Source organism: Rhyacophila brunnea, unplaced genomic scaffold (assembly GCF_057557595.1).
Source record: "Rhyacophila brunnea isolate RB1 unplaced genomic scaffold, BYU_Rbru_1.0 scaffold_23, whole genome shotgun sequence".
Classification (NCBI taxonomy): Eukaryota; Metazoa; Arthropoda; class Insecta; order Trichoptera; family Rhyacophilidae; genus Rhyacophila; species Rhyacophila brunnea.
In genome coordinates, this window is record NW_028232893.1 from 18,884,602 (window position 1) to 19,018,628 (window position 134,027).

The window sequence follows — 134,027 nt, forward strand, 5'->3', positions numbered from 1 at the left end:
ATGATCAAATCTATGCCATTCCGACATTTATACATACATATTGTATGACAGCTATGACATCGTATTTACACTCTGTGACACCCTGTGACACAGGACGCCAACATAAGAAACGGGTTTTTCGGCATTTATATGACCGATTGTCATAGAGTCTATTTGAGCCATTAGTCTAATTGAAGTTAAAAAATATTTCATTTCTCGAAGTGATAATGAAAAAAAATGTCTCTGAAATAAAGGTATTTTTTAATCAGATGAAATAAAATAGACCCACAATAAAATTTAGACGAATAGGATAAAATAGTACTAAAAAACTACTTTTTTTAGTATATTAGTCTATGGTCTTATTACTGGCAATAAATTTTTACGTGCACACGTTATTTTTTGTTTTTTTTTTACTATATAAACAGTAAACATGTGATATTGATATGTCAAGTCAAATCAAGTGTCACTTTTTAACCGGTGCTTAGTTGCGTTAACATCAATTAAAATGCTAAAATCAGGTCCCACTTTCGAAACCGATGGTCACAAATTGAAAGCATCTATTCAGTGTAATCCTAAAACAAAGCCGCAGCGATTTAGTCTTACGGTCGTAGAAAATCCGAAGATAGAAGTCTTGGAAAACCCTATACAGTCGGAGTCTGACAAAAAGAAGTACAAGTAAGTCAGCTCTCCATTTACAACCATGGAAACAACATTCACTTAATCATTTACCTATCTCCTCCCCCAAAAATCACGACTTTAGGATAATATTTTAAGAATTTTGTGGGGTCTTTTTACTGGTTCTCCGCCACCGCTCGCTGCCTTCTGTCAGTGAGCGCAGTGCTGCCAACCGAACTATAATTATAGTACATTTTCGTCTGCGTACTATTAAATAGTATAGTACGTCAAAAATAACACAATTTTGAAAAATGGAATTAATTGAATTCGCCGGTTGTGCGAATATTTCCCATTGCTTTTAAAAGTTGTCTATATTGTCGATGTTTAAAGTTCCGTTAAATATTCGTACTTCTATCACAGTAAATCGTAATAACGTGATGCGAGGGACGTAGTAAGTATAATCTGTATAATTAAGATCTCAGTGTGCGATATTAGTCTATGGACGTCAGTCATGCCAACCGTACTATAATTATAGAACAATACTATAATTTTAATTCTGCGAAAAATATAATATACTATAATTTTACGCCAAATATACCAAAATACTATAATTTTAAAGGATTCAAGACGAAAAATGTTCTATATATTTTTTAGAAATTCCTTTCTACTATAATCAGCATAGAAAAAGATGGCAACACTGATGGACGTAGTCTTGCGTTGTATACTCTAAAAAACTAACGTGATAGTTAATGACGGCGGCGGTGTTAGCATTTTTCGGTCGTAAGAGGTGTTTTAATAAAGCAGGGCATCGGAAATTTTCGAATTCTCTATTATGTTTATGTGACAAACAAAAAACTTACGTTTTCAACAAGTCCTATAATTTTTGCCGAAATACTATAATGTCTAGGACCGCATACTATAATTCGTTGACAAAAAGATAGCTGAATTACAAAATGGCGACTGACAGATAAAGACAACGGAGAACCAGTAAAAAGCAACATTTTGGGTACAATACCCAATCCCGTACAAGACCCTTTAAATCGATTTCTTTTTCTTTTCGTTATTTATTGATTACATATTATAGCATCTGTCGCTCAAATGAAATTTTGATGAGTGTATTATGTTTTGTACAAGTTAATGAGTACCGACCATTATTGAAAAACAAAAAATTAATTCCAAAACCCTGACCACCGCCATCTTTAGATTAATAAAGCCTGAGCATAACTTTTTGCACAAGCAACGAATGTCCACTTTTCAGCTGTCAAAATCAGATCCCAGATTGCTTGACATATTGATTCGCCCTTTCTCGTTTCAGATTGAATTATAAAAAATTCTCAAATCAAATATATTAATAAATTATAAATAATATACATTCATGTTATTCATCAGCTGTCAAAGTCAGACTAGTCCTTCACACAAAAACCGGTGGTAATATTGATTTTCAAAAAATATGTAACATTGATCTATGCATTACATTTGTAGAAGGTGTGTTAATGCTAGTGTATTATTTATCATGTAACTTATCTATTCAAATCATACTGTTCCCTGTGTGAACACGACAGACGCATCAGTATGAGCACTCTATAGAACAATGACATGCAATGACAGTTCATACATAGACAACAACGGCAGGGGCGGAAAAAGTTGGACCAGTCTTTGTGAATGTATCGGCTTTCTACTAGAGTCGGCAATGCCCTAACCCATCTTTATAGAGGATAATTTTTTCGTTATTTGTATTTAATTCTTTGTCCCATAATACCCTCGATGGATGTCACTTTGAACATATTGCAGTTGTCTTCAGACTAACAACACAAACAATAATATTAAATCATATTTGAATGTTGTGACGATTGAGACATTTGTCGCGTGACGTAGTCGACTTGTAACCTAAGGAGTGATTGGTTGATATTTTTAACTGGTCATATCCATTGTCGCATAATGCCAGTAGCGGGATAATCACGGTGGCAGTTATGTTTTGTTTAAATATATGACCACGCTCTATCTGTTTATTTGACTATATCTCTGACTGTAATGAAATAGTAACTTCAATTACTTCATTTTAGTAGCTCAAAACATTAAATTGCATTGCTGTGATTTGTATGATGCATTACAACATTATTCCTTAATTAGTATTGATGTTGAGATGACAATTATCCAGTTGTCATAGCGCTCAGATGGCATCGTCCAATCAGCAAAGTCCAGATGGTACGGCTAAATTGTTGTAGACTCAGTGCATTTAATTGAGATAATTTGGAATTGGTATCTGATTGCAGCATCCCAGAGCCGAAGTGCACTCTTCGAAAACTTCTGACCTATTGTATTCTTCCTTAAAGGGTAATCCAGCTGGAGAATGGACTGCGAGCATTGTTAATATCAGACGTGTCCTCGAAAAAACTGGCGAGTAGGGTAGAGGTGGCGACCACGTCTTCGGAGGATGATGATTCGCCGGAGTCGTGCACCAGAAACAACGGTGAGGACAACAGCAGCGAGAAGGTAGACACAAATGACGGAGACAACAGTGAAGAGATGGGTTTGCCGCGGACAGCTGTAGACACCAGTGAATCACAAAAGGTTAATTTGTATACGTTTATGAATACGGTAGAACACCAACTATAATGACAACTAGAGGTGATTCTATGCCAAAAGAGTTTGCCATAATATAGAGAAGGCATGTTCTGCAGCTTTTAGCCAAATCAATGATGCAATTCAAGGACTCAGACACCAATAGATCTTCAAAGGTACACCGCCTCATTCAGCAAGCACTTGCCTGTTATAAGGAAATTCGACTTACGACCTAGGTGGTGGAACGGAACTCCGTCATAAGCCGAGAACTCACTGTAATGTGAAGTTCTCTGCAAATGAATCTGCAATGCAAAGTCACTTGTAGCTAATTTAATCATTGAATCAGAGGTTCCTTTTTTTGTTTCAATTTTATACATTGAGGCTCCAGAAGCTTTCTATCAATATGTTTGGTTACCTCCATATTTGAAACCCATAGCATCATTTTATTTAGATTGTGAATGATTTCAGAGTTAAGGGTTACGTTGGAAGAGATTCGTCGGTATTTTTTTGATCTGTGTTAATTTATTAATGCTATGCATGGAACATTGTTGTGGTAAGCCATCGTGCAATTAATTGAAACGGTCCTCATTTCTAAATGAAATAGTCATGAAACACAAAAATTGCTAAGCACATACATTTCATCACGCCAACAATTGAAACAGCAAACCACATATTATTGATTGCGCAATTTTTTTCATTTGTTTTGGTTATTATCAGAAAAAACTTTTATCTACAGTGACATTATAATATTAAAATCATGATTATAAAAAATGTCAATCGAAACCACAGAGTCACGCAGGATATCAAAACAATGTTGTTTATTTGCGCTAACCTCACATTATCCAAAATAAGTGGTTGATTTTTTCAAATATGGCAATGTCAAATCGCAAATATTTACAAAATAACCTTATTTTTAATGCTATAGTAATTCAGGCGTCATCGATTTATCAATCTATGTATCAATGCGTGGTTTTTTTGTTGTCCCACTTTCTTCTTTGTGAATCTAACAGTCGCTATTCCTCATGACCTCATGAGTTGAAGTTGAATTTTGATTCATCGGTAGTTTACTTAGAATAATTTACTAATATTGTTGGTATTTCAGGCTGCCTGCGCTCTAAGTGTGAACGTTGGAAGCTCAAGTGACCCCCTGCACATCCAAGGGATGGCGCACTTTGTCGAACACATGCTCTTCATGGGAAGCAAGAAGTACCCCAAAGAAAATGACTTTGATTCCTTTATTCAGGTTTGTATATTGAATAAACATAATTCGGGACACTGCAGAAACATGGCTATTAGAAAAAATATTGGTGACAGGTGAGACTCGAACCCGCATCCATCAAATTTCACGAAATCTAATCATAATTATTGACCAATAACTCTTAAGCCATGATAATGTTTAAATTCACAGAATAAAGGTGGCCGTGACAATGCGTCAACCGCCTCTGAGGCGACCACATTCTACTTTGACATCGAGGAGACCGTCCTGGACGAGGCTATGGATAAGTTCGCCCAGTTCTTCGTGTCACCGTTGATGAAACAGGAAGCAATGCAGAGAGAAAGGGAATCTATTGAGTCAGGTAAATTATCTGCCTATTCATCTTATACTTTTCATTTTCTTCTATCAGATTAAGTATCACGTCTGGTTAAAAGGTCAAGAGATTTATTTTGCTTACACGTTTCAGAATTCAAGATGGCCCATGAGGTGGACATCAGCCGTAGAAACCAACTGCTACGCCAGTTGCTGCCTGAGAGTCACCCGGGCCGCTCCTTCATGTGGGGCGACTCCAGGAGTCTGTCCGCTCCCAAGGGACCCTCAGACCCTGATCTGTACCAGGCTGCTCATCAGTTCAAAGACAGGCATTACAGCGCTCACAGGATGACTGTTGCCGTCCAGGTATGCATCGTACATAAGGACTCATAGTATGCACCTAATAGGTTGAGCAAGTGGCTAACATCCATTTCTCGTAAAAACAAAAGTTTGTTAATATAACCTCCATTCTGTGGATGTCTATAATATGATCCTCTTAGGTTTGAACATGGTGATATATTAGAGACCTCAGACCCCGATCTGTACCAGGCCGCTCATGAGTTCAAAAACAGGCATTACAGTGCTCACAGGATGACTGTTGCTGTCCAGGTATACATTGTATATGATGTTATTATCATAGGGAAACATAAGGACTCATAGTATGCACCTAATAGGTTGAGCAAGTGGCTAACATCCATTTCTCGTAATAACAGAAGTCTGTTAATATAACCTCCATTCTGTGAAGTCCATATAATCTTTTTTCATCCAGCTGGGGTTCGATTCTTGATGACGTCACATTATATTTATGTGATTTTCTCAATGCCTGGATATTTGTTTCACTTCTATTACTACACTACTGTCATGGCCTGTGGTAGTGCTGAAAAGAATATATATATTTATATATATGACAGTAGCGAAGGGTGGAGGTACGCTGTTAAGATCCGACATAAATAGTGCACATTAAACTTTGACAGTCAAACGTAGTTGTTTTCATTGAGCTAAGACTGCAATGTGTACACAGTGTTTGTTAGTTTTTAAAATTCAATTAAACCCTACCGAATCCCAGCCATAGTAGATAATAGTCAAAATATATTCATTTATCTATAAAATATATAAAAGTATGCCTTTAAACTACATTGATTAATGAATTTAAAAAAACTAACCGACACCATTTATGTATCTAATGTAAATTCTATCTAACTATAATATAGAATACATTAGATACTATCTAATGTATTCTTAATTCAACAAAAACAAATAAATATGACTGAAAGTGTGTACACTATTTTTGTCGGATTGCTCATAGCGTCATTACGTTTGAGTTTCCACTAGAGGTGGGAAAACTGGTCGATTTTGAAGACTAAGTATACTTACTACCAGTATAAAAAAAATACTGGTACTGTTCGGTTATCAGGAATACAGCGGCAAACACATTTTCAAAATAGCCGATAAACTGGATTATTTGTTGGGTTAAACTAACCAAACCTAACCTAACCCAAACTAACAAATAATCCAGTATATCGGGTATTTTCAAAATGTGTTTTCTGCTGTATTCCTGATAACCGAACAGTACCAAAATACTTAGTATCAAAACTTGTTCCAAAATTCTTACTAGTATTTGGTATACTATATAGAGCGTTTGGCTTGCGTATGCAACATAAGTCTCATACTAAACTGGAACTAAAACTTAACTTCACATTAATAATTAGTATTTAAAATATCGGCTTCAATAGAATCGCTAAAAATACACTGAGCTGGGCTTTTCGAAATGTTCCATTTATTATAAAATTTTAAACACATTTTAAATTTATGAGTTATTTTTATGTTATGTTATAATATTCTTGTTAACATAAAATGGATAACAATGATTTTTTTTTATTGTAAACTGCGTCACCTCACCACATTTTGGAGGGAATAATATGCTGCTACAGAAAATTTATGACCTATTGTTGATACATAAGATGTCATTCGCATGCATAGACTAATAAATTAAAATATAATTGTATTCGAGTGCTATCTCGCTCGCGCGCATTTAATGTCATGTCAATAGTATTGAAAGTCTACCAACTAGCCAGCGAAACTCGCGATAATTATCACAAGTTTTTTAGAACAAGTTTATTGGGCCACGCGTACTGAGTATGGGTAGTTTCATCCGATACTTGAGTACGCAAATTGGTGACAGTATTTCCAACTCACCTCTAGTTTTCACACAAAAAGTGAAAAAAATTAAATAAATTTAATAACAATATTAACAACAACAGTATCGAAACTCTAACGATAAAAATTATGTTAATGATTATATTATTTTTGTTGCTGAGAAAAAAAATATTTATTTATATTTCGGTTTTTTATGAATTATTTTGATTTCTATTTATTAATAAAGCAATAATATTATCGACGCTATATATTCGAAAATTAATATAATAATATCGATTATTTAATTTGATATTTTTTGTATCATCCATTAAAGAAACATAAATAAAATTTATTATTTTACCGCGTTTTTATTAGCTCGTATTCTCGTTTGTCCGGTGCAGATTTTTTCTTGTTTGTCCAAGATTTGTATTAGACGATTGAATATTTTTAACTAACTTCCCGACTAGCTAGACATTTGAAACTTTTAGAATATATCAGAACATGACGACAATGCCTAATCTTTTAATACTTTTGGCCATCTTTAAGCAGAATTGAATTAATTTTCAGTTAATTCTGTTTTGTATGTTTTGGAAAAAATTCGTTAATAGTAATATTTACTACTCACTATTATTGGTTGCTAAGTGGGTCCTACCAACTAAATTATTATTATATACATGCGTTACTATGGAAATCAATATGAAATGTCAAAATGACATTTCATTATTCTATAATATTTATTCAGTAAAAGAAATTAAATACTCAGCAATGGGTGAATGGATAAAAGTATAATATCTAGATTATTCTTAACCGTAGGATGTGATCTGATCATGAAAAAATTTCATTGCTAAACAGATAAAATTGACATATCATTGTGAAAGTCAAGACTGTCACCCAGTGGCGAAGGGTGACTTTTTGAAAGAGGTAGGCTGTGGGAGGAACCATGCTTGTCAGATATATTTGCGGGAAATAAGAAGATGACCCAATATTACTACTGATGGATAGGTACGCTAAAACGAAGAAATTTCAAAAGCTTAATTAGTTTGTTATAATTAGTTCATAAAAATAAGCAATTAGTTTGAATTACTTATGTATTTTCCTAAACATTTATAAACGTAACATACGCTCAAAATATATTACCTATCATCTATGAAAATATCCGTTGTTGTATATGTATTATGTTCCATAACAATTTAAAATTTAACCCGTAAAACTAGACATTTTAAAATACATCTATATTTAAAACATAGACTTAGGTAGGTACAATATCAGATATCTTAATTGTCTAATGAGTGAACTAATAAATAAATAAAAATCACGAGATAAATTATTTTATATTTTTAACAACAATCAATACATATTTATGTGATTGAATCCCAAGAAATTATTTTTTAAATTATCTTCTTATTAATTATTTTGAATAAATGCGCTCTCGCGACGCAAGCGCTAACGAAACAGCTTGTACATTTGTATGCGGGACGCCAGACATTTTGAAATAATGAGAAAAAACTTCATATTGAAAAACCCGTCGATTCACGCGAAAATAATCCTATACAATATGTGAAGCGAAACGCGGTGTGTTTAAACTTTCGAGAGATGCTATAGATGGTCGTTATTGAAATATGGGAAAAGATCGTAAAATTATGACAATTATACGATGGATGTCTTTGGGCATATTGAATATATTATTATTTGTGATTATATAAAATACGTCAACATGAAAATAAAAATTATTTTTCTTACGAAGGTAGGCTTTAAATAATCGCCTAGTATGGAGTCTTCGCCACTGCTGTCACCGATAAAACGTACAAAGTGTAAACTATTTTTTTAAATTTAGGCGAGATTACCATTGGAAACTCTGGAAAAGTATGTAGTCAGCACGTTTGGTCTGATACCTTCCAACAATCTGGACGGCGACGATTTCTCACAGTATGCCTTCAAGCCGGAAACCATCACGCCAGATTTTCACTCTATCTATTACATCAAACCGGTTGAACAGGTTAATGAGGTGAGTCTTAAAATTTAATATTGATTTACCAGTCTTATGAATAATATCAATTTTATCTGGGAAATATTTACCCATACCCATGAAGGTAATCTGAAACTCGTACGGTTCATTTGTTTCCGCAGGAAAAAAACAAAGGGCAGAATACTTTTTGAACAGCTCTCCTACTTTGCTTTTATTCACAGGTGGTGTTAAACTGGGAAATGAAGTCACTCCAGAAGCATTACCAGGATGCTCCACAGAAGTATATCTCTTGGATTATAGGACATGATGGAACTGGAAGTCTTTCATCGTACCTGAGAAAAAAGTTTGTCAATTCATTTTGCTACTAATAGTGAAATTATTGCGAGTATAAGATTTTTCTGTTTCTAGACTTTGTAAATATTTAAAATTAACAATGTTCTTAATTCCCGCGATGAATGCTGAACGAACCCCAACCCACGGCTGTCACTATGATGGTAGTCCGCCGTGTTGTAATTCTATGCTTCGCTTTTAATATGTACGTGATATTAATGGTTTTGTTTACATGTTTCTCACCATTCCTTGTTGATAAATAGCTTATATGGATTTGTGACTCTCGGTTTAAGGTTACCACTGTTTTTTATCATTAGTTTCATGCTGGAAGATTTTATTCATTGGAATGTTTTCTTTTTCGAGTGCAAGCAAAATTAAAGTTTTTAAATCATATTCCTGAAATCACAATCAGACATGAAATAATTGACACCCAGCATCTTTACTTTGCGAAACCTCACTGATAAAAATTGGAGGAGACTTTCAAATAGGGATTTTTCACTCCGCAAGACTAAATAAAAAGCTCCAGAATATTTGTGTATTCTTTTGAATTATATAAATATTCTTATAATATAGGTATAAAATTATATGTGACAGTTCGCAGCGAATTAGATTGTCACATATTACAAAATAATCTCAATTCAATTGAAATTTGGTCCATAAAAAATAAACTCGAATTTAATACTGACAAGTGTCTTTATTAGCTTTTTGAAATGAAGATCTCCAATTATATTCAACTATAATATGTCAAATAGATTACTGAAGCGTCAATCAGAAATTGAAGATCTTGGCATATTGTTTGACCCATGTTTATCATTTCGCGCACAATCACTTCTACAGCATAGCGTGCGAGCAAGCTTCTGGGATTCTTCATAAGACAAGCCAAGCCATTCAAGAATCCAAATGGTACACTCTGTGTCATAGTACAGAGTATTCTTGAATATGGGTCCATTATCTGGAGTCATTATGAGGTTTCCTATAAGCTTGTTTTAGAGTGTGTCCAGAACAAATTTCTTCAACGTCTTTATTTTAATATATATATTATATATAAATATTTTCCTTTTGACAGTTTCTCATACGAGTATTTTCCGACTAATTTCTTCAAGGCATGCTCGCCTTTGATTCTCTTGAAGCTCATAGGTCACTCTTAAAGCATTTTTCCCTGTTCTCATGTGGTATAGTTTCCAATCCTGATATTCTGGAAATTTTGAATTTTCATGCACCGGTCAATTACATGCGTGGTCGCAGCCCATGACTTATTTTCGGTGAAAGGTGTTTCCTCGTGTCAGGCTTACCAGGCACCAATAGCGAGGGTTGTGCAGCTGGTTAATGCACTCTCTAGAGATGTAGACATTTTTAGCGATGCAATATGTATTTTGTTTTTAAAATTCTATTTTATTGTTTAATTTGTATATTTCTTGAATTATTATTGTTGTAAAAGATAGTAAAACCAACTCAATTAATACATTGTATATGTTTTTGCAGTGTATGGGCCCTGGAAGTCTCAGCTGGCAATTCTGAATCATATATTTACCCCACGTCGCTAATGCACTATTTCTCCATCAACATGCGACTCACACAGGGTGGCCTCGACAACATCGACAAGGTACGCGAGGCCAATATTATACTGACCTCACTTAAGTGGAATTAGGGATTACAATACCGAATGGAAATATCGATATGGGTATTTCAATATCTCTAATAGAATATAGGTACTTTACTGAAAGTGCCGGAAGCCATTACATTTACTAACAGTGTTTCTGTGAATTTTGATGGCCTCTTTTACTAACCGTGAAAAATATCCTTTACTCTGGACCAATATTTTGGCCTCAAAGTCAAATTTGTGGCCTGTGTACGAGTGACATTGAAGAAAAAAGGAAGAAGGAACTCAAAAATCTGTCACAATAACAAACAACCATGAAAGTCTCTAAACAGTATATTCCCAGAGGATGTAGTGTACAACCTGTGTTCTCCTGTCACATGGATACGTAAGCTGGGGAAATATTAAAGGACTTTTGCTCACGATTTATTAAGCTGAACATGAGTTTATGCCGTTTATGGCAACTATTTTTTAATACTAAAAATGTCGTAAAATCACCATCTCGTATTGTAATTAAAAAAATATTTTATGTTCTTTTGCAGGTGATCAATGCAGTTTTCGGATATATTAAAATGATAAAGGAAAAATTGCCCATCGACGGAGAAAGAATCTTTAAGGAAATTCAGGTATTCAATTCATAAACACTAAAAACAGTCAATGTCTGCTCCTTAGTTGAAGGATATGGAAACCACGTGGTGCTTCCGAGAATTTCTGTTTCTCGCCATTCCTTATGCATCTTCCCAGGTAATGCCAACGTCCAGTAGCGTCACAGTATACGCCCTGTGGATGATATTCAGATGATCAGAGGTCTCTGACAAAAATGTTTTATCAAATATTTTATCACGTTTCTTTTAAGAGGATTCTTTTATAAAACCTTAACACTGCGTAAAATGTTTTATAAAACATAAGTTTAAAAAATGGATATATAATATATGGAAAATATAATTATGTTGGCTTCTATGTTATGTTTTTGGTCTTTCATTTCTATTTTTGAAATCTGTATAACTATTATTATATTTTCATATTATTTTTTCGTCTTCTACAATTAACAACTTTAATGGTTAATTTGTTGCTATCTTCCATTTTGAAACAATCTGTCACGACAGTGGCACTCTTTGTCAAAGACTAATCTTTGATAAAAGGTATTGTCGGGCTAGTAGTACCTTTTGTAAAAGATTTTCAATAAAAATACTTATTTAAGATTTGTCAAAGATCTTTGATAGTCTAATACCGGCCTAACGACAGTGTGAAATCGCCATTACGTTTCGTTTATTTGATTGCTTCTAGCCACTGGCAGGTGAGTATACTCACCAGTGGTGGCCACTCATAGGTCGCAGCTGTTGCAGTATGTATGTATGCTTTAAAAGAATTCGCAGTCGATTTTTGCTAACTTGGTGATTTACGCGATCATTGTTAGAGTTGTTTTCATTAATTGTTTTCAGACCATAGAAGACATAAACTTCAAGTTCCAGGATGAGAGTGAACCCTTGGATAATGTGAGCTTGCTCTCGGATGTCATGCATTACTATCCCCCAAAGCACTACCTAACGGGAGGCTCACTCATCTACAATTACAACCCAGAGGTACCTACTCACTAATTAATTATTCGTATATCACTAAATATTATTACGTTAACGGCCTTTCATAGAAATAGGCCATTGAATGCCATTTATTACCGTGCTACCTTACGCCAGAACTGTTTATTAGCATATATAAACTATTCGAGTGTCCATGCAATTATGTGCGAGTCTGTATAGTCGGGTGCCGCCGTGTTCAATTATGCCCCATTCAATTCACAATGTTTGATTATGCTCGTATATTTCGATCAAGTATTCCTTATACAAAAATAGAATATTTTTCAGTCTATGGTCACTTTTTGACAAGTTTGGTGTCTATGAGACTGCAGATGTCAAATAAAAACGATACACGGCGTCAATTTCGCATTTTGTCGCTAGATACCCCCAGTAGTAATATAGTAAATGAAACATGATAAAATCGCTATTAGGTACATAGTTATTATTTCTTGCATTTATTGATTTATATGACATAGCCGAATAAATATTATAATCATTACAATATAGAGGAAATCTTTTCAGAAGTACATGTTTACAAATCACTTTGCATTGCACAATCATTTGAAGAGAACTTCACACTTGTCATCATTGCAGATAATACATTGGATACGGTATAAATAAATACGATTTCAATTTGACATTTCATGCATATTGACCTTCAGATATAATAATAAAATTATATAAACAATGCGACAGACTTCAAATCAGAACGCGAGCCGCCATTTTGTTTTCGGCGCTGCTAATAGAAGAAATAATGAAGTTGTTTCAAAATTCTTATTCCCGACGTATGACTCCTTCTATCCAGAGTCCAAATTCTTTGATTGGGATGCCATATCATGTTAATTAAAATTAAGCAGTGACATGTCCCAGAATCATGGAAACCTCACGATTCTTGCAGCCTATTCTATAGAAGAAAAAATAATAAACTTATAGTTTAATTTGAAAATTGAATCGCCTTTAAAATTCCTAACATGGAATGCGTATAAGAGTTCTTCCATCTAATTCATTAATTATAGCAATTTTGTTGCTTTTTCTCGATACTATGAAATTGTGAGCTAAGAGATCTTTTGAAACCATAATACGCTTTAATGTACCTCTTCAGTGAAGCTATTTCATGGCTCTGATATGAGTATATCAGAGTATATGAGACATCCAAGCATTTCTCCTAGTAATATTCAATACATGATCAGCCATCCGGATCAGTGGATATGTACTACATTAGTATGAGCCAGCTAATTACATTTTCACATAATTTAAACATTCCACATAATATTATGCATGATCAATGAAATACATTTTTTCATGTGCAGCTGATCAATTACGTGTTGGACGCGATGACTCCGGAGACGGTGAACATCATGATCACTTCGCAGAGCCACAAGGTACCCATCCAATATGATCAGACCGAAGAGTGGTTCGGCACTGAATACAAGAAGACAGGTACATATTAATGACGTGTCACTTATATTACATATTGGTAAAAACGCTGCCGAAAATCTATTTATATTATACTGGTTGATGCTCATTGACTGTGGGAAGAAATTTTGGGCACGGTTGCGATAAGCAAAATTTTACAGTCAATGGTCGATTTGAAAAACAAAATTAACATATGAAATCACTTTACATGCAGTCCTCGACTTTCGTACATAATTGGTTTAAATTGTTTGTTTAAATCCAAGTGTCACCGCTTGTAAACAATTTTCTGCGTATGATAATCACATCATATATCTCGCACTCGAATTCGAGTCATAATGCCGTCCCACTCGTAAATTGAACATAGCACTGACGTCTGCAACGTCTAATTCACACAGCAGTTTAATTTGTTTATTCGAAGTGAATGGATGCATTTATTATGCCATTCAAGAAGTTTATAATGATCAGAAGTAGATGAAGGTGACTCTGGTTATCATATCATGACTGAAAGTGAAATAGCAGATGAACACTTATTGCTAGAAATGCGAAAAGTACGGCATTTATCAATAAATTTCAGATATTTTATGCTATATAATAAATACAATTAAATAATTAAATAAATACAACTAAATACTATTAAATACAAACAGTTTTTTAAATCTTTAGGACGTAATTGGTTTTTTATTTAGCACTAAACTCAAAGAACTTGAAGAAAAATAAACGAAGAAGTTTTTATTTATTGAACTTTGAATCTCCCTATCTCGCTTTTAATAATATATTTTTTTCTTTTCTGTCTTAAATCATATTAGAGCATCCTTTTTTTATTTATGTTCAAAAAATCAAATGATTTAAACGTATACTTTTTGAGTTATCAATGTGTGATTGTTAGAAGTCAATTTTGTATTCTATGTATATACAAAAATAAAGTCGGTCACCAATGGGTAAACGGACACTCCCTCACCTACATTTTAGTCCGTTATATCGAGGTTCTACTGTATTATTTCGACAGCTGTCTTTAGTTTCATAATTCTACCATTAAGTATCATGGTGCTATCACTAAGTTATCGTTTTGCTGATACATAAAATGTCTAAAATATGTCTTTGAATTAATATCCATAGCAATACCTATGGAATCCATAACCAGATGGAAAGAAATACAACCATTGCCAGAATTCCATCTGCCGGAGCCCAACATCTACATCACGGACAACTTTGACCTGATCCCTATGCCTGAAAAATCGGAGATAACTGCCAAGCCCACTTCTGGTGCTTCTGCTGGAGAGCAAAACACTGGTGAGTTGCAGTCCCCTGAAGATGCCCCCACGCTGTTGAGAAACGATGAGTTGATGGAGCTTTGGTTCAAGCCAGACTACAAATTCAGACGCCAGACTACCATTATTCTCATTCTCCTCGAAACACCACTAGTGAAAGAGTCGGCCCAATGGTATGTTTTATATAGAAGTTTATAAAATTATCAAAATTTTTGCATTTAACACCCTATATATGGGTCTTCACCTTCTCTAGCGATTTGACCCACTTTGAGAATAGCGTTTCCACCTCCACACAAGGTTTAAGGGTGATCGTGATGGCTCTGCAAATGAATTTGAAAACTTCAATCTAACACGTGTGATTGATGTAAGTATCTATATTGTGTAATTAAATTCAACTTAAATTTGACCTTTCACACATCTCATGGCCCGGTCAAAGCAGACATTTGTGTATAAAATTTAGCTATAATTACCTGTGGAAAGATATTCCGTCGTCAATTATATATTGGTCATCCAAAACCAATACATTGACCATTATTTTTAAGATACCATTTTGTTTTCGGGGCTGCCAATAAAAGAAGAAAATAATAACAATACAATACTTAACAATACAATACTAAAAATCCTACCACATGTACCAATACAAAATCAAATTGCCTTCAAAATAATTATTAAATTAACCAGTGACCCGGAATCATAGTATTATCATAGTCTACTGCAGGGTTTTCCAAACTTTTTCTGCAATGGAACACTTCGCAAACCCGGAAATTTTAACGGAACACTCAGTTTATTTTGTAGGTTATTTATTAGCGCAGCTAACCGTTCTACCAATTTTGGCAACTGTCGTTAAACTGACAGGACTTGTCAGCCGGTCAGTTAAAAACAATATACCCCATCTTTTTTATGCACACGGTATGAGAAAAGATGGTCCTCAGTCTGTACCTAGATCATGGCCCCCACATCCCGAAGCGGGCCCCCAGGCTATTTCCCATCTATATCCCAGGTCCCTATATCCCAGCTATATCCCGGGCCAGGATCTTTGGCGGACCCCCTACTTATCGCTAAGGTTAAAGGCAATGTGACGATCACATTGCATATTCCAAATGGTGTTCGAGATAAAATTAAGGGTATTTTTAGCAATTTTTTGTATTTTTAATACACCCACTTTTATGTTGATATGCACATGTCAAATATCGACAATAATCAAAAATTGTAAGTGTGGCAAAACCACATATTATTAATTGTTAGTATGCTTGAAGTGAAACAGAGCGCCGCAGGTGACATTTTTTTACTATTAGTGCATGTTTGTGATGTCTGTTTATCTCACTTGGCTGGTCGATCTTTCATGCCGGGCCCCCCGTTAGCCCAGGCCCCCAGGCTAGAGGCCTGTCAGCCCCCGCCCTTGTGGGAGCCATGACCTATCTAGATACTTGACATCATAAACATCAGTGGAGATTGATCATCACTCGTCTTTGAATATGAAGTAGGTTCTTTAATTATTTTAGTTTTACTTTTTTTCAAAACCTTTCCAAATGGTCGCGGAACACTTATTCAGGTTCGGCGGAACACTGCTATTCCGCGGAACATACTTTGGGAATAATAGAAATGTATTATGTATAAGGAATGTTTTCTTGTTGCACTTGCAGGGTGTGTCTGCTAGACATGTGGATCGCTGTGCTTCAACTGGTTTTGAACGAAAAACTCTATGCTGCGAAGATGGCCGGACTTACGAATAGCATCAGCTTCGCGAATAAGGGGGTCGAACTGAAAATCACGGGTTACAATCAGAAACTGCCTGTAACTATAAAAATCAATATTATTGTTATTGCAAACTGGATTTGTTTGATTATTTACATTAACATTATCAATTAATCTGTTAATTAATCAATTAATGGTACGATTGACCAAAATCCGTCCCGACCCCTTGAACATGCTTAGTCTATACTCAGCGGTTCTCAAACTTTTTAAAATTTCCTGCGTGGCGGTCCCTTTAAAAAATGTTCGATGGCTCGCGGACCCCTTTAATAAAAAAAGAAAATCTATTATATTGCAAAGAAATTGGGGGCGCCAAATACTTTGCATAAGGGTACCACATACTACATAATATATAACACATACCACATACATACCTACGACGCGGCACTGCTTATAGGCTGTTTTGAATAAAACATTCCTTTACAAACAATTATGTATTCAGAAAATATTACATGTTATGTAGTCATTAAATTTAAAAAAACAATTATCAAGGGATGGATGCGTCTGCTTTGAATGAACCAGTTCTTCTATGTTTGGCTTTGTTTTGGCCAGTGCAACTCTCATGTCATTTGTTGCTTATAATCTATTTCGAGATTTTGTCTTGATAGTAAGTAATGTAGAAAAAGCCGTCTCACACTCATAGGTGGTTGCGAATGGAATCAGCACTCTTAGAGCCATCTTTGCAACATTAGGATAGGACTATGCCACTTCAATCCAAAAATAACTACAATACGTTTCACGGATAACATGTTCTGAACCCCCATCATTTATCAAATCAATAAACTGTTCCTGAATTAAATTGTCCTCCGAAGGCAGATTACTAATGGAGAGTACAAATGGGTTATTGATAAAACGATGGTATTTTTCAAATTCTCGTATGTCAGAAAAATAGTAAGAAATTTTGCTAAGAATGAATACATGCTTTTTCATCACCTCAAGGATATCGCCATCGACTTCAAGCTCATTTTCATCAATATATGTGTTCAGCTGTGGAAATGGGGCAAAATTCTTCCTCTGTAACTTTACAATCCATATTTCGAGCTTCATTTTGAAAGCTGTCAATTTTTCGTGACAATGGAGCACTGCGATATCTTTTCCTTGCAGCGCCAGGTTGATAGAATTCACAGATAAAAATGTAAATAGTATAAATATGCGTTCGTTTTTCGCAGTCCTACCGAAACCGCTTTGCGGTCCCCCAGGGGACCGCAGACCCTTGTCTGAGAACCGCTGGTCTATACGGTAGTATTATTTTAGATTTTTTCTCATAAATTGGTTGACCTACACAAACCAAATTTTACTTTATTTATTTAAAATTCTCACCCTTTTGGGACATAATGTCAAAATATACCTATAGAGGCATTAGCCGCCCGGTTACCAGATTGCTAGTATAAAGTGAGGACTTTGAAAAGAAAAGGTCAGCCGAGAAGAGACCGCGGGTTTGCCATTTTTATTATCAACCCATAACATAAATTTGTGTTTAAACAAAATGTAATCGAATAATCTTTGTAACCAGGCGGCAATGTCTTCGTCGCCCATTCAATTGCAATTTACCATATGTAATATTATACCTTAATGTAACTTACTTGTTTTAAAGAATAAAATTTTCTCCGCGTGCTGAATGCAGTTATTGAATACTTCGAACTCACCCTCTCTTAGAAATCTCACTCGATCGTCTGCTGTGTTTTAAGAAGTTAACCTAAGGTCATTTATAGTAGGTATATGAGTTGCCTACAGTCATAACTCACATATTCCAAAAATTGAGTTTTTGAGATAATCGCAAAAAACCACCAGAGCACTGTTTTTTGTTATTAGATGAAAAGTGTTCCCTCTCCCTTGAATATTAATGAGTGATCTGGCCTATAACGTCGTGGGTTCCAAGTTCGAATCCTGGATCTGGCAAGTACCTACACATATTGTTTTTCAATTTGTGTATGTCAGAGTATGGATCTATCAGGTTGAGCAAGTGGCTAACATCCATTTCTTGTAAAAAAAAAAACAAAACCTGTTAATGCAAACCTCCACTCTGTGGAGGCCCACGATCTTATTAGGATCAGTCATGGTCAAAAAAAGTCGATTTACATTATTTTTTTAAAATATATATATAATAACTGCTGACACACAGCACACTATGAGAAATAGAGCTCCCTGATTGGTTAGAAAGGCTTTGGTGACAAAGCTTACATTATTCATTGACAAATGTGAGGTACGACACCTTTAACCTTTAACCTAGTAACTTTAAAGTGACTTGTTACACAACTGTATTTCTTTATATAGATTAATTAATGCCTTTAGAATCACTTGGTATATTTAACTAAAAAATGACAAAATTGCAAATGTGAGTTATGACTCTAAGCCAGTGCTTCTTAAACTTTGGCCCCCGTAATCAGGAAAAAAATCCAAGGCTCCCAAAAATTTTAGTCTTTAGTGACCTACCGAGTACTTTCTTTACCATTCATTATTATTATAGGTACATCTTTATTAGAACATTTCATTTACTTGCTTGTAAAGCAAAATTTAACTTCAAATTTACCACAGCTATAGCCTATAAAAACAATTTAATGAGGAGTGCGATTGGATATTTTTCCATAAAAAATCAATATCCGTAATGATGAAAATGCTGTTTCGCATAGGTATGTTGTCGCAAAAGGAATTATGATTAACAATGCTGCTTTTGCGACTGCGATGAATATCTTTGCTGTCGCCTTATCTAAAATTCTGCAAGACTTCGTTCATTAAATTCGACTTCAAGGGAATTATCTGATCTAATATCGACCAATTCTTCTTGAGCTTTCCACGTAATAAGGATTTAGCAAATGGTATTCTTATTCAATTGTACCTTTAGTTTTCATTCAAGTTTGGGAAATATTTGTTGAAATACTGAAATATTTCGCGGCTCTCTAGCAGGAGCTCCAGAGCCCCCTAGGGGGCCGCGCACCCTAGTTTGAGAAGTACTGCTCTAGGTGACTCATACATATCTGGGATGTTTTCAAATTATATTATGTTCCATTCAATTTTCATCAAGTACCCTCAGCTGATACTATTAACATGTATATTTCTTATCTTACAGATTTTGGTTGATGTTATCATGAAGACAATGAAAGAATATAAAAACTTCATTTCGCCCGTCATGTTTTCAGCCATCAAAGATGTCGAAATGAAGAAATATCACAACAGTGTCATCGAAATTACATCTCTTGCCAGGTTGGTGACCTCGTCTCCTATTCCTTATTTGATCATATCCACTCCTCGGTTAGAGCATATCGATGGTTTAGTGCAGGGGTAGCCAAACCGTGGCGCATGCTCCAGCCAAACGTGGCGCCTTGGATGATTACAAAGTGGCGCATTGCATCTTTGCGCCCACTTATTCTTTTGAAGTTGGCGCCATAACTGAATCCATCTTCATATTTTCAACACCTGAGTGCTCTCAGTTCAAGTCATACAGCCTTCTTACTCATCAGTTCGTCCCATTTTTTGACAGTTTACAATTTTGTAGGAATAAAATGAAATTACAACTGTTCATCTCTCAGTTAAAAAATGAGGATTTGAGTCAATTTCCACACTTGAAAGACCAGAGTGAATGTGCTGCGGATAATAGCAATTTGATGAAATATATTGAAAAAATCAAGATATTGCAAGGGTCATTTGAAAGTCGTTTTCATGATTTTGCTAAAGAATAAAACTGCATGATCGCATTTATAAACCCATTTTCACTTAGTGAACAAAATGTAATGCAGATGCCTAGTAACATGCAAATGGAACTGATTGATTTTAAAACAAGTTCATTATTGAAAATGAAATTTTTCCATATCAAAATGCTGCTGACATAAATAATTTCTGGCATTCATTGCTCTGTGAACATTTCCCAGAGCTAAGAAAATTTGCAAAAAGTTATGTATCTCACTTTGGATCGGCATACAGATGTGAATAAGAATTTAAATCCATGAAATTGATTAAAAGCAAAACAAGGTCGCGAATAACTGATTCAACTTTGAAGATTGGTCGCATGGTATGCAACAGGTTGGCCACCCCTGGTTTAGTGCAAAGATACTGTATGTTCAGTGTAGTATGTTTTGAGATAATTGAAGTTTAAAATTTGAGATGTATGAGAAATGGACATATTACATTCAGTGTACATAATATAAATATTACATTGATTGCCATTTGCATTTTTCACGCGCATTTCTGCACACAGGCTGTGATGTATACATTTGTTATAGCTTTCTTATTTGGACGGTAATCCATCGAAAATCTTCAACGCGGTTTGAGATTGTATGCATACGGCTCTAATGCCGGTGCTCCATTGCCGAGCCAAAAGTCCGAGGACAATAAATCGTCCGATTTGTCTATGCTCTGCTACTGATCAACGAATGAATAAAAAAAGTCGAGCTGTCAAAAGTTGCGATTATCGTAATGTCTTCCAATAATCTTAAAATTTTGTGTTATTTATATGTAGACTTGCATAAAATAATATAACAGTGAAAACAACACAAATTTTACGTTTACTTTTATGGATTTCATGAATACAAATAAAAAAAATAATTGATAAATCTCTCATTTTCTAATGTTTAAATTAACAAATTAATCAATAAAAATGTTTAAAAGATTTTTTTTCGGTCCGAATGATTGCGTATTAATGTCAAATCGAATTTACGTTGTGATTGACGAACGAATACTGGCAACTCGGAGAGTAAAATATATCAAACATGTTTGATATTCAACGAGCCTGGTCTGCGGATTTAAAAGTCCGCAGATCTGGGGTGCTCCACGCGGAAAAAAGTCCGAAGACCGTAAATCGTCTGACTTGCGTGCCAATGGAGCACAGGCATTAGATGATAATTCTAATATGTAGTTAACAATCATCAAGGTCGGTATTGGTAAGTCAAGATCTGGTGTTTGATTTTATGTTTATGGTGGAAAATAAAGATTCGCACAAATATGTGGAACCAACACAGGATTTAATTGTGTAAGCTCCTTCTGGTCAGCTAGATTTCACAGGTTTCTTTATTAAATACTTTGTAGTGGGCACATAAAATAGCTCCACAAGCACAGGGTTTAGAACCCCTGGTGTAGAGAATTTAAAATACAGAAAGTGTTCTGAGGAGTAAGGCCTGTTTTTCCTTGCCCCAAACAGATTGACAGGATGAATTAACATACTCAATTATTTTCTAATACAAGTCACTCTCAGGGTCCAGTGTTATCTCTCTGAAATGTAACAAAGCATGGGGGTCATTTCCCATTTTCAAAAGTCTGAGAATTTTATGAAGCTTTTTTTAGTTACAAAATTGACCGATATATGAGTTTTTATATATTAAACGATTGTGTTTATCCTAGTTACAAAAATAAATTAATTCACTTCTTTTACTAATACATTATAATGTTGATTATTTTTATCAAATCAGAATCAGTGACATGCTCTTTCACTCAATATCTACACACGTGTTATTCCAGAGACGTGGGGTATGCTTTGACATTGGAAAACTATTACATGGCTCACCACAAATTGCACGCACTAAAAGACATCAAATACGAAGACCTGGAGGCGTTCGGAGACAACTTCTTGCAAAGACTGCGCGCTCAGATCCTCATCCAGGGAAATCTGCTCAAGGACGACGCTATCGCCATCTCTAGCACCGTGATAAACAACCTCAAATGGAAGCCTATAACTGAAGCGGAACGGCCAAAGGTTTCTATGTTACTATTTTTCCTTTTTTAATTGTCTGCGATCCAATAGTGGCTTTAAAAGGTTTTGAAATAGGGTACTTTATGACGGTCAGGTCATAAAACCTAAGTATAACAAAGCGCGTCGATTTCCCTCAAATATTGAATACGCATTATAGTTTATTTCATATTTTTCCACACTCAGGATCAGGAGTCTGTTATACCACACCCAGTAGGGCAGCGATTTCCAAACTGGGAGGCGCGAAAAGTTTAACACAATGTAGCCACAGGTTTGCAGTTTGCAAATGCATAGTTTATAAAACGGCCGCTAGTTATAAACTACATAAAAAAAACAGTCCTATAAAAGGTTGTTTGCAAACCTGTCTGAAAATATGGAGACTAATTTTATAATACCTCACATCTATACTATTGTGAAGCGCGCTGGCTATCTCAAAAAATGAAAAAATGAAATTAAAGGGTCAAATCACTCAAATCATAATGTTGAAATTTGAGGCAAATTTGTTTAGAAACGATAATTTTGTTGTTAAACTTATCCATTTGGTTGAAATAAATCAATGCAAGAACCACTAATGCATTCACTGATTATTTAAAAAGACAAAGTGAAGGCATTCATAAAAAATTGGAGCTTTGGAAATCAAAATTACAAAAAAATAAGTTCACAATATTTCCACTTTAAAATGATTTCTGCGCCAGATATATTGAAGCAAACAAAAATCTATTTACTGAGTTCTTGGTTAGATTGCTAATGCTTTTTTCTCATTATTTTATTAATAGTAAAAAAAAGTCGCTGCTTTGTGTCAGAGCTATTAAATATTTCAAATATGTGGTTGTACGTTGCAATTTGATGTGATAACTATATGATGATTGATATACTTAAATGATAACTCCCGTGTATAATTTAGGAAACACTACATTAGAGCACCACACTGCCCTTAACCTCAGCGATAGGTAGGTGGGCCCGCTAATCTACATACTATCTCGACACCCACGGTCGTCGCGCGGCTTAAGCGTTGGACTATCACGCCGTGGGTCCTAGGTTCGAATCCTGGGTCTGGCAAGTACACATATTGTTTTTCAATTTGTGTGAGTCAGAGTATGGACCTAATAGGTTGAGCAAGTGGCTGACATCCATTTCTCGTAAAAAAAAATAATCTGTTAATACATTGCCTCTACTCTGTGGAGGCCCATATGATCCTATTAGGATTGGACATGGTCGAAAAAAAAAAAAATACTATCTCTCCGAATTCCTTAAATGGTCAATTGTAAAGAAGTTGCAGCAATGGCGGTACACTTTTCTCGTATTTTTTGTTGAATTAAGTGCAAATCATTCAAAAGTCATGACAAGCTCCTTACAATTATTTTATGACTGCTTTCAGTTGAGAATATATCGGCTATCACCCGGAAAAAAATACTGCCGCGTGAACTCATTCAACACTCATGATTCCAATAGTATTGTTGCAAATTATTACCAGTCTGGCTTGCAAACAATTAAGGAGTCCAGCATACTTAGCATTGTCACGGTAAGTCTTGTACAATTGCATCTCATTATGCAATTATTGAGGTGTCTATTTTCATAAACCGTTAATTCATCAATCCGTTGGTCACGGATGCCATAAAATTAGTTGGCGAGCCTGCCGCAGAGCAGCCTGCGGCGTATTATCATACAACAATTAATAAACAATTTCAAAACTGGTCAAAAGCATATTATGAAAAAAATGTTTAATTAAAATAATTGTTCAAAAATGATAAACATAAATTGTTACATCTCAGTCTACCCCTCTTCCATTCGTTCATTACTGATTTCAGTAGTGTTCACAGTTTGAACGCCCTCCCCCCTTCCCTGTCCCAATCATCAAAAATTATCACATGTAACCCCATGTGATATAAACGGATAATCACATAATTAATGGTTAAATATACGGTACTGTTCGGTTATACCGGAGGCAGCGGAAAACGCATTTTGAAAATAGCCGATAAACTGGATTATTTGTTAGGTTAACCTAACCAAACCTAACCTAACCTAACCTAACCTAACCCAACCTAACCGAACCTAAACTAACCCAAACTAACAAATAATCCAGTTTATCGACTATTTTCAAAATGCGTTTTCCGCTGCCTCCGGTATAACCGAACAGTACCAAATATACTTAATATGTATTTTTTGTCTAGGCCAGCGGTTCCCAACCTATGGTACGTGTACCAACTATTATATAGTATATAACAACTATTGTATTTTTCCTATAATTCATAATTTTAATATTTAAAATTTGTTTAAAAATTAAACTTATAACTTGATAACAATGTATTATAATCTTAAGCAACACTTTCATAACTATTATTTTCAATAATAAATAGAAAGTTTCGGTAATAAAAATATTTTTAAATACAATTTCATTATTATTATTATATTTAAAACAAAAATTTCGCCTGCGACGTTGCTCTAAATTTGTAAAAATGAAAGTGTGAATTGTCTCGTTTTCATCAGAAGAATTTTTACATTTTCCGTGTTTAATTAATTTTATATACATATATTTTCTATTAATATCGGTAATTTTTGGAAAAAAATTGCCTGCGGCGGATTTCATTTTTTTTTATACAAATAAATAAATTTAATTGTATGTACTTTTTTTTTTTAATAAAAATTAGTTTTTAAATGTCCTGGTTTTGAATTTCTACGAGAAATGAGCTTCGGCACCTTTTATTAAAAAAAAAAAAACATTGTGATATGTTAAGTTCAAATGTCTCATTTTTATCAGAAAAAATAAAACCTTTGATATTTTTTTTAAGCTTAAATAAATTGAGTTCTGGGAAATATAGTCACCCTATAAAATTTATAATGCAAATAGAATAACAAATTTCTCGAAATACAATCATTTTTACGAAGTGGTACAATTAAGCGTGATGTACTACCAAGTGGTACGCAAGCCAAAAAAGGTTGGGAAACGCTGGTCTAGGCTATTTAATAGTGGAGTAATAAAGTATTATTGCAATATTTTTTACATATATATATATTTTTTATTTTTTTTATTTCGTCTTTGTTCTGGCAGAACACACTAACTGGAGAATACTAGTTTTGAGTAATTTGACTTTGAAGTTGTTAAAATGTTTGAAATGGTCTATCATGTGAGTTTATTAAGTAATCGTAAAAAGGATGACTTCAAAATTTCTTAAGAAGGTTTCCAGACGGTAAAGTTTGAAATAAGGAACATTTTGATAACTAACTCAATATGTAATTTTTCTGAATTAGTGTCTTCTGCCAGAACAGTAACGATTTGTTAAGGAAACAAACAGTTTCATATTGATTACAAAAATTTAAAATATAATAATGAAAAGTTATTGCAACCAGCAAAGTTTCCATAATATATTATACATTATATAACACCTACAATGGAATAGTGGCAGTGTTAACCTGTTGTTTTTGTGTGCTAATGTGTTTGTGCTTTCGTGGTGCAGTGCGTAAGGCGCTGACCTTTCATCCGAGAGTTCCAGGTTCAATCGCCAAATAGGTCACAATATATTTATGTGATTTTCTCAAAGCCTGGGTGTTTGTGATTGTTCCTCTTCTACTACTAACTACACTACTGTTTCACCAACTGTCATTGGGCCTCTTGGCCTATTGTAGTGTTAAAAAGAATAAATATATTTAATAAAATATAAATATATATTGATTCAGGGTTAATCTAGAGGGCCTACAAACTTTTCAGACGGGAGAGTCTTGAATATTTTATTGTTTCAGCTATGTATGGAGGAACCGCTGTTTAATCAACTCCGCACTAAAGAACAGCTGGGATATTCAGTTCACTGCAGTGCAATCTCCGCATTCGGCCTTTCTGGTTTCCTTATCACAGTCAACACACAAGCTGACAAATACAGGTTCGATCTTTCATTCAACGCCTTCTTTATCTTCTTCTTCTTACCCTATCCTAAAAAGATCATACGGGTCTCCGCAGGGTGGAGGTTGTATTAATAAATTTTTGTTTTTTTCGAGGAATGGATGTTAACCACTTGCTCAACCTATTAGGTCCATACTCTGAGTCCATTTTGCCAGACCCGGGATTCGAACCCGTGATCCACAACATAATCTTCTTCGTTCCAGTTATAAATTGTTCACTTCCCTCCAACAAGGGGGCTTTATCTTTACGTAACACTTAACCTACTGCTCCCGCCTTCCTGTTATGGTAGTCGAGTAAAGCAAACCACATGCACCTCACCGCATTGGCGTATTTCGACACATGTAACATTGCCATACAAAATAAATTTACAATATCGTCACTGTTCTGGCAGAAGACACTATTTCGAAAAAATGACATATTGAGTTAGTTATACCAAAATGTTCCTTATTTCTAACTTTACCGTCTGGAAACCTTCTTAATAAATAAACAGTCTTTATTTTAAAGTCATCCTTTTTACGATTACTTAATAAACTCACATGGTAGACCATTTCAAACATTTTAACAACTTCAAAGTCAAATTACTCAAAACTAGTATTCTCCAGTTAGTGTGTTCTGCTAGAACAGAGACGATATAAAATAAATAATATAATAAAATTATTTTTAATTAAAATTCCTGTCTTTTCAGTACTGATCACGTGGATAGCAGAATAGAGAACTTCTTGAATGGTTTCCGCAAAGAGATTCGTGAATTGACTCCAAAGGCTTTCGAGCAGGCCAAGAATGCAGTAATCAAGTCCAAGCGGAGGGTTGACAGTTACCTGCAAGACATGGTCGAAAGGAACTGGACTGAGATCTCAGAACACGAGTATACTTTTGACAGGATCGCACAAGAGGTGAACTTGAAGATAACTTTATCAAAAAGCTCTACTATAAAGCTACAAATGTTGGGCTATATCTTAGCGTAATTTCCAGGTCCTTTAGAAGTTACAGTATTAAAGTGCTACTGTATTCCAACTCATACGCAGAGCAGTGTAAATGAGAACCGCCATCCTTGCTAGTATTTATTTATTTAAGAGAACAAAACATTGTGGGCATAACAAATCTAAATTTAAGACATTCACAACATGAGATTTACAATATTATAACAAATCTTACCCTCACAAGAGAGAAGACAATATAAGTACATAAAAAACATAAGTACTATTTTATACAGAAAAATAAAATTTCGAAAACAAAATACATAGCATATTACTGAAAATGTCTATGTCTTTGGGGACGCATTGACTAGTCTTGCACCCCTCGTTGGTGGTGCTTGACAGGCTTGATACGTGGAAACGGTTCCGACGGAGAATAGATCATGGCTGCGACCGTGTAGGTAATTGACAGTCGCATGTAAATTCAAATTCTTTAGGACACCAGGATCCAACAACCCAAGCCTTGTCAGCATATAGGTCTGCGATAAGGGAGCCGACCTAAATTTATTGAATATCCATTTTAACCAACAATCAGCCAGCATCCAATTATTGCATACTCAATAAAGCTGATCCCCAATTTATTGAATATTCCATTGTGCATAGTTCAATAAATAGCGGATCGCAATTGATTGGATATTGAGTCACCCATCGCGCCTCGGACTGAGCGTTCTCTTGCTGCGTCTCACCCTTGCACTGTTTAATTGTCGCACATTTCCTTTATACAAACTGTACATTATTTATTCAGTAATAAAGTCGCAAAGTTCAATCCACTCAAACGACAACTGCCAGAGTTTCATCATCAACACCTGAATCCCAAAAATTTTAGGACATTTAATTCCAGGTTTTACAATTTTATTATATTCCCGTATTTTATAAGATCATTTATTTTTCAGATTAAAATGATCGAGGAATTGACCCTCGAAGATGTTAACACCTGGCTTGATGAGCACACGCAGGTTGTCGATAATAAGGCCAGAAAATTGTCAATCCAAGTAAGTCCATTCTTTATATTGTTCGAATGCACTATTTGTCAATCACATACACGGGACCGAGACATAAATCCTTTACTTACTGATTATAAAATAAATGGGTATTCAGAAAGGCACTTGGGTTGTGCCAATCTGTAATATGGAGAATGGCGGCACCGATGTAATCACAAAATATAGTGCTTGCGTGAGCAATGCTGATTTGGGCTGCATTGCACTCATGTGGGCTACATCAATTTTACAGATTGAAAATTAAGATGCACGTTAAATATCGAGTAACTAGTAGTAACATAACATTTCGTGGGTCGGGATGTGAAGTCAGATAAGTCACAAATTGTCATTTTGAGATATAGCAAAAACAAACTTCAAAAAATTCCCCACATTCCCCTAATTATAGTTATGTTTTTTTATGAGTAACAAATCAAAGTACATGTAATTGGCTTTCAATTATATGTCCTAGAAGTATTCTAACTATTTTTTTTCATTAAAATTTAATTGGTTTAAAAAAAAGGGAATTCACTTATCTGGATTTGCACAAAAAATGATTGACTTACCTTACTACGCACAAAGTAATATTATTATTTTTTCATGTAAATCCGACTAATATTAGCAATAAAACACACATTTTATACATAAATCTTATTGGTTTATTGAACAAAATATTATATAAATTTAAAATTAGAATTTTTATAACTTATTTTTACTTTAATGTTATTTAAGTAGTGAAAAGGCACACACACCTGAATATTATAAAGGTTCATCGTTATCATTAAACTTCAGTACGGATTTCTTCAATTGTATCAGGTTAAATATCCCTGACTGTCTCAGATGTCTCAAGTGACTCATAAAATTCTCTATAATAAGGTGAAATGTATGGAAGTAAGTCTATCAAATCTTTCGTCTTGTCTCGTCTTATATATGAAATTTGTTAAAATGCAGTCGTCTCGTCGAGAGTTCTTTTAAATTTCACTATTCCCGGTTCGTGTTTGTTGAATTAAAGCCACTTAACATCTCTCCAAACAAACTTATTCCCATATGTGTCTATACGATACGAGTAGTTAAAACAATCTGCACGAGTTATTTCAGTGACTTGAAAAGGATTTTTCTTTGCAGTCTCGCATATTGATTTGGCCCAATCATGAGGATGTTCGATCGTTCCACCAAATGTCTTTTTTTCTTCTCAATTATGCGATGGTCACTATCGCACTCCATATGTGTCTGGCCAGGGACTAAAATTTTTTAATCAATTTTGTTTCAAGTCTCAGAATCTTTCACTGCTATCATGCACATTACATCTATCGGAATACATGATCACATGCTTAATATTATCATGTATCCCCTTGGTTAAGTATTTGAACAGGCATGCAGCGATATCGTTAGCTTCTCTATTAGCAAGAGCTCATGGCATACAAAGCAATATCCCTGGTTATTATCACAATCATGCACTGTCAAAATGTCGTTTGTAAAAAGCCAGGGAACTTTCAACAACTGGTGTGGGCATACATTGCTGCATGTCAAATGTTACAATTTGGCAAGAGGAATCTTGCAAGTACTCTTTATCACAACTCTTAGCTGAATATGCAAAGTCAGCTTCGTCATGATATGATGCTCTTTCAATTCCTCACGATTTTTATTTCTTTCTTCATCATCGGTGGAATTCTTAATTTGTATATATGTACATAAGTTTATCGCATTTTTGGCAAGTATCCTTATTTAGCCGTTTGAATGTTAAGTTCATGCCATGGAATATTTCTGCGTATAAACGAATATTGATGGGATTACAGCTAATACTCTTCAAATATTGAGAATACATCACAGTTATTGTCAAATGTGGCGGTAAGTATTTTCTGACAGTCACATATGTGTCTTTGCTATTTGCCTATCTTGTTCGCTATCTTTGTTTTTAGGAATATTTTTCCTCTTGCATCTTCTTGAATGAGTATACCGGAAGCAGTCGCACGTTTTTTTTTCAAAACATGTTCAAAAAAATTGTGACTTTCACTTAATGTTTTTAATGTACAACCTTTACAAATTGGTTTCCGTAACAGTACAACAGTCAAGTAATATTGAACTGTTACTTGGCGAAAATTATGTTTTCCTGGTTCGCTTTGTCTGATACGACTTTTTTCCATATTCATAACTTTCATTATAGGTACCTACATTGTAACTTTTGCCAGTAATTCGTGCAACTTCTTTATCATTTCTGGAGGCTTTTGTATCATTCTTTAAGTTACGTTTTTGGTGATTATTTCTTCTGAATCGAGAACGAGGGTCATAACTTAAAACAACGTTGTGATGTGTAATCGTGGAAGCATTATTTAAGCATGAAGGGTGTGGTTCTTCAATGTTGGTAAATTAAACTAATAATTCTTGAATATTAAAATCAGGATGTTTTATGCTACCATATGAATCGTCAACATACAAGTTATTGGAGTATGGGGTTGAACCTAGAAGCAAGATTTTTTGTTTGGATATTGTTTACGTGTTTTTAGAGTTAAATAAATCAAATTCGATAAATTTGGTATATTTTTTATAATATACTAATAATACACATACTTATTTATATAAGTCATAATTTATTAAAATATGACTATTTTACTAACGTTCTGTTGTTATTTTTTTTTCAAAATTTCTCAAAATATCTTAAAAAATTCGTTAGATTCACCAAGATCAACATGGAGTAGGTATGACGTTTGAAGATAAGCCAACCATGAGTAGTAAGGTAAGTCACACAAAACGTTGACTTATCTGACTACTCATGTGACTTAACTGTGTACACACCCCGTAAAATAAAAATATGTTTTGATTGAAAATGCATCTCGCTAATGGTGAGACGTACGACTTATCTGACTACACAGAACGAAAGATTTTTTTTTTTTTAGTATAGTGGCATTCATATCTCATTTTTGCTGTTTTGTGACTTACCTGACTACACATCCCGACCCACGATTTGTTTTACTGCATGCTGCAATCCCAATGACATGACTAATATGTATATCTGGCGTATCCCAGCACGAACATACCCAAATTTGACCGACATGTCTACCAACCCCAAATTTTCACCATATTACGAATTTACCAATTATTGTAGATGACCGCCTTGTGTATGGAATGCCTATCGTGTTAATCTGGACCAATGGAAATAACGGAATAACTGTTAAGAATAGTTGCACAGGATATTGCCATTTTCGGAGCCATTTTGTCATCCTGGAAATAACATTTCAATATTATCATCATTCTAGTTTTTAAACATCATTAATCTGTATCTATTTTTTAGCAGACAATAAAAACCGTATAAATCGTTTTTATAATTATAAATATTTTTTTGGGTTCTGGTGCTCACATAGTCCAAATTCATAGTCACGCCAAAAATTCACCAATTATAGGGGGCATCCTCTTGTATGGAAGGTACAAATATATATATATACACTAACTGACCCGGCAAACGTTGTTCTGCCATATAAATTATTTCTAGTGAATATTTTGGTTGTTAAATAAAAAATAACGAATGTATCGTAAGTGTGTGGGGATGGAATCTATGACAGAAAGAGGAATAGAGCGCTGTAGACGATGAACAAAAAAACATCAACCATTCATTTTCTCAATTCAAAATGAGTAATGATGTTCATAATGAATGAATTACCTGTGACAGGATCTCGTTGTTTACTGTTTATGCAATATCCGTCTTGTCCCTTCCAGAAAATTAGCGGATATTGGAGAGCGTCGTATGAACGGTGTGTGTCAGCGATGAACTCCAGATTATTGTTTCTTCTTCGAATCACGATTTCTCGCGTCGATGTGCGGTTGCCAACCATGATTCCAGCAATGTCGTCAACAACAGTCGCATTGAATCAACGTACATGCTCTCCAGCTGGTGTTTTATCAGGATTGATGACAATAGCGTGATTGTCACTTTGCAATTCGTGCATGTGTGCTTTGAAGAATATCAATAATTCATTGTGCTCATTCAACAGGGTGTCTAGTTTGCCGACGATGCGCCTGGCATTAGGCGAATTGAGGCTATTGTAGCCGCAACGTGCATCCACATGATTGATGTCCTCACCGCCCATGAAGTAGATTTGTAAAAATGTATGTGGTTCGTTTGGCATTGGCAGCAATGAGCCTACTTTGTGGTATACTTGGCTTTTGATTTTGAACGTAGAATGGAATTTTTGACCATTTGCCGCAGTATTGTGAACTATTTCTGTTGCTCCGGACGAAGTCATTTGGAATCTGGAACCGTGCCGATGAGCAAGACATTCAATGGTTCTGGTGGTATCTCAATTTCTGGTAGTTGTACTTTTCCTGATGCGCTGTCCGGCTGATTCATATGCGCGAATTTGAGCGCATGACAATGGGGACATTCTTTGTCCATAGCACCAATCAGCACTTTCGGATGAGCGGAATATTCAATATCTGGTTCGTACTCGAATGCGAGACGAAGGAACGAAGCGGATGTAAATGTTCGATGTACTTGTTGGCGTTGTCGGTCATTTGCTCTGCGTGTGTTAACTACGAACCGGCGCGCTTGGCTCCGTTCCAATTGTCGTTGTTGATTTCGATCAGCTCGTGCCTCTTGTGATTGAGATGCACGCAATTGCGACATGCTTACACACACGCTTTTGTTATCTTGTTGGATTTGTTCGTCTGTTCTTTCTGCTCTACTATTTCGCATGTTTGTTGCTTTATTCGTTAGACGGCCCAAATGGCCCCCCTTGCGTCTTGCTGGCATTGTGCACTGTAATACACGCACATAAAATATATAAATTAAAATAAATCGTACAAAATTTTGCACGCACTGCGTTGTGATATGCCGAATGAAATGTCAAAATGACGCGACGCTTTTCTTGAATTCTTCTCGGACGTAGCGCCATCTGTCATTCAACAACATAAATAATTTCGTTCTGTTTGAAATACGAACGACGGTTAAATTTGTTCATACAAAAATAATAAAATCGCGATTAAAAAATGGGAGGGTGGGGGTAGGAGGGTGAAAATTTGGGGTTATACGTATTTTTTTATGCCAAATAATAAAAAAAATACAAAAAAATTAAAGAAAAAAAATAAAAGAAAATTTTTCTGGATAGAGATACCCTAATCAGCTAGCGGTATGAAATATACTTGTTGATCTGTTCTCATACCTAACAAATATACATAAAAAAATTCATAAAAATCGGTCGAGCCATTTCGGAGGAGTTCGACCACAAACATCGTGACACGAAATTTTTATATATATAGAGATATTGCTAAATTGTAATTAATTATAAATATTTTTTGTTCAGATCATGGGCCACAAGCAGTCCACCGCTAATTTAGACACCGATGAAATGATCAAAGCGGGCCAGACCACGGAAGTCCTACCCCCAGTCACCGACTACCCCCTGATATTTGTGCCAGGAGAGGGCGATGCGCCCGACGACGTGAACAAGTCAAAGGCGTTCTTTGAGAGCGTGGAAGTCTTCCAGGCGGACCTGCAGCTGATGCCGGAGAGGCGCAACGTCACACCGCAGATGACCGAATCCACGTGATTCAAGATCTTGCTCTATCTGGAAATGATGGCCTCCCTCAGAATGACCGCCTCCACTCTGCACTATTTGTCGGGCTATTGCCTCAAAAATCTCACCAAAAAATAATATGCATATTTTTTTATATTACAACACTAGTCGTCTATTTATATATATATTTTTTTACATGTACTATACAATAAATTATATATTTTTGTGTTAACCTTGAATTTGATGTTAATTGTACTCCTGCCCAGAGATGTCGAAGAAAATCCTTCAAGATGGAGCCTTTATACTTAAATGAATGTGATATTGTTATTTTAAAAACGTCCATGAATGACAGGGATGTAAATGCAAATGGTGGAAACATAGGTATTTTAGTAATGACTTTGTAAGTCAGTCATGACACTGGTGTCTAGAAGATGATGAACATACACTCATACGGGAATGGGACGACTGGCCTCCGGACAATTGGACGTCGCACTGTCGTAGACACGTGTAGACGAGGTATTTTAATCAGTTTCTATCTACTACTTAGTAGTTTGAATTCATTGTACTCTTAACATAATGTATTCTTTATCGCGGATTGAGAATTACCATGCCTAAGGCTTTATATGAAATAAAAAACTCTTTTTTCGTTGGAACTTACACATATGCACGATTAAATCATTGTTTACGTCTGCATATTTACATTCTCACCAACTATTAAATCATAATATAATCATTGAAATATAAATAATAATATTGTATATTTTTTTTAAAGTACCATTAAGTACCTAACGTCTATTTATTTTCGAATTCCGTGGCGTCCAGTTGTCCGGTGCCAAATCGTCCTAGACCAACTCATACAGTTCGAAGCAGTCATACATGAACGTCACACGTCTAGTGGCAGACGATATCCCAATGGCTGAATTCCGAATGTCAAAATCGTGATTTTTGCTAGTGCGCATGCAAAAATATAAATATACCTTCTATCCATTTAGAATTTTGCATTTAATCATCACTTCAAGTGACTCACTTAAAAACTTAGAGTAAAGGATGTTACCATCAAATTCAGAGTTGTACGATTATTTCATCTTATACGGAAAAACAGCGTTAAATTTGTTACCGTATATTTTATTATAAACATGGTGGTTTATCCAATAAACCTTTTTTGTTTAATAAAACGTGTTCTCAATTACTCAAACTACCTTTATTCATCAGAATTAAATATTTTCGATAATGGGTATCTCCACAACAATCAAAATGTTTAATTGCCAATATCTCTGAACACCGTCTTCAGGATAATGCTACTTTTCCGCATATGGGCTCAATTGTCAACAGAATACAGTGTGAAGATAACACGAACACTGTGGTCTGGAATCAATCTTTGATCTCCATGAACCACATAACTGTAATATTATAGGACTCCATATCGTCATTTTGGTTGAAGTGAGACAAAAAAACCTAACAACCTAGTTATTCTTGGATTCCAATGGTTTTGGTTTGATTTTTCATTTCAAAAGACCTCGATCACAAAAACGATATGGAGAACTATACAATTACCCACTTAACATAATATGGAAAAACCGCTGGTCATATAGGTCTCTCAGCCAGAGTTGGTGCGAACACAGATAAGAAAGATTGTGTGTATTTATGCATTTCTGAGGCAACGGGCATTGCACAATGTCTACGGGAAACAACCGTTTGTCTTGCTTACGCCTACTTTTTGCGCTTACAGTGAAAAGAGGACAATGTGTGTATACGTTGATGTCGATTTAAAAATTTGAAAAATCCTTTTTGTAAACAATGCGTCTGTGTGAGTATTGCTTTGCCTCAACTCTTGTTAACACAACTATACTTACATAAGGTTCTACAATGGATTTTCGCTTGCAATGCAGTACTCCAGAAGGTTTAATCTTGAGTTGATACCCCGACCGGGCCGTGAATTCGACAAGTGTCGGCTGCGGCGCTGACATTCCCCAAGACATCACGGTGATATTCTAAGGGATTGCTGTCGTTCAGATCATAACCTAGAAAGCCGCCTCGATTCTCCGGCAGCATCTTCTTATATGTGTGATCGAATAATTCCCACAGATTGTTTTTTAACAATGTAAATTGTGAAACGTGGTTACGAGGAATGCTAAATCCTTTGTAAATTGAGTTATAAATCGGTTCCAATATTCGTCCAAACGACATTTCGACAGTCGACATGGAAACATAATAATAATAATACATATGTTTGTTTTTGTTTGGATTCTTTTTATGACATGTATAAAATAAAAGACAATTTAATGTAGCCAGTCAAGACAAAATGGCTGTTTGGATATACGATCGTATGTATAAGGAAAATTGATTATTCCCGAAATTTATAGATTTTAGCATAGACAATACACATACAGTATACAATTTTGTATGTACTTAGGTAGGTACACAAAGAACGCTTCTCTGATATTAAAAGGTATTGTTTTTATAATCAGATGAAATTAAATAGAGCCACAATAAAAATACGAATGGAGTGGAATCAAAGAGATTAGATAGGCACCGTTCAATGTTTTTGAGTGGAATTGATAAAAAAAAGTTTTTTTAAATCTTATTAGTGGCAATAACTTTTTAAGTGCGCACGAAATTTTTTGTTTTTTTTATTATATAAACAATAAATATGTCAAATTGATTGTAATTTTTAACCGGTGGTTAGTTGCGATTAACATCAATTAAAATGCTAAAATCAGGTTCCACTTTCGAAACCGATGGTCACAAATTGAAAACGTCTATTCAGTGTAATCTTAAAACAAAGCCGCAGCGATTTAGTCTTACAATCGTAGAAAATCCGAAGATAGAAGTCTTGGAAAACCCTATACAGTCGGAGTCTGACAAAAAGAAGTACAAGTAAGTCAGCTCTCCATTTACAACCATGGAAACAACATTCACTTAATCATTTATCTATCTATCTCCCAAAAGTCACGGCTTTAAGTCAATATTTTAAGAATTTTGGGTACAATGCCTGATTTACAAGACCCTTTAAATCGATTTCTTTCTCCTTTTGTTAATTAACTATAGCATCTGTCGCTCAAATGAAATTGTGACGAGTATATTATGTTTGGTGTTTTGTAAAAGTTATTGAAAAACAAAAAATATATTCCAAACCCTGACCCATCTTTATCGAGGATAATTTTTCTGTGATTTGTATTTAATTCTTTATTCCACAATACCTTCATGGATGTCACTTTGAACGTATTGCAGTTGTCTTCAGATTATTTAAATCAATGTGCCTGTAAGCAGTGGCGTGCCGAGAAGTATGCGAGCAGGGTAATTGCCCCGCGCGCAGCTCGGGTAGGGGCGCAGAAATGGAATTTTGTTAAACGTGCTAGAATAAAAAGTGAACGAAAAATTTTATCCCAAGCATGACCAAATTATTATGATAAAAATTAATGTTTTATCGTAAATCGGTGGTTATCTTTAAATAAATGTGTTTATGTATTACATTGTCAATTATTGTTTATCAGTTTACACGTAATTTTTATACTAACGAATAAAAATTGGGTATTGTTTTTTAAAATACTTATATTAGTTATTAATTTCGTATTACTTAATTATGTTAATAGTAACCAGACAGTCGAACTTACCTATTTATAGGTTGGTTGTAAGTGTGCATAGTTTATTACCTACAAGTTTTGTATCTCGTAAGGGGGACATTTTTGATACTGCTCCAGGCGCTAAAATACCTTGTTACGCTCCTGGTAAAAAAAATTGTAAAAATATTTTCACAGCACCCTATAACTACCAATCACGGGTTGTCCATATAATTATGATATCACTCTCGAAAGAGTGGGTTGGGGCGAATGTTGTAAAAAATGTTAGGCTACAAAATAGAAACTCAATTTTTTCTGAGAATAATTAAATCCGTGGTAACATTATAACTACCTACTGAAATTGATTTTAAACTGACTGAAAAAAATTTGTCGAAGGAGGTAAGATGGATTTCAAATATGTGATGTAATTTAGATTGGATGGTAAAAGATTTTGTGATGAAATGTGACAATAGGAAGACGGAGGTTAAATATACCGAAAATCATGTAAAGTGTGTTATATGGAGGAACCCTCAGTGGAATAGTAGTTGTGCAAATATGAAAAACAAATTTTTAAAGGTAAAAAAAGTCGACGGGATTAGTCACTACGTGGAAGAACACAAACAATATTTAATTATATGTTTATTTGAATGTTGTGACAGTTGAGACATTTGTCGCGTGACGTAGTCGACTTGTAAGCTAAGGAGTGATTGATTGATATTTTTAACTGGGCATATCCATTGTCGCATAATGCCAGTAGCGGGATAATCACAGTGGCAGTTATGTTCTGTTTAAATTTAATATGAGCCTGCTCTATCTGTTTATTTAACTATATCTGTGACTGTAATAAAATAGCAACTTCAATTACTTCGTTTTGGTAGCTCAAACTATTAAATTGCATTGCTATGATTTGTATGACGAGCTACATTATTCCTTAACTATGTAGTACCGATGTTGAGATGGCAATCATCCAGTTGTCGTAGCGCTCAGATGGCATCGTCCAATCAGCAAAATTTAGATGGTGCGGCTAAATTGTCATTGACGGAATTTGGAATAAGTATCTGATTGCAACACCCCAGAGCCAAGGTGTACTCTTTGAAAACTTCTGACCTATTGTATTCTTCCTTAAAGGGTAATCCTGCTGGAGAATGGATTGCGAGCGTTGTTAATATCAGACGTTTCCACGGAGAAACCGAACGGGGTAGAGGAGGCGACCACGTCTTCGGAAGATGATGATTCTCCGGAGTTATGCACCAGCGATGACGGGGAGAACAGCAGCAACAAGGAGGTAGACACTCATGACGGAGACAACAGTGAAGAGATGGGGTCGCAGCGTAAAGCTGTAGACACCAGTGAATCACAAAAGGTTAATTTTTATACGTTTATGAATACGGTAGAACACCAACTATAATGACAACTAGAGGTGATTCTATGCCAAAAGAGTTTGCTATAATATAGAGAGGGCATGTTCTGCAGCTTTTAGCCAAATCAATGATCCAATTTAAAAATTTGAAAATAAGGACTCGGAGACCAATAGATCTTCAAAAGTACACCGCCTCATTCAGTAAGCACTTGCCTGTTATAAGGAAATTTGACTTAAGATCTAGGTGACTGAGATTATGAATGATTTTATGTTGGAATAGGTACGCTGGTATTTTTTTTTCTATGTTAACTAAATAATGCTATACACAGAACATTGTTGTGGTAAGCCGTCGTGCAATTAATTTAAAGGGTCCTCATTTGTAAATGAAATAATCATGAAATACAATAATTGCTAAGCACCTACATTTCATTACGCCAACAAATTGAAACAGCAAACCACATATTGTTGATTGCGCAATTTTATTATTTGTTGACATCAGAAAAAAACATTCATCTATAGTGACTGAGTAATATTTGAAACATGATTATAAAAATTATTAATCGAAACCACAGATTCACACAGGATATCAATGTTGTTTATTTGCGCTAACCTCACGTTATCCAAAATAAGTGGTTGATTCGTTCAAAAATGGCAATGTCATATCACAAATATTTACAAAATAACCTTATTTTTAAAGACAATCTATGTATCTATGCATGTTTTTTTTGATGTCCCACTTTTTTCCTTGCCTAATCTCTATTCCCCATGATCTCATGACTTGAAGTTGAATTTTGAATCATCAGTAGTTTACTTAGAATTATTTACTAATATTGTCGATATTTTAGGCTGCCTGCGCTCTAAGTGTGAACGTTGGAAGCTCAAGTGACCCCCTGCACATCCAAGGGATGGCGCACTTTGTCGAACACATGCTCTTCATGGGAAGCAAGAAGTACCCCAAAGAGAATGACTTTGATTCCTTTATTAAGGTTTGTATATTGAATAAACATAATTCGGAACACTTTGGAGCGATATGCCAATTAGAAGAGATATCGGTGACAATCGAGACTCGAACCCGCATCCATCGAATTTCACGAAATCTCATCATGATTATTTACCAATAACTCGTAAGCCATGATGATGTTTAAATTCACAGAAAAAAGGTGGGTTTGACAATGCGGGAACCTCCTCTGAGGCGACCACATTCTACTTTGACATCGAGGAGACCGTCCTGGATGAGGCTTTGGATAAGTTCTCCCAGTTCTTTGTGTCACCGTTGATGAAACAAGAGGCCATGCAGAGGGAAAGAGAATCTATTGAGTCAGGTAAATTATCTGCCTATTCATCGTTTACTTTTCATTTTCTTTTATCGGATTATGTATCACGTCTGGTAAGAAAGTCAGAATATCTATCTTGCGTACACGTTTCAGAATTCAACATGGCCCTTCCGGTGGACGAATACCGTAAATACCAATTGTTATGCCAGTTATTCCCTGAGGGTCACCCGGGTCACTCCTTTGTGTGGGGCGACTCCAGGAGTCTGTCCACCCCCAAAGGACCCTCAGACCCCGATCTGTACAAGGCCGCTCACGAGTTCAAAGACAGGCATTACAGCGCTCACAGGATGACTGTTGCTGTCCAGGTATGTATCGTATATGGTGTTAGGGAAACATAGGGACTCATAGTATGCACCTAATAGGTTGAGCAAGTGGCTAGCATCCATTTCTCGTAAAAACAAAGTCTGTTAATATAACAGTAGTCGAGGGTGGAGGTACGCCCTAAGATCCGACATAAATAGTGCACACTAAACTTTGACAGTCAAACGTATTTGTTTTCATTGAGCTAAAACTAGAATGTGACAGGCCTAAAATCATAAGGGTAAGTAACAAAAAACTGAAAATTGACTTATGTGCAGGAAAAAATTCTAAAGACCAACAATATTTCAAAACCAGAATGATAAGTCAATAAATGCTTGCATAGCCTTCTAGCGGTGTTTGTGTTACGTGACGTTGTATGGAGCATGTATATCGGTAAAAAACCATATAGGTACAAGTGATATTATGGCAGATTCTACCGACGATGCTCGTAATAGTTTCGATGATACTTCAAGTTTGTCCTTGTTAAGCGATGATTCTGATGCTGGTAAGTGTTAATAATGAATTATTCTTTATAATCATTATAAAACATAGAACAATGCTCACGTAATTACTTTGTAAAAAAAATAATTAGAAGAATTTTGACATTTTCATCACTCATAGATTTCCTATAGGATTTTTCATCTATTAATTTTTATTGTTAGCGAATGTATTGTAGTACTTTGCAATCTAGAAAAATGGGTTTTAGGAGCGTCACTACTTGGTTTTGATACTTAACCTATTCAATTTTAAAAATAAAAATATTATTTCGAGTTTTTTGTTTTTTTTTTGTTTAAATTACTTATATGTACCATTATAATTTTAATGAAATACTCAATTTCTAATGGATTCAAGCTCTGTACTATTCCATTTAAGTCATTTTTTGCGACCTGGGTTTCGCCTTTCATTTCATTTCCGAGTAAGATAAAAGGTTTACAGATGTGTGAGATGGTTTGCTACTGTGTCGCCGCCCAATCTTAGTTAGTTGCTTAACTAAGCATCGATAACATGCGAGCGAGTGTTGCTAAAATTGCTATTTTTTGTGTTAAACAAGTCAGTGGTAAATATTTTTAGTTAATTAAGTAGAAAAGATGGTTCTGTGTGTTGTATTAAAATGTGGTAGCCGTACTGATAAGCAAGAAGATGGTATTATGTTTCATAGGTAAGTTGATAAACGTTCGTGATAATTTATTTGTATATTATTATGTATATACTATATATCAAACACCAGTGGCGAAGGGTGGAGGTAGGCTGTTAAGATTCATTATAAATAGTGCACACTAAACTTTTTTAGTCCTATGTATTTGTTTTTATTGAACTAAGAATACAATTTACAGATGGTGTTAGTTAGTTTTAAAAAATTAATTAAATCATGCCTAAACGAAACCATAATAGTTTTGGTCTAATTTGGGCAATACGACAAAATTGTGCACACTTTTTCATTCATAGTTATTCGTTTTCGTTGGATCAAATATACATATTACACATATTGTTGGTTAATTTTTTTAATTAAACCAAACTATAATAAATAAAAAATATTATTCTATTTATAAAATATTCAAAGTTATGTATGATTTAATTGCATACTTTTAGATATTTTATAGATAGACATGTATTTTTTGACTATTATCTATTATCGCTTGGTTTCTAATGGTTTAATTGAATTTTAAAAACTAACCAACACTATATGTAAATTGTAGTCTTATTTCAATAAAAACAAATATGTATGTCTGAAAAAGTTTAATGTACACTGTTTATGGCGGATCTTAATAGCCTACCTCCACCCTTCGCCACTGTCAAACACAATATCAAAGTAACAGGTGAGGCTGCCGAGTTATGCAAATACATGAAGCTATGAATTTAATCAAGAGTCTAGCAGAAATCATAAAATTGAGGATTACCTACCACAATAAATTTTCAATGTGGACGAAACAGGGCTTATTGGAAAAAAATCCAGATCAGTCATATTATATATCCCAACTAGAAAAATCTACGCCAGGTTTTAAGGTGTATGATGATAGGCTAACTCTTTTGCTTGGTGGAAATGCTGCTGGCGATTGCAAAATCAAACCACTTCATCAATCAATAATGTTTTCTTAAATGTATGTATGTAGGTCCATTTTATTTTCACTTTATATTTCACCGTATATCGCTGATTTAGCGAATTTTATCGTGGCTGTCATTCGCTCACAGACGAGCCGCGTGAAGGTCGTCCAAAATCAGTTGTTTCTTTAAAAAACATCGATACTGTGCGTGAACTGATAATGCAAGATCGTCATGTGACATACCGTGAGAATGAGGCATCTCTGGGCATTAGTAACACTAGCGTGTATATGATCTTGCATGAACATTTAGACGTAAGGAAGGTATGTTCGCGTTGGATCCTGCATAATTTGACAATCGCACAAAAAGAGGCGCGTGTCGATTGGTGCAAGGAAATGCTCAAAAAATACGACCGACGTGCTTCAAAAATCATTAATAAGATTGTTACAGGTGACGAATCTTGGATCTATACATATAAGCCTGAAAGTAAACAGCAGTTGACCGTATGGGTCTTCCAATAATGAGTTTAAACCAACAAAAGTTGCTCGCGCTCGAAGCACTTCAAAGCACATGGTCGCCTGTTTTTTCGGAAAAACAGGCCATGTCGCAACTGTACCTTTAGAGAATCATAGAACAGTCAATTCTGTATGGTACACAACCATATGTTTTCCAGAAGTTTTTCGTGAAATGAGGAAAAGCAACCGTCGGCGTCAAATCATCCTTTATCAAGACAATGTGAGCTCTCACACATCGGCTCAAACAAGCGCCTATTGGAGCACTCAAAAGTGAAGTAAAGAAAGAACAGTGCGAGCTACACCCCCCCCCACTGTTCTTTCGGAGGTGACAACATATTATTTAAAAAATTGCATAATTTTAAGTTTTATTCGACTTCTGCAGACCTTATAAGCTTCTGCAGACCATGCTTGTAAGCAAATCAGTATTTTTTGTTTAAATATTATACTATACAATTACTTCCCTCTCCCCTCGTATAACTTAAAACAATCGTCAGCACAACACTTCAGAAAAAATAATAATTAATAGGTATCATTTTTAATATTATTACATTAGCCATTATCATATTCCGACTAATATTAAAATTCTTATACATACTTATATAAATATCAGAAGCAAACGAAGTTCCCAGCCATACATGTATAATGTACCTATTTAGTTTAAAATTATGTACCAATATTAATATGTCTGTGTTGCTTATGTAGTTAAGATATTTTTCAGTAATAATATTCAGTTATAAATAGTATAATCAGTATTTTTTGTTTAAATATTATACTATACAATTACTTCCCTTAGACGAAATTAAAATGACAATAAATTAACACTATACCAAAGTTGATGTATAGGAATTCGTCGAAGGCGCCCGAAATATGTTTAAACATTTAATTGTTAAATTATTGCAAGACATATTAAGTTTTAGTAGTTGATTATTTTTTATTTCTGGAACGGATTCTTTAAAATATGTACGCAGCACCAGGGACGGCTCTAGTAAAGGAGCAAAGTGTGCACTGCACTCCCATCATCGATTAAATAAAAATATATAATATACAACCCCCATGTATTCCGAAAAATACGATATCGAAAACTTATACGAAATCAATCATTTTGAATTCCGCGCGCATTCGAGCAATAGTGATTTCGACGCGCAACGCCACCGTCTACCAATACACACGTAACTACACCAATGAGACGCGACTAATACACACATACCTCCATCGGTGAGACATGGCAAGGAGCAAAATTCAAAGTGTACCTAGAGTTTACACTATTTTTCACGCATACATTTAAAAATTCACAACAGCAAATGAGGCTAGTAGAATCAAAACCAACAAAGTTCTATAAGACTACATGAATCATCGTTGGAAATGATGTTTTCCAAGTTAATTCTTCAGGAGGTTGCTTGTACCTAATGCCATAGCACACAAAGCTTAACTCGGCGTTCGGACAATAAAACCATACACTGGCCGATATAAATATTCCAACACAAGCGCTTAGGCCACGCGTCGAGATATAGTTGGAAGCCTAATTATTGATGACTAATGTCATGTCGATGCATGCCGTGCAAAAATAGAAATATATTCCCGACTTATTTATCAAACGGTTAGTTTAGTAAGTTTAGTTCAACGTACGCCGCTCCCGGTTTCACCGATTTCGCCGATATTACTCGTATTATGCTAACGTTGGTGGATTAATTTTTTTATTTTCATTTTGAGATTACCCTATTACTATTAGTGTTTCAATAGGTAGGTATCTTAAATTAGATGTACACACAGTTCAGTTCAGCTTGTTGATTTTTTTAATCAGGTGGGTATTTCACAGAAACGCTGTTATTGAGAATAAATAGGTACTTAGGTGTAGAATTGTAGACGTAGGTGGGTGGGTAGCTTTTAACAATTAATTATCCTAGTGTTTGTCGTATTGAAGTAGGTACCTAGTTACATAGGACTTATAATATTTATTATTACGTTTATTTTGTACAGATAGGTAGGTAGGTATCTATTCAATAAGAAGGAAATGGAGCATAGGTACTGTCGTTGAATGAGAATTTTATAAGTGGAATTATTATTGTTCATCGTTATTTTAATGAGCGATTCACATCGAGACGGATGACAGTTTACATTGGCCGACATTATTAGCTCAGCCAGGTATTCATTCATTGAACGGTACCTACCTACCTATTTATAATTTTTCTTATTTGAAACGATAATGGGGCCCTATTTCGTGGTCGATTTGAGATTAGGTGGTACCTATTTTGATAGGTAAGTAAGTACGATAAAAAGGCCCCATTTCTTTCGTGGTCATTTTGAGATTAGGTAGGTATCATTAACCTTATCATTAGGTAGGTAACTGTGTAGGTAGTATGTCGATAACTACCCACTGTCCTATAGTTTAATGGGAATTAATTTTCCGAGTCGAATTCATGAAGCAATTATTATTCACATCGGCGCATCATCTATTCTATAGGTGGGTAAGTATAAAGACTGCTTTCGGATCACAATAAGTGCTAATACTTCGATACAACCCTACCTTGGATAGCTGCCGTAGCGGCAGAATGTCATCAATGGGAATTTAGAGCATAAATCGACGATTCAATGCAATAACGTCATCGTAGGTATCGTGACAATGCATTCATTAAACGAAGCTGCGATTTTATATGACAGATCACAGCACTGTCGTGTCGCGGGAACGTTCTGCGATTTGAATCTGACATGGGCTGATTTTAAAGAAAATACCGAAGATATTGATTTTTCCCACTCAATATCGACGTTTCGGCTTAAATATGTTCAATAAGCATGTCACTCATCATGTTAAATGTGCCGAAATTCCTTCGTTGCAAAGTTTATATCATGTTTTGCAGTTCGACGTTTAACATAGGGGCAGATTGGCAATGCGCGGAGGTGACATTTATTTTTTATAACTTTTATTATAACTATCTTATTACTCGATGGACAACGTTAAAACTTTGGGGAATATGTAAATATGCATCGTCTAAAACATATCTACAATGCGGCTGCACGCAATGAATTTTTAAAAATCGGCGGTCACAGTTAGAGTTCCGTAAACAACGCGACCGAATTATGCCAAATTATCAGCTATGTTTCGCATTAATCATTTCAAAATCATACGTATATTTAAAATGTGTACTGAAGAGAGCTAGCCGCCTACCTAGCCGGCTGGCTTTATATTTTAGTAAATGATTTTTTTTAAATCGGGTAATTTAATACTTAATTATAAATAATGAATAATTATTATTAACGTGACAAATTTTAACTTAAAAATGAACTAATAGTCTTATACAGTAGAGAAGATTTCTACGTTACTGTTGGAGCATTATTGATACTTCAACTTTTCACTAATAATAATTTACTGGAAGTATTTGGCAAAAGTGTTACCCTATTAAAAATAATTTGTACAATCCCGATGATTTCAGTAGGAAGTGAGCGTTGTTTCTCAACTTTAGAAAAGGTTAAGTCATTTTTGAGAAATACAATGACTCAAGACAGGCTAAATGCTCTTGCGATGTTAAGTATAGAAAAACAATTGATATCGTCAACACCAGACTTTAATGTTCGTGTTATCGACGTGTTTTAAAAATCGATGGAAGATGGGGACTTCTTGCATAAATAGGTGAGTTTTTTTGCACTCCCTCATATTCTTGTCACCGGCCGCCACTGCGCAGCACTATCGTAACCTACTTGGGCGATATTTCTGCGACAACTGATGTGAGTCCTGGTGTGTATAAACAAAATGTTCCGCGACATTGTTCCCGAGACATCGATGTAGATGTTAGGAGTCATGTCCCGCGACATGTTGCTCGATTTGTCCCCTAGTGAATACCAATGGCATAATTGACACAGTTATAATGGAACTAGCTAGTATACTATATTATAATTATTATTGAAATTAAATACTCAGCAATGGGTGGATGGAAATAGTAAAAAATATGAATTGATCATGAAAAAATGTCATTGCTAAACATATAAAATTGACATATTATTATATCACTGTGAAAGTTAAAACTGTCATCGATAAAACTTACAAAATGTAAACAATTTTTTTAAATCTAGGCGAGATTACCATTGGAAACTCTGCAAAAGTATGTGGTCAGCACGTTTGGTCTGATACCTTCCAACAATCTGGACGGCGACGATTTTTCACAGTATGCCTTCAAGCCGGAAACCATCACGCCAGATTTTCACTCTATCTATTACATCAAACCAGTTCAACAGGTTAATGAGGTGAGTCTTAAAATTTTATATTGATTTACCAGTTTTATAAATAATATCAATTTTACCTGGGAAATATTCACCCGTACCCATGAAGGTAATCTGTAACTCCTGAGGTTCATTTGTTTCCGCAGGAAAAGAAACAAAGATCAGAATACTTTTTGAACGTACTTTGCTTTTATTCACAGGTGGTGTTAAACTGGGGAATGAAATCATTCCAGAAGCATTACTTGGATGCTCCACAGAAGTATGTCTCTTGGATTATAGGACATGATGGAGCCGGAAGTCTTTCATCGTACTTGAGAAAAAAGTTAGTCAGTTCTTTTTGCTACTAACACTGAAATTATTGCGATTATACAAGTACAAGTAAAATTAGAGTTTTTAAATCATGTTCCTGAAATTTTATTACCATAATCACAATTAAACGTGTGAAATAGTTGATACCCAGCATCTTTACTTTGCCAAACCTCACTGATGAAAATTGGAGTAGTCTTGCAAATGGGGATTTTTCACTCCGGTACCTTTCACATAGATATAAAATTATATGCGACAGTTCGCAGCAAATTAAATTGTCACATATTACAAAATAATCTCAATTCAATTGAAATTTGGTCCAAAAAAATAAACTCGAATTTAATACTGACAAAAGTGTCTATTAGCTTTTTGAAATCAAGATCTCCAATTATATTTAACTATAATAATGTCAAATAGAATACTGAAGCGTCAATCAGAAATTAAAGATCTTGGCATATTGTTTGGCTAACGTTTATCATTTCGCTCACACATCACTTCTACGGCAAAGCGTGCGAGGAAGCTTCTAGGATTCGTCATACGACAAGTGTCGTTAGTACGGAGCATTCTTGAATATGAGTCCTTATAAGGTTTCCTATAAGCTTGTTTTAGAGCGTGTTCAGAAGAAATTTCTTCGACATCTTTATTTTAATGTATATAAATATTTTCCATTTGACAGTTTCTCAAATGAGTATTTTGTGTGAGATGAGGTGTAGACATTTTTAGCGATGCAATATGTGTATTGTTTTTAAAATTCTATGTTATTGTTTAATTTGTATTTTTCTTGAATTATTTTTGTTGTAAAAGATAGTAAAAACAACTCAGTTAATACATTATGTTTTCGCAGTGTATGGGCCCTGGGCGTCGCAGCTGGCAATTCTGGATCAAATATGTACCCCCTGTCGCTAATGTACTATTTCTCCATCACCATGCAACTCACACAGGATGGCCTGGAGAACATCGACAAGGTATGCGAGGCCAATGTTATACTCACATCACTTAAGTAGACTTAGGCATTGCAATATCGAATGAAAACATCAATACGGGTATTTCAATATCTCTAATAGAATATAGGTATTAATACTTTACTGAAAGTGCTGGAAGCCAGTACGTTTACCAACAGTGATTTTGTGAATTTTAATGGCCTCCTTTACTAAGCGTGAAAAATACTCCTTACTCTGGACCAATATTTTGGCCTCAAAGTCAAATTTGTGGCCTGTGTACAACGAGCGACATTGAAAAAAAAAAAGGAAGAAGAACATGCGGTGACAACTCAAAAATCTGTTACGATAACAAACAACCATGAAAGTCTCTAAACAGTATATTCCTGGAGGATGTAGTGTACATCCTGTATTCTTCTGTCACATGGATGCGTAAGCTGGAGAAACATCAAAGGACCTTTGCTCACGATTTATCAAGCTGAACATGAGTTTATGGCAACTATTTTTTTAAATAATTTAAATTTTGTGAAACCGCCATCTCATGTTGTAATTAAAAAATTATTTTATGTTTTTTTGCAGGTGATCGATGCAGTGTTCGGATATATTAAAATGATGAAAGAAAAATTGCCTATCGACGGAGAAAGAATCTTTAAAGAAATTCAGGTAATAAACCATTCATAAACACTAATAACAGTCGATGTCCGCTCCTTAGTTGGAGGATATGGAAACCATGTGGCGCTTCTGAGAAATTCTGTTTCTCGCCAGTCTTTTTGCATCTTCTCAGGTAATAGCAACGTCCCGTAGCTCCACAATATACACCCTGTGGATGATATACGGATGATCAGAGATCTCGGACAAAAATGTTTTATCAAACATTTTATCGTGTTTCTTTTAAGAGCACTCTTTTGTAAAAAATTTACACATTTATTAAGTTTAAAAAATGGACAACAAATATAATTATGTTGGCTTCTACGGTTATGTTTTTGGTCTTTCATTTCTATTTTTGTAATCTGTATTTAACTATTATTATATTTTCATATCATTTTTTCGTGTTTTACAATCAACAAGTTTAATGGTTAATTTATTGCTGTCTTCCATTTTAAACAATCTGTCACAACAGTGGAACTCTTTGAACGATCATTGTTAGAGTTGTTTTCATTAATTGTTTTCAGACAATAGATGACATAAACTTCAAGTTCGAGAATGAGAGTGAACCATTCGATAATGTGTGCTCCCTCTCGAATGCCATGCATTACTATCCTCCAAAGCACTACCTAACGGGAGACTCACTCTCCTACAATTACAACCCAGAGGTACCTACTCACTAATTATCATATTATTACGTTAAGTATGTATTAAGAATACACCCATCTTACACGTAAAGACATACTGTCGAAGATGTTCAAAAAAACCTTATATAGAGATGGATCCTAAATGTATAAAATTGAAGCAAAAAAATGGACCTCTGGTCTATTGATTATGTTGGCTATAAGACGTGACTTCGCATTGCACAATCATTTGAAGAGAACTTCACACTTGTCATCATTGCAGATAATACATACATATTATGTTATGTCAAAATATGCCTTGAATACTTAAATTCTTACCATTGGATAGGGTATAAATAAATACGATTTCAATTTGACATGTCATGCATATTGCAGTATTAAAACAGACATTTGAATACAAAATTTTGCTGTAAATACTCGTAGAAAGATATTCCCTCATCAAAATATATTGACCTTAAGGTGACCAATCATTTAAAACTATGTGAACAGTGCGACAGATTTCAAACCAGAATGCAAGCCGCCATTTTCCTATTACAGAACGCGTATGATTCCTTCTATCCAAAGTCGAAATTCTTTGGTTGGCATGCTATATCGTGTTTATTAAAATTAAGCAGTGACATCTCCCGGAATGATAGAAACCTCTTGATTATCGCAGCCTACTCTATAGAAGTACATACAATAGTTTAATTCGAAAATTGAATTGCCTTTAAAATTCCTAATACGGAATGCGTATAACACTTCTTCCATCTATGTAGTATCCAAATTCTTTAATTATAGCAGTTTTGTTGCTTTTTCTTGATACTATGAAATTGTGAGCTAAGATCTTTTGAAACCATTATTATCGCTTTAATGTACCTCTTCAGTGAAGCTATTCATGGCTCTGATGATATGAGTATATCAGAGTATATGAGACATTCAAGCATTTCTCCTAGTAATATTCAATACATGATCAGCCATCCGGATTAGTGTATACTACATTAGTATGAGCCAGCCAATTACATTTTCACATAATTTAAACATTCCACATAATATTATGCATGATCAATGAAATACATTTTTTCGTCTGCAGCTGGTCAATTACGTCTTGGACGCGATGACTCCGGAGACGGTGAACATCATGATCACTTCGCAGAGCCACAAGGTACCCATCCAATATGATCAGATCGAGGAGTGGTTTGGCACTGACTACAAGAAGACAGGTACATATTGATTAGGTGTCACTAATATTACGTATTGACGAAAATCTATGTATATTATTCTGGTAGACCCTCGTTGACTGCGGGGGAGACGTGTCGGACACGGTTGCGATAAGCAACATTTTACAATCAATAGTCGATTTGAAAAACAAAATGATTTAACATATGAAATGAATTTTAAAAGCGACGCCAGGACGGTACATACTGTAGTGGCCGAATAATAACTATCAAATTCATCTATTGTTTATAAAAATATCAAGTTACTTTGCAGCGATGCATTCCCACTGAATGTATTTTCTAGTAAACAACATACATATCGTCAGCGAAATTAGAGACGGTGTAGTATTACATTTATAACAATACTTAATTAGTATTACGGCGTATTGAGCTGAGTAAACGTTTTCCATAGTATTTGCTTACAACTATAATAACATAATATCATAGCGCATTATAACATTACTATATTAGTTGAATAATCAGTTTTATCGTAGTGTCATATTTTATAACAAATAATATTTCATTTCACTATTCGATTTAAAACGCTGATGCTTATACTTAGTCTAATGTAATTGTATACCTATTATATTTTATATTGTGTAAATTTTGTGTTGACGTGTTACTTTGGTATTGTATAAATAAGGGAAAACAATTCAACACAATGTCACTCAAATCAAGTCACTCGACTCAGAGTAATTAGCAAGTAACTATCATTGTATAAATACTCTGCTAAATAAATCTCACAATACGACATCGAAGACTTCGTCATTACTATCATCCTCTACCTACGCATCGAACACCACACACGAGTGACCTCAACAGTGGCGACCAATAGCCGACAGTGGTGAACCCGACGTTCCACGCAACCGCAAATTCAACATTCAAGACAATGCCGAGAGGATATGACGAGACCTACAGCCCCGCCGCAACCAGTAACAGCAAACTTATGGAAGAACTGATCGAAACCAGGATGCGGAAACTCACATTATCATTGCACGAGCAAATGACAAGCATCCGGAACGAGATTGCCAGCATCCACAGCCGTGACTCACGCCCACGAGCAAAAAAAAACTACGACCGTCGATTCAATAACCGCTCACGAAGCCGTACACGTTCATCCAGTCGCAACAGAGAAGATACCCAAGGCAAATGTTGGTACCATCATAGGTTCGGAGCAGCTGCACAGAAGTGCAGACAACCCTGCAGCCATCAAGAGGGAAACGCCCCGGGCAATCACTGATAGCGGCCAGCGAATACAGCCCGATGTCAAGCCGCTTATTTGTCACCGACCGCAACATGAAAACGCAATTTCTAGTAGACACAGGTGCCGATCTCTGTGTGTACCCACGTTCTAAGGTTCCAGGACGTCCAACAAAAACGACATACGAACTGTCAGCGGCAAACGGAACAGTAATCGCTACATACGGAAACCTTCCGCTGACATTAAACTTGGGCCTAAGACGAGACTTCACATGGAGGTTCGTCATTGCCGATGTTAGTAAGCCCATCATTGGAATTGACTTTTTAATCCATTTTGGATTATTAGTCGACGCCAAGAATAGACGTCTGTTGGACCAAACCACTCATCTCACCACTTCCGGAAACCACAGTACTGGAGAGGTTCTGTCGATCAAAACCGTTTCAGGCATGTCTGCGTATCACGACCTGTTGCAACAGTTTCCAGACCTCACACGTCCTGATGGCACAGTCAAAACGCCGCATCACACAACGAAACACCATATCGAAACAACACCGGGACCACCAGTAGCTGCTCGCCCAAGACGACTCGCCCCAGATAAATTACAGATTGCGAAGAGGGAGTTTCAGAATATGATGAGACTTGGAATCGCTCGACCATCAAGTAGCAGTTGGGCATCACCGTTACACCTGGTCGCCAAATCGAACGAACAATGGCGTCCATGTGGTGACTACCGAAGTCTGAACGCCAGAACCATACCAGATCGGTATCCGGTACGTCACATTCAAGATTTTGCTCAAGCTCTCCGCGGGAGGAAAGTATTTTCCACCATCGACCTGGTCCGAGCATACAATCAAATCCCAGTCGCCGAAGAAGACATACCGAAGACTGCCATTACGACACCTTTTGGCCTCTTCGAGTTCCCATATATGTCGTTTGGCCTCCAAAACGCAGCGCAAACTTTTCAAAGATTCATCGACGAAGTACTACAAGGCATGGACTTTTGCTATGCCTACATTGACGACATCTTGATCGCTTCAAGCTCAGAAGAGGAACACCTCCAACACCTGAAAACGCTCTTTACACGTTTGCAGGAGTACGGAGTTGTGGTAAACTCAAGGAAATGTGACTTTGGTAACTCCACGGTCAAGTTCCTCGGATATCTCGTATCTGCGGATGGCATCTGTCCACTACCCGACAAGGTGGAAGCCATTCGGGAGTACAGCCGCCCAGAGAATGTCAAAGGCCTACGCCGGTTTTTGGGTATTTTGAACTTCTATAGAAGGTTCATACCCAATGCTGCAGGTACTCAAGCACCTCTGCACACACTTCTCCAGGGTAAGGTAAAAGGCAAGCAGCCTATTCCATGGACTCCCGAGACTATCAAAGCATTTGAAGCATGCAAGAAAAGTTTAGCTGATGCAACACTACTAGCTCATCCGAAAAATGACGCACCTCTAGCTATCATCAGTGACGCCTCAGACACAAGTGTTGGCGCAGCACTCCACCAATTGATCGATGATCAATGGGAACCACTCGCGTTTTTCTCCAAGAAACTCAGCCCAGCCGAGCAGAAGTATGGAGCTTACGACCGTGAACTTCTAGCGATCTACATGGCAGTCAAGTATTTCCGACACATGGTAGAAGCCCGATCATTCGTCATATACACGGACCACAAGCCCATCACTTTTGCTTTCAAGCAGAAAGCCGAGAAATGTACTCCACGACAGTTTCGGCATTTAGACTTCATCGGACAATTTTCAACCGACATCCGCCGCATCTCTGGCAAGGACAACGTCGTTGCCGACGCTCTTTCCAGAGTAGAAGCGATTACCGAAAATCCACTCGATTACGCAAGCCTGGCAGCTGATCAACAAAAAGATGAAGAGCTAAAGATATTCCTACGCGACGGATCTGCCTTACAACTCAAACAGGTGCAGATTCCGGAAGCTAACGTAACTATCTTTTGTGACGTGTCTACTGCATATGCAAGACCTTTCATCACCAAGCCGTTCTGTGAAGCTGCATTCAATACAATACACCGACTTTCACATCCTGGCATTACCGCAACCACGAAACTCGCAACACAGCGTTTTGTGTGGCCTTCTATCGAAAAGGACTGCAAGCAATGGGCTCGCAGTTGCATTCAATGTCAGAAAAATAAAGTCACACGCCATGTCTCAGCACCATTAGGCACGTTTGTGCCACCGTCAACTAGATTTGAGCACGTCCACATCGACATCGTCATCCTACCACCGTCGGAGGGATATCGATACTGTTTAACATGTGTAGACCGCTTCACTAGATGGCCAGAAGCCTTCCCGTTGAAAGACCAAGAAGCAGAGACAGTAGCACGAGCATTTTACTCCGGATGGATCACGCGATTTGGAACTCCAGTACGAATCACCACGGACCAAGGAAGACAGTTTGAGTCACAGCTGTTCAGACAACTAAATCGTCTGGCAGGTACAACTCACATTCACACCACCGCATACCATCCCGCAGCAAATGGCATGGTCGAGAGATTACATCGACAAATGAAAGCAGCCATCAAATGCCATCAAAACACGCGTTGGACAGAGACACTGCCCACAGTCTTGATGGGAATCAGAGCAGTTTGGCGAGAAGATCTCAAAACTACCTCAGCCGAGCTGGTCTATGGCAAACCTCTACGGTTACCTGGCGAATTCTTAGGTTCAAAGCAACCCAACGACTGTGAACCAGCTAATTTTGTCAAATATCTCCGACAACATTTTTATGAATTGCAACCCGCCAAAACAACGCACCACGGCAAGAAACACTCATTTATGTTCAAAGATTTGGATAAAACCACGCATGTGCTAATCCGAGATGATACTGTCAAAAGACCTTTACAGTCGCCATACACTGGCCCACACGAAGTAATCAGCAGGAATACTCGAACCTACGTCATTCGCGTTCGAGGCAAGGACATCACAGTCACTGTAGACCGCCTTAAACCTGCATACATAATAGCAGAAGAGGACGACAACTCATCAAAAGAGAAACCAGCATTGAACGATCCAGCACCAGAAGACATCAGACAGCATGGCTACGTCACGCGTAAAGGCAGACGTGTACACTTCCCTGATCGTCTAGGCTACTGAAAAACATCCCAAAAGTGCATATTCCATAGTGCTACGGAACATATATCGTTATATCGTTTATACATTAGTAAATCGTTTAGGTTAGGTTAGGTTAGTAACACGTAATTAATTAACGTAATTAAATTCCATTGTTATATCCATTTTTTTTTTCAACAACAAAAACCCACTCAATTATATCATATAGTATCGAAATTAGTAAATTTCTGGAAAGGGGGTATGTAGTGGCCGAATAATAACTATCAAATTCATCTATTGTTTATAAAAATATCAAGTTACTTTGCAGCGATGCATTCCCACTGAATGTATTTTCTAGTAAACAACATACATATCGTCAGCGAAATTAGAGACGGTGTAGTATTACATTTATAACAATACTTAATTAGTATTACGGCGTATTGAGCTGAGTAAACGTTTTCCATAGTATTTGCTTACAACTATAATAACATAATATCATAGCGCATTATAACATTACTATATTAGTTGAATAATCAGTTTTATCGTAGTGTCATATTTTATAACAAATAATATTTCATTTCACTATTCGATTTAAAACGCTGATGCTTATACTTAGTCTAATGTAATTGTATACCTATTATATTTTATATTGTGTAAATTTTGTGTTGACGTGTTACTTTGGTATTGTATAAATAAGGGAAAACAATTCAACACAATGTCACTCAAATCAAGTCACTCGACTCAGAGTAATTAGCAAGTAACTATCATTGTATAAATACGCTGCTAAATAAATCTCACAATACGACATCGAAGACTTCGTCATTACTATCATCCTCTACCTACGCATCGAACACCACACACGAGTGACCTCAACAGTGGCGACCAACAGCCAACAATACAAATATCCAAATATATTCTTGAATAATAATAAAATAAAAGATTCATAGTTTTAATATTTTTTATATATTTTTTAAAAAAATATAAATAAAAATGATTTCAAGTTATACACATTTATATTTTTAATTTTTATAGAAAATTACGATGTCGCCATGCAAAATATACATAACGGTGCACTGGTACTGGCAACAGTGAAATATTATTATAATTTGGCTGATTAGTGTATTGTTTTTATTTTGGAAAATTAAGACGATGTAAAAATGGTATTAAAAAATTGTTATTGAACGATTGCAAACAAAAAATAAAGCATAATCGTGTACGCGTATTTAAAAACATATTTTAGGTAGGTAATAATTAAATGATTTGGTACTGTTCGGTTATACCGGAGGCAGCGGAAAACGCATTTTGAAAATAGTCGATAAACTGGATTATTTGTTAGTTTGGGTTAGTTTAGGTTCGGTTAGGTTGGGTTAGGTTAGGTTAGGTTTGGTTAGGTTAACCTAACAAATAATCCAGTTTATCGGCTATTTTCAAAATGCGTTTTCCGCTGCCTCCGGTATAACCGAACAGTACCAATGATTTTTTTATTATTAAAACCATTTTCATCTTTAAAGAAATACGTAAAAATTACTAAGGTTTAATTTTATTGATAAAATACGTTGACAATTCATTTAGATGTCGAAATTTGAGGTTTGTAAATTTGTTTAGTAAATATTTTACCATATAATGTTAACAACAATTTTACTAAAGGTTTTATGAATACGTTGAAAAATTAATAATTTTAATAAATCATGAAACCACGGCACATGGGTGTACTGAAATATGACTATATTCTAAATCATTTGATCAAGAGGTTTTAAAGAACACTAGTTTATGTAATAAAAATACTTTATGCAGTCATAAAATGTTTAACCTAAATACATTGAAATAATAAAACTTCAAAATTATATAAATAGATTTTCTACCACGTTTAAGGATTGTCCAGGCTTATGCTCTGAAAATACCAAAAAATCTCTATTTTGACCTATGTGGTCCCTTAATTCAAACTATATATATATATTTACGGGGACAGCGTCCGGGTTACATGAAAAGCGATTTTGAAAAATATTAAAATTCATTTGATGTTTCTTGAAATCCAAGAAGCACTTAGAAAATACATCTAACATATTATATTGAATGATCCTGGAGTATTTTTCTGATCGCAGAATACTGGAAGCTTCGGTAGATTCATTCAAAAGAGTCTGTCATACTTTCAAATGACAAGAATTTCCAACAATGAATTGTTATTGAATAAGTCGAATCTTTCACTCTGAAGCCTTCACATAATTAAAGAGATCGGAAATAAACGTGCCCGTAACTGCAACATTACCGGTTAAGCCTCAATGACATTGAGCTACTTTACAAGCTGCTTGTTGGCGAATTTACAATCTGCTTGTAAACTCGCCCAGTGTCATCATCGAACAAGCTAACAAGAAAAGTTGAAAACCGGTCAACTTTACACTCCACACGCTGGCGTGTGGGCCTACTGCGTCTGCACAGTAGAGCGATAATAGCGACCTCCCGGTAAAAAAACAAACTACTCAATACCTCCCGTCAAAATAGTACCAAAAATGACGGTTTCAACTCGCTAGCTTGTTGGCATCTGAGCGAGTGGAAAATTTTATGTCATCATCACAATCGCACTAGCTGCTCGTCCACTTTTAAACTCGCCAACAAGCAGCTTGTAAAGTAGCTCAATGTCATTGAGGCTTTACATCGGTGATTTGGGGTTATATTTTTCAACAGAACCGGTAAGATTTGTCAGTTAACAACACAACAACTATGACAGTGGCGTGCCCGTAACTGCGCATGCGCCGAATTCCCCTCACTTTGCAAATCCGCATACACAAATATCAAAATGTCTGACCATCCATTCTTGCCAGAGGATATTTAATTTTAAATGTCATTTTTAATATTCGATATGAAGAATAAAAAATAATACATATTTAACATAAATCTCGCGGGACACATCAAAAAGTCATGTGGGACATAATTGGCCGAAGTTATTATTGTTTGATTGTTGGAAGTCAATTTTGTATCCTATATTATACAAAAATAAAGTTGGTCACAATGGGTTAATGGACACTCCCTCACCTACATTTTAGTCCGTTATATCGAGGTTCTACTGTATTATTTCGACAGCTGTCTTTAGTTTCATAATTCTACCATTAAGTATCATGGTGCTATCACTAAGTTATCGTTTTGCTGATACATAAAATGTCTAAACTATGTCTTTGAATTAATGTCCATAGCAATACCTACGGAATCCATAACCAGATGGAAAGAAATACAACCATTGCCAGAATTCTATCTGCCGGAGCCCAACATCTACATCACAGACAACTTTGACCTGATCCCTTTGCCTGAAAAATCGGAGATAACTGTCAAGCCCAATTCTGATGCGTCTGCTGGAGAGCATAACACTGGTGAGTTGCAGTCCCCTGAAGATGCCCCCACGCTGTTGAGAAACGATGAGTTGATGGAGCTTTGGTTCAAACCAGACTACAAATTCAGACGCCAGACTACCATTATTGCCATTCTCCTCGAAACACCACTAGTGAAAGAGTCGGTCCAATGGTATGTTTTATACAGAAGTTTATTTAAATTTTAGCATTTAACACCCTATATATGGGTCTTAACCTTCTCTAACGATTTGCCCCACTTTGGGAATAGCTATTCCACCTCCACACAAGCTTTAAGAGTGATCGTAATGGCTCTGTGAATGAATTTGAAAACTTCAATCTAACACATTTGATTGATGTTTCTATAATTTAAAAAAAAAACTATATCAACCGTGTTTAGGAAAAAGGGCGTAACCCTCACAGAACAAATTTTACAGGAGAGGCAAAAAACTTTTTTTGAGTGATTTTAGTTTAATATTTTTTTTAAAAATAGGCACAGACATTGGGTGCATGATGATTGATGATTTGGTGTAATATATTTTCGATCTAATAATAATTAAAGAAGTTATTACAGAAAAATCATTAAAATTGAGGATAAATGCTTTTTTCCATAAATTAAAAATTAATTAATGTCAATTAAAATCTGAATTTAGATAATAATTCGGCATTTGCGGCTTACTTTTTTTATAGAACGTGTATTTAGTTGTATACGTTGCTAATATCTAATAAAAACACTTTTCGAAAAATCGAGGGTTACGCCCTTTTTCCTAAACACAGTCGATATAAAATGTGCATTATTTGGAAGGAAGTTATTTAAAAGGTATTATGTAATTAAAATAAAACACAGTATTGAAGACTAAAGCGTATGAAACCGGTACAGAGAAATATAAAAAAATTGAGATTACATAGTACTAAATTAATTCAATGCATTTCCACATCAATTGACAACAATTATAACCCAACCGTGTCCTACCCTAAGTGTACGTTCTGAGTGACGTACTCATCTTGTATTATGTTTAGCGATTTTTTGTATTTATGGTTAACAATAATTATTTATCGAGTATTGATACAATAATAATAAATTGTATCCCACAATCGTATGTGTTAAAATAATAATGTCAGCGAAGTGAAACAGCTTTGTGTCTTTTTTTGCTATTAGAGCAAATTTGTAATATGTGTTTATCTCGCTTATCCGCTTGACCCACCACGCTTGATTGTATGAAAGTAATGATGAAATTTCTTTTGAAGCAAAGTTAACTGTTTTTGAGACGGATCCAAAATTAATCGCTTGTTTTCATTGGTGGCAGGTAGGTCCTTTGGTACATTTGTAGAGATCCTTGTCTTACCTCCTAATTTATCAGATCACGTCAATATATTTTCATTCTGACCTTGCATTGTTTTATTAAGTTCATGCAGGTGCTCAAATGTATTACCAGCCATGTACGTAAATTTGGCTATTAAGTAAGTATTGTATAATATACAAAACTATTATTTGTGTTTTTTTTTGGAAGCAGTGCTCCGCGGCACACCTTCATCGTCTCGCGGCACACCGGTTGCGGAGCACAGGTCCAATCTATAGAAATGTATTATAAGGAATGCTTTCTTGTTGCACATTTCAGGGTGTGTCTGCTAAAGATGTGGATCACTGTGCTTCAGCTGGTTTTGAATGAAAATCTCTATGCAGCGAAGACGGCCGGACTTACGAATGATATCAGCCTCGTGGATAAGGGAGTTGACCTCAAAATCATGGGTTACAATCAGAAACTGCCTGTAACTATAAAAATCAGTATTATTGTTATTGCAAATTGGATTTGTTTTACTATTCATTATTAACATTATCAATTAATCTGTTATGTGATTGGCAACAGAAATCCTTACCAACGACAAAGTTTGATCCTTCATATACGGTCCAATAACTGTGGTTTTGGGCAAAAAAAAAAACTTTTGACCAGTTTAACCCTGATATTTACTTTTAGGGACTCTTTTGTCTACACCAGGCATATCCATTTTTAAGTAGGCTGTGATCTACTAACCCAAATCAAAACTGGCAGTGATCCTTTCACAAAAAGTACTCGATGTTTTATTAGTCATGCAAATTATAAGTTTTCGTCTTCTTTTGGGCACTCATCGTTAAACTATTTGCCGGTATCGGTTAGGGGAAACTATCTTCTCTTTCCCTCACTCCTGCAGCAAGTTGTGAGTGTTGCAATACGAATGAATTAATTCGACTAGGTCACGCAGGATTCCTCACCGTTAATTTGAAAATTACTTTCACGTTGACACATTGACTGCTGACCAGATAATTACTAATTAATTACCACATTTAAATATCATGCTAATTATATCTAATGGCCAACTAATGGTTACGCGCCTAGCGTGTCTTTAGCACACTGAAAGACTTAAGGAAATAAAAATAGATATGGTCAATGCTTCCCCTTCAAAATCTCAATAAAATCATACTATATAACAATTAAATGTACCTACACAGTTTTTACATTTTCACGACTCGATACCCAGCCATGGTACGATTGACCAAAATCCGTCCCGACCCCTTGAACGTGCTTAGTCTATACAGTAGTATTATTTTAGATTTTTTCTCATAAATTGGTTGACCTACACAGACCAAATTTTACTTTATTTATTTAAAATTCTCACCCTTTTGGGACATAATGTCAAAATATATTGATTGCATTAGCTGCCCGGTTACTAGATTGTTAGTATAAAGTGAGGACTTTGAAAAGAAAAGGTCAGCCGAGAAGATATATGTAACCGGGCGGTGATGTCTTCATCGCCAATTCAATTGCGATTAATCGTATGTAACTTACTTGTTTTAAAGAATAAAATTGTCATCTGCTAAATGCAGTTTTTGAATACTTCAATCCCACCCTCTCTTAGAAATCCCACTCGATCATCTGCTGTGTTTTAACAAGTTCACCCAAGATCATTGGTATACAGTATCTAGAGTATTGTACTCTCTTGAATATTAATGAGTGAGCTGGTCTATAATGTGGTGGTGGGAACCACGTTTGTGTGGCAAGTACACATATTGTTTTTCAATTTGTGTATGTCAGCGTATGGACCCAATAGGTTGAGCAAGTGGTTAACATCCATTTCTCGTAAAAAAAAAATCTTTTAATACAAACCTCCACTCTGTGGAGGCCCACATGATCTTATTAGGATCGGTCATGGTAAAAAAAAAAATCAATTTATATATATATATTTTTTTTAATACTCTTAAGGCTGCTGACACCGCACACTATGAAAACTAGAGCTCCCTGATTGGTTAGAAAGGCCTTGGTGACAAAACTCACATTATTCATTGACAAATGTGAGGTACGACACCAACTTAAAGTGACTTTTGATACCCAACTATTTTTCTTTATATATTAATGCCTTTAGAATCACATGATATATTTAACACAAAAATTGTAAAATGTGGTTATGGCTCTAGGCGACTTTCAAATTATATTACGTTCCATTCAATTTTCATCAAGTACCCTCAGTCGATACTATTAACATGTATATTTCTTATCTTACAGATTTTGGTTGATGTTATTACAAAGACAATGAAAGAATATAAAAACTTCATTTCGCCCGTCATGTTTTCAGCCATCAAGGATAACCTAATAAAGCAATATCACAACAGTGTCATCCAAATTAAATCTCTTGTCAGGTTGGTGACCTCTTCTCTTATTCTTTCTTTGATCATATCCACTCCTCGGTTAGAGCATATGAACACCACACGGCGCCTGAAAGAATCCCTGTCACTCGCCAGTCTTGTTGCATCTTCCCAGGTGATGTCAACATCCCGTAGTTCTACCGTTTACAATCAGTGGTCGCTGGCGCATTTGAGATTTATGATATTAGTAAAAGTAGGAATTAATCGAAAAATTCGCATTAGCAAAAAAATATTCAAGCATTTAGAAAATAGTTTTCAAGTTAACTAAATAATACCAAACACAAGTCACATATCACATTTAAAAAACATAAGTAAACTTAGTTTCGACAACTACTCATTAGTCATACAATGTTTCATCAAGCAAAATAATCTAAGGCTGATTTTCCAGTCACGATGACCATCGGCGCCGACCGTGTGCAACTGTTCGTGCGTCAGCCCCGCTGACAACCAGCACCGAGCAGTCAACGCCGACGGTCAGCGTGACTGGAAAATCAGCCTAAGAGTCTATGGTCACGTCATTGCGCAAGACGTAATGTTTCAGATATGTCAAATAAAGTATGATATTACTAAGGGGCCAAGTGTGTACAAGATTTTTTGTGTTTTCCTTCAAAGTAGCAACTATGAAAATTATTAACACGTTCGGTGCGTCGGACACGGCTCCCGTGTCCATACAAAAATTGTAGCCCAGCGTCGGTCACGGCAGCCGTGTTCATGTGTTGATTTCAATGTTAGCAACCAAATATTCCACAGCATGTCTACCATTGTTGTTATTTAGTCTTAGCACCCTTAGCACTATAAACAATCTTTCAGTGTTAGTAAGTACTTGCCACGGTTCAGACGTTTCAGGACATTTCAGTGAAACTCTCATGTAAAGGCTTGTTTACACTAGTGTAATCGGAATACGTACATCAAACGACTTATTATATTTTGTTGAAATATTGTTTACAGTCGTAAATTGGTTTTGCTTTATCACTTTTTTTTATTATTTCATAAATTATGTATTTTTTATACCATGTACATATTTTTTTCTAAATTCCGTGTGAATATAAACTTTGTCTGACGTTTTAGTGCATGTGATCCCTTGTGTTTTAGTGATATAGTGATTTTCATTTTTTTCCCCACTGACGTCGTGTTCGGTCGGTCATCGTGTTCAAAAAGGCAAAGAGTAGAAGAAAGCGATGACCAAATGTACGATAGTGTCGGTAGTGATTTTGATAATATTGTATATTGTATTGATAATATATCGTTGGTTTTATGGCGCGGTCGCCTAATTATTCACGCCTTTATAAACATTTTAGACGAGCGCAAGTCTCACGTCTGTTTGAAGCGGATCAACCGCTGGATATGATGAAGAAATCCAGCGAAAGACATGGCGTATTTAAAAAAAAATACTACTTCTGCTAAGATCGATAATTATTACAAATCAATCATAATTCGTAGGATATTAATTTGATGCCATTAAATTTGAATGGTTAAAGACAGCTTCTAATCAATATCTTTAGAATGATCTTAAAACATGTACAGTGTGTCCATTTTCTGGATGGCGAAATGCCTAATTCCTGAAGGCCAATTCTTGAATGAAGCAGTATTACCGGTTGCACAACCTAAGCGCAAACCTACTACAACGAAGTATATTAAAAGTCGACCGGTGGTGTGGAGTACAGTATGCAATTTAACTATACACGCTTTGCCGCTAGAGGCGCTAGTAACTCTCCATTTGACTTTGACATATTATTAAACGTCAAAAATTTGTACGTAGTGACCAGGCTGTTATTCTATTTTTTCTATCTTTTACACAACTATTACCGCTGAAAGTATTAGTTTGTGTTTAAATTCTCACTTAAATATTTATTGTGATTTTGTAATACAGAAACACGCATGTTTGTTTGCAAAATACAACGGAAATTCCATGTTGTAATATTGTTATATTGGAGACGTAACTGATTAATTGGCTACGTACTTCAAAAATTCACAAACGGTTCGTGTTGGCATGTTTACTTTCTATCTTACTCTAACGCATGGATATAAGGTATAAGCATGCTGAATGCTTTCTCACTCGCACGAATGCATTTAGTTCGAAGCTTTATACACACAATATCTCCTGTAAAACTAAAAATTTTACGTGCTTCATTAATGCTTCATTAAAGCGATGTTTTTTACTGCTTCATTCAAGAATTGGCCTTCTGTTAGATCTATGTTAGATTTGGGTTCACTTATTATAAATATAACTCTTTACCATAAATAGTTTATCATATTATATGTCAACAACAATTTTACTAATCGTTTTATAAATGCGTTGAAAAATTAATTATTTAAAAAAAATTATAAAACCACGGCACATGGACGTACTGAAATATGATTATATTCTAAATCATTTGATCGAGAGGTTTTAAAGAATACTAGTTTATGTAATAAATAATTACAAGATAAAAAGAACTTTTTATATAAGTACATTTATAAATTTTCTGTTAAATTATATAAATTTGACTTGGCTAGCTTAAACGATCAAAAAAATTTGTACTTGATAGAAATAATACTGAAATGTCATTTTTACATGTCATATTGATTTCCTTAGTAACGCACGTATATATTAATAATTTAGTTGCTAGGACCCCAGACCCCTAGCAACCAATAATGGTGTCGAAATAACTTTTTATACAAAACAGAATTAACTGAAAATGAATTCAATTCTACTTAAAGATGGCTAAAAGTATTAAAAAAATGCATTGGCATCGTGTTCTGATATATTCTAAAAGTTTCAAATGTCTAGCTAGTCGGGAAGTTAGTTAAAAATCGATTGCAAGATTTGTACCGGACAAATAAGAATACGAGCTAAGAAAAACGTTGTAAAATACTTTATGCAGTCATAAAATGTTTAACATATATAAATACATAGAAATAATAAGGCTTCAAAATTATATAAATAGATTTTCTACAACGTTTAAGAATTGTCCGGGCTTATGCTCTAATAATACCAAAAATCTCTATTTTGATCTATGTGGCCCTTAATTGCCCCATACCAATAAAATAGAATATAAGAGAATATGGATAGATAATATATTTTTGAAGACTCTATCTATATCAGGGGTTCATAAAGTGTGTCCCACGTGACTTTTTTTTGTGTCCCGCGTGAGATTTGTATTAAATCTGTATTATTTTTTATTCTTCATATGAAATATCAAAAATAACATTTAACATTAAATATCCTCTGATAAGAATGAGTGGTCAGACACTTTGATATTTGCGTATCCTTTGAATGCAATGAGTTGAATACAAAACTGCATGGAAATAATGCGTTTATTTCCGATCTATTTAATTATGTGAAGGCTTCAGAGCGAAAGATTCAACAACAATTCGATGTCGGAAATTTTTGTCATTTGGAAGAATGTCAGACTCTTTTGAATGAATCTACCGAGGCTTCCAGTATTCTGCGATCAGAAAAATACTCCAGGATCATTCAATGTGTGTTAGATGAATTTTCTAACCGCTTTTTGGATTTTAAGAAATACCAAATGAATTTTAATATTTTTCAAGATCCACTTTCATGTAACCCGGACACTGTTTCCGTAAATATGCAATTTAAATTAATAGGTTTACAAAAGAACGTGGAACCAAAAGGATTTTATCGTGATAAGAATTTAATTGAAGTCTACAAAGGACTTTCACCCGTTTCCTTTCGTTAATAAATGCTAAGGGCACATGAAAATAGCTCCACGGGCACAGGGTTTACAACCTCTGGTGTGGATATACCAATTTAAAATACCGAAAGGGGACTGAGAAACAAGGCCTGTTTTTCTTTGTCCCGAAAAGATTGACAGGATGAATTTACATACTCATTTATTTTCTAATATAAGTCACTCTCAGGGTCCAGTGTTGTCTCTCTGAGAAAGTAAAAAAGCATGGGGGTCATTTCCTATTTTCAAAGGTCCGGTACTTTTTTTTCCCGACACTTATGTGAATTTTACGAAACTTTTTTCAGTTACAAAATCGACCAATATGAGTTTTTAAAAATTGAACAATCGTGTTTATCCTAGTTACAAAAATAAATTAATACACTTCTTTTACTAATATGTACATTATAATGTTGATTATCTTTGTCAAATCATAATCAGTGACATGCTATTTCACTCAATATTCACAATCGTGTTATTCCAGCGACGTGAGGCACACTTTGACAGTAGAAAACCATTACATGGGTCACCACAAATTGCACGCACTAAAAGACATCAAATACGAAGACCTGGAGGCGTTCGGGGACAACTTCTTGCAGAGACTGCGCGCTCAGATTCTCATCCAGGGAAATCTACTCAAGGACGACGCTATTGCCATCTCTAACACCGCGATAAACAACCTCAAATGGAAGCCCATGACTGAAGCGGAACGGCCAAAGGTTTCTATGTTACTATTTTTCCTTTTTTAATAATTGTCTACGATCCAATAGTGCCAATTATGTCCTTTCTTCGATGCCGGAGGTCAAGCCAGTGTTGCGAATTGTCATTCACAAAAATATGCTATATATAAGAAATGTAGTAATCATTTTGTATGTAACATTGAGTTTTGTATTAACATTGGACTGGCTCCTTACAATTTTATGACTGCTTTCAGATGAGGATATATCGGCTATCACCCGGAGAGAAATACTGCCGCGTGAACTCGTTCAACACTCATGATTCGAATAGTATTGTTACAAATTATTACCAGTCCGGGTTGCTCACAATTAAGGAGTCCAGCATACTTAGCATTGTTATGGTAAGTCTTGTACAATTATTGCATCTCATCACGCTACCTACCTTAAAGTCCGTGTGTTACGTCTGGAAGTAAAAGTGGTGATTTATTTTTATTGACAACCGGCCCTGTCTGAGGATGGACTAACGTAAATGATTCCAATTGTCAATGTCCCATCTTTGTCCAATCCTAAATACCATTAGAGACCTGCTGGAAATATTCACAAACACATTTGGCATATTGACTGATTCTCCAAGCGTATACGTCTTGGCAGAAAATTTACCATGTGCTAGAAAACGCCCACGATGGCCGACCGGCTAACGCGTCGACTTCATAATGCCATGTGTCCCAGGTCCAAATCATGGGTCTGGCAAATACATATATTGTTTTTCAATATGTGTTTGGAGTTAAGAGTGTGGACCTACTGGGTTGAGCAAGTGGCTAATATCCATTTGTCGTAAAAGCAAAACCTGTTAATACACCTCCACACTGTGGAGGCCCATAATATGATCTTTTTAGGATCGGGCATGGTTAAAAAAATTACTGAAAACCAATAAGTTCACATACAATCAAATTCTAACAAAAAATACACACATCATTTTATCTAATATCATATAATAATGTGCAACAATTAAGTAATAAACAATTTCAAAACTGGCCAAAAGCATATTATTATGAAATAATTATTTAAAAATGGTAAAAATAAATTGTTACACCTCAGTCTAAATATGCCACCATATTTAACCACTCCTGTTCCATTCGTGAACGTGATTAATTTCAATAGTGTTCATAGTTTGAATAACTTCTTCTATCTCATTAATCATGAATTATCACATCGTCGCTGTAGGATTGGTTTGTCGAATAGACCAAATGTCAAATGTTCAGGAGACGAAAAACAAATTTCATTATCCTATATTTAAATACATGGAGATTTTTTAATTGTTGTATTTACAGCATATGAATGCTGTATTCATTACAAAGCAATTTAAGGAAAAGGATGGTTCTGGTCCATTTAGATACAAAAAATGAATCAAATCAATCAAATGAAATGAAAAGGTCGATTTCGACAAACCAATCCTATAGCGACGACATGTCACCCCCATGCAAGACATCCATAGAATAATCACATAATTAACAGTCACATCTATGTATTTTTTATCCAGGCTATTTAATAGTGGAGTAATAAGGTACTATAATGTTTGAGGCTTTCACGGTTGTTTTTTATCGTAGTAGATTTTTGGGTTTCCACCGTGTGTCCTTTCTTCTTTACTCGACGTTTCGGGCTCGTGATAATTGCCTCTGCATCGAGCCCGAAACGTCGAGTAAAGAAGGATGAAGGACACATGGTGGAAACCCAAAAATCTACTACGATAATAAAGTAATAATGCAATATTTACACCCACGGTGGAATAGTGGCAGTGTCAACCTCTGGAGTGAGAGTCGCTGATTAAAATTCCGCATCACATGTTGTTTTACAATATGTGTTAGATTCATAGTAACGATCTACTGAGGGTCTGCAAAATTTTCAGATAGGAGATTCTTAAATATTTTATTGGCTTTTTGTTTCAGCTACTTATGGAGGAACCGCTTTTTGATAAACTCCGCACCAAAGAACAGCTGGGGTATTCAGTTGAATGCAGTGCAGACTCCAAATTCGGCCTTTCTGGTTTCCTCATCTCAGTCAACACACAAGCTGACAAATACAGGTTGGATCTTTCATTCAACGCCTTTTTACCCTATCCTAAGAAGATTATACGGGCCTCCGCAGGGCAGTGGTTGTATTAATAGATTTTTGTTTTTACGAGAAATGGATGTTAACCACTTGGTCAACCTGTTAGATCCATACTCTGACTCCATTTTCCCAGACCTGGAACCAGACTTTTCTTCTTTCCAGTTCTAAATGGTTCACTTCCCTCCATCTTTACTTAACATTTAGCCTACTGCTCTCGCCCTCCTGTTATGGTAGTCTAGCAAAACAAACCACACACACCGCACCGCATTGGCGTATTTAGACACATGCAACTTTGCCATACAAAATAAATTTGATATGCGATTTTTGCTTTATGGCAAATCTGCTGGTCAATATGGCAATTAAAATACAATTCCTGTCTTTTCAGTACCGATCACGTGGATAGCAGAATAGAGAATTTCTTGAACGGTTTCCGCAAAGAGATTCGAGAATTGACTCCAAAGGCTTTCGAGCAGACCAAGAATGCAGTAATCAAGTCCAAGCGGAGGGTTGACATTTACCTGCAAGACATGGTCAAAAGGAACTGGACCGAGATCTCAGAACACGAGTATACTTTTGACAGGATCGCACAAGAGGTGTGCTTGAAGTTAACTTTATCAAAAAGCTTTACTTTAAAGCTACAAATGTTGGGCTATATCTTAGCGTAATTTCCAGATCTTTTCGGATGTTACAGTATTAAAGTGCTACCGTATTCCGACTCATATGCAGAGCAGTGTAAATGAGAACCGCCACCCTTGCTAGTATTTATTTATTTAAGAGAACAAAACATTGTGGACATAACAAATCTAAATTTAAGACATTCACAACATGAGATTTACTTCTTCTCTTTGTGCCATCCCCTAGCGGAGGTCGGCCACCATCAAGGCACTCATACCAATCACGGAGGTTCTTAAGCCACAAAATGCGGCGCCGTCCTCTTCTACGCTTCCCATTGATCTTTCCTTGAATGACAAGTTGGGGAATGCTGTATTTTTGTCCTCTCATAATGTGGCCGAGGTACAGTAGTTTCCTGGTTTTGATACTACGTAGAACTTCTCGGTCCTTCCCCATTCGATTGAGAACTTCAACATTTGTCACCCGGTCAGTCCAAGGAATTTTGAGGATGCGTCTATACAGCCACATCTTGAAAGCTTCAAGTCTCCGTGACGTCTCTTGGTTTAGCGTCCATACTTCCATACCATAGAAAAGAATTGAGAGCACATAACAACGTACCATACGCAGTCTCAGACCTAGTTAAGATCTCGATTGCTAAGGAGGCGTCTCATTTTGAGAAAGGCGCTCCTTGCGATCTCAATTCTAGTTTTTATTTCCTGAGACAGGTCCCATTTCTCATTGACCCATGTACCTAAATATTTATAATGGGTCACACGTTCGATTGGTTCGCTGTTAATGACAAAATTTGTGTTGGTGTCTGGTGTCGCTGTTTTTGATACTAGTAATAGTTTTGTTTTCTTGAGGTTCATTTTTAAACCATAAGAATTACTGACCTCATTAACCTTTTCTACCAGTTGATGTAAACTCTTTAAACTATCAGCAATCAGCACAGTATCATCGGCATATCGTATATTATTAATATGTTTGCCATTAACCATAATACCCACCAATTCACCTTGTAAGGCTTCCTTGAAAATAGCTTCCGAGTACATGTTAAATAGCAAAGGTGACAATATACACCCCTGTCTTACACCGCGACGAATTTTTACCTCTCCACTGATTTCGTTTTCAATCTTAATATTCGCTGTTTGATTCCAATATAAGTTAGCTATCAGCTGAATGTCTCTTGCATCGATGCCTTTCTCCTGTAGGAGTTCGAGATGTTTAGGATGCCTAACAGTATCAAATGCTTTCTTGTAATCGATGAAACACATACAAACATCAACATTAACATCTAGGCATCTTTGCACTAGAACATTCAAGCTGAAAAGTGCTCAAACCACTTCTGAAGCCAAATTGTGTGTCATCCATGTCTTCTTCGCATGTTCGAAAAATCCTATTATGGATGATTTTTAATAAATCTTTTAACATGTGGCTCATCAAACTTATTATTCTAAACTCGCTGCACTCCTTTGCATTCGCCTTTTTTGGTAGAGTGATGAATGTCGGTTTCAACCAATCATCGGGAATTATGCCCGTTTTGTAAATTTTATTAAACAAATCAACGAGAATTTCTAATTGATCTTCTTCTAATAATTTTATCATTTCGTTGTAAATATTATTTATGCCCTATTTATGCATGGGGCTTGTTCACATTCATTAAAAGTATAGCCAATAGGTCCCCTATCATCAAACAGATTTTCAATATATCGTCGGTGTTTTGTAAAAAGGGCGAATTAACCAAAATGCTACTTTACAGGAGGAGGATTTTTAACTTTTGACATTTATTTGTTTTTTACCTGTAGATGATTATAAATATCTAACAAGTTTATAATAAAGCTTAGAAAGAATACTGTCATTATAATAGGTACTAGCTGAGCCAGCTGGCTTTCGCCAGTCTGTCTCGCTAGGTCTTGCAGACAGCTTTTCATCATAGTGACTTGGTGTTGGATTTTAATATAATAATTGTAAAGTGTGTATAGACGGCGCCATAGTTTTCCCTTCGGGATGGATTTTCATTCACGTCAGACAATTGAAAATTTATCTGATTTGTCAGTTTTACGATATGCATGTCGTCACTGCAAATACAAATTTGGAGTCATGTGCGTAGTCTATTCTGGAGTCTGGCCTTCTCAATATCATCTGACACCATTTCAGGCTGCTAAGCCTAGCAAAACAGCTGGCAATCGCCGATTGCTACCACTGTCATTTTAATTTTAATACAATATATGTGTAGGTATGTGCATTTAAATATGATAAATAGTTATACATCTCAATCGTGATTATCATTAATAGCGATCCAATATAACGCGAATATTAATCTCTTTCGGGTTCCATTTACATAATAGAAAAAGGTTAGCAGCATAAAAAATAAATTTAAACATTATTTTGTTTCATTGTCTATAAAAAATAAATGCTTGGAGCCACAGAATAATATTTTAAAAATCATATTTTGTTTTAAAAATTAACCTTAAACAATATAGTTTCCCGGTGCGGGACATTCATATCGAGACAAATGTTGATAAATAATGAAGTAATACATATTATATCTGATAAGAATAGGAATTTATAAGACCTAAAGATGTGGAATCAGCTTAAAAAAGCCTTCATCCAGCAGTGGATTGATACAGGTTGATGACGATAATGACGATATAAATGGGTAGGTATATAAAATCACAAATTTAAAAAAATATTGCAGTTTATATGACCAAGAAGAGTAGAATTAGGTTGGGATAACCTTCATCCAGCAGTGGATTAATCTTGGTTGATGATGATAATGACGATATTATGAATGGGAAAATATAATATCAGCAATTTTGATAAATATAGTAATTCATATGACCGACAGAAATTCAAACAACTTAGAGAGGCCTTCATCCACCGGTGGATTGATTCAGGTTCATAATGATAATGGAAATATAAATAGATATAATATATTATCACCGATTTTGATAAATACAGCAATTCAAATGACAGAAAGGAGTAGAATCAGGTATGGGAGGCCTTTATCCAGCAATAGATGGGTTCAGGTCAATGATGATAAGGACGATAGAAATAGGTATAATATAGTAGTAGAATCAGGTTGCGGAACTCTTCATCCAGCAGTGAATTGATCCTGGTTGATGATGATGACGATATGAATATGTAGATAAATGTAATATCACCGATTTTGATAAATACAGAAATTCATATCACAGAAAGGAGTAGAATCAGGCTAAGGAGGTCTTTAAGTAGTGGATTGGTTTAGGTCGATGATGATGATGATATGAATATGTAAATAAATATAATATCACCGATTTTGATAAATACAGAAATCCATATGACAGAAAAGAGTAGAATCAGGCTAGCGAGGTCTTTATTAAGCAGTGGATTGTTTCAGGTCGATGATGATGATGATGATAATGATGATAATGACGATATGAATATGTAAATAAATATAATATCACCGATTTTGATAAATGCAGCAATTCATATGACAGAAAGGAGTAGAATCAAGCTAGGGAGGTCTTTATTAAGCAGTGGATTGGTTTAGGTCGATGATGATGATGATGACGATATGAATATGTAGATAAATATAATATCACCAATTTTGATAAATACAGCAATTCATATGACAGAAAGGAGTAGAATCTGATTAAGCAGTGGATTGGTTCAGGTCAATGATGATGATAATGATAATGACCATATGAATATGTAGATAAATATAATATCACCGATTTTGATAAATACAGCAATGCATATGACAGAAAGGAGTAGAATCAGGCTAAGGAGGTCTTTAAGTAGTGGATTTGTTCAGGTCAATGATGATGATGATGACGATATGAATATGTAAATAAATATAATATCACCGATTTTGATAAATACAGAAATCCATATGACAGAAAGGAGTAGAACCTGGCTAGGGAGGTCTTTATTAAGCAGTGGATTGGTTCAGGTCGATGATGATGATGATGATGACGATATGAATATGTAGATAAATATAATATCACCGATTTTGATAAATACAGAAATTCATATGACAGAAAGGAGTAGAATCTGGCTAGGGAGGTCTTTATTAAGCAGTGGATTGGTTCAGGTCGATGATGATGATGATGATGACGATATGAATATGTAGATAAATATAATATCACCGATTTTGATAAATACAGAAATTCATATGACAAAAAGAAGGAGAATTAGGCTAAGGGGGTCTTTATTAAGCAGTGGATTGGTTCAGGTATATGATAATGATGATGATGATGATGACGATATGAATGTGAAGATACATATAATATCACAGATTTTGATAAATACATACATTCATATGACAAAAGGAGTAGAATCAGGCTAGGGAGGTCTTTATTAAGCAGTGGATGGATCCTGGTTGATGATGATGATGACGATATGAATATGTTTTTAAATATAATATCACCGATTTTGATAAATACAGCAATTCATATGACAGAAAGGAGTAGAACCGGGCTAGGGAGGCCATTATCCAGCAGTGGATTGGTTCAGGTCGATGATATAAGAATGATAGAAATAGGTATAATATCGCAAATTCGTTAAACCGATAGTAGTAGAATCAGGTTGCGGAACCCTTCATCCAGTAGTGGATTGATCCTAGTTGATGATGATGATGATGATTATGATGACGATATGAATATGTAGATAGATAACATTAGAAATTCAATACTGTCAAGAATACAATCAACGTAGAGAGGCCTTCATCCAGCAGTGGATTTATTGAGGCTCGTGATTATAATGGCATTATATATAGATAGGTAGATAATAATATTATATCACTGATTTTGATAAATATAACAATTCATGTGTAAGTAAGGAGTAGAATAAGGCTGAGGAGGCCTTCATCCAGCAGTGTATAGGTCAAGATTGATGATGATAGGGACGAAAAAAATAGGTAGATATTATACAATATCACACATTTTGATAACTATAACAATTCGTATTAATTTCTTTCATTGTTTGCAATGGCAACTTTTTTAGTATGGAAATTAGTAGCCTAGGTAATTATTCCATAAAAAAAGATTGAGTGAACAGCCACAAAGTATTTTAAAAAAATCAAATTTGGAATATCACGTTATCTATGAAATGGCCGTCAGTGGCGTACCCCGCTGTCAAAAGATATTATACGTAGTAAATTGTACCAGGATTATGGTTTTTTCACCGGAAAAAAGTGCGCCAATGCCTACATTACGATATTTGAATAAAAATAATCGAATCCGTTTGTCAAATAAAGGATTAAAAGGTCTTAAGCGACGAAGACGTCATTCTGCTGTATGTTAAAAGAAGTATGGCGAATTGTATACGCTATATGAGAAAATATCAGTTATAAACGTCACGTACCTGTAAAATCATTGAAAATTTCTGAAATGTGGTCAATTCAAACGGTAGATGAATCGGTAGCGCACATTATGAAGTGAAGATGTAAAAATAACAATAAAATGTCGCTTAAATGAGCTGTTGGTGTTTTTTCCAAAATCTCTTACGATAATAATAATGAAAGATTATTATATAATATTTTAAAAGGCCTAATATGCCACATTTGCTTTTTATTTCGTAATTTTAATTAATTTAATTTTAGTCGATTATCGTTTTTAAGTACTTTCCTGTGGAGATAAAAATTCGCCGTTTTTACACAACAAAGCTAGTGGGGTACATATTGTATTTTCATTAAAATCTCGATTTCGCCAAAATGGTTGATTCGCCCTTTTTACAAAACACCGACGATATGTCTTCCAACGAGTCAGCTTCTTTTCTATATCTAACATAATATGCCCATCTTCGTCTTTCAAGATAGTTGATAAGGTTCCTTTCGTAATTCCCAATGTTTCCTGTATACAAACTGTACATTATTTATTCAGTAATAAAGTTGCAAAGTTCAATCCACTCGGACAACAACTGCCAGAGTTTCATCATCAACACCTGAATCCCAAAAATTTTAGGACATTTAATTCCAGGTTTTACAATTTTATTATATTCCCATATTTTATAAGGTCGTTTATTTTTCAGATTAAAATGATCAAGGAATTGACCCTCGAAGATGTTAACACCTGGCTCGATGAGCACACGCAGGTTGTCAGTAATAAGGCCAGAAAATTGTCAATCCAAGTAAGTTCATTCTTTATATTGTTCGAATGCACTATTTGTCAATCACTCTCGTGAAACCGGCGCTGATATACGGGACCGAGACATAAATCCTTTACTTACTGATTATCAAAAAAATGGGTATTCAGAAAGGCACGTGGGTTGGGCCAATCTGTAAAATGGAGAATGGCGGCACCAATGTAATCACAAAATATAGTGTTTGCGTGAGCAATGCGGTTTGAATTTTTTTCACTGCACTCTGTGGGCTACATCAACACGCCTTGTGTATGGAATGCTTTTCGTGTTAATTTGGACCAATGAAAATAACGGAATCGTGCTAAAATGCTAACTGCTGCACAGGATATTGCTAGCATCTCTGCCCATTTTCGGAGCCATTTTGTCATCCTGGAAATAACATTTCAATATTATCATCATTCTAGTTTTTAAACATCATTAATCTGTATCTATTTTTTAGCAGACAATAAAAACCGTATAAATCGTTTTGATCACATAGTCCAAATTCATAGTCACGCCAAAAATTCTCCAATTATAGGGGGCATCCTCTTGTATGGAAGTTACAAATATATATATATTACTAAATTGTAATTAATTATAAATATTTTGTCTTCAGATCATGGGCCACAAGCAGTCCACCGCTAACTTAGACACCGACGAAAAGATCAAAGCAGACCAGACCGCGAAAGTCCTACCTCCTGTCACCGACTACCCCCTGAAGTTTGTACCAAGAGAGGGCGATGCGCCCGATGACGTGAACAAGGCAAAGGCGTTCTTTGAGAGCGTGGAAGTCTTCCAAGCTGACCTCCAACTGATGCCGGAGAGGCGCAACGTCACGCCGCAGATGACTGAATCCACGTGATTCAAGATCTCGCTCTATCTGGAAATGATGGCCTCCCTCAGAATGATCGCCTCCACTCTGTACTTATCCTATTTGTTGGGCTATTGCCTCAAAAATCTCGCTAAACAATAATATGCATATTTTTTTATATTACAACACTAGTCGTCTATTTATATATATATTTTTTACATATTATACTATACTATAAATTATATATTTTTATGTTAACTTTGAATTTGATGTTAATTGTTACTCCTACCTAGAGATGTCGAAGAAAATCCGTCATCTACAAAGATGGAGCCTTTATACTTAAATGAATGTGATATTGTTATTTTAAAAACGTCCACGAATGACGGTGATGTAAATGCAAATGGATGGAAACGTAGGTATTTTAGTAATGACTTTGTAAGTCAGTCATGACAGTGGTGTGTAGAAGATAATGAACATACACTCATACAGTTCTAATTAGTCATACATGAACGTCACACGTCTAGTGGCAGACGATATCTCAATGGTTGAATTTTGAAAGTCAAAATCCTGATTATTGCTAGTGGGCATGCAAACATATAAATATACCTACTATCCATTTAGAATTCTGATTTTATTATTATTATTTTTTAGATGTAATCATCACTTCAAGTGACTCACTTAAAACTTAGAGTAAAGGATGTTACCATCAAAATCAGAGTTGTACGATTATTTTATGTTATACGGAAAAACAGCGTTAAATTTGTTACCGTATATTTTATTATAAACGTGGTTGTTTATTCAATAAAGCTTTTTTGTTTAATAAAATGTGTTCTCAATTACTCAACCTACTGATACATCCCTGTTACAGGCGGGCTTCTCTCGATGTAAAATAATCATTCAGTAGTCATAAGTCGAAACGTAACCCTGACCTCTAGAAACGGCTTCATAAAACATCTAATCTGATTCCTTGCTCAACTACGTAAGTATTTTTTATTCATAAGTAAAGGCCTTCGTCCGGTGTGTGAAAATCACATACTGGGCGGAGGTGTAATTAAGATAAATTTAATTTAATTTAAAAAGTATAAATGATGATGGATAAAAGAGATAATTTTAAGACTAATTAATATAAATATTCAAATATAATAAATTTTGCCGTGCATTGCACAACGTTAAAATCTCCGCGCGCCTGCGCCGAGGTGGTCCTCGTGATTCGCCGAATCAAAGATCATGCGATCAGATTTGGCCAATCACGAGTCCTTTTTACTGGTCGGCGTGGGTACGAGGAATTTGAAAAGAATAAAAAAAGTCAGTAAGCGTCCTTTAAAAACTGTGTACGGACCTGCGAAACTTATTGTAAAAACAAAATATATATACCTGTAAAAATTTTAAATATAAGACAATACCAAGTTACGCACGAGACAGACGTGGTTTCATTTAATTTCTCCTCAATTTAAAATATCTTTTTTTGTGAATCCGGGGTTCGATGGACACATGAGCTAGCCGCTGGAACCCCGGACGTCTCACTACCTTTATTCATCAGAATTAAATATTTTCGATAATGGGTATCTCCACAACAATCGAAACGTTTAATTGCCAATATCTCTGAACACCGTTTTCAGGATAATGCTACTTTCCGCATATGGGCTCAATTGTCAACAAAATACAGTGTGAAGATGAACACGGACACTGTGGTCTGGGATCAATCTTTGATCTCCATGAACCAATTAACGGTAATATTATAGGACTCCATAATACGGTCATTTTGGTTAAAGTGAGAGAAAATAACGTAACACAACCTACTTACTTTTGGATTACAATAGGTTTTGGTTTGATTTTTCATCTCAAAAGACCTCGATCACAAAAACGATATGGAGAACTATACAATTACTCACTTAACATAATATGGAAAAACTGTTGGTCATATAGGTCTCTCAGCCAGAGTTGGTGCGAACACAGATAAGAAAGATTATGTGTATTGGTGCATTTCTGAGGCAATAGGCATTGCACAACGTCTACGGGAAACAACAGTTTATCTTGCTTACACCTACTTATTGCGCTTATAGCGAAAAGAGGACAACATGCGTATACGTTGATATCGATTTAATAATTTGAATAATTCGTAAACAATTCGTCTGTGTTAGTAATGCTTCGCCTCAACCCTTGTTAACATAGCTATACTTACATGAGGTTCTACAATGGATTTTCGCTTGCAATGCACTACTCCAGAAGGTTTATTCTTGTGTTGATACCCCGACCGGGCTGTGAATTCGACAAGTGTCGGCTGCGGCGCTGACATTCCCCAAGACATCTCGGGGGTCTTTTTACTGGTTCTCCGCCGTCGCGAGCTGCCATCTGTCAGTGAGCGCAGTGTTGCCAACCGAACTATATGTATAGTACATTTTGGTCCACGTAGGTACTATTAAAAAGTATAGTACGTCTAAAATACCACAATTTTGAAAAATGGAATTAATTGAATTCGCCGATTAGCATTTTTCGGTCGTAAGAGGTGTTTAAATAAAGCAGGGCATCGAAATTTCTCGATTTCTCCGTTATGTTTATGTGACAAACAAAAAACTTACATTTTCAATACGTCCTGTAATTTTTGCCGAAATACTATCATTTTTGGACCGCGTACTATACAACGATGACAAAAAGATAGGTAGGTATAGATGAATTCCAAAATGGCGACTGACAGCTAAAGACGGCGGAGGACCAGTTACAACCACCCATCTCCGGCCGCATCTTCTTATGTGTGATTGAATAGCTATTAATTCCCACTGATTGTTTTTTAACAATGTAAATTGTGAAACGTGGTTACGAGGAATGCTAAATCCTTTGTAAATCGAGTTATAAATCGATTCCAATATTCGTCCAAACAACATTTCGACAGTCGTCATGGAAACATAATAATAATAATGCCTGCGCTTCAGACTAATATACTTTTACTGCGCTTCATTGGCGAGCCAGAAGTCCGAGGACAATAAATCGTCCGGTTTGTCTATGCTATGCTACTGATCAACGAATGAATAAAAAAGTCGAGCTGTCAAAAGTTGCGATTATCTTAATGTCTTCCGACAATCCTACAATTTTGTGTTACCTATTTATATGTAGACTTGCATAAAATAATAGAGCAATGAAAACAATACAAGTTTTTCGTTTTCTTTTATGAATTTCATAAATACAAATAATAAAATAATTGATAGATCTCTCATTTTCTAATGTGTAAATTAACAAATTAATCAATAAACAATTACAGATTTTTTTCGGTCCGAATGATTGCGTATTACTTAATGTCAAATCGAATGGAGCGCCGGGCTCTATAATACCTATCAAAGAGATTAGACTGTCCAATCTCTTTGATACCTATCAATACCTAAGTTCTCAGCCGTAGTGGTTTGGCGCGCGCGGCGGCGTCTTGTAAAACTCAAACGTATAACAGTGTGGGAAATATTCGTAGACAGTGTCTTTCTTGGGGCATTATACACACGGTTATACGTTTGAGTTTCACAAGACTCCGCCGCGCCGCGCCCGCCAAACCACTATGACCGAGCACTAATACCTATTTAGTCTATGATACCTGTTTGTTTTTGTTGACAAAATGGCTGTATAAGGAAAATTGATTATTCCCGAAATTTATAGATTTTAGCATAGACAATACACATACAGATTTTGTATGTACTTAGGTAGGTGCACAAAGAATGCTTCACTGATATTAAAAGGTATTATTTTTATAATCAGATGAAATTAAATAGACCCACAATAAAAATACGAATGGAGTGGAACACCGCCATCTTTAGATTAACAAAGCCTGAGCATAATTTTTTGCGCAATCAACGAGTGGTCCACTGCCATACTATTTATTGATTACTTGCAAGCAGAGTTTGGTATTCTATAATGACTGAAGAGTATATATAAGTTATTAGTTATTGCCGTTTAGAATCGACTGTCACATTAACAAACGTCCTAGTGTATTATGATATTATTATACACAGAAGTTTACTAACTTTGATCGTCACTTCCAATTATTAATAACACATAACCACTAAATCAGATGAACTCCACGGTCTCCAAGATACGTTAAAATAATTTGAAACAGATCTGAAACTAAGAATACTCCGACAAGTGAACACGACAGACGCGTCAGTATGAGCACTCTATAAACCAAGGTTTTCCAAACTTTTTCGGCAATGGAATTTTTGCAAACCCGAAAATTTTAACGGAACACTTAGTTTATTTTGTAGGTAATTTATTAGCGCAGCTATCCGTTCTGCCAATTTTGGCAACTGTCGTTAAACTGACAAGACTTGTCAGCCGGTCAGTTCAAAACAATATACCCCATATTTTTCATGCTCATCCCCTACACTGGTGATACACTCATTTTTATGTTGATATGCACAATTATGGACATGTCAAATATCGACAATAATAGGTAGAAAATTGTAAGTTTGAGAAAACCACATATGAAGCGCCTAGTTTTAAAAGCCCCTAAACGGTTTTCATAAAATTTTGAGTTAGATATATATTTAGAGATACAGTATAACCTCGTTTTTACGTGCCCGGAATTCACGTTTTCCCGGCAATTGCGTGTATTTTTTTCAGTCCCGATGTATTTCAGTACATTTAATACCCGCATTTACGTGTTTCTTTCCCGCGATTTACGTCGGAAATTAATAGTCAAAATATGCGAGTTACGCGCACTTGACAATGATTGGGTCGTGACATTCGAACGATTTTTCAATAAAAAATTTAATTGAATGTTGTTTTTTAATAAAACGTTATTTTTTTAGAAACATAAATTTAAATGTTCTTTTTTTCAATACCCCCTTTTTACATTTTCCCTCCAATTACGTTTTTTTTCTTGAGTCCCTTAAAAAACGTAAAATAGGGGTTATACTGTATGTTTTTATCCACTATAATATGTTGGACAAAGTTATAGTTTCAAAAAAGGCCTAAAACCGTCAATATTTATTATCAAAAATTAGGCTTAATTTCAAAACCCCCTAAAACAGTTGCCGTGTGAATTTCAAACCCCCCTAAAATGAATAAGCCAATCAGTGGCTGCTCTGATGGTTGTAATAATTCAGAAACCTTCACGGGTGTGCGCACAACAACTGATGAAAGTTTCACTGCAATCGGATGAATGGTATAGGAACGCATAGAAATAGAAGAAGAAGATGTTTGTAATAATTCAGAAACCTTTACGGGTGTCCGCACAACAACTGACGAAGGTTTCACTGCAATCGAATGAATGGTATAGGCACGCATACAAATAGAAGATATAATAGAAGAAGAAGAAGATGGTTGTACAAATTCAGAAACCTTTGCGGGTATGCGCAGAGCAACTGGTGAAAGTTTCACTGCAATCGGATGAATGGTATAGGAACCATACGAATAAAATAGAATGAAGCAGAAGAAGATGGTTATACTAATTCAAAAATCTTTGCGGTTGTGCGCACTACAACTTACGAAAGTTTCATCGCAATCGGATGAATGGTATAGGAATCGTACGAATAAAATAGAATGAAGAAGAAGAAGAATAATATGGTTTTTCCAATTCAAAAACCTTCGTGGGTGTCCACATAATAATTCACCAAAGTTTCATCGCAATCGGATGAATGGTATAGGAACGCATGCTGGACAAACAAACATTCATTTTTATATATGAGCACAGACTACTGTTCTATTTCATTATTATTTGTAATATTTTTAATTATACAATATGTATGTATACAATAGTAAATTCTATATTCTTAACATAATTTATTTTGTTAATTTTAGTTACCTACTTCGAATAAATATTTCTCTCTTTTCTCTCTTATTTATTCTCCAAGAAATATAACCACAGGACGCCTTTTGCAATTTCCTCATGCGCCATTGCTATAATGTAAGTTTTATAACCCCTTAAAATCATATTTGTTAATTTCAAAAGCCCTTAAAACGGTAGTTGAGTTTCAAAGTCCCCTAAAATGAAAATCATTTGTTTTTTAAATTCTCTCAGTTGGATACTAAATATTATACTCTTTATAGTGTATAAATCAAATAATAAATACATACAGTTCACACATTCAATTGATATGACTTTTTCTCATTTTTCTCAGAACTGTCAAAAGTCGTTTTAGGGGCTTTTGAAACTAGACGCTTCATATTATTAAATGTTAGGAAGTTTGAAGTGAAACAGCGCCGCACCACATTTTTTTTACGTCAAACTTCTTGTGTTTATCTCACTTGGCTGGACGATCTCTCACGCCGGGCGCCTGAATCCCAGGCCCCCAGTCTAGAGGCCTGTCAGCCCCCCCCCCTTGTGGGAGACATGACCTATCTAGATACTTGACGACGTCATAAACATCAGTGGAAATTGATCATCATTCGCCTTTCAATATGAAGTAGATTCTTCGTAGACTGGTGTTCCGCGGAACATAGTTTGGGAAACCTTGCTATATTGTTTATATAGACAGGTCATCCATAGACAACGGGAGGGGCGAAAAGTAGGACCAGTCGTGTAATGTGTCGGCTTCTTTCTTCAGTGGGCAATGAGTGGAATCAAAGAGATTAGATAAGCACCGTGCAATGTCTTTGAGTGGAATAGATTAAAAAAAAGTTTTTTAAAGTCTTATTACTGGCAATAACTTATTAAGTGCGCACGATTTTTTTTGTTTTTTTATTATATAAACAATAAACATGTGAAATATGTTAAAATCGAGTGTCGTTTTAAACCGGTGATAAGTTGTGTTAACATCAATTAAAATGCTAAAATCAGGTCCCACTTTCGAAACCGGTGGTCGCAAATTGAAAACGTCTATCCGGTGTAATCCTAAAACAAAGCCGCAGCGATTTAGTCTTACTGTCGTAGAAAATCCGAAGATAGAAGTCTTGGAAAACCCTATACAGTCGGAGTCTGACAAAAAGAAGTACAAGTAAGTCAGCTCTCCATTTACAACCATGGAATCAACATTCACTTAATCATTTACCTATTTATCCCCCAAAAATCACGGCTTTAAGTTAATATTTTAAGAATTTTGGGTACACTGTCCGATTTACATGACCATTTAAATCGATTTCTTTCTCCTTTTGTTAACTCATTCGCTGCTGAGTAGATAATGATTTTTTAATTAGCACCTTTAAAATGCACGTTAATTACATCGATCGGCCGCATGGTCATTACGCGCCGGGTGCGTCTTCCGCGTCCAAAGTATTAAGAATTATTGTTAATTAACTATGGCATCCAGTGACGTCCCGTGGGGGTAGGCAGATTGAGCGTCACTTGGGGGTGGCAGTTACTCGAAGGGCGGCAAATCGAAGAAAATCATATATAATATAAGAATATATAGAAATAACTACCTAAACTTAGTAAAAACGAAAATATCTTTCCATTAAAAAAATCAGCTCACTGGTTTTGTCGGGTTCGCGATATCTAGTTTACTTCCGTTGCCCCTCGACGTCCTTGGTGACCAGAAACGACACGTGCAGATTTTCGAATAATTAGTCTGATATTTTGTTAGTAATGTATCCTTAGTGCTTACAACACAGGTCTTTGATATTGGACTCATGAAAGATAAAAAAAATGAGGCGGCATTTTGCGTAGCCTAGGGGCGGCATTTTATATAGGGACGTCACTGATGGCATCTGTCGCTAAATGAAATTACGACGAGTGTATTATGTTTGGTGTTTTGTACAAGTTATTGAGTAAGTACCTACCATTATTGAAAAACAAAAAAATATATTCCAAACCCTGAATTTCTTGTTCTTTATCGAGGATAATTTTTCTATGATTTGTATTTAATTATTTGTTCCACAATACCTTCATGGATGTTACTTTGAACGTATTGCAGTTATCTTCAGATTATTAAAATCAGTGTGCCTGTAAGCAGTACCGTACCGAGGAATGTGTGAGCGGGGTAATCGCCCCGGGCGCAGCTCGGGTAGGGGCGCAGAAATGGAATTTCGTTAAACGTGCTAGAATAAAAAGTGAAAGAAAAATTTCATCCTAAATTTGAACAATTTATTATGATGTTATGTGCCATTCAAATTTGTAACTATTAGTGAGTCAGCATTCCAGTAGATTCGACTGGCTGGAACAATGAGTTTGTTATTTTTCATGTTAAATCTTGTTTCATTTCTTAAGTTGTTGCATCATCCATATTATTCCTGCCTAGTAGTTATCCAGTATAAATAAAACACCCTTCAGTCGGACTTCTAACAAGAAACACGTCATATTGTACCTAGTAATATTCAACCTTATATTAGTACCTATACCAGTAAAAATATGTTATGTGATTTTGTGTTATAAAGTGGAAATAAAGGACAACATTAAATACAATAATAATATCTTTTAATAATTCCAACCCATAACAATGATAAAAATTAATGTTTTATCGTAAATCGGTGCAAATCTTTTTGGTGTTTGCTATCTTTAATAAAATGTGTTTATGTTATACATTGTCGATTATTGCTTATCAGTTGTTTAGTTTTTTGTCTGATTGATTATATGGAACGTGGAAAATTCACTGTCTTCAATTCATTATTAAGAACATGAAGAATTCTACACGTAATTTTTATACTAACGAATGAAAAAAAAATTGGGCATTGTTTTTTAAAATACTTATAATAGTTATTAAACTATTAAACCCGTGTTACTTAAATATTATGTTAATAGTAACCAGACAGTCGAACCTATTTATAAGTTGGCTGTAAGTGTGCATAGTTTATTACCTACAAGTTTTGTATCACGTAAGGGTGACATTTTTGATACTGCTCCAGGCGCTAAAATACCTTGTTACGCTCCTGGTAAAAAAAATTTCACAGCACCCTAAAACTACCAATCACGGGTTGTCCATATATGATATCAATCTCAAAAAAGTGGGTTGTGAGGAATGTTGTAAAAAATGTTAGGCTACAAAATATAATTAAACTCATTTTTTTCTGAGAATAATTTAATCCGTGGCAGTGTTGCCAACCGTACTATAATTAGAGTATTTGTACTACAATTATATTTTGTATGCACGATATAAAACAGGTATAGTACGCCAAAAATACTATAATTTTGAATATCGGAAAAAATACGATAATTACGATAAATTCGATATTTGCGTTCGATAAATTGGTGCAAAGTACTATAATTTCGCAATATAAGAAGATATGGGGAACTTGGAAAAAAAATGCTCGAAAAACGTAAAAAAATCCCTTGACTAGTTTAAAATGAAATTTCTTGAATTATTCGGTAAGCATTTTTGGCCAGGAGAGGTACCTAAATAAAAAAGGGTCTCGGAGTTTCTCAAATTCTCTGTTATTTTTTTCTGAGAAAACTACCTATACCTATACCTATACCTAAAAAAACCTACACATTTCAACAAAGATGACAAGGCGTACTATATTTTTTTCCAAAATACTATAATTTTGGAGGCTCTGTATTATAATTCCACTTTGTAAAGATGGCAACACTGATCCGTGGTAACAGTAACTACTTACCAGTGATGCCAACCGTACTATAATTATTATAGTATTTGTACTATAATTTTGGCCCGCGTACTATGTCCGATATAAAAAAGGTATAGTACGCCCAAAATACTATAATTTTGAAAATTCAGAAAATAGATAAAAAATAGCGCTAAAGCTGTTCCGGAGAACTAAAATACCTAACTTTTTATCTTTTGTCTAAAAAACGAGACCGTTAATCACCTTCTATTTGAATTTTTTACTAAAAAAAGGAGACGTTAATCACTTTACATCTGAATATTTTGCAAAAAAAAAACGAGACGCTAATCACCTTATATTATTCAATTTTTGTCTAAAAAAACGAGATATTAATCACCTTACAGTTGAATTTTTGTCTAAAAACACGAGACGTTAATTACTTTACATTTGAATTTTTGTCTAAAAAAGGTGACGTTAATTACTTTACGTGTAATTTTTGGATAATGCAGAAAAGTATTAATCATGCAACGTGTACTCTATTGTTTGCCGAAATACTATAATTTTGGAGCCAACCGTACTACAATTATAGTACAATACTATAATTTTAATTCTGGAAAAAATGTAAAATAGTATAATTTTACGCCAAATATACCAAAATTATTATTATTATTATCAAAAGATTTTGTGATGAAATGTGATAATAGGAGGACGGGGGTTAAATATTACTGAAAATCATGTGAAGTGTGTTATATGGACGAACCCCTCGAACCCTAAAAAAAGCCGACGGGATTAGTCACTACTTGGAAGAACATAAACAATATTCAATTATATTATGTTTATATGAATGTTGTGACAGTTGAGACATTTGTCGTGTGACCCAGTCGACTTGTAAGCTAAGGAGTGATTGGTTGATATTTTAAACTGGGCATATCCATATCCATCGTCCCATAATACCAGTAGCGGGATAATCACGGTAGCAGTAAAGCAGTTATGTCCTGTTTAAATATAATATTATCCTGCTCTATCTGTTTATTTAACTATATCCGTGACTGTAATAAAATAGCAACTTCAATTACTTCATTTTGGTAGCTCAAACTATTAAATTGCATTGCTATGATTAATTGTATGACGAGTTACATTATTCCTTAACTAAGTAGTACCGATGTTGAGATGGCAATCTTTCAGTTGTCATAGCGCTCAGATGGCATTGTCCAATCAGCAAAATTTAGATGGTGCGGCCAAATTGTCGTCGATGGAATTTGGAATAAGTATCTGATAGCAACACCCCAGAGCCAAGGTGCACTCTTAGAAAACTTCTGACCTATTGTATTCTTTCTTAAAGGGTAATCCTGCTGGAGAATGGATTGCGAGCGTTGTTAATATCAGACGTTTCCCCGGAGAAACCAAACGCGACGGCGAACGGGGTAGAGGAGGCGACCACGTCTTCGGAGGATGATGATTCTCCGGAGTTGTGCACCAGCGATGACGGGGAGAACAGCAGCAACAAGGAGGTAGACACTCATGACGGAGACAACAGTGAAGAGATGGGGTCGCAGCGTAAAGCTGTAGACACCGGTGAATCACAAAAGGTTAATTTTTATACATTTATGAATACGGTAGAACACCAACTATAATGACAACTAAAGGTGATTCTATTCCAAAAGAGTTTGCCATAATATAGAGAAGGCATATCGTGCAGCTTTTAGCCAAATCAATGATCCAATTCAAAAATTTTGAAACTCAGGACTCAGACACCAATAGATCTTCGAAGCTACACCGCCTCATTCAGCAAGCACTTGCCTGTTATAAGGAAATTCGACTTACGATGTAGGTGGTGGAATGGAACCCCGTCATAAGCCGAGAACTGACTGTAGTGTGAAGTTGTCTGCAAATAAATCTGCAGTACAAAATCACTTTTAGCTAATTTAATCATTGAGCCAGAGCTTCCTTTTTTGGTTTCAATTTTATACATTGAGGCTCCAGAAGGTTTCTATCAATATTTTTGGTTACCTCCATATTTGAAACCCATAACCTCATTTTATTTAGATTTTGAATGATTTAAGAGTTAAGGGTTACATTGGAATAGATCCGCTGGTATTTTTTTTTATCTATGTTAATTTATTAATGCTATACGCAGAACATTGCTGTGGTAAGCCATCGTGCAATTAATTGAAACGGCCCTCATTTCTTAAGGAAATAATCATGAAACACAAAAATTGTTTAATACCTACATTTCATCACTCCAGCAATTGAAACAGCAAACCACATAAATTATTGATTGCGCAATTGAATAATTATTTGTTTTGCTTATTATCAGAAAAAAACTTCTACGGTTAATATTAGAATCATGATTATAAAAATTGTCAATCGAAACCACACAGGATATCAAAACAATGTTGTTTATTTGCGCTAACCTCACATTATCCAAAATAAGTGGTTGATTATATGCCAATGTAAAATTGCAAATATTTACAAAATAACCTTATTTTTAATGCTATAGTAATTCAGGTGTCATCAATTTATCAATCTATGTATCTATGCGTGGTTTCTTGTTGTCCCACTTTCTTCCTTGCGCCTCCAACAGTCTCTATTCCTCATGACCTCATTATTTATTTGTTTCTTTGTTAAACACCACAATAGGTCGTGAAACCCAACGGCAGTGGCAAAACTTCCAGGCTTGAGGAATTTACATATTAAAATTAGATTATGTAAATATATTTTGACCTCGCCGGGAATTGAACCCGGAGCTCCCGGGTGGAAGGCCAGCGCCTTACTCAGTGCACCACGAGAGCCGTCTCATGACATGAAGTTGAATTTTGATTCATCAGTAGTTTACTTAGAATAATTTATTAATATTGTCGATATTTCAGGCTGCCTGCGCTCTAAGTGTGAACGTTGGAAGCTTGAGTGACCCCCTGCACATACAAGGGATGGCGCACTTTGTCGAACACATGCTCTTCATGGGAAGCAAGAAGTTCCCCAAAGAGAATGACTTTGATTCCTTTATTCAGGTTTGTATATTGAATGAACATAATTCAGAACACTTCAGCAACATGCCTATTAGAAACAATATTGGTGACAGATGAGATTCGAATTGTGATCCATCAAGTTCCATGAAATCTAATCATGAATAATTATAACCTATAACTCTTAAGCCATGATAATGTTTAAATTCACAGAAAAACGGTGGCTTTGACAATGCGTTAACCGACTGTGAGATGACCACTTTCTACTTTTACATTGAGGAGTCCGTCCTGGACGAGGCTATGGATAAGTTCGCCCAGTTCTTCGTGTCACCGTTGATGAATCAGGAGGCTATGCAGAGGGAAAGAGAATCTATTGAGTCGGGTAAATTATCTGCGTATTGATCGTTTAATTTTTATTTTCTTATATCGGATTATGTATCACGTCTGGTAAGAAAGTCAGAATATCTATCTTGCGTACACGTTTCAGAATTCAACATAACCCTTCCAATGGACTTCAGCCGTAAAAACCAACTGCTACGCCAGTTGCTGCCTGAGGGTCACCCGGGGCGCTCCTTCATGGGGGGCAACTCTAGGAGTCTGTCCGCCCCCAAGGGACCCTCAGACCCCGATCTGTACCAGGCTGCTCATCAGTTCAAAGACAGGCATTACAGCGCTCACAGGATGACTGTTGCCGTCCAGGTATGCTTCGTATATGTTGTTATTTTCATAGGGAAACATAAGGACTCATAGTATGCACCTAATAGGTTGAGCAAGTGGCTAACATCCATTTCTCGTAAAAACAAAAGTCTGTTAATATAACCTCCATTCTGTGGATGTTTATAATATGATCCTCTTAGGATTGAACATGATGATATATTTGTGTAAGACTTAGTCCATTACGTAAGGCACTCGCCTTTCATCCAGCTGGGGTTCGATCTTGGTGAGGTCACATTATATTTATGTGATTTTCTCAAAGCATGAGTGTTTGTTTCACTTCTATTACTACACTACTGTTTCACTACACTACTGTCATTGCCTGTGATAGTGCTCAAAAGAATATAAATACCTATATAACAGTAGCGAAGAGTGAAGGTACGCTGTTAAGATCCGACAGTGCACACTAAACTTTGACAGTCAAATGTATTTGTTTTCATTGAGTTTTTGAAGTTTCATTGAATTAATTTGTCATTATCATTAGTGTGTACCTATTCATTAGTAGTAATATCGTATTATCTTCTTATTACCCGTAAGTATACTTGACAAGTGTGCTCTTTTTCTCAAATATCCACAGCCTACCTCTTTCCAAAAGGTAGGTTGTTAAGATCCAACATAAATAGTGCACACTAAACTTTGTCAGTCAAACGTAATTATTTTAATTAACCTAAGACTACAATGTGTAGATAGTGTTTGTTAGTTTTCAAAATTCAACTAAACCCTGCCGAATCCAAGCCGTAGTAGATAATAGTCAAAAAATATTCATTTATCTATAAAATATATAAAAAGTATGCCATTAAACTACATAGGTTTTGGGAGATCTGAGAAAAAGAGCACACTTTCCAATTATAGTTACGGGAAATAAGAAGGTAATACGATATTACTACCAGTGGCGGCCGGTGGTTTCCAAAATTTCTTTTGTTGGGGGTGCACTAAAAACTTTTTTACCTTCTTCGTTGTTTCTGCTTAGCGAACACCTTAATAACTTTCTCATTTAAGTCTGGAACAGTTTGTAGAAATTTTTTTATGCTTAGCACAGATACAATCAATCTCTCCTGATTCATAGTGTTTTTTTAAAAACGATTTCATTCTTTTAACAGTTGAAAAACACCTTCGACTTTCCACAGATGTCATCAGAATCATACAAATAATTTTTAATACTTTAGTTAGTATATCGATAAAATGATGTCGAAGATTCTTTGTTTTAATAATTTAAATATTAAATGCAGGTTTTGGTGCACCAGTCTGCATCTACAGACATAGTTTTAAAACACTAAGGCCATCCGCTCACGTGAATACACAAAAAAGACTAGACTGAAGCTCCAGTATCTAGCTAATGTATTTCAATGGCGGCTCGCTGACGGCAAGACTGGAATCTCTCAGTTTTTAAATGTTCGCGACCGAAACCAAAGAGACCCGACATTTATATCACCGTGAATGTAAAAACTGTCACCAATAAAACTTACAAAGTATAAACTATTTTTTTTAATCTAGGCGAGATTACCATTGGAAACTCTAGAAAAGTATGTGGTCAGCACATTCGGTCTGATAGCTTCTAACAATCTGGACGGCGATGATTTCTCACAGTACGCCTTTAAGCCGGAAACCATCACGCCAGATTTTCACTCTATCTATTACATTAAACCGGTTCAACAGGTTACTGAGGTGAGTCTTAAAATTTAATATTGATTTACCAGATATTCTTGTGAATAATATCAATTTTACCAGGGAAATATTCACCCGTACCCATGAAGGTAATTTGTAACTCTTGCGGTGCATTTGCTTCAGCAGGCAAAAAACAAAGGTTAGAATACTTTTTGAACAGGCCTCCTACTTCGCTTTTATCCACAGGTGGTGTTAAACTGGGGAATGAAGTCTTTCCAGAAGCATTACCAGGATGCTCCACAGACGTATGTCTCTTGGATTATCGGACATGAAGGAGCCGGAAGTCTTTCATCGTACCTGAGAAAAAAGTTTGTCGATTCACTTTGCTACTAATAGTGAAATTATTGCGAGCATAAGATTTTCCTGTTTCTAGACTTTGTAAATATTTAAAATCAACAACATTCTCAATTGATTCTGAACGAACTCCATCCTATGGCTGTCTCTATGACAGTAGCCTGCCGTGTTGTAATTCTATGCGTTCATGACATTAATAGTATTGTTTACATGTTTCTCACCATTCGTTATTAAGCCGATCGACGGATTGATAACTAATATGGATTTGTGACATTTCATCCATCACTGCATCGGGCTCTCAATTTAAAGTTACCACTGTTTATTCAAGATTTATTCATTGGAATGTGTGAATGCGAATTCGAGTGCAAGCAAAATTAGAGTTTTTAAATCATGTTCCTGAAATTTTATTAATATAATCACGATCAAACGTGTAAAATAATTAACACCCAGCATCTTTATTATGCCAAGCTTCACTGATGAAAATTGGAGGTGTCTTGCAAATTGGAATTTTTCCTAAATAAAAAACTCCAGAATATTTATGTATCCTTTTGAATTATATAAATATTATTATGATATAGGTATAAAATTATATGCGACAGTTCGCAGCGAATTAGATTAGATTAGTCACATATTACAAAATAATCTCAATTCAATTGAAATTTGGTCCAAAAAAAATAAACTCGAGTTTAATACTGACAAAAGTGTCTGTATTAGCTTTTTGAAATCAAGATCTCCAATTATATTCAACTATAATATGTCAAATAGATTACTGAAGCGTCAATCAGAAATTAAAGATCTTGGCATATTGTTTGACTCATGTTTATCATTTCGCTCACACATCACTTCTACTGCATTGTGTGCGAGCAAGCTTCTAGGATTCGTCATACGACAAGCCAAGCCATTCAAGAATCCAAATGTTTTCGTACACTCGTGTGTCATTAGTTCGGAGTATTCTTGAATATGTGTCCATTATATGGAGTTCTTATGAAGATTCCTATAAGCTTGTTCTGAAGAAATTTCTTCGACATCTTTATTTTAATGTATATAAATATTTTCCTTTTGACAGTTTCTCAAATGAGTATTTTCCGACTAACTTTCTTCAAGGCATGCTCGCCTTTCATTCTCTTGAAGCTCGTAGGTCACTTCTGCTCTGAAAGCATTTTTCCCTGCTCTCACGTTTATGGTTTCACTCATAGTTTTCAATCCTGATATTCTGGAAAATTAAAATTTTTATGCACCCGTCGATTACATGCGTGGTTGTAGCCATACCCTATTTTAGATGAAAGCTTTTCCCTCATGTCAGGCTTTCTAGGCACCAATAGCGAGGGCTGTGTGGCTGGTCAATGCACTCCCTAGAGATGTAGACATTTTTAGCGATGTATTTTGTTTTTAAAATTCTATTTTATTGTTTAATTTGAATTATTATTGTTATAAAAGATAGTAAAACTAACTCAGTTAAGTAAGATATTGTTATGTTTTCACAGTGTATGGGCCCTGGACGTTACAGCTGTTAATTCTGAAACAAATATTTACCACACGTCGCTAATGTACTATTTCTGCATCAACATACGACTCACACAGGATGGCCTCGACAACATCGACAAGGTACGCGAGGCCAATATTATACTCACCTCACTTAAGTGGACGTAGGGATTACAATACCGAATGAAAATATCAATACCGGTATTCATGGCCTCCTTTACTAAGCATAAAAATATTCCTTACTCTGGACCAATATTTTGGTCTCAAAGTCAAATTTGTAGCCTGTGTACGAGTATTTGGTAATCACTGATTGAAGAAAAAAGGAGGAAGAATACGCTCCGACAACTCAAAAACCTGTTACGATAATAAAAAACCGTGAAAGTTTCCAAACAGTATATTCCCAGAGGATGAAGTTTACATTTTGTATTCTTTCCTCACATGGATGCGTAGCTGGAGAAATATCAAAGGACTTTTGCTCACGATTTACGAAGCTGAACATGAGTTTATGGCAACTATTTTTTAATACTAAAAATGTCGTAAAATCACCATCTCGTATTGTAATTATAAATATATTTTATGCTCTTTACAGGTGATCGATGCAGTGTTCGGATATATTAAAATGATAAAAGAAAAATTGCCCATCGACGGAGAAAGAATCTTTAAGGAAATTCAGGTATTAAACAATTCATAAACAATAAAAACAGTCAATGTCTGCTCCTTAGTTGAAGGATATAGAAACCACGTGGCGCTTCTGAGAATTTCTGTTCCTCACCGGCAATGACATTAATATGGACGAAGCATCTGGAAAAAAAAATGACACTCACTTTTTTATCGGGTCTGCCGAATGGCATGATCTGTTCTAACGCCATTACTATAAAGGTGATATTGCTATAAACTCTCGATACTTCTTGTCGAGTCTGCCGAATGGTTCGGTTCGTACGGGTTCGCTCAAACGAACATTGATACTAGAAACACTGTTCTAACGCCATTACAATAAAGGTGATATTGCTATAAATTCCCGATGCGTGATATCGCATAATGGATATTGCGTGATGCTACCTATGCACGTGCGAATGTTATGTTTGAATTTACTTGCTAGCTACTGTACTGAGTGCGTCGTCCATTAATAATGTCATTGCTTACCGGTCGTTTTGCATCTTCCCAAGTGATACCAACGTCCTGTAGCTCCATAGTATACACCCTGTGGATGATATTCAAATGATTAAGAGATCTCTGACAAAAATGTTTTATCAAAAATTTTATTGCGTTTTTTTAAAAGCATTTTATAAAAACTTTACACTACGTAAAATATTTTATAAAACTCGAGTTTAAAAAATAGACAACGAATATAATTATATTGTCTTGTACGATTGTTTTCGGTCTTTCATTTCTATTTTTGTAATCTGTAACTATTATTACTTATTTAATATTTCATATTATTTTTTCGTGTTCTACAATCAACAATTTTAATGGTTAATTTCTTGCCGTCTTCCATTTTGAAACAATCTGTCACAACAGTGGTACTCTTCACCAAAGACTAATCTTTGATAAAAGGTATTGTCGTGCTAATATGTACTTACCCTTTTAAAAGGTTTCATGAAATATTCTTCATCTGAGATTTGTCAAAGGTCTTTGATAGTCTAATACCGGCCTAAAGATTTTATTTGATTGCTTCTAGCCACTGGCAGGTGTGTGTACTTACCAGTGGCTGCCACCCACAGATCGCAGCTGTTGCAGTATGTATGTATGCTTTAAAAGAATTCGCAGTCGATTTTTGCTAACTTGGTGATTTACTCGATCATTGTTAGAGTTGTTTTCATTAATTGTTTTCAGACAATAGATGACATAAACTTCAAGTTCCAGGATGAGAGTGAACCCTTCGAAAATGTGAGCTTCCTCTCGGATGCCATGCATTACTATCCCCCAAAGCACTACCTAACGGGAGACTCACTCGCCTACAATTACAACCCAGAGGTAGGTACCTACTAACTAATTATCCTATTATTACGTTAAGTATGTATAAAGAATATTCCCATCTTACACGTAAAGACATACTGTCAAAGGTGTTCAAAAAAACTTTATATGGAGATGGAACCTAAATGTATAAAATTGAAGCAAAAAAATGGACCTCTGGTCTATTGATTAAGTTGGCTACAAGTAGGGATTGCAATACCGAATGAAAATATCAATACCGGTTTTTCAGTATTTATTATTGAATACCTGTATTAATACCGGTATTCGTTAAAACATAAATACTTATCACTAAATATAGCTATTACAATCTCTTTAAAAACATTATTTTAAAGAAAAGTACTGCGAGTACCAAAAATGCGTTGCGTCTAGATAACGCGTTCTTACGCGCAAGTAGCAAAAATGCTTTGTGCTCAGTATTCATCATGGAATCTGAGGAAGCGGTTGTATTGTGGCTTGCGTACCTCGATGGAAACGATGCAAACAACGAGAAAATAGACTACAGAGTGCATCAAATTTTAAGTGATAGACCCATTATTTATTATTATTTTTAGTTTTAACTCCAGAACCTGATGGTGTACTATGTTTATTTTTTCTCATTTCTCGAACAAATGAATCCCGAAGCCCTTTCCACCTTTTTTGGAGCGCAATGCCTGAAAACAAATATTAAATAAATTAATGTAGGCACGCCACTGTTCAATGAAAATATTAAACTTTTCATAACTCCACTCCATGAGTGTTATTCAAATGGAGCTGCTGTGATATTTGATTCTTTTCATAACACGTGAGTACCAAACCCCATAAAAGCAATTAGGGAAACCATAAATTTTGGTTTAGAAACGATAATAAAACTAGGTATGTAAATACATTATAGAGCATTTTTAGTGGCAATGTTCACAAAGCCCACTTGAATGTTATCAATTATCATTGTTATAATTTATTGAAAAAAATGTTATTTTAATAATAATAATAAGTAAGTACTAAATTTAATTGAAATACAGCTCTAGGTACTGAGAGCACCTAAATATTTTATAAATAAAGTTTTTCGGTTACCTAGAATTTTACCTAGGTTTACAAAATATATCTACGAGCTCTTCCCAGCTTGTGCGTTTTATATTTCTATTAGAATAATCAGAAGATTCCATGTCCCATGTAGCCTTCCTTTTTTCCAGTTCGTCAATAAATAATTCTGTATCCAAGTATTCACGCTCCATTTTGAAAAAAAATAATGTCTATTTTAAAACTAGCCGACAAATCACTTGCACGCGCGTTGGCGATCGCGATGTTACTGGGCGCAATAATTGCCGGCCTAGCACCTCGACTCGCGCACAATATGCGCGAGGTCGAGAGTCCGGCGTATGCCCGGCGCACTCCACGCGAGAGTCGTCACTCGCGAGCGCTTGTGGACAGCTGAATTGGGTCACAATTGTAGAATTGGTGATTTTTACAAATAATTTGAATATATTGATAATTTTACAATACATAACAATTTTATAAATGGATATAGGTATTTAATGAATTGTGTTTTATTGTTATTTCACCAATGTTGAACTCAGTCAATATTTTGCATCTTATCACCACATAACTTATACACTCAATTGAATAGGAAATACAGTACAAACTAATGAAGAAATAACATTAAATTCATCGCTAAAGACGTAAACGAGTGTGTTTTCTTAATACCGAAAATTTCAGTATTTTGAATTTTTAAAACCAGTGTTCTGGTATTGATAAATACTGTACTACCGATTTCGAAATACCGGTATTGCAATCCCTAGCTACAAGGGACTTTGTATTGCACAATCATTTGAAGAGAACTTCACACTTGTCGTCATTGCAGATAATAAATATTATGTATTGTCAAAACATGCCTAAAATACTTAAATTCTTGCCATTGGATAGGGTATAAATAAATACAATTTCAATTTGACATTTCATACATATTGCAGTATCGAAGCAGACTTTTGAATATAAAAAAGTGGAAAGATACTCCCTCATCAACATATATTGACCTTAAGATGAAAAATCATGTAAAACTATGCGACAGATTTCAAACCAGAACGTGAGCCGCCATTTTGTTTCCGGCGCTGCTAATAGAAGAAATAATGAAGTTGTTTCAAAATTGCTATTACTGAATGCGTATGACTTCTTCTATCCAGAGTTCAAATTCTTTTATTGGCATGCTATATCGTGTGACATCTCTCGGAATCATAGAAACCTCATGATTATCACAGCCTATTCTATGGAAGAAAAAATGATAAATTTATTACCAATACAGCCACACGTACAATAGTTTGATTCGAAAATTGAATTGCCTTTAAAATTCCTAATACGGAATGCGTATAACACTTCTTCCATCTATGTAGTGACCAAATTCTTTAATTATAGCAGTTTTGTTGCCTTTTCTTGATGCTATGAAATTGTGAGCAATAATACCTACGCTTTAATGTACCTTTTCAGTGAAGCTATTCATGGCTCTGATATGAGTATAAATATACGACATTCAAGTATTTCTCCTAGTAATTTTCAATACATGATCAGCCATCCGAATTAGTATGAGTCAGCTAATTACATTTTCACATAATTTAAACATTCCACATAATATTATGCATGATCAATGAAATACATTTTTTCGTGTGCGCAGCTGATCAATTACGTCTTGGACGCGATGACTCCGGAGACGGTGAACATCATGATCTCTTCGCAGAGCCACAAGGTACCCATCCAATATGATCAGACCGAGGAGTGGTTCGGCACTGAATACAAGAAGACAGGTACATATTAATGACGCGTGACTTATATTACATATTGGCAAAAACGCTGACGAAAATCTATGTATATTTACTGGTTAATGCTCGTTGACCGTAGGGAGACGTTTCAGATACGGTTGCGATAAGTGAAATTTTACAATCAATGTGCGATTTGAAAAAAAAACTGATTTAACATAATATAAAATCATTTTACAGGCAGTCCTTGACTTTCGTACATAATTCGTTTCTGAAAATGTGTATACAAAAGTTGAATTTACAAAAATATTTTGTATTCTATATACAAAAATAAAGTCAGTCACCAATGGGCTAACAGACACTCCCTTACCTATATTTTAGTCCGTTATATCGAAGTTCTAGTGTATTATTTTGACAGTTGTCTCTTTTATTTCATAATTTTACCATTAAGTATCATGCGCTTACTAATTTATCGTTTTGCTGATACATAGAAATGTTTAAACTTTGTCTTTGAATTAATGTCCATAGCAATACCTACGGAATCCATAACCAGATGGAAAGAAATACAACCATTGCCAGAATTCCATCTGCCGGAGCCCAACATCTACATCACAGACAACTTTGACCTGATCCCTATGCCTGAAAAGTCGGAGATAACTGCCAAGCCCACTTCTGATGCGTCTGCTGGAGAGCATAACACTGGTGAGTTGCAGTCCCCTGAAGATGCCCCCACGCTGTTGAGAAACGATGAGTTGATGGAGCTTTGGTTCAAGCCAGACTACAAATTCAGACGCCAGACTACCATTATTCTCATTCTCCTCGAAACACCACTAGTGAAAGAGTCGGCCCAATGGTATGTTTTATATAGAAGTTTATACTATTGAAATTTTTTGTGCTAATAAACAAGCACATAGCACAAGCAAGTAGTAAAACCTTGTTCATTTTTATATATTTTTTTTTTCATTTTTGTATTAGTAGGTACATTGTTGACTATTTAAAAAGGTTTCTGTATTATTTAATGAAATAAAGGGGGGGGGGAGGCGCCAAGATTAGATTATTTTGAAAGGGCGGCGTAGTAGCATAAAGTTTGGAAACCATTGACCTAAATAATAATACTGAATTAGTGTGGCTGCCTATCTATTCATCATGATAGATTGTCTTCATAAATATCATAGCAGTAGTATAAGTATTGTTTTCTCTGCAAATGAACCTGCAACGAGATGTCACTTGTAGCTAATTTAATCAGTGGACAGGCCCTTCTTTGTTTCAATTTCATACATTTAGGCTCCATCTCTATGGAAGAAAGTTTTTTCAAGAACTTTGGTTAATTAGTTAATTACATACATTATTCTGTTCATATAAACAAATTCGACTTAAATTTGACATTTCACGCATCTCATTTATTGCCATATCAAAGCAGACATTTTATATTTAGCTATAATTTACCTGGAAAGATTACTCCCTAGTCAATTTTATGTAGGCGACCAAAAGCAATACATTCACCATTATTGTTACGATGCAATTTTGTTTTCAGGGCTGCCAATAGAAGAAGAAAATAATGAACTTGTTAACAATACAACCACATCAAGTGTCAAACTGCCTTCAAAATAATTATCAAATTAACCAGTGACCCGGAATCATAGAATTATCATATCATATAGAAATGTATTATAAGGAATGCTTTCTTGTTGCACTTTTCAGGGTGTGTCTGATAGACATGTGGATCGCTGTACTTCAGCTGGTTTTGAACGAAAAACTCTATGCAGCAGAGACGGCCAAACTTACGCATTACATCAGCCGAGAGGATAAGGGGGTCAAACTCAAAATCACGGGTTACAATCAGAAACTGCCTGTAACTATAAAAATCAATATTATTGTTATTGCAAAGTGGATTTGTTTTATTATTTATTATTAACATTATCAATAAATCTGTAAAAATCTGAAATTCTTACCAACGACAAAGTCCTTCACATGGTTCAATAAGGGTAGTTTTGACCATGTCCGATCCAGAGAAGATCATAATTATGGGCCTCCACAGAGTGGAGATTTATATTATGTTCCATTCAATTTTCATCTAGTACCCTCAGTCAATACTGTTAACATATTGTATATTTCTTATCTTACAGATTTTGGTTGATGTTATCACGAAGACAATGAAAGAATATAAAAACTTCATTTCGCCCATCATGTTTTCAGCCATCAAGGATGTCCAAATGAAGGAATATCACAACAGAGTCATCAGAGTTAACTCTCTCGTCAGGTTGGTGACCTCTTCTTTTATTCTTGCTTTGATCATATTCACTCCTCGGTTGGTGTAAATGTCTAAAATATTGATATGAATATCTCACGATTAGGGAATCCAATCCCGAGCCATAATTCTGATCCCGGGATTTCGGGATTAGAATTTGACAATCCCGGGACTGGTCCCGGGATTGGCATTTTTTCCATTGTTAATATATTTTTTTTTATATTTACAAATAACATTGATAAAATCGGTCAAAAATAAATCTAGTATAATTTATACAATTTAAGACATTTATTGTTAATATTGTATACGTCCAATCTTGGAAATACACAAGTTTAACGGAGTAAATAATATTGTAATTTAAATAATAATGTGAATTTAATAGGAGATTGCTGCTTCTGATAGTAAAGACTTAATGAATGGATTAGCGAGATTTAAATTATTAAAGCAAATAATCATGGCGTACTTATGGCCTTTCCGCTTCATAAATCTAATTAGTCAGACAAATATGAAACTGCCGTAAAACGTATAATATCATGGTGGAATTACTTTGTTAAAAGTGCGAAGCATCGTTTTTTCCAATCTTTCCATTTTTAATAATTTATGTGAGAAAATAAAATAATTCGGCAACCTACACATGGGTATAAATCAAACTTCATTCAAACTCAGTTTATTTCTAATGTAGCTATTTTTTATTAAAAGTATTTTTTCTGTTATATTTTCGCTTCTATTTTATTTTCCATAAAAATTGATAAAAAAATCATAGGTATCGAAAATACCCCGGGGTTGGAATCCCTACTCATGATATATAAATGCCGAATAATCAAAATTTTTCAATATTATAATGTTCATAGGTAACGTAATATGTTGAGAAAATGACAGATAGAGAATATAATAAGAAATGACTATACTTGTTAGGTTAGGTCGTGTGTGGGCCGTCATCACTTTGACAGATCATCATTAGTCTATAGATCGTCAGAAGTGGTTTGACGTTTCATACCAAACCATTTCTGAATGTCCGAGAACGGTTTGATTTTCACTGAAACAGTGAACCGAACGTCAAATATTTTGTCTATGGTCAAACCGTTGGAAACATCACTGTAACGCATTTATTACTGTAGAAATTGTTGTTTTAATAGCCCCATACCAATAAAATAAAATATATAAGAGATTATGAATTGATAATAATACTCGGTGATCTAAATGCCAGAATAGGATGGGAGGAGATCTACACTGCCATTGTCGGAAAACATAGTCTTCACAAAGTAATGACAATGGTACCCGACTAATTAACTGTGCAGCGTCACTAAATATGGTTATTGGTAGCACAATGTTTCCCCGTAAGGATATATATTGATACGGGGGGAAAAGAGGAACTCACATGTCTTCTGGATAGATGTCCTGATCGGGTATCGCTTCGGGTCGTAGGTAATGTGTGACATCGGGAAAAACAGGATAAATTATAACACGGATTCTTGATTTATAATCCTGCGCAGGACAGCAATTTATTTAAGCTAACACATAGGCAAACATCGATAATTTTACAATATAGGCTACAACCAAAGTTTTAAATTAAACACGACACTGGCGTTATATTTGGGGTCGGTTTATTATTATTATCCCGCGCACTAAGCACTGATTCGCTTTTTCTCTCACTAGGGAATTGATTAACTTTCATTAGATTTTTGCACGAGTCACCGGTTGGTATTACAACGATTACGGATTATTAACGATTGATTTAAAAATGGGCCGGGAACGCCATCGATTACGCGACTTAAAAGATTCAATTAATCATCGATTAAAAGGCATCTTTTAATTTTTGGCGGGGTCCATTCTACGGAGGGGAGGAGAAAGGGGCAGGTCACTGACTAACGGAACAAACATTTGGGACCGGCCGCTTCTATCCTCGGGCCGGGTAATAAAATGCATCTTTGTGAATGACCGTTTACGAAATGTTATTTGTAATATTTTTGTGTAAGTCAGAGGTTCTAAACATTCTTCAGGGGAGCTGGATATTTTTGTTGTTAAATTGTTGATCTGAAATTTGAAACTGTCGGGCACCAGGGTCTTCCTTTTTCTTTTGGTAACAATATAAGGGAACTTGGAAATCCCCGGATGAGTGCACAATAAGCCATATAGACCATATTTTGATAGACAACAGGCACAGATCGGATCTAATGAGCGTCCGGACATATAGAGGGGCTAATGTAGACTCAGACCATTTCCTAGTGTGTGGAAAAGTTAGAGCAAAGATCTCAAACACCAAAAAGGAAATGGGAACAAGAGCAAAACCCTTTGACACAGAGAAACTGAAGATTCCGCAGGAACTGGCTCGGTACCAGGAGAGCTTGAATACCCACCTGAGCGACAATGTTGAGGTTGGAGACCATGAAGAGGTGAATCAACACTGGGAAGAGTGCAAGACTGCCATAGTATCCTCAGCTAATATACCTTAGGACGCCGAAAAACAGGTGAACGATCAGAATGGTTTGACGAAGATTGCCGCGAAGTCACTACGAGAAAGAATGAGGCTTACTTAATGATGCTACAGAAGAAAACACGGGCATCAGACGATGAGTATAAAAAGCGCCGGCGTGACGAAAAGAAACTACACAAGAAAAAGAAACGTGATTATTTAAAAAAGGAAACGATCCTACTCCAAGAACACTATAAAGCCCAAGAAAGTCGGCTGTTCTATAGAAAGATAAATAATGTTAGGAAGGGTTTCAAGCCTCGCATCACAATGTGCAAGGATGACAATGGCATGATACTCACAGAAAAGCACCGTATTCTTGCCCGGTGGGTGGGTTTCTTTGATCAACATTTAAATACCCCCCATAATGATGCCGGCAACACTAACATTAATACTCATGACCAGGAATCAGTGCAAAGTGGCATGGATGATAACGAAGAACCACCGACATTAAATGAGGTAAAAGGTGCCATGTCAAGGTTAAAAACAAACAAATCGCCTGGAATAGATAACCTACAGAGTGAATTAATAAAATGTGGGGGAGAAAGCCTGCTCAAACATTTTCATAGCCTAATCCACCAAGTATGGACTTCAGAAAAGATACCAGACGAGTGGAAGGATGGGGTGATTTGTTCCCTGCACAAGAAAGGAGACCAAATAGAATGTAGTAACTACAGAGGGGTGACACTCCTTAACTCTGCATATAAACTGTTGTCGATTCTGATATTCCAGCGGCTGGATCCTATTGTAGAAGGAATACTCGGGCACTACCAAGGAGGCTTTCGATGAGGGAGATCATGTGTTACTCAAATATTCACTCTAAGGCAGATTCTAGAAAAGACCACTGAATTCAATATTAACACGTATCACCTGTTCATCGATTTTAAGGCAGCTTATGATAGCATTAAACGATACCGGTTATACGAAGCAATGCGAGAATTTGAAATTCCGACGAAAATAATTAAACTTGTAGAGATGACTACGACACCAGTACAATGCCGGGTTAAGCTTCAAACGGAAATATCCGAGCCATTTATATCACTGAATGGCCTCAGGCAAGGTGACGCTCTGACATGCCTTCTTTTCAATATTGCGCTAGAAAAGGCGATACGGGATGCAAAGATTGATGCCCGTGGCAGCGGCACGATATTTACTAAGCCTGTGCAGCTGCTGGCGTATGCCGATGATATCGACGTCATTGCCATATTAGAATTGGCACTGAAAAAGGCATTCACAGCACTAGAAGCCTCTGCCAAAAGAATGGGTTTACAAATAAACGAGGCAAAAACTAAATACATGCCTGTCTATGTCACACCACGAGAAGTCGCACCAAAGTTAGATATTGGTGCATACAAGTTTGATACGGTCGACAGCTTCATATACCATGGATCTCTTGTAACTCGACATAATGATATTACAGAAGAAATCAACAAGAGAATCATGTCTGCGAATAAATGCTACTTTGGCCTGTTACGACATTTTAAGTCCCGCATACTATCTCGCCGAACTAAAAGCACTCTTTACAAGACACTTGTAAAGCCAGTGCTCACCTACGCATCGGAAACCTGGACATTAACTCTGCGAAATGAACGAGCCCTGAACATCTTTGAAAGAAAAGTCTATTTCATTGTGCGAATATATATTCTCCTAATAGTAGCGGGCGGGCACTGTATTTCTAAAACATTTGTTATATTATTACAAATCAGTATATTTACATTTACACGGCATTTACAAAAGAACCATTTAAGAAATCCATACAGTTACATTAATAACAAAGCATAATTAATGCATTTCACTTACTAATTTCTCAAAGTTAGGAGTGTAAGATGATAATCCCGACATGTAGTTAACAATCGTCAAGGTTGGTATTGGTAAGTCGAGATCTGGTTTTTCATTTTATCATCTTTATGGTGGAAAATAAAGATTCGCACTAATATGTGGAACCAAAATAGGATTTAATTTTGTAACCGCCTTCTGGTCAGCTAGATTTCACAAGTTTCGTTTCTAAATACTTTGTAGTGGGGGCATGAAAATAGCTCCATGGACATAGGATTTCGAACCCCTGGTGTAGATATGTGTCGCTAAATTTCAAAACCCGCTATAACACCTTTTTGAAATAATTAAGATATACGTATCAATGGATTCGTAATTAAAATCTCTACATGAAAACTTTATCGCCTCTTTCAAACTCAGCTACTATTGACTGTTATTTATTAAACAAAATCAATGCTTCTATCAATTCCCGCTATAACGCTATGTGTAACATTCAAACACCGCTTTAACACAACTGACCAATAAATAGCGAGAATCAGACTAAAAACAACATGGCCGCCAGCACATTTATGTTGTGACTTGCGAGAAGAATGTTATTTTGTTGATTTGATTATTTAACTATTTGTAGTCTTAAAGTGTGTGACGAACTTGTGAATATGGTTAAACGTCCAATTAATAAAGCAAGGAAGATGTTGAGCCAACCAAAATCTTGGAAAGTCAACCAAATGCGCCAAAAACATGCGCGGTTAAAACTGTTCTTTTCACTAATTTATATTTTTTACAAAGAATAAATTGTCACTAAATCATTTAAAAATCTCGTTCTGCCCCGACTGAGGAATGAGGTCTGTTTTTCTTTGCCCCGAAAAAATTGATAGGATGAATTTACATACTCACTTATTTTTCTAATAAAAGTCACTCTCAGGGTCTCCAGTGTTGTCTCTCTGAGAAACCTGGATCAGAATCAGTGACATGCTCTTTCACTCAATATTCACAATCGTGTTATTCCAGCGACTTGTGGCGCGCTTTGACAGTGGAAAACCATTACATGGGTCACCACAAATTGCACGCACTAAAAAACATCAAATACGAAGACCTGGAGGCGTTCGGAGACAACTTCTTGCAGAGACTGCGTGCTCAGATTCTCATCCAGGGAAATCTGCTCAAGGACGACGCTATTTCCATCTCTAACACCGTGATAAACAACCTCAAATGGAAGCCCATGACTGAAGCGGAACGGCCAAAGGTTTCTTTGTTACTGTTTTTATTTTTTTAATCTAGGATCCAATAGTGGCAATTATGTCCTTTCTTCGATGCCGGAGGGCAAGGCAGTGTTGCCAATTATTGTCATTCACAAAAATATGCCATATTATGGTAAGCACAGTCTAATGGTTTAATAAGATAGAAATGTAAAAGCCATTGCCATGGATCAAGGTTTTGAAATAGAGTACTTTATGACAGTCACGTCATAAAACCTAAGTATAACAAAGCGCACTGTCTTAAACTTTAATGCGTATCATTATGATACTGACGTAACTATTGAAAATGGCATATTCTTTAACAAGTGTTCAGGAGTCTGTTATACCACACCCAGTAGGGTATGCTAGTTCCCATTAATTTTGTGTTCCTCGAGGATCAGAGAATAAGCTAGATGGCAGTAAGAAATGCTAGATTTCCTCAAAATTTAAACAGTGTCTAGAAACAAGGGCAATGGGATGATTTGGTGCCGCGAACTGGTTGCGGATGATTGGCCCCTCTAATTGGCCGCCGGTAAAATTGGACGCCGCACGGTCGAATTAAATGCGCGAAGGAATAGACGTACGTAACGATTTGGTAGAGAAAGTAGACAAGTCAGTATAATATGCTTCTATCTACTTAGTAGTTGTACCTTATACATTTCGCGCTTGACACATTTTTAATACGGATTGAGAATTATTATGACTTATTATGTTTATAAAAAGAAAAGAATTGTTCCTCCCTCGCTACAACTTAAAGATGTGCATAATTAATAAATTTATTGTGTATATATTATATACCTAGGTACTTTTACATTTATTTTTATTTTTTATTTATTCATTATTATTATATATTATTTATATAAAAAAATAATGTAGATGATAGAATGAAAATAACATTATATTTCAGCGTTTTGTCGAATTAATATTATAAGAAATTTTAAAGTGTATATTATTATGCATAAATACGTATTTTAAGATAATATTATGAAATTACAAACAAAATAAGTAAGTTATCTGCAAGTATAGATGTTTCAGTAGCTCTACTTACTTACTTGACAGGTACCTACCTACCCAATTTATATAATATTGATTTAGATTGAGAATTATTATGCCTTACGATGGTTATTAAAATAAAGGAAGTTTTTCGTCATTAGAATCAAATATAATTTGAAAATCAATCAAAACAAATATTTGATTCTTTCAGCGTCTTCTCGGCTTAAAACAGTACCTACAATTAAACTTGTGAATTAATACAAATAAAAAAAGTACATATTTATTATACAATATTATTAAATTACAAGTAATAAGTATAGGTATTGTATTACTAAACAACACAAACATAGACCTCTCTAAGTACTGGCGTAGCCACGCACTCGAGTGTGCTTTGACCTTGGTAATATTCGGTCGAGGGTTTTAATTCTAAAGCCGACTTAAATAAACATAGTATATAAGTACATATTTGTTTATTTGATTCGGTATCGAATAGGTTAATCGGTAGGCCTACCAACCATGCCAGTTGTTGATTTTATCTGTACTGTAATATTGATCTATTCCATAAGGTTATCTAGCCAGAAAATTCTTCATCTACATACTATCTCTCCGAATTTCTTCAATGATCAATTGTAACGAAGTTGCAGCAATGACGTTACATCTTTTTTCTCGTATTTTTTGGAAGATTAAGTGCAAATCATTCGAAAGTTGTGACTGGCTCCTTACAATTTTATGACTGCTTTCAGATGAGAATATATCGGCTATCACATGGAGAGAAATACTGCCGCGTGAACTCGTTCAACACTCATGATTCCAATAGTATTGTTACAAATTATTACCAGTCCGGCTTGCGCACAATTAAGGAGTCCAGCATACTCAGCATTGTTACGGTAAGTCTTGTACAATTGCACCTCATTATGCCATTGAGGTGTCTATTTTCATAAACCGATAAGTCACACATAATATGGTCACAATCTAAAGCCGGGTAATTCATTAGCGAGTCGTAACTGTGACCGTCGCAGATACAGTAACTAGTATGGGTGTCAAAAAATTAGTTTGCGAACCTGCCGCGAACAGCCTAAGGCGTAATATCATACAATATTGTGCAACAATAATTAATGAACTATTTCAAAACTAATCAAAAGCATATTAAGGTGTATGGGCTGATTCGCAAGAATCAAATTTGACGTAAGCGACACAAAACCGTGGAACAAATGAACATTTGGTATATAAGCGAAGCGCATTACCAAGGCAAAAATGTAGACCTGCATATCGCGCGTTGCCTGCCGGCCGCACCCTAAGTTGGAGACGAAATCAAAGGTTTTAATAAATAATAATTTTTTCCCAACAAATTTTATAATTTTTTTTAGTAGGTAGAATAAATTAAAAGATTAAAAATAGTAGACCTCCAAATCTAGAACCGTAGAAATGTAGAACCTCATATTATTGATATCATGAATTTGTGAAGTGATACCTTTTCTTGAACCTATCATATTGTAGGCTCAAATTCAGTGCAAATATTTTTCAAAGAAAAATCTAATATGTATGTTTCTGAGGTATTTCAAATATGTATATTCTCCAGCAGAGCCATGAGCTGAACAGTCCGATGGCTCGCTGCTTTGTGGATTATGAGAAGGCTTTCGACAGTCCGCACCGCCCCTCCCTCTGGATGATACTGGGAGCATACGGGATCCCTCCCAAGATCATTGGCATAATCAAAAACCTGCACGAGAATAGCGAATGCTGTGTCAGAATTGGAGACACTGTCACGGAATGGTTCGGGGTCACGACCGGAGTCAGACAGGGTTGTGTCCTTGCACCGTTTCTCTTTATCATTCTCTTTGACTTCATACTACGGAAGTCAATACCACCCGACCGAGGCATACCTGTTACCCCCATGGTGAAGCTATGCTACCTGGAATACGCCGATGATGCTGTCCTATTCGACAACTCAATCGAGGGCATTCAAGAGACAATCGACAGGTTGCATAACAGCTCCTCTCGCGTTGGTTTGAAAATCAACGCGAAGAAACCAACGTCTGGTGCAATAGCACCTGTCCTGATCCAGATTTCCCTCTGATTAGCGATGGACAAAACATCGAGAGCGTCGACAGCTTCAAGTACCTGGGGGTACACATCACGGGAGATGGCATTTTGCAGAAAGAGCTCGCTTTCCGAATGGGAATGGCTGGAGCAACATTCAACTCGATGCGAAATGTCTGGGACTCTCGATTGTACTCGGTCAAAACCAAATGCCGCCTATTCGACGCTTGCATTCTTACAGTGCTGCTTTACGGTAGCGAATCATTGCACCTTACGAAGGCTCAGAGTAACCGTATACTGAGCTTCGAAAACAGATGTTTGCGACGAATACTGGGTGTGCTGACTTTGGGAGCAACGAGGAGATAAGAGAACGCACCAAGCAGCCTCTCATCACGCTGAAAGTGAAGAGGCGACGTTGGACCTGGCTCGGCCACGTGCTGCAGATGCCAGAAGAGAACTTTAACCCGGCTTGCCTGTTCTTCAAGCCGACCGGATTCCGGCGACCTGGAAGGCCGCTAAATACAATCTACATAGTGTATACGGCGGAGCTACGGGATGCTGGTTTGACCTGAAACGAAGCAAGAAGACTGGCGAGCGATAGGGATTCTTGGAGGCGCCGCATGGTGTCCATATGCTCCAGCTAAGGGGCGGATATGGCCAAAGAAGAAGAAAATATTTTATAATTTTCCCACTGCAAATTCGGTGTGTATGAATACAAAAAAACACGAAAGTGTGAAGAAATACAATTTTATTAATTTTCATTAGATAACATTACAAATTATAAGTTTAAAGCATTCACAAGATGGCATGAAAAAATTTTATTATTGCGTTTTTATTAAATTATAAAATTATAAAAACAAGACTTAAAAACTATGCTTGCACTCAAAAAAGAAAGCAAATCAAGTAATATTTGTCGAGGCACGATTTTTTTAAAATTAAGTAGGTACACAAAAATTAAGATTTAAGAAACCATACGGCTCTCAACTCTACAGCATGGTGCTCATCCAGAGAAATATATCGTGCATTTGACGGCAGTACGTTTTGGTCGCCGCGGAGGATTTCGGAACATTAGTGTATAGGAAATTAATAATTGATTCCTTAATGAGTGTATAGGCTTAACGGTATGTAATGTATTAAAAATAACTATTATAAATTGTTTTTTGTATAATTTTATTTTCTTTTCTATTGATAGCATCTAATATAATATATTGACGGTTTCTTATATCCATCGACCGTGTTAGTCTAGGATCAATGAGTTCAGGCAATACACAATTCATATAATATCTTGTCTGTTACTTTTCTTCTTACATTCAGTGGACATTATCTGGTATCTCCAGAGAGTAATCTTAGTTTATTACAAAAATTGCGAAGTAAGTGGTTATGGCACTCAATTTTTTCAACAGTAATATTTTTATATGGCCGTGCTTCCAAATTTTTAATATTAAATTTTAATATTAATTTTTAAAATTTATAATAGCATCATATAGGCCTCCACAGAGTAGAGGTTTGTATTAACAGATTTTGTTTTTTACGAGAAATGGATGTCAGTCACTTGCTCAACCTATTAGGTCCATACCCTGACTCACACACAAATTGAAAAACATTATGTGCACTTGCCAGACCCAGGATTCGGTCCTGAGACCCACGGCGTGATAGTCCAGGTGCTACTATCTCTGTCAGAAATTAGTTTTGAATAAATAATTCCATATGCATTCAAAGATTGTTTGAAACCTTCTATCAATATGTCTGACTTTTGTAACATTTATGATCGGAGACTAATTGACAATCGTTATTTTTTTGTAATGCACGTTCATATATCGAGCAATATTTATTCTTAATACCTAAAAATAATACTTTGCCAGTATGCGCACCGATAATTGCCACTGCGCCGGACAACACTGAATAATTGTTTTAATACAAACGTTTTGACCAGCACCCGTCCGCTATCACTGTAATCGTGGGATTACCATTTCCATCTACACTTATTATGGTTTTTACGTACTCTGCTTCACAACGTGCCGCTTCTTCCACACTGTATAAAGCACTATTTGCCAAGCTTCACAACAATCTGCGTGAATTTTAACGTAAAACTTAGACGACATGCATGGAATATTTATGACATCATTTCAACCAACCCTGAATATCCACAGCCAGTTCTCATAATGCCCGATACAATTTCATAAATTATATAAATAGAATTTCTAGGAAGTTTTAGGAAAGTGCGGGCTTATACTCTGAAAATACCGTAAAATCTCTGTTTTGACCCACGTGCCACATGATATGTGGGCCCGCCTACAAACTTTTCAGATGGGAGAGTCTTGAATATTTTATTGGCTTCTTGTTTTAGCTACTTATGGAGGAACCGTTATATGATCAACTCCGCACCAAAGAACAGCTGGGGTATACAGTTCAATGCAGTGCAGTCTCCAAATTTGGCCTTTCTGGTTTCTTCGTCATAGTCATCACGCAAGCTGACAAGTACAGGTTCGACCTTTCATTTAACATTATACGGGCCTCCGTAGGTTGCATTAATAGATTTTTGTTTTTACGAGAAATGGATGTTAACCACTTGCTCAACCTATTAGGTCCATACTCTTGAGCCCAAACACACATTGGAAAACATATGATTTTGCCGGACCCGGGATTCGATCATGTGATCCACAACATAATCTTCTTCTTTCCAGTTATAAATTCTTCACTTTCCCCCATCTTTACTTAACACTTAACCTACTGCTCCCGCCGTCCTGTTATGGTAGTTAACAAACCACGCACTGCATTGGCGTATTTAGACACATGCAACTTTGCCATACAAAATAAATTTGATATGCGATTTTTGATTTATAGCAAATATGCTGGTTGATATCGCAATTAAATACAATTCCTGTCTTTTCAGTACCGATCACGTGGATAGCAGAATAGAGAACTTCTTGGACAGTTTCCGCAAAGAGATTCGAGAATTGACTTCAAAGGCTTTCGAGCAGACCAAGAATGCAGTGATAGAGTCCAAGCGGACCGTTGACACGGACCTGGGCGAAATGGTCGAAAGAAACTGGACCGAGATCTCACAACACGAGTATACTTTTGACAGGATCGCACAAGAGGTGAATTTGAAGTTATATATCTAAGCGTAATATCCATGTCTTTTCGGATGTTACAGTATTAAAGTGCTACTGTTTTCCGATTCATATGCAGAGCAGTGTACATGAGAACCGCCATCCTTGTTAGTATATATTTCTTCTTCTTTTGCCATATCCGCCCCTTAACTGGAGCATATGGACACCACGCGGCGCCTCCAAGAATCTCTGTCGCTCGCCAGTCTTCTTGCTTCGTTCCAGGTCAAACCAGCATCCCGTAGCTCCGCCATATACACTCTGTAGATTGTATTTAGCGGCCTTCCAGGACGCCGGAATCCGGTCGGCTTGAAGAATAGGCATGCCAGGTTGAAGTTCTCTTCTGGCATCCGCAGCACGTGGCCAAGCCAGGTCCAACGTCGCCTCTTCACTTTCAGCGTGATGAGAGGCTGCTTGGTACGTTCTCTTATCTCCTCGTTGCTCCTAAAGTCATACCACCGCACACCCAGTATTCGTCGCAAACATCTGTTTTCGAAGCTCAGTATACGGTTGCTCTGAGCCTTCGTAAGGTGCCATGATTCGCTACCGTAAAGCAGCACCGTCAGAATGCAAGCGTCGAATAGGCGGCATTTGGTTTTGACCGAGTACAATCGTGAGTCCCAGACATTCCGCATCGAGTTGAATGTTGCTCCAGCCATTCCCATTCGGATAGCGAGCTCTTTCTGCAAAATGCCATCTCCCGTGATGTGTACCCCCAGGTACTTGAAGCTGTCGACGCTCTCGATGTTTTGTCCGTCGCTAATCAGAGGGAAATCTGGATCAGGACAAGTGCTATTACACAAGACATTGGTTTTCTTCGCGTTGATTTTCAAACCAACACGAGAGGAGTTGTTATGCAACCTGTCGATTGTCTCTTGAATGCGCTCGATTGAGTTGTCGAATAGGAGAGCGTCATCGGCGTATTCTAGGTCGCATAGCTTCACCGTGGGGGTAACAGGTATGCCTCGGTCGGGTGGTATTGACTTCCGTAGTATGAAGTCAAAGAGAATGATAAAGAGAAACGGTGCAAGGACACAACCCTGTCTGACTCCGGTCGTGACCCCGAACCATTCTGTGACAGTGTCTCCAATTCTGACACAGCATTCGCTATTCTCGTGCAGGCTTTTGATTATGGCAATGATCTTGGGAGGGATCCCGTATGCTCCCAGTATCATCCAGAGGGAGGGGGGGTGTGGACTGTCGAAAGCCTTCTCATAATCCACATAGCAGCAGGCCATCGGACTGTTCAGCTCATGGCTCTGCTGGAGAAGACATCGAAGGTTGTGGATTTGGTCTGCACACGCTCGACCAGGTAGAAACCCGGCTTGGTTTTTCCTGAGGACGTGCATTATTGGGTCCCTTATTCTCATCAAGAGGATGTTTCCCAAAATCTTTCCCGGAACACTGAGTAGCGTAATGCCTCGGTAATTGTCGCAGCTTAGAGGGTCACCTTTTTTGTGAAGTGTGATGATTTCACCGTTCACAGCGTTCACAGCAGAATGCAAGCGTCGAATAGGCGGCATTTGGTTTTGACCGAGTACAATCGTGAGTCCCAGACATTCCGCATCGAGTTGAATGTTGCTCCAGCCATTCCCATTCGGATAGCGAGCTCTTTCTGCAAAATGCCATCTCCCGTGATGTGTACCCCCAGGTACTTGAAGCTGTCGACGCTCTCGATGTTTTGTCCGTCGCTAATCAGAGGGAAATCTGGATCAGGACAAGTGCTATTACACAAGACATTGGTTTTCTTCGCGTTGATTTTCAAACCAACACGAGAGGAGTTGTTATGCAACCTGTCGATTGTCTCTTGAATGCGCTCGATTGAGTTGTCGAATAGGAGAGCGTCATCGGCGTATTCTAGGTCGCATAGCTTCACCGTGGGGGTAACAGGTATGCCTCGGTCGGGTGGTATTGACTTCCGTAGTATGAAGTCAAAGAGAATGATAAAGAGAAACGGTGCAAGGACACAACCCTGTCTGACTCCGGTCGTGACCCCGAACCATTCTGTGACAGTGTCTCCAATTCTGACACAGCATTCGCTATTCTCGTGCAGGCTTTTGATTATGGCAATGATCTTGGGAGGGATCCCGTATGCTCCCAGTATCATCCAGAGGGAGGGGGGGTGTGGACTGTCGAAAGCCTTCTCATAATCCACATAGCAGCAGGCCATCGGACTGTTCAGCTCATGGCTCTGCTGGAGAAGACATCGAAGGTTGTGGATTTGGTCTGCACACGCTCGACCAGGTAGAAACCCGGCTTGGTTTTTCCTGAGGACGTGCATTATTGGGTCCCTTATTCTCATCAAGAGGATGTTTCCCAAAATCTTTCCCGGAACACTGAGTAGCGTAATGCCTCGGTAATTGTCGCAGCTTAGAGGGTCACCTTTTTTGTGAAGTGTGATGATTTCACCGTTCACCCAGTCCCTTGGACAGCGCTCTTCTTCCCACACCTTTGTCATCAAATGAAACATAGGGTGCAGGATTGCGCTCAGGCTGTGCTTGAGGAATTCAGGATGAATCCCGTCTCCCCCCGGTGCCTTTCCGTTCTTGAGCCTTTTCACAGCCGATTTTATCTCGGTGTGCGTGGGCGGGCAATCGGAGATGTCGGTCGCTCAGGGAATGTCCAAAAGTAATTCTGCATATATGTCAAAGGGATCCAAATGGGGTGGGCGGTTCAGCACTCCGCAGAAATGATTCTTCCAAATCTTCTTAACACATTCTGCGTCAGACTCTATTGCTCCACTGGGACCACGAATGGCTCCGGGAGTCGGTGGTTGCCTGCTGCAGACTTCACGGGTGATTCGGAAGAGTTTCCTGGTATCATTTCTGCTTGCTGCCTCCTCTGCCGCTTCAATTTGCTGGTTCATAAAATTGCGCTTGTCCAACCGCACGGATCGTTTGACTACCCTGTCTTGGGTTTGGTAGTCAGTCCTTGGTTCGGTCGGGGTCTGTCTCCTCGTCTCTCAGGCCTTTCAGCCTGGCTCGTTTCCCAATTTCAGCCCACGTTTCGTCAGACATCCACTTTGGCTGCTCACTCCTTCTGGTGCCAAGGACGCTACGGGCCGAAGACACAATCGCACTCTTTATGAGGCTCCAGTCCGCCTCAATGAGGTCGGATTCAGATGTGTGCCGCTCGTAGATACGATCTACACTATCTCGTACAGCAGTTTCGAAGTCGATCCGAATTCTGCGGTGTCGGAGCTTCTCAATGTCAATTTGTTCGCGCTTTGGAGGCCTCGCCTGGCGACTGAGTTTTACTCGGATGTTTCCAATGAGTAACTCATGATCGCTATGGATATCGGCGCCTCTGTAAGTACGCACGTCGAGAAGTTCCTTTCGGTGCTTCAAGCTGTACAAGAAGTGGTCAATCTGCGTCCTAGTGCGTCCATCAGGAGACGTCCACGTATATTTGTGAATATCTTTGTGGGGAAAAACAGTGCCTCCGATGGCGAGCTCGTTCAGAGTGGCAAACTCTACGAGCCTCTCACCATTATCGTTAGGGTCACCGAGGCCGTGTCGTCCCATCACCGTAGGGCCAAGCACCGGGTCTGCTCCTACTCTCGCATTATCTTATCATACATTATCATTATCTTCGGGGGATGGCGGAGACTGCCGCGTGGAGAGAATCGTAGAAGGCATCCTTTATCTGCGCGTCGGCATCCTCAGTGGGGGCGTAGCACTGAAAGACGGTCAAGGAGCTACCAGGCATCTTGAAGGAGGCACGTATCAGTCTCTCCGAGATTGGTTCCAATTTCAAGAGGCAACGGGCCGCTCTCTTTGACATCAATACTGCCACTTCCTGGCGATGATATTGCTCCTGACTTGAGTAGACACCAGAGTAACCCTCAATCAACTTTCTCCCGGCTCCTTTCCAGCGCACTTCGCTCAGCCCTAAGATGTCCACACCGTAGGTATGCATGATGCGTGTGGCGTGCAGGTCCTTTCCGGGGGTACGCAGGGTGCGAACATTATAAGTCCCAATGCGCATACTCGAGTTGTTAGAGAGGAATACTCTACCTGTTTCATTGTGCATTTCCATGCAAGGTCGTCGTTTTACAGAGCCGGTTGTCGTCCGAGGCTGCTGTGTAGGTGTTGTGTTCATCTGTTTCGTTTAAGGAAGCAAGGTGATTAGCCCAGCGCTCCCGAGGCCTGAGCCACGAGGGCCCTGAGGGTCGGCTCGACCAGGTTTTTCTATCGGGGATTTCCTTCACTTAGCCAGAAGGCCAGTTTTATGGCGCCGGTCACTCCCCCTTCGCCCCCTGCTGTTAGCTACAGCTTACGCTGCATTGCCCGGAGGTCGCCGCGGGGAGGCCAGCAGATGGGACTTGCTGGCAGTTTGGCATTTCCCAACTTTTGCTATGAACACCTACTGGCGTCAATGTGTCCACTTGGGGCCGACCAGCCGTTGACCACCATTTATATTATATTTAAGAGAAGAAAATATTGTGAACATAAAAAATCTAAATTCAAGACGTTCACAACGTAAGATTTACAATATAACAAATATTACCTTCACAAAAGAAAATATATATAATAAAAAAAAATCTGTGCGTGTACGTATGTACGCGCGTTAGAAGTTATACTTTGGCGTGACAAAACAAAAACAAAACTTGTGATAAACTAGATTCTTTGACTAGCTCTTAATTATCTTGTTAAATTACACACTCAAGAAAAAGGGCCGCTTATTGGAGCGCTGTTTGTTTATTTTTATACACTTTAACTTATATTAATAAATTATATAATTAAAGTAACAACTCGTCACTATAGGATTGGTTTGTCGAATATCCGTTTTTGTCGAAATCAACCTTTTAATCAGAATGATATTTTGTATCTAAATGGACCAGAACGATCCTTTTCATTAAATTACTTTGTAATGAATACAGCATTCATATACTATAAAAACAACAATTTAAATATCTCCATGTATTTTAATATAGGACAATGAAATTTGTTTTTCGTCTCCTGAACATTTGACATTTGGTCTATTCGACAAACCAATCCTACAGCGACGAACTGTCACTCTGACGTTTAATCGTTTGTTTACATAAGAATTACAAATGGCCAGCAATAACATATTCGTTGCCTAGGCAACGGAACAATTCTACAATCAAACTTGTGTTTGTATACAGCTGACTGAGATTCGCAGCTAACTTCATACTGTCGATTACTTTCATAACGGTGTGCGCGCGCAGCTCTCAATTTCACTCTCTACCAAACATAGGTAATTGACAGGCGCATGTAAATTTTAATTCTTTAGGACACCAGGAACCAACAACCCAAGCCTTGTCAGCATTATAGGTCTGCGATATAGGAGCCAATCTCAATTTATTGAATATCCATTTTCACCTACAATCAGCCAGCATCCAATTATTGCATACTCAATAAAATAGCTGATCCACAATTTATTAAATATTAAATTGTGCGTAATTCAATAAATAGCAGATCATAATTGATTGGATATTGAGTCTCCCATCGCGCCTCGGACTGAGTATTCTCTCATCGCTTCTCACCCTTGCACTGTTTAATTGTCGCACATTTCCTGTATACAAACTGTACATTATTTATTCAGTAATAAAGTCGCAAAGTTCAATCCACTCGAACGACAACTGCCGGAGTTTCATCATCAACACCTGAATCCCAAAAAATTTAGGACATTTAATTCCTGGTTTTACAATTTTATTCCCGTATTTTATAAGGTATTTCATTTATTTTTCAGATTAAAATGATCGAGGAATTGACCCTCGAAGATGTTAACACCTGGCTCGATGAGCACACGCAGGTTGTCGGTAATAAGGCCAGAAAATTGTCAATCCAAGTAAGTTCATTCTTTATATTGTTCGAACGCACTATTTGTCAATCACTCTCGTGAAACGGGCGCTGATATACGGGACCGAGACATAAATCCTTTACTTACGGATTATCAAAAAAATGGGTATTCAGAAAGGCACTTGGGTTGGGCCAATCTGTAAAATGGAGAATGGCGGCACCGATGTAATCACAAAATGTAGTGTTTGCGTGAGCAATGCGGTTTGAATTTTTTTCACTCCACTCATGTGGGCTACATCAATTTTACAGATTGAAAATTGAGATGCACGTTAAATATCGAGTGACTAGTAGTAACATAACATTTGTTTCACTACATGCTGCAATCACAATGACATGACTAATATGTATATCTGGCATATCCCAGCACGAACATACCCAAATTTGACCGACATGTCTACCAACCTCAATTTTCGCCATATTACGAATTTACCAATTATTGTAGATGACCGCCTTGTGTATGGAATGCCTTTCATGTTAATTTGGACCAATGAAAATAATGGAATCGTGCTAAAATGCTAACTGTTAAGAATAGGATATTGCTAGCATCTCTGCCATTTTGTCATCCTGGAAATAACATTTCAATATTATCATCATTCTAGTTTTTATACATCATTAATCTGTATCTATTTTTTAGCAGACAATAAAAACCGTATAAATCGTTTTTATAATTATGAATATTGTTTTGGGTTCTGGCGCTCACATAGTCCAAATTCATAGTCACGCCAAAAATTCTCCAATTATGCGTCCTCTTGTATGGAACTTACAAATCTATATATATATTGCTAAATTGTAATTAATTATAAATATTTTGTCTTCAGATCATGGGCCACAAGGAGTCCACCGCTAACTTAGACACCGACGAAAAGATAAAAGCAGATCAGATCGCGGAAGTACTACCCCCAGCCACTGACTACACCCTGACGTTTGTGCCGAGAGAGGGCGATGCGCCCGACGACGTGAACAAGTCAAAGGCGTTCTTTGAGAGCGTGGAAGTCTTCCAGGCGGACCTGCAGCTGATGCCGGAGAGGCGCAACATCACGCCGCAGATGACCGAATCCACATGATTCACAATCTCGCACTACCTTGCAATGATGGCCTCCCTCAAAATGATCGCCCCGACTCTGTACTTGTCATATTTGTCAGGCTATTGCCTCAAAAATCATGCCAAACAATAATAGGCATATTTTTTATATTACAACACTAGTCGTCTACTCAGTTATTTTATATAATATGTATTTTTTTACGTGTACTGTACAATAAATTATATATTTTTGTGTTAACCTTGAATTTGATGTTAATTGTTACTCCTGCCCAGAGATGTCGAAGAACATCCTTCATCTACAAAGAAGGAGCCTTTATACTTAAATGAATGTGAAATTGTTATTTTAAAAACGTCCACGAATGACGGGGATGTAAATGCAAATGGATGGAAACGTAGGTTTTTTAGTAATGACTTCGTGAATCAGTCATGACACTGGTGTGTAGAGGATAATGAACATACACTTATACAGTTCTAATCAGTCATACATGAACGTCACACGTCTAGTGGCAGACGATATCCCAATGGTTGAATTCCGAAGGTCAAAATCCTGATTTTTAATAGTGGGCATGCAAAAATAAAAATATACCATCCATTTAGAGTTTTGCATTCAATTTAATTTTAGGTTTTACATCACATAATATATTGAAATAGACAATGTCACGATACACCTTTGCATCTAAGTTCTGTCTACGCAGGGTTTAATTGAATCTTAACAACTAACTAATACCATCTACAACAAACCACCGCTATTTGAGAGTAAATTTTGTAGAAATTCTCTAATCCTCAGTAGATTATATATACGCTCCTAACAATTTTGTATAGGGACAGCATTCTAAGTCTGCATATGGGCACTTTGCCTAGGGACGTCACTGACTATGTATGAGGCGCTTAATCTAAGCGGTTGGATAAAAGGGTGTCTTTAATAAAACTAATAATTTTTTTAAATGTTCGGTACATTATTATTCAATCGTTTATTGGGAACTGAAATGTATACATAATCTTTATTATCTTACTCGAAATACTGTTCAAAAGAAATTCCAATCAAATCAAAATACAGTATCCCATCTTTTTTCATACAATATATCGTCTCTGTTCTGGCAGAACACACTAACTGGAGAATACTAGTTTTGAGTAATTTGACTTTGAAGTTGTTAAAATGTTTGAAATGGTCTATCATGTGAGTTTATTAAGTAATCGTAATAAAGACTGTTTATTTATTAAGAAGGTTTCCAGACGGTAAAGATTGAAATAAGGAACATTTTGGTATAACTAACTCAATATGTCATTTTTTCGAATTAGTGTCTTCTGCCAGAACAGTGACGATATTACATATTAGATTTCGTTATAAATATTATGTTAATATATTTAGATTTAGAATATTCCAGAGCAACTAATCCGCAATGCCACACACTATACTACTCTTTCTTCTTTCGACCATGTCCGATCCTAATAGGATCATATGGGCCTCCACAGAGTAGAGGTTTGTATTGACAGCTTTTGTTTTTTACGAGAAATGGATGTCAGCCACTTGCTCAACCTATTAGGTCCATACCCTGACACCCACAAATTGAAAAACAATATGTGTACTTGCCAGACCCGGGATTCGAACCACGGCGTTATAGTCCAACGCTTAAGCCGCGCGGCCACCGTAGACCGTTATTAAATTAGTTATAAGTCCTTAAGTAGATAAAATGTCGGTGGTTAACGTTAATTTTTAAAAAAAGTCACCACCTGTCCCATTTAATCACGTATTTAGGTATTCTTATTTGATTGAAATACATATAAAGTGTAAAAAACTATTCATGACATAAAACGACGGGTACCTACATACACATTTCAATAAAAAAACACTTTATATGAAAGTTTTATATTTTTTGTTGTTTTTCCACATTTATTTCATAATTTAATATACAACCTATTTTATCAATTGAATCACACTAAAAAAAATATATGTACATATTGTTGCATAAAAAAAACTAATTATAGAGAATGTGGGAGTCATTGATAACTTGAACTAACTGGTTGGTGATATTTGTACTTATTTTATTAAATGACTGATTTATATAAGTAGGTACCTACATTATGAAATGTCGTAACTTTATCACTGAAAAATTTGCTGTTTAAAATTCATCAACTGTAAAGTTGAGGCGATCACAGATACGAAAGATTGTGTGTATTGGTGAATTTCTGAAGAAAACAGTGTTCTTTTACAGGCTATTCCTTTTTTGAATGCGGCTGTGTGAGTATTCGGTCGCCTCAACTCTGGTTGTGCTACCTGGAGGTATCAAGAAAAGGTTCTCTGTCAATGACAAAATTTTAATACGTTTTCATTGGTTTTCGTCATTTGATAAATGAAAAATATCAACAACTTTAAAACAAATTATTTTCCATACAATAATTTTATTATTTATCATCATCAGCCATGGTCTATATCAGCGATACTCAACCTGCGGCCCTTTAAGCTTTTATGTGCGGCCCGAAACACATTTATTATCAGGAATTTCGTATATCTTGAGATTCGTTTCGACTTTGACGCACAGATAGTGACACCCGAAGAGGATTGTCATTATGGTCCACATCAGATCTGGTATAAGAGTGTTGCTATTGCACACGATTAATTTAAAAAACACGCATAATTTTTAAAATCTCAAAAATGTTTTGTAAAAAAGGGAGGGTTTCATGATTTTTTCGTCACACCAGTAGTGATGCGGCCCGCGTTACTTTACAAATATATGTATTTGGGCCGAAGAAAAAAAGGTTGAGTATCACTGGTCTATATTATGGTGGTGGCTAAACCGTAGTGCATGCACCAAACGTGGCGCATTCGATGATTACAAGTGGCGGTAATGCATCTTTTGCGCATTTTTTTTGTGGAATTATTAATAATTATGTCCTTGCTTTTTCGTACAAGGTGGTTGTTAGTAATTTTGAACAATCACAAACACCCAGGCTTTGAGAAAAACACTGGAAATCGAACCCATAACTCCCGGGAGGAAGGCCAGCGCCTTACCCACTGCCCACGAGAGCCGCCTTCTTAGTTGATATTACTAGACATCTCAATGATCTAAATTCAAAACTACAAGGCAAGAATAAATTATTTCCTAGCTTAGTAAATAGCATCAGTTCATTGAAAATGAAATTAAAACTGTTCATTTCTCAGTTAGAATGAGTTGAGAGTGAGGATTTGAGTTAATTTCCACACTTGAAAGACCAGAATGAATGTGCTGCGGAACATCAATATATTGCAAGGGTCATTTGTAAATCATTTTCATGATTTTGCTAAAGAATAAAACTTCATGATCGCATTTATAAACCCATTTTCACTTAGTGAACAAAATGTAATGCAGATGCCTAGTAACATACAAATGGTACTACCTAATTGATTTAAAAATAAATTCAAACGTTTTTAAATTTTCTGTTAAATTATTATGCTCAATATGCTCAAACTTGTACTTGATATGAAGTAAATAAAAAACGAACAAACAAACAAAAAATACAGAATACTGAAATGTCATTTTGACATTTCATTTTGATTTCCATAGTAACGCACGTTTATATTAATAATTTAGTTGCTAGGACCACCAATAATAGTCTTTTACTTTTCACGGATTTTTCTGAAATAACTTTCCATACAAAACAGAATTAACCAAAAATGAATTCAATTCTGCTTAAATATGGCTAAAAGTATTAAAAGAATGCATTGGCATCGTGTTCTGATATATTCTAAAAGTTTCAAATGTCTAGCTAGTCGGGAAGTTAGTTAAAAATCGATTGCAAGATTTGTACCGGACAAACAACCACCGTACAAATAAGAATACGAGCTAATAAAAACGTTGTAAAATTAAATTTGATGAGCCTTTTCCAGATCAAAATCCTTCTGACATAATTAATTTCTGGCGTTCATCATCCTGTGAACATTTCTAGAGACGTCCCTAGACAAAATGCCGACCCTAGGCAGTGCCAAAAGGCCACCCCATTTGTATACAGTATTTTTTATCATCCTTTCATGACTCCAATGTCTTCAATATCTAAGAAATCTGCTGTATGCTGTATCTATACATTACTAACACAATATATATCACTAAATCTAATGTAGGTCTACTTCAATAGACCATATTGCGAATCCACGGTTTTCAGATACATTTAAATATTCACCTGACAACTTTCAAAAATCGCGAGTGACTGGCAAAAATATTTGGATAAATTAATTAGGTAAGTATGTACCTACCTATAATTCAAATATAGTGTCATTGCTGGTCATCAAGGATGTGACGTCCAAGAACAACGGAAGTAAACTAGACATCGCAAATCCGACAAAAAAAAAATACAGTCCCGTTAAACATTCTATGTTAATTAATACATTTTGTTTCCAACCAGTGAGCTGATTTTTTTAATGGAGAGATATTTCCGTGATTACTAAGTTTGGGTACCTAGCTATTTCTATATATATCTAATGATTCTTCTCGATTTGTTGCCCATCGAGTAACTGCCGCCCGCAAGCGACGCTCAATCTGCCTACCCCACGGGACGTCACTGAACATTTCCCAGAGGTAAGAAAATTTGCAAAAAGTTATATATCGTCGGCTTAACTAGAAAACTGCTTATTTACGTATTTGATCGAAAAAAAGTTTTGTACGTCATCGAACTGCAAACTACGTATAATTTAAAAAAAATACGGCTTTTGCACAATCTTCGCTATAGAAAAATGCGTAACTTAGAACATCATATTATTGACAAGAAAAGTGCATACCCATCTGCTTTAATTCGCTATAAGTTTGGCGAGCAGCGAGCGTCGTTCCTGTTCAGACTTGTTCAATTGTTCCAATTTGGTATTTTTAAACGAATCTTCACATTATTCGAGGTATGGTATATCATTATGATATCATTAAGGTGAAACCTTTACTCAGCCTTTTTAAAAAAAGGCACCTAGCGGAAAAATACGAAGCTTGCAATTTGAGACATTTTTTTGATAATTTACAATATTAACTGTATTAATTAATAAACATGTATCTGAAAATATTTTTTATTTTAAGTCAAAGATAAGCCTACAATTTAAGAAAAGTGTGATTTTTGTGCAATTTATTATTAAATTTAGTTTTTAAGTTTTCTATTTTTGTGACAGATTTTTGACTAATTCATAGTTTTAATATCTTTTATATTCATTTTAAAAAACATCGATTTTTATAAAAATATAAATGTGTACCTATAACTTGAAATCCTTTATTGTTATTTCTTATTTATTATTGTCATCCATTATTGTTATTTTTAAGTTACTCGGTAAGGAACTCAAAGAAATAATATTAAATATGTATACGTATAATATACAACAAATAAAATTGCGAAAAAATGTACAATAATAACTTTAGAAAATTATAAATCATCCAATGAACTATGTTTTTATTCAACGACTAATTCACAAGATTTGATAATGTTACATTTTTAATTGAAGATACCTACATACATAATTTGAAAACACATCACGGAAATATATAACCACTTTTTTTTTATTTATTAAGGAAAACAAACAGTTACATATTGATTACAGAAATTTAAAATATAATAATAAAAAGTTATTGCAACCAGCAAAGTTTCCATATATACATTATAATATAGTTAAGGCCTCCGGGAGTAGATACGAAATCAGTGGGTCTATTCTATGCTTATCGACCGCTAAAGTCATAAAGTGATAAATATTATCAAACTTAGGGTAGGTTTGTATCAAAATATTAGCACTTATTGTAACAATTACACGAAGCTGGTTTTTATTGTTGCAATAAGTGCGATATTTTAACAGCAGCAAGATAGGTACTAATATAAGTGCTAATATTTTGATACAAACCTACCCTAAGTTTGATACTATTTATCAATTTAGTGTTCCATAAGTATAGAATAGACCCACTGAGGTTTTAAAAGTGTTGAATTAATAATATTTTTTTTCCTAACATATTTTATAAACATTTTTGTGGTAGGTAGAATAAATTATAATAATAAAAATAGTAGACCTCCAAATAAGAACCTCATATTATTGATATGCTGAATTTGTGAAGTGACACCTTTTCTTGAACCTATCATATTGTAGGTTCAAATTCAGTCCAAATATTTTTCAAAAAAAAATCTAATACTTATGTATGTTTCTGAGGTGTTTCAAATTGGTATATTATTTATATATATCGGTGTGTATGAATACAAAAGTTATTCATTTTTTCATGAGCTAACATTACAAATTATAAGTTTAAAACATTCACAAGATGGCATAAAAGATTTCTGTTATTATTGCGTTTTTATTGAATTATAAAAACATGACTCATAAAAGAAAGCAATTCAATGAATATTTGTCGAGGCACAATTTTTTTAAAATTTAGTACGCAACAATCAAGATTTAAGAAACCATTATTATAATAGCGTGTATTTGACGGCAGTACGTTTTGGTCGCCGCGGAGGATTTCGGAACATTAGTGTATAGAAAATTAATAATTGGTTCTTTAATTAGTGTACAGGTGTAATGTATTAGAATAACTATTATAAATTATTATTTTTTAATTTTTTTTTCTTCTCTATTGATAGCATCTAATATAATTATTATATTGAGGGTTTCTTATATCCATCAACCGTGTAAGTCTAGGATCAACGAGTTCAGGCAATATACAATTCATATAAATCTTGTCAGTTGTGATGTAAAGAGTAATATTGTTTTTATTATTCAATGAACTAGGTTCTTACCTCAATATATTTTTTACTTGTGTTAAATAATTACTAATAAATGCCTAAGGTGATTCCATTCAATCAACTCGGCATTAAATATATTAAATTCTAATGGATTTAAGTTTTGTACTATTTCATTTGAGTCGTTTTATGCGATCCTGGTTTCGCCTTTCGACATCGTCAGGCACTATGCGCACTCATCAAATACACACTGACAACGAAAGCAGCTAATTCTCACATAACAATAAATTAATACAATAAAGTAAGGTAAAAACTTTATCACCTACCTATTAAGTCAAAGATCACTATGAAAAATTTAACAAACAATTAATTATGAATAGTTGAATTGTGGCAGTATGAAAAAAAAAGATTTTACCACAAACCATCCGAAAAATACATATATCATAAAACATATACGTGATTTTGTGCCCCAAAAGACTTTTTTTATTATTATTTTAACGATTAATAAAATTATGACACATGTTTCAGTGGCCATTACGATGACAGTGTGTTCCACCACCGTGTGGTCCGAACAGAACGATAATGGTATATATTCAAATAATTGCAACTTGCCAATTTGATTGTTACTGCAATGCGATTAAAGGTCATTTTTCCATGAGTTTCTTAAGTAATAAATAAAAGTAAATAATGTTCGCGGCGGATTAATTTTTGTAAAAAAAAGACGTCGTATCCCTTTGAAATACCAGACCCTACCACCCTACTAACTTTAGAAATAAGATTTTAGAAAAACTGTATGGATTAATCGATCAAATGGTCTCTTTTTGTTAATTTTGCAAAATAATTATATTTCTAAATTGTCTGAAAACAGGATAAATACATGAAAATGTACGACGTGTTTTGGTAATACATCGTCACTAATTGTACCGAATTTATAGGGTTTTATTGATTTTTTTATTGTAAATTAATATTTATAATATTACGTGAATGTTATATTATAATAAAAAAAATATTTTTATTGTGCAGTATACATTATTTTGTGAGAAAAATCATTCAAAATTGGCTGATGTATACTCAAACTAAAATGGCTTTAAAATCTTTATTTTTTTGATATTAAAAAAGTACGTGGGTTAATCAATGAAATGTATTATTTCACGCATTTCTTTCATACAATATATACCTGCAAAACTATTATTAAGTTCAACATCCATTGTGGCGTGACAGTCGTTTTGGCCAATTTCGAAAACAGGACCCGACTATTTGTCATTTATTTTAAAAAGTAAAGCGATTCAGAAAATTTTAATGACACAAAAAGATTTATTTGAATATTATTTATTAGATTTTAAATAAATAAAGAGTTTATTGTGTATCAGTTCGTTTTAAACGTGCTTTCTATTTCCACGATTCCAAGAAGACAGGAAAAAACGGGTCCAATGGCCTTAAGCCTAACAAGATAGAGAGTACGAATAACATTAATCTAAAGAAATTACATAAGAAGATTACATGAGAAAGATGCGGAAGAATAATGATATACAAAAGAAAAAAAGAAAAATAAAAAAGTAACATAAAAAAATAAAAGAATATATATATATATATATATGTATAAGTAAATACATTATATATCTATTTATACAAAATTTTGGAGATAGCATGTTTAAATGAAACAGGTGAATTATTAAAAGGATCAACGGTGGAGAAATACATATTATAATTTAAACAAGAGCACCGAATAAAGGAGTTTTGTGCATAATTAGAACCGCTACGACTGATATGGTACAAAGTTTGGTTTCGTGTAAATCTTGATGGACAATGGAAACCCACCCTTTCGAGTAGGTTTGACGAGTCAACAAAACCATTGATAATTTTAAAAAGAAAATATTGATCAGATATAGAACGTCGACTTTCCAAAGATGGTACCATAAAAGTTGTAGCGGTCGAAGTAGAATTAGATAAATCATAACAGTAGGCTTTAAAATTAACGTGCTTGCGAAATCGCTTTTGCACCGCTTCGAGCCGATCTATATATGTAACGTACTGTGGATTCCACACGACAGAGGCATACTCAACTAAGGATCTAACCAATGACATTATTAATGGACAACGCGCTCAATACAGTAGCTAGTAATTAAATTAAGTAAGCAAGCATAGCGACATTCGCACATGTATTATAGGTAGACGTCACGCAATTTCCATTATGCGATATCACGTATCGGGAATTTATAGCAATATCACCTTTATTGTAGTGGCGTTAAAACAGCGTTTCTAGTGTCAATGTTTATTTGAGCGAACCCGTTCGAACCGAACCATTCGGCAGATCCGACAAAAAGCATCGGGAATTTATAGCAATATCAATTTTATTGTAATGGCGTTAGAACAGATTATGCCATTCGGCAGACCCGACAAAAAAGTGAGTGTCATTTTTTTTTTCTAGATGCTTCGTCCATATTAATGTCATTGGATCTAACATATGAGAAGTAAAGAACTTTCAGAGCACCAGGTGATCTGAATGGTTTAGAGATCCGAAGAATGAAACCTAGTAATTTAATGCTTTATTGATAGTTTCATTGATATGAGCGTAAAAATTCATCTTATTATCCATTATAACACCCAGGTCACGTATTTTTGAGCTGCGTTTCAAGGGTTCGACTCCTAGTTTGTATTCTGTGTTGATGGGGTTCAAACTTCTGGAGAATGTTATTGACGAGCATTTGCTGACGTGTAGATAAAGGTGATTCAGTTGACAGTATCCATACAGTCTATCTAAATCAGATTGTAACTCAATACAATCATCGACTGAAGAGATATTTTTATATATTTTTGTGTCATCTGCATAGATGGAAAATTGTGAGTTAAGAAAACAGGTGCTCATATCATTAATATATAAGATGAATAATAAGGGACTAAGGTGGGACCCCTGCAGTACTCCAGATGGAATGTGTATAAAACTGGAGACGAATCCTTTAATTGCAACAGCTTGCGACCGATTTGAGATGTATGAAGAAATCCAACGGAATAAATCTCCGTGAATCCCCAGGGCCCAGAGTTTTTTAAGTAAGATGCAGTGATTGATTTTATCGAAAGCTTTAGAAAAGTCCGTATATATAGCGTCCACTTGTGTTTTACTGCCAATAGAATTAAATATGAAATCAGTGAATTCGAGTAGGTTAGTTTCTACGGAGCGTCTCCTAAAAAAACCATGTTGATTTGGTGTGATGAAGTTACGTAGAGCTGCAAAAATATGGTCGGAAATGATCTTTTCTAACAATTTTCCGAAAATATGAAGTTTGGATATCGGCCTGTAATTATTAGTAATGACGCTTTTGTCCCCACTTTTAAATATTGGAGTAATTAATGCTTTCTTCCATACATCAGGAAAACATCCGCTTTTAACAGAAAAGTTAAATAAAATTGATAATGGGGAGGCCAATTCTTCTCCACAAGAAGCAATCAAAATGGGAGGAATACGATCAGAACCGGCGCCTTTATTTATGTCTATGTTTTTAATGTATGAAAGAACTGATGACGGAGTGAATATTATTGAACTAATTATCATAGTGCTAACATCTTGCAAAACAGGTGTTTGTAAGGATGACGGAATAAATACAGATTTAAAATAGTCATTGAATAAATTACATATAGATTTGCCATCTGAAACATTTTTTTCATCAAGGAGCATTTCACCGGGAATATAGGACCCATTGGATTTGGATTTAACGAATGACCAAAACCATTTTGAGTTTCGCTTAATGGATTTTTCTGCCCGTAAGATGAAGTCTTCATAACATTTTTTAGCAAGGCGTTTTTGCCTTTTTCTTAAAATGACAAATGTATCATAATCTATGGGGCACTGTACTTTTTCCATTTCTTATGATACTTTAGTTTTTCATTTATAACTTTTATTAGGGGTTTGGAAAACCAGGGAGGATAACGATGAATTGGAGTTATGCATTTTTTCGGTACGTTAGTATCAATTAACTCCCAAAGTTTAGCATAAAAACAAGCCGAGGCATCTTCCATATTCATGTTTGGTAACATAATAGTTTCCCAAGATACTGCGCAGAGATCTTTTTTGAGTTTGGTATAATCGCAATTTTTAACTAAAATTAATAATAAGGGATTTATGATGTGCGTCTTCTGGAGTACGGGGTGTAATACACGAGGTAACCACGCAGTTACTAATGTCAGAAATTACAAGATCAAGAATACGATTATTAATATTCCATTTAGAGATAAATTGATGCATGTTTGTGAAGGATAAAAAATCAGTTAAACTGGTACAAAACGGATCATTGTTGTAATCAGGATGGAGATAATTGACGTCATCAGATGATGTCCAGTCTAAATTTGGAAGATTGTAATCTCCTACCATAATAAAAACTTCATCAGTATGAGAATGATATATGGTAGAGCTTTTTTCCAAGTGCGCGCTCAGATTGGTTTTAAATCGGTTCCGCGTGGATGGTAGGATGTCATGTTACATTTCACGTGACATGTCTACATTTCAAACGCAGACTTAAATAAATAATGTTAATTAATTAACAACAAAATTTGGCACAACCTTGTTAACAGTGTGTGTCAACCTTATTTCTAAAACAATGACCGTTAAAAAAAGAACCAATGGGGATTCTTCCCGCTTTTTTGAAAGCGTGATGCAAACAAACAACTCATTTCCGCCCACAAGATCTCACTCCGGGATTAGATTCAGTGCAGTTCGGACATCATCGGTTAACATATAGAAACAGTTTCAACGCCTTTTGTGCTTCCCTTTCGCTACCATTTGAAAATACTCTATGACCCATACCAAACGAACGCATCTCAAATTTGTATTAAAATTTCTATTTGTTTTTTTGTATCAATTTTAAATTTCAATGTAGTACGCTTATCGTACGAAATTGATGGTGTGTAATTAAATAACACTTTTAACAAATTAAGCTGTGTTCTTATTTTTATATTGTTATATTTAATTTGTAAATACACACCTTTCAAGGCGCCCAAAAATTATAATTTAATATTTCAAACGAGTTTACAAATGACATTTTATTCGAGGTAGATAATGATTTATAAGGCATTCTTTACAGAAGGTTAAGTTGGCAGAAAGCCGAAGCTATATGCTTGAGATTAATAGTACTAAATATTTCATGTTTTATCGATTGAATTAGTTGGCACTCCATGTTTAACAATTGTGCAGTACAATTGTTAAACCATTTCTATTATCATTCTAACGATACAACTTTACACTTTTTTTCTTTTTTTTTAAATATGACAAGGAACAACATAGATTTATAAATTTAGAGAGACTTTCAGTCTTCAAGGTAACCCAAAGATCCTCAGCACTACTATTCCATTGAGACTGAAGGGATGCACTGAATTCCAATTTCACTGCGATTAATACACCACCCCCTTTTTTCCCCCAACTGATTTATAATCGCGATCTCGGCGAAAAACGTTATACCTAAAGTCAATTAGTTCGTGATCCCTAATTTCGTCCAAAAGCCAAGTTACAGTAAAGCCGCGTTGACACGGTCCAAGTACCATCCAAGTACACTTGGATCGAGTGCCATCCAAGTGACAGCTTCATACTATTTATTCCTATCCAAGTGCACTCGTATGAGACATCTTCATACTAATCATTCCTATCCAAGCTACTTGGACCACGTCCTACGCATCCAAGTTAACTTGGATAGGAATAAATAGTATGGAGCTGTCACTTGGATGAGACATCTTCATACTAATTATTCCTATCCAAGTCTTCTTGGATCGTACTTGGACCGTGTGAACGCGGCTTAAGACAAATTATATCATAGTCGCAGTTAACGACACTATAAATAGTTACCTAAATAAAAATATATCGTTGCACCAATAATGTTAATTACACAAAATAATATGATATTCCTCGGTATCTCAAGATTAATAAAAAGTGAAGTGCTCACGAAGGTGAGTTTCATTGTATAGTTTATTTAATTTCCCCTAAATCTTCCTCTTTTGCTATACAAATAGCAGGGGAGGTATCGTTTTTCCTTGTGAAAATTCGACCATTTCTGACCTAGGTGTAAGTAAACCCCAGATCTTTTGCCTTGGCTTTAGTGAGTTTCAGCAGTATTTTGTTTTGTTTAGTCAGATGTTCGTTAATGTACACTGGGAGTGATATCGGCAGAATGTAACATTTTCCCGCCGGATTTAGATTTTCGCGCTCCCGATATTATTTCAGCATTCATATCCCTGCGGCATAGCCTTAATATAATGGGCGTTGGGTCTGTTCGGAACGGGCGTGAATTGCTTAATTCTTGAGACATAATTGACATCGTTGGGAGGAATGGCTACTCCGATTTTGGCCCCTAGCATAGAGACAATTTTACGAAGGTCTTCGTCCTTTCTTTCTGGAATTCCAATTATCATTACATCTATCAATGATAGAAAGGAGTATAATCAGGCTAGAGAGGTCTTTATTAAGCAGTGGATTGGTTCAGGTCGATGATGATGATGATGATGACTATATGAATATGTAGATAAATATAATATCACCGATTTTGATAAATACAGAAATTCATATGACAGAAAGGGTAGAATCAGGCTAGGGAGGTCTTTATTAAGCAGTGGATTGGTTCTGGTCGATGATGATGATGATGACGATATGAATATGTAGATAAATATAATATCACCGATTTTGATAAATACAGAAATTCATATGACAGAAAGGAGTAGAATCAGGCTAGGGAGGTCTTTATTAAGGCCATACTTTAGTTGAGACACGGTCTAAAAAGATCGTCCCTAGGCGATGCGCGGATTGCGGGTCGCGGGTGCAAATGAGGTATGTCAAACCAAATATAATTTGTCTTATAAATCCGACATGTGTCCATTTAATGTTTTGTTTATTATTTTATCAGTAACAATAATAATATATTCATTGACATGGTAACGTTTTAAGTCATCTTTACACGATTTAAGAATTATTACGGCCGTCGCCATCACGAAGCAAAATGGCGCGTTTCCAGGGGCCTTATGTTAGAACTTGCGAGTCGTGTGAAACATCGTAGTTATTCGCGAAAGTGACGTAGGTTATCGAAATATGGCATGTCGAAACTTATCACTACCAGAATTATAGGGTTTCCATGGAAATAAGCCGAACCGAATGGTTTATGACGGTCTCACCTTACGCCGAAACCGTTTATTGCCGTAATAAAACTTGTCGAGTGTTCACCCACTTAGCTTCGGATTTGTATATACGGGCGCCGCCGTGTTCCATTATGCTCTATTCAAATAACGGTGTTTGTACATGCGCGCCTATTTGAAACAAGTATTCCTTATATTAAAACAGAAAAATATTTTTTCTCTATGGTCAGTTTTTGATGTCTATGGGCACTTAACTGTCAAATAAATGACAATTTCTCACATTTTGCCGCTAGATATCCCTAGTGGTACATATCGCACCCCCAGTAAAATACTGTCGTAAGTCTGAAATGGGCGTTTTCGAGTTATGGATGTGGTTGGATTCATATTTTTTTTTGCTATTTTAATAAAATACTATCGTATCTCAAACTCAAATAGTGTCGGAGAGAAAGCACTTAATACAGTACATTACTTTCCGAAAACTTTTGAATAGATAATAAAATAGTGTTGTAACTAAGTTACGACAGTATTTTACAAGAAGCTTTCTAAAAAACTAAAACAATACTTTTCAAAAAAATACTGTTGTAACTCTGTTACTACAGGAAAATCTTGAGATACAGCGTAATTTTCTCACTAATTGCATGGATATTATTGTTCCAAAGTATTCAAACAAAAAAAACTGGAAGCAGCAGAGGCAACAATTTTTGTTATCAACAATTAAATGGAAGTAAAATACAAAAAGTATGCAAAAAATACTTTATCAACACATTTGGGGTGAGTGAAAGGTACTGCTCCACTGCATGGAAAACAAGTGCCGGGCAGAATAAAAATAAATACATTGCTGCAATGTATTTATATGCCACCGGGAATTCACAAAAAAATACAACGATCTCTCATAAGTTTTTGGTCACCGGGCATAAACAAAATGAAGGCGATATCGTCCATTCTACAATTGAGCAGCAGAAGACCAGGGCTCTAAAAAGTGGACCAATATTTGTGCCCAGCCAAATGATTACCATTGTACAAACAAGTAAGAAAACAGGACAACCATACATAGTTAAACCCATGACGACAAATAATTTTCTCAACATGAAAAAACTAGCAGATCAAATCGGTAAAAAATACAACACGGATGAAAATGGAGAAAAAGTTTTGTGGCAGAAGATTAAAGTTATAAAAGTAGACAGAGACTATCCATACATTATTTTTTTTAAAACCAGTTATCATGAAGAATGTAGGAAATTGAATGTTCGACAACAGCAAATAGGCAAACCGTTACCAATGGATGGTCTCAATATATCCAAAGCATATCAAGAGTGGCCAAAAATAACGACAATTAAAAAGAAGGATTTGCTTTCCTCTGCACCGCTAAACATCGTGAATTTTATTATGATTTTTTGCTTCTCTTCCAAGTGATGTTTAAAAATTAAAAATCGTATGTAAAAAAATTATTTTCCCATTAAATTAAATAATTAAGTATTTTTTTGTTGTTTTGAACTAATAATTGTATTTTTCTTTTTTTTTCAATAAATCTTTAAAGATTGTACCATAACTTAATATTTTGAAAACCTTCCTTTACAGTGCCCAACAAATAAGTTGAAATTATTAGAGTGATGGTAGGGAAATTTACATAGAAAGTATTGAGTTGATTCAAATTTTACCATGAAATTGTCAAATATCCTAATAAAATACAGTCGTAACTCAGAAATATTCAAATATCTCCGTTTGTATATGTTTTAGAGAAAAATGATGAATACAGTTGAAAATAGATCATGTTTTTCCATAAAAATGAGTAATAATTTTTACATTCAGACTTTTCCTGTATTTACAAAGAATATTTGAAACTTCAAATGGCTCTCCTGCAAAATGCCTATTTTTGACTTACTACAGTATTTTACTGGGGGTGCGATATATTTTGAACTCGCTATTACATTTACTTTCATATTATTTCTTTTATTTTTCGATTAATACTTCATTATGGCCGGATAATCCGAATGCCGAATAAACGTTATTGAATAAATAATCATTACAATATAAACAAATGAAAGTAAATGGTTATCGTGATAGTATACCTACCTACCATATAATTATTATGCATAAATCGATTCCAGCATAATCATGTGAATTGAGTTGTTCAAAATATTATATTACTTGTATTTATTTGATTTCATGAATCTGCGTCTGATGTGTATTTACTAACGAGACTCTTAAATTTGAAAGC

At 35.7% G+C, this 134,027-nt stretch overlaps 3 protein-coding genes across 3 annotated transcripts; all 3 read left to right on the forward strand.

Moving 5' to 3' along the window:
* Positions 1 to 391: 391 nt before the first annotated feature.
* On the forward strand, positions 392 to 33,914 carry LOC147069639 (nardilysin-like). The gene is made up of 20 exons (XM_085950382.1): positions 392 to 654; positions 2,928 to 3,165; positions 4,259 to 4,399; positions 4,565 to 4,733; positions 4,839 to 5,050; positions 8,655 to 8,825; positions 9,008 to 9,129; positions 10,599 to 10,719; positions 11,256 to 11,339; positions 12,156 to 12,296; positions 13,598 to 13,727; positions 14,820 to 15,144; positions 16,615 to 16,765; positions 19,791 to 19,924; positions 22,172 to 22,406; positions 23,779 to 23,922; positions 26,139 to 26,275; positions 26,981 to 27,188; positions 28,163 to 28,261; positions 33,538 to 33,914. The coding sequence occupies exons 1-20, from the start codon at positions 485 to 487 to the stop codon at positions 33,781 to 33,783; spliced, it is 3,378 nt and encodes a 1,125-aa protein (XP_085806508.1). The 5' UTR covers positions 392 to 484; the 3' UTR covers positions 33,784 to 33,914.
* A 2,543-nt stretch (positions 33,915 to 36,457) lies between these two features.
* Positions 36,458 to 76,264, forward strand: LOC147069640 (nardilysin-like). The gene is made up of 20 exons (XM_085950859.1): positions 36,458 to 36,627; positions 38,439 to 38,673; positions 39,516 to 39,656; positions 39,824 to 39,992; positions 40,098 to 40,309; positions 46,925 to 47,095; positions 47,272 to 47,393; positions 48,222 to 48,342; positions 48,895 to 48,978; positions 49,488 to 49,628; positions 50,674 to 50,803; positions 58,264 to 58,588; positions 60,033 to 60,183; positions 61,953 to 62,086; positions 66,248 to 66,482; positions 66,698 to 66,841; positions 68,387 to 68,523; positions 68,935 to 69,142; positions 75,174 to 75,272; positions 75,880 to 76,264. Exons 1-20 carry the CDS (start codon positions 36,458 to 36,460, stop codon positions 76,123 to 76,125), a joined length of 3,375 nt encoding a protein of 1,124 aa, XP_085806985.1. The 3' UTR covers positions 76,126 to 76,264.
* Positions 76,265 to 82,547: 6,283 nt separating this feature from the next.
* Positions 82,548 to 118,282, forward strand: LOC147069641 (nardilysin-like). Its single transcript, XM_085950381.1, has 20 exons — positions 82,548 to 82,988; positions 86,828 to 87,074; positions 88,356 to 88,496; positions 88,665 to 88,833; positions 88,939 to 89,150; positions 90,660 to 90,830; positions 91,017 to 91,138; positions 92,609 to 92,729; positions 93,196 to 93,279; positions 94,440 to 94,580; positions 97,222 to 97,351; positions 97,832 to 98,156; positions 99,005 to 99,155; positions 99,430 to 99,563; positions 104,803 to 105,037; positions 106,766 to 106,909; positions 110,410 to 110,546; positions 110,956 to 111,163; positions 116,888 to 116,986; positions 117,816 to 118,282. The coding sequence occupies exons 1-20, from the start codon at positions 82,819 to 82,821 to the stop codon at positions 118,059 to 118,061; spliced, it is 3,387 nt and encodes a 1,128-aa protein (XP_085806507.1). The 5' UTR covers positions 82,548 to 82,818; the 3' UTR covers positions 118,062 to 118,282.
* Positions 118,283 to 134,027: the final 15,745 nt, after the last annotated feature.

Excerpts from the sequence above, each read along its gene's own strand:
- LOC147069639 (XM_085950382.1), top strand. The coding sequence starts at position 485 with ATGCTAAAATCAGGTCCCACTTTCGAAACCGATGGTCACAAATTGAAA. Across the intron at positions 4,734-4,838 it reads AAGGGAATCTATTGAGTCAG|AATTCAAGATGGCCCATGAG; the intron begins GTAAATTATCTG and ends TACACGTTTCAG. Across the intron at positions 9,130-10,598 it reads TCATCGTACCTGAGAAAAAA|TGTATGGGCCCTGGAAGTCT; the intron begins GTTTGTCAATTC and ends ATGTTTTTGCAG.
- LOC147069640 (XM_085950859.1), top strand. The coding sequence starts at position 36,458 with ATGCTAAAATCAGGTTCCACTTTCGAAACCGATGGTCACAAATTGAAA. Across the intron at positions 69,143-75,173 it reads TTGACAGGATCGCACAAGAG|ATTAAAATGATCAAGGAATT; the intron begins GTGTGCTTGAAG and ends TTTATTTTTCAG. Across the intron at positions 75,273-75,879 it reads CCAGAAAATTGTCAATCCAA|ATCATGGGCCACAAGCAGTC; the intron begins GTAAGTTCATTC and ends TTTTGTCTTCAG.
- LOC147069641 (XM_085950381.1), top strand. The coding sequence starts at position 82,819 with ATGCTAAAATCAGGTCCCACTTTCGAAACCGGTGGTCGCAAATTGAAA. Across the intron at positions 94,581-97,221 it reads CCTACAATTACAACCCAGAG|CTGATCAATTACGTCTTGGA; the intron begins GTAGGTACCTAC and ends TCGTGTGCGCAG. Across the intron at positions 110,547-110,955 it reads ACGCAAGCTGACAAGTACAG|TACCGATCACGTGGATAGCA; the intron begins GTTCGACCTTTC and ends CTGTCTTTTCAG.